Genomic DNA, 144,179 nt, shown 5'->3' on the forward strand with positions numbered 1-144,179 from the left:
AGCCCAGCCCATGCAGCAGTATATGAATGACTAACCTCGTATTGTGGATGGATTATCTCAGTTGTTCTCCTGGCTGCAGTTTGGTCCTTTTACAGCATCCTGCCATGCGATTACATTTGTTCCTGACCACCGAGAACACTCACGTTAACTTTTATCGAGTGGAAAAAAAGTTAGCTTGTTTATATTATGCTAACATAGCTGTGTCGCTAGCGGTCACGTAGCACATCATTATAGACCAGCTAGCCAAACTTCAGTAACCCTACAAACGTCACTGCTGTTTAGTTTTCTGTCTTCATTTATGTTGGAAGTGATAGCAAAGCTGTACATTTTAATTTGTTTCCAAACCCCCGCAGTCAGGACATGCTATATTGTATTTAGATGGAAGCTAGTGAGCTAACTTCCTGCTAACTTCTAACTCCGTTAAATGTCATAAATTCCGTTTTCATGGATGCCTGGATGTTAAACTCAGTTGTTACACCTGGTAGAGCAGAACACTGATAATTTTATTAAAGATGAAAGACTTTAGACAGTTTTTCAACTCTCAGTAATGCCACAGTGATCATTTGATATATGGACCTGCAGCAGAGTTTAGGCCCAGACACGGCTAGTGACGTCAGACTGAACGTTCGGATGAAGCAAGATCTTGCATGGAGCTCTTGATCGCAGGTGATTCACAATCATTTCTTCCATTTCTGATTAATCATACCAACAGCTGTTACCTCATCACGAAGCTTCTTGCTGATGTCTTGTAGCCCATTCTACGGATTGATTGTGATCTGTGTGTCACACGGGCACACAGCAACTCTGTAGGAGCCAGAATTTTGCCTGGGTGGTCGGGGGATCAAATACTTCTTACACTCAATGAGATGAACAAATCAATTTGTAACTTTTAAATAATGTCTTTTTTCTGGATTTTTGGTTGGTATTCTGTCTCTCTACATTAAAATGAAACTGCTGTAAAAATGTATTTATAAGTGAACAAAGTTACAAATTCAGTAGGGTGTCACATAATTATTTCCCACAATGTATAGCGGCACAATAGTGCATGTGGAACTGACAATAATGGTGGCCAAACACAGAGAGTTATGCAACAGCTAACAGTTTATTAGATTGCTTCTAATATATTCAGGGACAAAATTGAAATTATTACTAAGAGAAAACACTCCAGGATCTCTGATTCATTTCAGAGACCTTGTTAACAAGGATCTTGTTGACCCTGTGCTACTCTTGTCCATGCCAAAGGTTCTCTCCTGACAAACACATAATGAATGGACATGTAAGGTGCTTAATATTACAAATGTAGTACATTGTTAGTCTTTATATAAAAGGACTATTTAGGCTTTTGGATTTATTCTTGCATAGAAACCGATTTTTCTATTATTGTGCCTGTCCACTGTAGGTGCACTTACACACACAGCAAGACAGGTTATGTGATTTCAGAAGCTTTTGCCAAACTTGAAGGACAAACAAGCATCACACTGTGAGGATGGCAGGGGAAAGAGTCAAGCACAGTTATTATTACACACACAAAGAGCGATGAAAGATGTGCATGCCTGTCCATTGGCAATGACAGTGTGAACCCCACCAGCATGCACGATTCTCCATCCCTTTCTCTGACTTTCACTCTCTCTGCACACAGGTGTAGAGAGAAACAGACAAATAGAAATAAATTCCTTTTTTCATAAATAACTCCCAATGTCAAGTGGCTGCTCTCATTGCTATTCACTGAGTATCAAAGAGAAATGCTTATTTGTGTCCGGTAACAGTAATCACAGTGTGTTTTATCTTACCACCAGGAGTTCTCCTGAATGTCTAAGCTCCTGAGAGCAACAGTTATTTGTCAATGAAGAGAATACTTCATCTAAAATGCAGTGAATGCTTCTTATTCGGGAACATGAAAACAAGTTCTTGAAAAAGGATCTTCTTTCAAGGATGCTTTTATGTATGCCAATCAACCACAACATAGAAACCACTGAAAGCAGAAGTGAATAATAACATTGATCAATTTCTTACAATAAAATGCTCGTCATTCATTTGGATGTTATTCTGTCCAGTACCGCCCACACTGTTGCAGATCAGCAGTGTAGCAATGGCACTTCCCAAAGGCAGTGGCCTCCCGAGCAGGGCGAGGCGCTTCATGAAACTACTACAACTGATCCAAACTGCCAAGATCTCAATCTGACTGCACATGCATTGGATGGATCCGCAAAGGACCTACCCCGTAACCCACTGTGCCCATAGGATTTGTTGCCAATGTTCCAGTGCCAGACTCCACAGTACATCAGTCAGTCAGAGCTATGTTGATGGCATAAGGAAGACTTACACAATATTAGGCAGGTAGTTACATAAAAATAAATGTAAAAAGTGAGAGGGTTTTTTTAATCACTGATTAAAGCTAAACACTCATGTTAGCATTATAAAATACTTGCAGTAACAATATCATTATGCTGATGTCTTTGTCACTGTGCAGGAGGCTAGCATGTAAACATTAACAGCCCCTCAACACAAAGCGCAGACTAGGCTGATTGGAAAGATTCTTCTAAAAACAAAACAAAAAAACAAAATTGAAGAGAATGAAATTTTGACCTGACAATTCCCATGTTATTGCATCGTTATAGAAAAGCCCACCTGCAGAGCAAAACAAGGCTTTCCTCTGCAGCCTGACAGTTATTTCATATTTGTTTAGCCAAAATGCTGGATAGCTGTTAAATTGGATGCACTAACAAGCCACTTGGTTTGCTCACAAGCACAGAGTACAGAAAATAGTGCACACAGCTCCCCTAGTCCTGTTATAAAATGCCATCTCGCATCAATCCTCCCCTTCCGCAGCAAGACGGGTTGTCAGTGGTGATCTTTTAAACTGACTTATGCCATTAAATCTTATTGAAAATATTACCGCCTTTTCACTACAGCTCCAGAACTACCTAATATTTGCTAATTAGCACTCACCATTGATTGGACAGTGAAGAGTTTTGCGTCATTCACCTCTCACGGCAGCTTTATTGGCCTATCCAAATCAAAAATAGAGATAGGAAACCAATGGTTAACATCATAGTGGCTACATCCATCTTTCATATGCAGTCTATGATTGCACCAAGCATCAGTGTAACCCCCTACTCAATAAAGCAGTTGCCAAAGCAATTCATTTAAGCCCACAAATGGAGGCCTTGAAAAGGAAAGGTCAGGAGTTCATAAAAGACACGGGGATTGATCTTTGGAGAAAAAAATCTATATAAATGTTGGTAAGGCAATGGTTGTAAGGTAGGTGTTGAAATAGGAAAGGAATAAAAGAGAGTGATGGGTTGTGCAAGCATTTCTCAATTGACTGAACATCTTATCTAAAAGATTCAAGTCCGGTTTTCTATAAGATTTGAGTCTCTATGGAAACTTTCAAGATCTTCCCTTGAGTATTCTCTAAATGTTTGAGAATGCAATCCAAGTTCATATTATATTAAGTAAAAAAAAAAATTTTTAAAAAGTAGTTCCAACACCATAGCTGTACTTATTCATTCATATGAAATACAATTAAAGAAGGGAAGCTCAAGGTCTTCAACTCCCATCTTAATAGCTTCAGTGGCCTTACAACAATGAATGTTAAGACATTAAAACAGGGTGTGTGAAGTAGGTTGAGACATTTTAGAGAAGCAGGTGAAAAAAAAAAGAAAAGAGAGTAAAGAGAGAAGAAATTAATAATGGATGTTACTCGTTTTAGTGTGACAGATTTAATAAATGGTCATCAAAATGTTATAACTAAAAGATTAAGCTCCTTTCTGAATATTTTCATAATGAAGACGGGCTGAGCATCCTGAAAGTATTCTCTAAATGTTTCTGAATACAGAGCCTGCTCACACCACCTTAGTAGAGATAAGCTAAAGTAGCGCCGTGTTCATAGTTACACTTATCTTTAATACACAAAGTATAAAGTCTCAAGGTCTTAAACTTACTTCTAAATAGTTTTAGTGAGCATACAGGGAAGAATAAACAGAGAAAAAAGGTTGGAATGAAAAACATATCATACTGCTTTTATGAAATATGAAGGTGTGATGAATAAGGCACACTAGCCTTGCAACATGACATAAATCTTCCACACTGCGCTCCTTGGCCTGGAAAGTACTGAATATAATATTGAAATGGTTTGACACAGCAGAGAAAAGTGCTTTTTTTCCCCCTTTTATTGTAAAGCCATCACTTCAGCTATGAAGACAAATTATTAGGTCCAGTCAAGCACTTCTACTGTTATTGTAACTGGGTACGAGGGGGTGACGGTTCTTTGAATATTAGGAATTTTACATGTCTTCTTTATGGTGCATTCTTTCAGCATCCTTTCTTGTCAGATTCTTTCAGATTCCTTTGTCTCTCTCCCAGATTTGGGAAGTGTTAACAGGCTCAAGGTAATGAAAGGCAGTAGCTAAAAAACACTTGACAATGCTGAATTGCATGTTACAATTAGAAACATATTAAAAACAGTGGGAGATGGAAAGGCAACCCAATATGAGTCTTGATTGTGAAGGAATATACTACAGGCTTCTGTGTATTTAAGCTTAAATAAAGGGCTGTCTCAATAAAGTGTCATTTACTGTGGAGGAAGAATAGCTTTTCTGGAAGAGTATGAAAGGCTTCTTGCCCTATTGATTTTGTGTGATGTAGTATTTTGCTATAACCTACATCTGGTTCACTTATTTGACCATTATGCCCTTTTCTTGAACAACTCAACAATAGCAGGTGACTTTTTTGACAAGTCCTCCAACTTAAACATGGCAATATACAGTTTGTTTATGCTCTCCAGTTATCATTTGTCCAAACATTTCTTAAAAGATTCACTGGGCGATCATTTCTTTGGTTCTTGAAAGCCACGAAAGGATCAGATCAGCCAAAGAGTCACAGACGAAAGGAGACATGGTGACGTGCTAATAACAAATGCAAGGACTTACAGCTTACACCAAAAAAAAGAATAATAATTTTTAGGTGTTTTATACTACAGGTGAACTCACACAGCAAGAAAAACAAGGAAAAAAACATTTGCAGACCAGGACAAGAGAAAACATTACACAAAGGTTTATGGTAGCTTATTATTTAGACCAAGATACCAGACACCAAGGCCATTAAAACAAAAATGTAAAATACCAAAATATTGTGCATACAGATGTGCTTGATTTTTCTATTATGCTACAGTCACACTAGGAAAAACAGTGACTGGAGACAGCAGCCCAATGAAAATATTTGCCACAGGGCCGTGGTCTGTGACCACTCACAGTCAGCTGTCTATCACCAGGTGACCTGCGCAGTCACATTGAGATTGAAAGTGGTTGTTCACAGGTGGAGTGTTGCACACTCAGCCTTTAAAGAAGCAGCTGCTTGTCACACAACTTGCAATTGTTTGCAAAGTGCAAAGAATTTCAATAAAATCCGCAGTCCATCCCTGATTTTTTCCAGTTGCCATCAGTCTCTGTCCTATTCTCGCTCTAGTTTGACTGAGCTATTGATTAGTAAAAATATAGAGAAATTATTATTACTCTGCTTTTAGGAAGAGGAAGGTGACAAAATGAAAAGAAACAGCAGCACTGTAGCAGCGATGACTTTATTTCCAGTAGATCAACTTACTGCAGGCCTTGTTGTATGATTTCTTTATTTTCTTTTAAGCGTTTAAAGTCAGTGGCAGAGAGCCCACATTTTTCCTTTTATAACCACCATTACAGGCCTTTGTGGGGGCGATTACAAATGTTCTATTTCTGACTACTGGACAAACAAAAATGTATTTCATGCTTGAATAAATGAAACTCTACTTAACAAAATTGGTTTAAAAATGCCTGTATTATAATTCTTGTCTTGGCTCAGAACAAAATCTCTGTGGAGGGGTGCCAAAAATTTCCTCCTCTCTTAGAGTATGTTTTCTTTTTTAAGCCAAATCAAGCTTAACAGCATCCCAGCTTGAAGTGGCTTTCTGTTGTCACCAAAGAAAAAGTCAGAAAGACCAATCTGCACACAAAAAAACAGCTTCCTATTCTTCATAAGGCTACCAACTTAGTGAGGATTATGATTCCCTGACAGGCCAGAAAGAGTCTCAGAAGAAAGGGAAACGTGTTCAAATCAAAGTGCAAAAGAGAGCAGGAAAGGGAAAATGAAAGTATAATTGTGGTTTGGTCTTTTTTGTATTTGCTTTTTTTTTTTTTTTTAACCAAATAAACATCTTCAGAAAAACTGCTTCAGCGATGGAATTAAAACAAAACGATGACTCATACAAGAGTGTTTGAAATGCACAGGCAGAAGGTAAATGTTTGCGAGATGCATACAGCAATGTTTAGGTATACCGAGCACCGCACACATTAAACAGACTACTTTCACAATCCCCCACAAACAACAAGCACTATCTATTATGCTCACTGCAGATTCGGCTAAGTAGGTATTTCTTAATTACACCTCACAGATAACTTCTCTTGTTATTGGGTTCAGACATCAAAAAGGAAAGATACCATCTGTAGACAGAAGCACTGCTTTAATCCACATTTTCTCTCTCCACACACACGCATACATGTACACACGGAGAAAGAGATCAGCCTCTGCTAGCTTTTTCCTCACCTTGAAAATAAGATTAAAATGTTATCGGTTGTACCACCTGCACAGTGCTGCTCTGACTTCACAGATACAACACATCAAGCCTAATCCTGAGTGTAAGATATGTAACACACACAGGTCTGGGCACACAGATCAGCTAAAACGGTGCTTACAGACACTTGTTACCACGGATTGTTACTCTAATGGAGGGGTTTTCTTTAAGAGCACCTCTATATTACATTATTACATTAGAAGCAAGACAAGAGGATACAAAATCCTCAACAAAAAAAAATCTCTGCCAAGGTCCTCGTTGCCACAATAAGTTTGGTGAAAGGATGACACCAAGTGTTTAATTAAGATACTGCAATATTGTTTAAAACCTTAATATCAGGATTATTTTAAGGCTTTTTTTTTTTTTACTTAAACAGATACAATTAATGAATGTTTAAATATGAATGTAGTCATCACTTATGATACATCATTTTTCAAAAGAAGCACTTTTCAAGACATTGGTAAAGAAATCTTTGCATCTTGAAATATCAGATCATCGATCATTGTACAATTTTAAAACTAAAAAAGGATGCATCTACATTAAAACTGTTTCATTACCGGAGGGAGGGTTCTTAGATCAAATGATTTGGGCCTATATTTATTAACAAGTTTTAAAGAACAACTTGGAACCATTTACCAACTTACAAGAGTTTACTGCCTGCAGAGTATTAAACATTTTCTGCTAAAAATTAATTAAATGGATGTTCTTCTAGATTATGGCAATCGCGACTTTTCTTACTTTATGATGTAATCAATAGGGCAGCGCTGTTAACACATTCCCTCAACATGAAAGATCCCCGGTACAAGACTGGGAGGAGGCACAAATCCCCGAGAGCAGGCACAAATCCCTGGGAGGGTTGCATCAGGAAGAGCATCCAGCTTAAAACTCAGTGCCAAATCAAATATGTGGCTCCATCTGCTGCAGCAGCTCCTTACAAACAAGGGAGCAGTCATAAGCTTTTTCTTTATGATGTAATTTTCCTCATTAAAAACAAAATCTAAGCACCGATCAATAAACATCAATCAGCGACCAGTAATTTTTTTTTAATGCAAAGTTGGCATAACGAGAGGTATAGCAAGAAAAGTTGCTGTTGCAGACATTAAGTACTGCACCTTAACCAATTTTAGTGTCCTGTGGATATCTGTTTAAATTTGTAGTATTTTGCAAAGTATTTTTAGAGCTAAGCTTACCAGTTTGAATAAATGTTACAGCTGATAAATGTAGGCTCTGATCCATGGCTGACAAGTGCTTGTGTGCTCACAGGCACATTGCAGTTGACACAACACGATAATATGCATATTCACAGTCTGACCTATCTTTGCACACGGTAAACGACACAACACATTCTTGTTTTTCATCCTTTAGTAACATTAAAACATTTTTATATGTTATTAGATTAACCTTTCTGGAATGCACAGTATTATTCAGGACAATCACTTTAAAAGATAGATATACAAAAAGAAGGCCTGCAAAGCCTCACACAGACTGTATTGCAACACAACGTAGCTCTGTAGCATCTTAAAGAAATACACATATTTAAGTTGTCCTTTCATGATGTATGTTGGATCTCTATCAACATGCATCAAGGTGGATCCTCTGGTGGCGTTTGAGATTACATTTCTGGGTAAAGCGTTTGCCACAGGCCAAGCAGCAGTATGGTCTCTCTCCAGTGTGGACGCGACGGTGTGCTTTAAGGTTGCTCAGCTTGGTGAAACTCCGGCCACAGAGCGAACAGCAGAAAGGCCGCTCACCTGTGTGAGTCTGCAGGTGGGCCTTCAAGTTACTGGGGTGGGGGAAGCACTTCCCACACTGCCCACAGCGTAGGAGATGCCTTGGAGCGGCGTGAGACTGAGAGTCTGGATGGGTACCAGGACTGACGTGGTGAGAGTTTGCAGGATGGTGCTGGGACCTGTTGCTGACCCAGGAGTCTCCAGTTCGGTTAAGGGTTGATGTCTGTTTGTCACCCAGGTGAACTCGCTGGATTGAGGATACAGCAGGAGATGCTTTGGATGTGGAGGGAATTCTTTGAAGGTTATTTAAGTTTACAACTTGAGAGGGAGCTATAGACAGTGCCGCAGCGGTACTGTTCGAGAGAGTGTGAGTGGGCTTTTTCATCGGTCGGTGAAGATGCTGTAAAGCGGCTTGCAATCTGAAACCTGAACTGGCTTTGGAATGTAGCTTCATAACCTCTTGCACAGCAGCTTTTTGAGAAATGTGGTTTAGTCTGTGTGCTTCTGAACTCACCTTATGCTGCTTTACTGAACATGAAAAAGAGGACATACCTGAGTTTGTTATTTTCTTTTCTATACGCTCACCTTCCTCACATCCATCAGAATCAAGAATGACTTCCTTCTTGATAGTCAGGCCTAAAACATCACTGTTTTTTAGTCTTGCCTTAGGGGACCCTGAGGATGAACTTTTATCTCTGCCTGGGGTAACCTGAATGTCCGCTCTGACAGAATCAGACAGCTCATTTTCTGCTTTAGTTTTGACTGGATCACGTTCCGTTTCAGCTCCAAGTCTGGGATTGTGCAACAACTCAGCGCCTGTGACAGTCAAGCCAGCCCAACTGGTATCTATTTCCAAAGATGAAACACACGGTCGATCTGTAGACAGGTGTTTTTCCTGCCTGCCTTCAGGAAAGCCATAACCAGCAGCTATCTGTGGGTCTTTCTTCATGACATTTCTCAATAATTCCTCACTGTTTTCTTCAGTCTGTTTGGGTTGTACCTCAACTGTTCCACTCTCGTTGTCTGATCCAGGTCCCTCTTCATCTAGAAAATAAGGATTTTTCTTTTTAATTAAGGAAATAAAAATAAATTAATTTAAAAATGCAACAATGTTATTGTTTCTTTCAGGCCTGAATTCCTTTTAGGTGCACTGAAGTAAAGTGGACAACAAAAATTCTATCTTCGTTTTGGAGATAGGGACCAGTCACTTTAATGTCATCTTCTAAATTTGAAAAGCCATTTTATTCTAATTTACTTTACTGAATTTATTATACTAACGTGTTGTATTATATCCTACTATTTGCATTATATTCTACTGTACTTTATTAAGATTTTTACTTTATATTGGCTACTTTGTTTTATCATATTAGGCTTATTGAAGAAAAAAACCTTATCTTTTCTGTTCTAGGTTGTGTTTAATGTTTTGCATGCTGTAATAAAGAAATTTCCCAACTTTTCAGATGTTCAAAGTCTATTTGAGCGTATGTTAGCATGCACATCATTGTAGGTACCATTAATGCTGAAAAACACCAACTGCAATCCAGGCGACACCTTTCTGAGAAAATGTCTTGCTTAATTCAACATTCTTCATGTAAAAGAGTCTGAATGTTAAAGTGGCCTACATGCTACACAAACCTGTCATGAACTGGGGTGGGGAGTTTGAACAACAACGAAGGATATGGAAATTGCCTAGTGGTCACTGTTTGTCTGGCAATTAATTTTCCCCAGGAGCCACAGAGATAAAAAAAAAAATATATATATATATTAATTTATTAATGTTGAGCAGAACTGAGTTGAGGTTAACAAGTCAAGCTCTCCAAAAGCAAAGAATAAATTATAAAACAATGTGTCAACCATAACACCTGCTTGAGGGGATAGGGAGCTATATCACGGCACACGGTAGGGTCGAGAGGGTATGTGTTTGTGCAATAAATAATGCTTAATGTTCCTTTACTATGGACAGACTGAAAGAAAGATAAGATCCTAACAATACGTACCACTACAGTTCCACCCTCCCATATGCACAGAGGAGCAAGATGGCTGACTAACTTCTTCCTCCTTCGTAGCAACAGCTGATCTCACATCCTTTTCTTCTGCTGCCTGAAGACATACAGTGCATGAAATACTGTGAATATCTACTGGTTCCATTTCACCAATTTTTAGAGCCATTATCGAAACTGTTGTTTTTTTTATACAACATTACAGCTCTTATAGCACTTGAAATGTGTCCAGAAGCACCCAATAAAATACAGATACATAAAGAAGATGATGATTATTTAATGTCAGTACAACATCATAACTTTGCTCTGGTAGTCATTTAATCTGGCTCACCTCTGGCTCCCTTTCAGGGCTCTGTGCAGCTGTAGCACTGTCTGCCTCTGGTAGCGACTCTGATTTGTCTTCTAGTCTGCAGCTTGCTGTCCATCTTTCAAAAGAGTCACTCTCGGTCTTCACACTAAGGCCCCTCACTTGTTCTTAAAAAAAAAACAGAAACACAACAGTGTTTACAATATTTAGGGCATCCCATGACCTATATAAAATTCATTTTACGCCTGTTTCTTCTTACCTTCCTGATGGTTTTTAGACCTTTCTTCTGCAGTGTCAGTGGACAGTTCCACACCATGCCTTGCACAGTGCACGCCCTTTCCAGTCTTTCCTCCTTCTTTCCCTGCTTGATCCTTGAATTTGCTCTCAATCCACTGCAGCTGCATCCTCAGGGACTCTATCTCCTGGCTCCTGCGCTTCACCTCCACCAAAAACACATCTTCCACCAACCTGGTCACCTCAAACATGGCTGTCTTCACTACAGCCTCCATCACATCTGAAAGCTGGGTCTGAAAGGTGACTATGAGGGTGTCCAGGTCCGACATGGTGCACTCTATCAGCCTCCCTTGTCTATTAGCTGTTACTCACAGGGCTTATGTGCTTTAGTGAATGAATGCAAAGGAGAATGACGTTTGATGTTTTATTAAATGGTGTATTGTGAAAATCCTGCTACATGTTGTAAGCTGAAGGCCATAACCGCAGAGTAATTTCTATTCAACAATACACCAATTTTCCGCTGTCGGTATTCCCCGTGAGGAGGGATAAGCTTTTATTAATACCATTATTAATGGTAAAAAGCAGCCTAACGCGATGTTTACTGATATGACACGTCGATTTGAACTGTCAGCTAGCCAGCTAATATTTAGCTGTAGCATTCGTGTGATATCGTTTCCGGTACGAGTGCTACAGACACTGTAAACGGGAGTGAAATCTTAATTGTCGAGATGTTTCACCCGTGGGTTTTTGCTTTCGATTGTAACAGCTGTTTAGATAAGGGAATTAAATTGCGTTGAACGAAGCTAGCTACTTATCACTCGCCTGTGGTCCTTGTTTTTGCTCGTGGCGTCACGCACAACGCAGTACGGTGGCCTCGAGTGGAGACGAGTAAAAAACGAAACGCGTTTTACTAAAGTGAAACCATCAGGCTGCACCTGGCAGTCAGGTTTAACTTGTAATCGTTTTGCGGACATTTTTTAATCATACTTTCTTTCCGGCCGACTGGACAGCGTTTGAAAATGTGAAGAAGAGTGTAAATTTTGGACTTTTAATACTACATGAAAGTAATTAAGTATTAGATAATTAAATGACAGAAAATCTCCATTTTTTTACTGTCTACTACAGAATTTATGGGCAGTTAGAACTAACAGAACTTATTCTTTTGCACATTATTTTTTTCTTTTACTAAAAAACTATTAGTTTTGTCGTAGTTTTTCTATCATGTAGAAAGACTAAGTTTTCTTCCACTTTTTTTTTGTATCTTGAGAATTAAATATGTAGCTAAACTTCTTTACACAAACAGAAAAGGCAGTGGTATTCCCACTTGCCTGCTTTAGGCCTTTCCCTGAGTCCAGACCTTAAATTAAATCCACTTCACTGAGTTTACAGTTCTGTCTCATATCCCCACAACAAACCTTTGATCCTCAGAAAATTAACTTCCAGCATTCTTGTGAGGTTAATATGCACCAATTTTTACCACGTTGTGGTGGAAATGTCTTTAAGGAAAATGCTAGTGTATATAATACTAATAATAATATTACTTTTTTTAACAGCAAAATAAAAACATTAGGTAAACAAATGAAATCGTAACTATAAAATGAATCAAAGTAATTTGATTGTACTCTTTCTATTCCTTTAAAAAAATATTTAAATGTACCAGGCCCTAGATTTCATTAGGCAATAAACAGGCAACATGACTTTTAAACTATAAAAACGGTGCCTCTGAATTTGTTTTGAGAACACAGACTCCTAATACACATGGGACCAAGACTATTCAGCTGCTGTCTAGATCAATATGCTGTTTGGTGTGTGTGGTAGGGATGGTTATATTTACCATAAAAGATTCATCAGTTGTATGAATTCATATTTCATGAGCAAACAAAACTGACTGTTGAAGAAAAAAAGCCCCTGTTAAAAAAGTATTATTCTGACATCTCTGCTTCTTTCATGCGCTTCATGAAGGCAACAAATGTGTGTATTTTAAATATTGGGCAGAACATCTTCTTTGAGTCTGTATCTATTAGCTGTCAATTGTTTTATTTGTATGGCTCTTTATTATATACAAACATTTACAAAAGAAATCTTATTTTGTCATACAGGATTCTCTTTAGTAGCTAACTTTAGACAATAAAAGTTAAAACACACACACACACACGCGTGTTGCATCTTGTGTTTTTCCTGAGTCAACCTTTTCTCTTTACTCTTGTAAATCTAGAAGCTCTTATTGACTTTTCCAATCAATACCAGATCTTACAGCATCAAATAAAGCATTTGAAGAAGCTGAGGTCAGACTTATGCTTGGCTCAGTCTACAAACTACAGATGTTTATATAATTTCTTGCTCCACACAGATGGTGAATTGACCAAGAAACACAACAAAGTACACATAGATATCCATCCATCTCTTCGACTTATCCTTTCCTGGGTCGAGCCGGGGGGCCATATCCCAGCTGTCTAAAGGCAAGAGGCAGGGTACACCTTGGACAGGTCGCCAGTCTGTGGCAGGGCTAGAACATAGACCAGTGGTTCTCAAATTGTGTGGCAGGTGGGGCGCAAGTTACCTGGCAGAAAAGTTATGCGGAACTAACGATTAACATCGGGATCACTTTTATGGCGGTACAAAGAAATTTGTGGCAGTTACATAAATAATATGTGCATCCGCTGAAAAGCTGCAGCCGTTTTTGTGTAAGTTGATAGTCGCAATAAAGAAGTGCTGAAAATCTAGGCTTTTCTTTCTTTGTTGTGTTTAGAGGGGGCGTGTCATGTGGGGAATGATGTAAAATGTTTGAGAACCACTGACATAGACAGCCATTCTGACTCACATTCATGCCATGGGCAATTTAAAGTTTCCAATGAACCTATCTCCACTATCTGCATGCCTTTGGACTATGGAAGGAAGCTAGAGTAGAACCCACGCAAACACATGCAAACTCCACACAGAAAGACCCATGCTGATGGTGGAATTGAACTAAGTACCTTCTTGCTGGGAGGCAACAGTGAAAATCAAAACATTACTCCATTACTACCTGGGTGACGTCATTAGGAAGTATGTGCCAAGAACTAACTTCAGGAAAAAAGAATATAAACAGACAATGGCATCTAAAGCCAGTTTTATTTTCAATCAGCTGAGTAATCACAAAGATATTGTTGGTCAAGTTTTTCAGTTATACTCCAAGGCAGTATATTTTTAATGAGTATAAAATATGCAGCAGTAACTGATTACAAATGAGACTTATTTAACTGAATGTGATAGACCTTATCTATCCATCACAGGCTCATTAATATAAATATTCACTTAAGCCTTCAGATAGCACAAATAATATTAAATAATTTGATACTTCTTCTCCCAAGGAATTATAGATCTGTCATGTGCTTGCGTTGATGGGATTTCAGATGATCCAGGCGTTTGAAGCTGAGACCGCAAACAGTGCAGCAGTATGGTCTTTCCCCCGTGTGGGTACGCTGGTGAACCTTCAATATGTCTGCTCTTGTGAAGCTCTTGTCACACATGGTGCACCGATGAGGTTTTTCCTGTGTGTGAATTCTCTGGTGCAACTTAAGATTCCATAGACGGCTGAACTTATTCCCACATACTGTGCAGCAATATGGTTTGTCCCCTACTTGACCACATTTGTGTGCCTTTAGGTCAGAAAATGAAGGAAAACCTTTACCACAATGGCTGCAGAGGTGAACCCCTTGCCCTAAATGAGTCCTTTGGTGGACTTTAAGGTTACAAGCTTGAGTAAAGGTCTTTCCACACTGGTTGCAGGAGTATGGGGGCACTTGTCCAGTGCCTTTGTGTGTGTGTTTGTGAGCCTTGAGGGAAGCAGAATCCGGGAAGGACATGGAGCACTGGTTACAAGTGTATCTCCTTGCTCCTCTCACTGTTGCCTGATGTTGCATCTGTTGTCCCACGTTTAAGGTATCGCTGTACGTATCTGAAGACTCATACATATCCTCAGTGCTGTCCAGAGAAGGGCCAATACGAATACCCTGGCCGCGGAAGCTGAATCTACTACCTGAATCACTGGACACTTGTTCAGGGTACAAGACATTTGTGTCCTGCAGATACCCCTCCTCATTAATTAGTAAACAGCTGAACTCTCCACTTACATCAATGTTAGTCCTAGAGGGGGAACCTGAGGGTGAACCTTCCTGATCCTTTCTATTCCGCTGAGTGCCTGTTTGGTAAGCTTGATGATCAGCTCCTTCTGGTGCTTCCACATCCTCATCATAATGGCCCACATAACTCAGATCTTTGCCCAGGTGCGATGGTGAATGTATCCCATCAAAATTACCCATGTCTATTATTCCAGTGTCTCCATATCCAGACTTGTCAATGCCATCTAAGTCTTCCATGCCGTACCTGTTTGGGAACAGAGGTTCAGAAGGTTCACCCGAGTGTCCATCATTGTTTGATTCTGCTCTCTGCTCAAATCCAGTTTCCCAATTTACTTGGCACTTTGGGATCTTTTGGTCATTAAAACATTTACTGGGTCCTGGAAGAGCTGACACATCTGCTTCTGAAACACGAGTAGTGAGAAAAAGTTAAAATAGCCTCACTGCATTCAATATACACCATACATTGTGTTGTCTCTATTTGTACAGCACTTGAGAAATTAATTTGTTAAATTTTCTGCATGTACTTGCACAGAGACTTACCATCTAAGCTGATGTGCCACCCTTGCGACTCATCATTTTCTGGTGGGATCTGAAGAGCTTCTTCCTTGAACAGTCCAGTGCCTTGAATACCTGATGACTGGGAAAAAAAAGTGAAAAGGCAACATTAATCCATCAGATTTTACCTTAGTTGCCTTAAGTAGAACCCTAACTTTGGCAAGCAGATCTAACTTAATGCTTAAGAGTTTTTCAAACAAAAAATAATTAAAATACTTAAAAATATTACATGGATGCTGTGTAATGTGCACAGTCAGTTCCCATACCCCCACAATTTTTAACAATATAAATGATTCAATTTTCATGGTGCATGGGTCACCAAGAGAGCATTAGTGAACATGTCTCCCACCCCACCAAAAAAAAAATCACATTTCGTCAGTTTAGCCATACCACAAATGTTTCCTTGGTTTATCACACTCTCGCATTGGCTCTATACCCCATAATATGAGACTAAGTGGCTTAAAGACACATTTTATACACAACTTTTGTTTTGTAAATTTATGAAGCTGTATAATGTACTAAAACTATCATACCTGCGTTGCTTTTGTGGCACTTTGGGGCTCTCTTTTTTCCTCTCCTTCCTTCTCATGGCTCAGTGTACATCCATCAGCTCCCTGGGAACTATTTATTTCTTCATGAAGCACAGTCTCCTGTTTCAGGCTTTTCTCTGAAAATAATAGATTTTTTTTTCATTTTTTTTTTCCATTAGAGAACATGGCTTTTCTTGGATTTCAAAGATTTAGAAAACAAAATAAGGCAAAGGTCAGTTGAGTCATATAATGTCAAGAAGATTGCCTCTGAGCTCTAGCAATCTTCTTTAAGCAGCAAAAAAGGAAACAATTTTTGGTGTTTAGTGAAAATCATAATTAACAGTGGGTGATCAGAATCTGTTTATTTTCCCAAGTATGTTTAACTTAGGGTTACAAAGCCAAAAGCCAAAAGGAGAAATATGTGAATATGTGGCTATGAACATAGTCAAAAGAAACATATGATTATGTTTCTCTTAAAACCCACAAGAAATAGAATTATAGATTTCTTCTTTCGGGGAAGAGATGTAGCAGTATATTACAAAGTTGTACAGACAAAGTATTTTAAATTAACTTTTTTCCGCATTCTGGTGCTTGATTTGAACTTAAGCACGTTGTCTTGACCATGTCTGCATGCCTAAATGCATGGAGTTGCTGCTATGTGATTGGCTCAATATTATTTGTGTTAATGAACAGCTGAAGTGGAGTAACTAATGAAGCAGCCAGAAAGTGTTTATTCATTTGTGATCAAATTCTCCAACCTGGCTTCATAAGTACTAGTTACACAAGTAAGATATGCAGAAGTCAGGCACCACAGTGTGAATAATGCAGATTAAAGAATATGTAATGCAAGTTTATGCACTGGAAGTACCTTTATTTCCAGGCAAAATTTTAAAACAACCACAAAGTGTTTAAAATGTATTCTGTGTATGCTGCATTTATACAGCTGTGGCCTGAGGTAGTGTAGTCCAACCCCAAATACTTAAATAATCACATTTCTTAAAATATTTGCAATATTTATACACCTAGTTTTGTTTGTAATGGAATTGTTAATGTAATGTTAATTCTAATGAAAGGTTAACTCTTCATTAGCCTTAAGAAAATAAATACAAGTAAAACATGGACGACTAACCCTAGAAAGACCCACCTGAAGTTCTGGGTTGGTTCTCACTGGATATCCCGACTTTTCCACAGTCAATGCATCTCCCTCTCCAGTCTCCCTCTCGTTCTTTGCGACGAGTCTCCGACCACTTCAGTCGTCTCTTTAAGGACTCAACCTGCTCCCGGCACCGCGTTACCTCTTCCAAAAAACTGTCCTCCACCAACCGGGTGATCTCATACATAGCAGCCTTGAACACCGTCTCCATGACGCCAGAAAGCTGTGACTGAAACGTTAGTATAGTCTCCGCCATTACAACTGCGCTGTGGCTTAAAGTCTTTTTAATAAACCGAAAAGGAGGAGAAAAAAATGACTGGCAATTCAAAGCCTGTTGTTGTTGACTGGCTACAGCTAAAGTCGGTGTCTCTAAGGTAGATGTGTCCGTTTCTTACACGTGCTTTTTGTGTAGTTAATGATTTATGGGTTGTATCGGTTGTCCGAGTTTACAGCTTGGTTGCTTTCATGAACCCTGCTGTTTAAACAAAGTGTCATGCTAACGTTAGCTGCAACTAGCTCGCTCCATCAGTTCTGATTTATGTTTAACGGATTCTGGACACTATTTAATTTTAAAAAACACAAGCTCGCTTGAAATTTTTAACATAAATGATCGCATTCTTTACATATCGTGTATTTAGAACTCAGGCTTAGTAGAAAAAGTAATTCAGTATCTTAGCTTTACTCTTGCGTTATGACATTTCTCCCGATTCCGTAAACAACGACACTTCCGGTATCTAAATACGGGTCGTCGATTGGAACAATTTTCATGCTACGGAAGAAAGAAAAGAGAACTGGTTCCAGTGGGAAACGTGCTTAAAGAGCACTAAATGACAGTAGTGGATGAAGTAGTATTGTCATATTAGGATAATGTTCCATAAATAAACAGTTTCACATCCAAATTAAACCTTTTTGTTGCTTCAGTTAAATCCCATTTTGCATCTTAAAGTTCACCTCTTTCACTTATGAGACAGGAAGTGTTTTCTCCGTGTAAATTGTGTGCTTTTTGTGTCATTTTTTAGACAACAAGTAGATTAGAAAGATAACTGTTTTAGCATACGAGCACAGCATATGTTATGTGGGGCACAGCCAGCCCATGAAAGGGTTCAGTTTGGCTTGATGAAAGGCAAAATTTGAAAATTGCAGTGCAGTCATTAATAAATAATTTTATTAATGTCAAAAGGAGCGATAGTAACTACAGAGATGGTTCCTTAAACTGGTCAAAGAGGACATGCAGAGGGTGTGTGTGACAGAAGAGGATGCTACAGATACGATGAGATGGAGTCTAAGTAATGACTTATTTGGAAAATATTCTTTACGATTTTAAAGATCAGTTCATTCACTTTTGGAGGAAGAGGAGTAAGTAAAAGTCGGTAAATCAATAAATAAAATTAAATAAAAAAGCACATGGAATAAATTAAAGTTATGCATGAACTAAAACAAGTTCGGCACCCTGGATATCGTAAAGTTCCGATTAATCCTCCAATCCAGACGGTGGCGGTAATGCTCTTAAAAGCTGTTTACCAACTGCGGTTAAAGCAAAATCGACGAACAAGAAAGCATAATCTCAGCTGCAACGAAAAGATTGAGGTCTCTTGGTGTTGTGTGGGATTATACGACGGTAGTAATAATATTTCGGTGCCGACAGATTTCCTAGTTTATTTTTTGTGTACTGACTGAACTTCTTCAAAAAGCAAAGTTTGGCTTGAAGTGAAACACCGGATGCTTGCGTAAGTCAGTCAGCCAATGTGCGTCACACAAAGCAGAGACCGCGTCCGTCCGTCCGTCCATGTGAAGAAGCCATGTTGGCGGAGCTTCTGACGGCGTGCCTTTAAAAAAACGCCAGAGTAAAGACACTCTTTCAGGTGGGCTCGTATCTGTATCCAGGAAGTACAGTACGACATACCAAGATGTCTTCGGACGATTTTCAGACGAAGTATGCCTCTTTCATGGAGAGCATGCTGAAGAGCGCTGTTGCAGAAACCACGAAACTTTACGAAACTATGGTTGACGAGCTGAAGGCAGAAATATGCAAAATCAAGAAGGAGAATGAGGACCTCAGAACAAAATGCAGCCAGTTTGAGAACGCGAAAAGCCAATCGGGCAGTTATCAAAGAGAAAAACAGCCTCTTCCTGGGCAAAGCAACGACTTCGAGAAATGCGACACAGCCGTGCAGTGTGGTGAGTTGCACAGCATGTTAGCCACCCCGAGCTAACTAATATTAACAGTTATAACTGGCTTATGATGGTATGTGTTGTGTTTAGCTAACATTTTACGTGTATTCATGTTATCTGGAACACACTGAACACCATAGCTGTTAATGCTCGCTTCTCAGCATAGTCATCTTGAGCGTGGGATCCAAAATGGGAGGGAAACCATACTAGTTTCTCCATTTTTAGAGGACAGTGAACGTTGGTCCAAACTTCAAAAAATCGTCTCTTTATGGCTACATAGAGCTGTAAAATGTTTTACACACATATATATATATATATATATATATATATATATATATATATATATATATATATATATATATATATATATATATATATATATATATATATATATATATATATATATATATAAGGGACGGAACAGATGCTCCATAATTATTCAAATGAAATCGAGCATTGGTATAACTGATTTGAGCTAAATTGACTGCTCCTTTACAGGTCAGACTCACCACTTCTATCTTTATATTGGTTTTTATCTATAAAATACAATTAGGATTGGCTAAAGGAAGCCAGAACCTCTTCTAAATTGGCCAATCAGTTCTTTATGCCCCCCGAGTATATTTCTTTTTGTTCGTTCTGCTGTAGTTTACAGACCGTTACACATTACAAATTTTTTACGTCAGCATCCTGGTCGTGGACACCCATGTCACGTGCAAACCTGTTTCTTATTCTGTTTGTAACTACGTTCACACTCAGTGGTACTAAGGTTTTCCCACACAGGAAGCTGGTGAGGTGCAAATGAGGGGCTGATAACAAACTGCAGTCTTCTAATGGCACTGGCATAGTGCCAGTCAAAACCACTAAGACGTATATTAAAAAAAAAAAATTAAACTGAACTGAAATCTTATCAATGTATAGCTTTATTCCACACTTGTATTTAGATATTGATAAGTTGTGTAATAATTCTGAAACAGAAACTAAAATACAAAGGTTCATAAACTTGTATCACAGATGTTTTTGTGTACCCTAATGCAGTGTTTAAAGAGCATTCTGATAACAACTGTACTTTCAAAACATCAGAATGTTTTTTTTCCTTTAGAGGAGATGATTAAGACGAAGTATTAACCAAACAATTGTTTAAGCTAATTGCTGCATCTCTGTTGTTGTTAGAATGTTTTGCAGAAATTAGAACCCTTTCCCACTAGTAGCTACTCAACGTGACTCGACTCTACTCGGTTTCTGCCATTTTCTGTTATAATTTGAGTACCACCTAGTGTGCGTGGGGTCATTATAGCAGTGCGTCTGGAAGTCCCAGATTTGAATCTGCAACAACAGTATTAAGGTCTATACATAATGACTGTGTTGCAAAAAAAAAGATATGAAACTATGAATGCAAACTTGTTTAGACACTTGTGTAGAAGGGCAATACAGATTAATGAACATTTTAACAAATGTAAATATGCCAGATTATACCATTGGGCTGATTTTCATTTGCAGACCCTCTGGCAGGTTGGTGTTAAACGGAAGTTAGTAAAAACATACAGAGACACTATTTACAGATCATGTGACAAGGACAAAAACAGTGATCACATTATATTAGAACAAACAATGACAAGAAGAGTGGACACAGTGGACAGTATAGATGACAATAACGGAAACACATCAGTTATTAGGGCTGTGCAATATGACCAAAATCTCATATCCCGATATAAGAATTCTATCGTCCCGATAACGATGTAAATCACAAAAATATAACATTTTCTGTAAATTCTATGAATCTCGGGCAGCTCGACTTGCGGGAAGTGTTTCCAGCTGCGTGTCATGTAGCTGGAGTCGAGTGTTTTAACCGATGCATGAAACGATACATTTTTAGACATAAGTTGTAACGGCCACTGTTTTCTTTGTGAGTATTTATTACACGGTGTGCTGCGGGGAAAAGCCTGTTCTAACGTTTGAGTCTAAGGTTTATTTTTTAGCACCTGGCAGCTCTTTTTTTTTATTTCTCATCCGTAAATAATCTTCTCTTTCACGTGATTCAGTTTATTTTGAAAAGTCTCAACAGGATCTTGAGCTTTATTGTGAAAGGTTTATGTGGAACATAAACAAGCGGACACGCAATGGTGTTATCGTCGTTGTTGCTAACCACAACGCATAAAAACAGGCGCTTGTCCGTCCGTAGTGTGGTTATACAAAATATAAGAGAAAGATAGAACTTTAAGAAATTAATATAGCCACTACAGTAACCATCAAAACGATGAAAAAATATTGCCGTAAACAGCTTATTTTGCGACACCACGAAACAAACGTTAGCGTAAAATAAAACGATAGACGTTTTTATATCGTCATCCGATATATATCGTTATATCGAACAGCCCTATCAGTTATATTGCACAAACTCCTGTATTGCACATGGCCTGACTGTCCTGATATTGCGCTGACCCATTACACTAATAGTTGGTTCCCCTTTTTTTTAATACACTCTTTTTCACGTCCAATATAAAGCATGATTATTAAACATGATCACATGTTTGTGTGTCCCTCAGCAACCCTTTTAAGTGACTCTTAAAGATGGGGATACTTTTACTTTCCCACACTGACAGTGGAAGGCTATTCCAGAAGCTCACTCCCTGATATGTGAAAAGGTGGTCCGTCTAAATGCCAATTCACAATCACCTCTAACAGTGGCTCGAGTCAGTCGAGAACCAGCAATACTGCTAGACTTTTGTTTAATACAATCACTCACTGGTGGAAGCGCCAGACGATGTATAACTTTGTATATTAGACAGGCAGATTTAAATAAATATAACGCATATGTATTGGTGGTTGTTCATACTATTTGCCTTATAGTCCAATCGTGACTATATCTTTACTTTTTCCCATACTGTACCTTTGTCTACCTACAGAAGAGAAAGACAGTAATATTATGAATGAAGCAGCCTTCTTTATTGTAACAAAAAAAAAAACATGGCGCAATTTAAAATAAAATAAAAAATACTGATTTAAGCAGCAGATTAAAGTTATCTGGCAGTAATCATTTTTCTCAGACGGCACTTTCCCAGCTATGCACAGAATGTAGAGCGACTGTTGAGCAGCTGTGTCATACTTGATTACCACATTGGGTTTGCGGTAAAGCCGCATAGCAGATCCATATATGAGCCTTCATTGAGATAGTACTGCACTTATTGTGCAATTTAACTTCCCCCCAAATTAATATTTTTTTGCCTTGCCATTGAGTTAATATGTCCATTTATTAATGTTCTCCTTTGTTTACATTTGAACATTTCTTATATATATATATATATATATATATATATATATATATATATATATATATATATATATATATATATATATATATATATATATATATATATATATATACACACACACACACACACACACACACACACACACACACACACACACACATACATACAGTAGCCACCTGGAGTCTGTTATCCAGCCTTTGTGAGCATAGTATAGCAGCACTAGCTCTATACCTGTTGCCACTTCTGGTTAGAGTGGCCTTCCAGCTTGCAGCTGATCTCCAGAGAATTGCAAGGTCTGCCACTGCCAGCTCCAGTTCAAAGCGGTGGCATTGCAGTCTTCACTTTTTTCTGCTGGTGCAATAAAACTAGTTCACTACTCCCCTGGAAATTGTCGCTGTACCCAACTCTCTTCTGAACTCTGTATTCTTGAACAATTAGTTATTCTGTTTTTTCTTTGTGGGTTTGTATGTTTCTCTTTACAGATATTGTCTCCTTCCGCACAGTGTTGGTCGAGCAATGTCAGCCACTGGGGCAGTCATCATTAAAAAACCAACAAATGTTACACGCTGGTGAGAGGTTTGGATATGGTTTGCAGGAGCAGGGAGGAAATTCTCAGATGACATTTATACTTGTCAAACAGGAGGTTTGTGTGTACCATAGCAGCATTAAAAAAAATAAAATGTTCTGATTTTTTTTGCACCTTCTCAAAACCTACATTTTTGTCCTCCTCCTACAGGAATCATACAGTGATACTTCTCTACGGTCTGAGTTAAAAGAAGAGGAGGTTGAGTCTGCAGTGGCCTCTGAACAAGCCCTGAGTAATGTTTCAGGTGAGTAATTTAAACTGACGGTTTTGGAATAAAGAAAGAATTGTAAGAATTAATTAATGGCATTTTGAATTTGCTCATCAGCAAATTTATTATTCCCCAATTATCTTGTGATGGTCAAATGTGTTTAGTTAACTGAATGTCATAATCAACTGCTACTTCACTGAGATTCTGCCTCTGTGTATGAACCCTAGCTCTGTTGTCTGAGAGAGCTGTTTGAAACCGTAGTGCAGGTCTTCCCCACCTGCTGCAGATTGTGTTAGAGCACAACAGCAACTGCCATCCTTAGCTACAGTTTAATTTTTGTGTATGTCTAGCCAGGAGATGAAACCTCATTTGGGAAGCAACTTGACGACAACACAATAGCAGTCAGTAAGGAAAGCGCAAGGTAGAAAGGTTTGAGGCTAAATGGTTGGCAGAGTTTAAACATCCAAAATAACAGTGGAAGATTATTCACCAGTAAACAGGTTGTGTGTGTGCAGCATTTCCCAGTGGTATTATATGATGAGTGCCGAATCAAAACAGGATTTAGCACATCTTTAAAAAAATAAAAAATAAACAGTTCCCTTTAAAAGAATTGTATGGACCATGTAATGTTAAGGGGAAAAGAAAAAATGTCTGTCTAAAGTTTCATTGTTCCAGAGTTTTCTCTGCCTTAGTAACTTTTTCCTCTTATGTTTCTTCTGACATCTTTATCACTGTGGTGCCTAGGTTCTTTACACGTCTCTTTAAATGGAACTGAAAATGAAGGGATGCTTATTAACCAGGAAGATTCAACAGAAGAAACTACATCAGCTCGAAAAGATGAAGAGACCAGAATGGTCCGGGAGGTATCCTGTATGGGAGAGAGTAGCCGTTCAGAGGGAACGCAGAGCCAGACCACTGATTCAGAACATTCAATAGTTATTTCACTTGCTGCAATGACGGACAATATCAAAGAAGAGTCTGAAGTTGATCAGGAGACATCAGAAGTAGAGACACAGGTTCTTCAGCAATGTCAAAGAGATGGTGAAACAGTAGAAAATGAACAAACTGCTATTACTGTACAGCCATCTGCACATGTGCACTGTGCAGATGAACAGTTAGGGGGGTCCATATTGGTCAACAAAGAAGTTATTTGTGAAGAATTAAAAAACAGCTTGGCAGAAGATGAAGCTACTTCCAAAACTAATGTGTCAGTACGGCGTAGAAGAGGACGGCCACCAAAGAAAATTAAACCAAAAGAAGCACTTGTGTCATCATCTTTTGATGCCTTAAAAGGCCAGGAACAGTTGAACACACCTTCAGAAATAGTTGACAAATCCACTGCTGTAGATGCAGTGAAGATTTCTGCTTCTGCCTCTCCAAGATCATCTGGGATTCAGACGAAAGGGACTTCATCTACTGCCAATCCATCTGTACAGGAGATGGCAAGCACTGATTTGAAAAACATGGACAATAGAAAGGCTGGTTCTCTGCCTGCTTCAGTTTTGTCTGTGAGTAGCAGTTCTTCTGAAAAGCCAGTAGACCCTGAAACTCAGCAGCTTCCCACGGGTGTAGAGAAAGAGGCAGTTGAGGCTCCATCTATTGAAGCTTTATCTGCAAAGAAAACATTGAACTCTCCTCCATTGGACTCACCACAACTGACACCCGGTCAGCACAAGGAACGTCGCACTTCTGCAACACTTCAGGATGCAATGCTGCTAGTTGAAGCAATGAATCAGTCAACAATGGGAAATATTACTCCGTCTTCCGAAAAAATTTCATCACCTATGACTCATTGTGCTCCCTGTGTGGATACCCTACAAACAGTGGACAAAATCCTAGCTAAACCACAGACACAGAATCTTACTGTAAAATCTCAGTCAAGTGTAGAGGCCAATGAAACCCTCAAAGCATTTGTTACACCACAACAACAGCAAGTTTTATCAAATGCTGCTACTCAAACTTTTGTCCTGCCATCTTCCCACCCCGTAGCACCCAGAAAACTGACTAAAATTAGGCCTAAAATAATAACTGTTGTGCCAAGAGTAGGACCATCTCACAATATAGCATCGTCTACAACAAACCTTTCTTCTATAGAGTCGAGGACTACACACAATAATGTACTTGCAACTTCTGGAGTTGCAGGGTTACCTCTGGAAACGCCTTCACTTTTCTGTCTTCCTCAACAAACAAATACTACCTCCATGACATTAATCCCAGTTTCACAGTTGACTAAACCATCAGAAAATCAGCAAACAGGTGGTCCACCACACAAAAAAATAACAATCATAGTTCCAATACGGTTGGCAGCAGTGGCACCAAGTAAACATCCACCACAGACAATAGTTGTGAAAGCAACGCAAGAGGCAGCAATGCCTTGTGATGTTCCTGTCACATTGACATCTGCACAGTCGACTACAGCTTCACAGGAGTTAAGTGTTTCAGCTTCCGATGACACAGCATTCTCTCAAAGTGAAAACGCAACCGACAGCCCTGAATCTCCTGAACAAACTGCCTCTGTTTCGGAAGTGATAAGCACTCCTACAGAAACCAGTTTAGAACAGTCAGTTAAGATAATACCAGCATCACAGCCGACTGTTGATAGGAAGCTCACTCCTGTGGTCAGATTAACCAAACTTCCATTTTCAGTATCCCCCAACGAATCTGTTTTGGTATCGAAACTGCTTTTAAAGGGATTTTCTGAAGGTACTATGCAAGAGAAGTCTTCAAAACCAGCAATCTCAGAGAAGCTAGATTCATCTTCAAGCAGTAGTTTAGATGTAACCGAAATGCCTAGTCCTGTGACTCTAAATACACCTCAGAAGTCAGAGTCAAATAATCATGAGCGGTCTCAACTGTCATCTGAAACATTCACTGTCATGAGAGAGGCAACTGTCGGTGAAGATGTGCAGCCATCTACATCAGCAACATCTGTTGAACCCATTCCTAATATGGACAGCAGTGACGTACAGGAGAATGAATCTGCCATCATACAGCTTACCTCCATGTCCAGAGAGGCATCTGACCCTCACTTACAGATGACTAAAGCACAGTTCTTGGCACAACTGGCAGTTTCACCGATCGTTCAAGATCAAGAAAAACAGGTAAATGCTATTCAGTACATGGGGGTCAAAATTTCTGTGGTTACACATTGAAATTGATAGTCATCATGTTGTGTTGTTGTTGTGGGTGTTTTGTTTTTTAAAATTAGAACCCCTACAGAATGTGGTACCTATTTATTTATTTATTGTTTGTTTCTTCTTTCCATTTTGATACAGGCCAACTCTGACTTTGCAAATGGTAAAGCTTCTTTGACGGAGAGAAGCTTACAGAAGAAAAGCTTACAGAAAAACTCCTTGGTCGTTCGGCTGCGAAGTCATCTGAAAACTCACTTGCAAGTTAAAAGAACTGAAAAAAGTCTGGAACGGAATTCAGAACGTGATACTACCACTCTCATCTCTAAGAAGCTTGGAATAGAGAATGGCAGTCTTAACGGTGAAAAGTCAACTAAGGAAACCAGTCCTGTTTGCCTTGGAAGGAGAGATGTGGTTAAAGATAATACAGCTCTAATTAATAATGCCCTATCTTCCATCAGTCCTGTAAGATCTGTACTGTGTAATGGTGGAGATTTACCCAAGATGACTGATAATGAGCCAACTTCTAAGAAGAGCAGGGCTAACAGTGATTCCACCACCATGACTCCTAAGGCGGACAGTACACATAGAGATGGTTTAGGCACAGATAATAAAAAATCCACATCTGTGAGTCCTAGAGAGGGTAATTTAAATGAAGAAATTGCTAGTCCTGAAATGACTTCAGTGACTCCTAGGAGGTCTTTGGGTAGGGATAGTCCTAGATATAAAAAATCCAGTTCTTTAAGTCCGAGGAGGTCGCCTTCAGGTAGAAAAGGTTCTTTGAGTTCTAGAAGTCCTAGCTCAACTAAAGAAAGTGGTAGCCCCAAAATGACTAACAATGATACAACCCCTAGAAATGAAAAATCAAGTTCTGTAAGCCTTGTAATGTCAACCAGAGGAAGCACTAGTCCTAAAAAGACTGACTTGCCTTCTGTTAGTCCAAGAACACCTAGTTTGAGGCAGTCTGGCATCCGTAGGAGTTCACTTTTCAGCAAGGATGACTTAAAGACAAAAAGGATTAAAAGGGAATTAAGATCTTTTGGTATAACCACAGATGGCGCTATTACTAGAAGAAATAAAGGTGAAACTTGTTCCCCAAGTGTCAAGTCCCCCACAATAGCTAAAAATTGCATCAGTCGTACAAAGACTGAGGAATCTACACCTGCTAAGAAGCCCAGACTAATCCAAGATGTTACTGGTCCTAAAAGGGGTTTTAAAGTTGTTAATGCTATGAAGTTAGCTAAAGCAGCAAAAGCTAAAAAAATTGCTTCAATGAAAAAGTCTAACAAATCTAAATTGGCAAAAAGTCGATTATCAGAGAGTCGATCCAACTGTGGGGTTGGGAAAAAATGTCGAGCTAAAGTGTGGATACCTCCTGTCATGACAGAAAGTGAAATGCCTCCACCATCTTTGTTAAACGTAAAGACGGAGACGGGATCTGATAATCAAAACCCCAGTGGCTCCCCTGATTCGCCCCAACCCAAATTTGTTACGTCACCAATTGTATCACCTCTACAGCCTTTGTCAGTCATAGGTAGGCATCTGCTAAGGAACCAGTGTGGGGAATGTGGTCGAATTCTCAGCAGCAGTGCTGCACTGGAGAGCCACGTTAGTCTTCATACGGGACACAGGCCCTTCTCATGCACATTCTGTGGGAAGAATTTCCCAGACTCCAAGAGCTTTAAACGCCACGGCCGGGTGCACCGTAATGGTCGGATACATATCTGCCAGCATTGCGGGAAGGGATTTGTCTACCGCTTTGGCCTTACAAAACACATCCAAATGGTGCATGGCAGGATAAGACCTTTCATTTGCCAGATCTGCAAAAAAGGATTCTTCACAAAACGAGACGTAGAAGTACATATTAGGATCCACACTGGAGAGAAACCATTTCAGTGTACCCTCTGTGAAAGGAAATTCATAAGAAGAGTAGAACTGAATGTGCACTTGCGATGGCATAATGGAGAGAAAAGACACTGGTGTCCATTCTGTGGAAAAGGATTTTTAGACTACAATAACCTTAAAAGGCACAAATACACCCATACAGGGGAGAAACCACATGCCTGTCCACACTGTCCAAAGAAATTCACGCAGACGGGTCACCTGAAAAAACATGTTAAAAATGTACATGGTGGTCAGTGAGAGATGGACATGTAAGAAACCATGTTCACCTTGGAACAATGGTATGCTTTGAAATAGGAAATATACATTCTTGTAATTCAGAAAATGCATGCTGTGGAGCGGGTTTTTGTTTGTTTGGTTTTTATAATGGAATTTATATGCAAATGGAGAATTTACTTATTTTCCCTTTTTTGAGATAATTATTTTGTATCTTTGTAGAATGGTTTGAGAGTTTGGGAATTTGTACTGATTTGCTGCTTTGTTGGAAATCCATCCATCTGTCTTAAAGAACGGAAGCAACTTAACTAAAGCCAACAGACGAACATGCGTGCCACTTGGTACTGTTGAAAATAAAAACGATGCAATATAGACAGGCTAGACAAGTAAATCTCCCCAAACTGACAAATTGTACTTTAAAGTGATGCAACATAATGATTAGTGACAGTTGTTCTTTATACTAGCTACACTTTTGTTCCTCCTCACTAGCAAGCAGATGAGGAAACTTTCCAGAGTGTTGAACTTTTTTTTTTTTGTCTTTTTACAATGTTCTGTATGGCACTGTGTGCTCTCTGCAAAGTAAAGTGTAATATAGATGGAGATTGAGGTTTTTCAGAAATATACATCTTTAAATTTAAGTTGGTTTGTCAGAATATGCAGGTATCTTTTTCTCATACTTTTTGATTCAGTAGGTGATGTCACAAGATGTGTGAGAGCATAACCCCAGTTTGGCATGGTATTTCTTCCCGAATGTTGTACCTGAGTTAGTTTAGGGAAAATTGTTAAGGTAAATTTGGCTTCAACTCAAGTAAGCCTTTGTGGCATACATAATGCTTTTGTTTTGGACATGGGCTTTAGTGTCCTAGTGGCATTTTAAAGCTGTCATCTTTTTCTTTTCTCATTTTGTAATGAGTTTGCCATAATACACTTGCATTCGTTTTTAAATATTGTCAACTGAACACATTAAAAACAGATGTTTTGTTCATTTTTTAATTGGTAATTTATTGATGTTGTTTTCATATATACAGTTCCAAAAATTGAAGCACTTGCCTATTATTAAAAAAGAAGTATTTGATAAACCTTCCACAATAACTCTGGAAAGCACATCTTGTGACCAGTGTTGGAATTTGGATGTTGGATTTTGAAATATGCACTAAGGTTAAAACATGTCTTAATTAAATTGAGACTGAAAATATGATCTAATTTCCATTACCCATCTATCAATCTCTGTCAGTATGCCACATGTCATTACTGATGTCTAAATGGCAATGAAGTCTAATTGTATTACTTGCACAGCAATTAACCACCTCATTCAGGGAGGACTAAAAGTAAATCTTTTTTTAATTTTTAAACATATTTTCATTCTGTTTAACATTGTGCCCTATTTTAACAAAAAAGATGTCTTTGCTTTGGTGTAAATGTCAAAATTTTCTCAGATATGTTTGAAAAGCTAACTTTCCCAAAAATATCAAACACAATATTAACACATTCTTTTACAGCCCTAAACCTCATTGTACATACTGTGAATTTACATTGATTTAATTTTTGTCAAGTCAAGTTGCATAGTTTGTTCGTACTGGCTGTTAAAATGAAAGAATTGTAAATAAACATTTTGTTTATAAAATTATTTTGTGATCATTTAAAAATGTGTAGCACAAGTAATAGCTTTGCAGTCCTGGAGTTTAATGATGACTTTGACTTTATGCTGTACGGTTTCAAATCAACTAATGCAAACCAATATTCTCCAGTGGGAGTAATACACAAAAGATCTTGCACTGTTTGTTCTTCACATTATGACCACCATTTTTCAAAAGTCCACACTGCACTCAGGGCTGTTTCTAGACAGGCATATATGAGGGGGCAGAGAGAAATGTAAAGGGGGCACATAGTGGCAATGGAGGCGAGAAAGGTGTGGGGGTTGAGTGGGGTGCTCTGGATCAGGGCTGCCACAAATGATTATTTTGACAGTCGACTAGTCACCAATTATTTTTGCAATTCGTCAACCAATTACATCATGCATCCATTGGACATAAAACGTGCAGCTTATTGCACCAGCATGCATCTGCTCTTATATAACTATCATTAGCTTAGGACGATCGTGGCAGTAGTTGGCAGTTTGTCTTATAATCGGAAGGTTGCCGGTTTGAGCCCCAACTCCAACAGTCTCAGTCATCGTGTCCTTGAGCAAGACACTTCACCCGTTGCCTACTGGTGGTGGTCACAGGGCCCGGTGGCGCCAGTGTCTGGCAGCCTCGCCTCTGTCAGTGCGCCCCAGGGCAGCTGTGGCTACAATGTAGCTTGCCATCACCAGTGTGTGAATGTGTGTGTGAATGGGTGGATGACTGAATGTAGTGTAAAGCACTTTGGGGTCCATAGGGACTAAGTAAGGCGCTATACAAATACAGGCCATTTACCGTTTAGCTTACAGCTTGAAGTGTTCAAGGTATGTGCTAACTAAAAGTAAAGAGCAGATGATCGTTTATTAAACTTTAAGAAAATTTGCAGACTGTCTCAGTGGAGTCTCTCTTCCACAGCATGTCTTTCATCCTGTTTTCCTTCTCTTACTCTAACCAGTCGCAGCAGATGGCCCCGCCCCTCCCTGAGCCTGGTTCTGCCGGAGGTTTCTTCCTGTTAAAGGGGAGGTTTTCCTTCTCACTGTTGCCAAAGTGCTTGCTCATAGGGGGTCATATGATTGTTGGGTTTTTCTCTGTACCTATGAAGCGCCTTGAGGCGACTTTTGTTGTGATTTGGCGCTATATAAATAAAATTCAATTCAATTCAATTCAATTGAGTTTAATAAACTCAGCCGTCTGCTCTTTGCTATCTAAAATATAACAGGACACTGGAGTAAATTCTCGTCCATCTCACACTTCTGTTTAATCAGTTTTCTGCTTGATCTTTATTCAGCTGTGTGAAAACTATAACTTTAATCTCAGCCAAACAGATTTACCCAGGAACAAATAAAATACTGAAAAAAGCCAAACAGTAAAATGTTTAAGGTATCTAAATGACTTATATATCATGTTTAACCTGAGTTGAACCACAGGGGGTCTGAAAACGATGTGCCAGGAGTTTGCTGTTCGTCAGCTCTAGTGAGCCTTGAACCCCGGCTAGCTATCGAGCTGGTGGGTAACAGATGTCTCCGAAAACATTGGAGCACTTTTGCAAATATGTGATGTCTTGATAAATTGAGCAGATATTTGAAGTTTACGCACCCACATTCTTGCCAGAAAATATCTGAAAACTTTATTTTGTGACCCAGAAAGAGTAATAAGAGTAATATTAAAACTAAGTACCTGCTGCCATTGCTGGAAACTGAAATTGACTGGGCCTCGCTATGAATTCTAGGATAGCTTGGTCCACGAAGGATACACCCTACCCATTGTTCAAATCTGGAGAAATGAAGGATGCATTTGTAGGATTCTGCGAATTTGGATAGCCTTCCTTGTGTCGCTGTAAATTAATCAGCCTACAAATGCGGACTCTATAGGATGTGGCCGCTAAATTTGGACAGAGCTACGATACCAGAGACTACTTCTTCTTCTTTGGCGTTTAACAGCAACTGGCATCCTTGTAGATGCATTGCATCTTCTGTTTTAGTCCATTATTGCACTCTTAAATCCTACTACTTATTCCTGCATCTTTCAGGATCTTACAAAGCTTCGAACGATGCGCAGACTATGAAATTAGTCGTTGATGATTTTTATAGTCAACTAATCGTGGCAACCCTGCTCTGGATAACTGTTTTTGTCAACTTGGGTGTCCCAACTGAAGGCTGAGCTTCTGCTGGTCAAGCTTTTATGGTCACTAAGGCACGCAAACCCCCTGACCACGTTAAGGTGGCGATCCCTCAGGGGGAAAACAGAAAAGCAAAAAATAAAATTAAGTATTTTTCATCAGATTCTAACAACTAAAAACATGACATTTAACTTAATTGGATAGCCTATATTGAATATATTTGAAACCAGCAATAACACTTCACACTATTGCCAATATTAACAAAACTAAAAAGGGTGGGCCCAGTTATAAAAAAGAGAATTCACAAAGTCTTGAAAAATAAAATTTAAAAATAGAAATAAAAAAATAATAAAATATCCATTCAGATCTTTAAAATCAATAACATAAAATCTGTCTTAATTGGAGGGCCTTATTCAAATACATTTGCAAAATTAAGTAAGAACAAAATAAGACCTCTCAACATAGCCAATACTTACAAAACTAAAAAGGGCTGGCACAGTAATAAAAAAACAACAACATAAATACCTTTTATCGGGGTTTCATGGAAACTCAAATTAACACAGAGACATTAAACCAAATTTCCCAGAGGAACCCACCCGAGGGATTAATAAAGTTTTACCTATCTATCTATCTATCTATCTATCTATCTAAACGCACCTCATTGCCTGCTCTGCCAAACGGGAGAAAGTACGTTCTTTGCAGATGCACTTCGTCTCAGAGGTAGGTTAATAAATTGGATTTAACTTAACCACAGTAATAACCACAATTTGAAGGCAATGGCAAGATGCACGGCATGGATGTTTAGCTGGGGGAGGGGGAGTTCCGAGTGCACGGAGGCAAAGAGTGGATGAGACGTGAAACCTATCATTTAATTTCTGCCTTTTCTAGCGGATTATTCAGCAACTGTAGTACATCTTGTCCATATTTAGTTTGTGGGTAATTTATTATTTTCTTTCTAAACTTCTAAAAGTTTGACTTAATTCAATTCAATTCGATTCAATTTTATTTATATAGCGCCAAATCACAACAAAAGTCGCCTCAAGGTGCTTCATAGATACAGAGAAAAACCCAACAATCATATGACCCCCTATGAGCAAGCACTTTGGCGACAGTGGGAAGGAAAAACTCCCTTTTAACAGGAAGAAACCTCCGGCAGAACCAGACTCAGGGAGGGGCGGCCATCTGCTGCGACCGGTTGGGGTGAGAGAAGGAAGACAGGATAAAAGACCTGCTGTGGAAGACAGACAGAGATTAATAACAGATATGATTCAATGCAGAGAGGTCTATTAATACATAGTGAGTGAGAAAGGTGACTGGAAAGGAAAAACTCAATGCATCATGGGAATCCCCCGGCAGCCTACGTCTATTACAGCATAACTAAGGGAGGATTCAGGGTCACCTGGTCCAGCCCTAACTATATGCTTTAGCAAAAAGAAAAGTTTTAAGCCGAATCTTAAAAGTAGAGATAGTGTCTGTCTCCCGAATCCAAACTGGAAGCTGGTTCCTCAGAAGAGGGGCCTGAAAACTGAAGGCTCTCCCTCCCATTCTACTTTTAAATACTCTAGGAACAACAAGTAGGCCTGCAGAGCGAGAGCGAAGTGCTCCAATAGGGTGATATGGTACTACAAGGTCATTAAGGTAAGATGGGGCCTGATTATTTAAGACCTTGTATGTGAGGAGCAGGATTTTGAATTCAATTCTGGATTTAACAGGAAGCCAAAACAGGAGAAATCTGCTCTCTCTTTCTAGTCCCTGTCAGGACTCTTGCTGCAGCATTTTGGATTAGCTGAAGGCTTTTCAGTGAGTTTTTTGGACATCCTGATAATAATGAATTGCAGTAGTCCAGCCTGGAAGTAATACATGCATGAACTAGTTTATATGTGCGTTGAAGGACATATCCTGGTCAAAAATGACTCCAAGGTTCCTCACAGTGTTACTGGAGGCCAAGGTAATGCCATCCAGAGTAAGAATCTGGTTAGATACCATATTTCTAAGCTTTTCAGGGCCGAGTACAATAACCTCAGTTTTATCTGAATTAAGAAGCAGAAAGTTAGCAGCCATCCAGGTCTTTATGTCTTTAAGACATTCCTGCAGTTTAACTAATTGGTGTGTGTTATCTGGCTTCATGGACAGATAGAGCTGGGTGTCATCTGCATAGCAGTGAAAATTTATGCTATGTCTTCTAATGATGCTGCCTAAGGGAAGCATGTATAATGTAAACAGAATTGGTCCTAGCACTGAACCCTGTGGAACTCCATAATTAACCTCAGTGTGTGAAGAGGACTCTCCATTTACATGCACAAATTGGAGTCTATTAGATAGATATGATACAAACCACTGCAGTGAGTACCTGTAATACCTACAGCATGTTCTAATCGCTCTAATAGGATATTATGGTCAACAGTATCGAATGCTGCACTAAGGTCTAGCAGGACAAGCACAGAGATGAGTCCACTGTCAGAGGCCATAAGAAGATCATTTGTAACCTTCACTAAAGCTGTTTCTGTGCTGTGATGAACTCTCAAACCTGACTGAAACTTCAAATAAACCATAATGGGACATGACGTTTGTTTAAGGGGGCATTGCCCCCTCTTGCCCCAGCGTATAGCCAGTAGGCCACCACTAATATTTCAGAAACCAAGAAAGTAGCACTATTTAGATGAAAAAGAAACACCACCAATCAGTAATTTTTGGAAGCACATGTTTATTGTATTTATTACAATGTACAATCTTCAGCTTTTAGCCCAAGGAATTATAACCCGATACATGACTTCTGTAAGGCATTATGAAGCATATTTCACTGCTGATGTTTTTAAATTTGACTAAAAATTACACCTATAATTAACCTATCCTGCCCTATTCCCCCACCCTCCACCCTCCGACGACAGACTGGCGACCTGTCCAGGGTGTACCCCGCCTCTCAATATATGATATATATATATATATATATATATATATATATAGATGATAGCTGGGATAGGCTCCAGCACCCCCCACAACCCTTAAAGGGATAAGCGGAAGCAAATGGATGGATGGATCATACCCATTGTTTAACCAGTATTATGCTTGCTTATGCTAAAAGCATTGGGACACAAAAATCTGTGAACATTTTAATGCTGCATTTCAAAAGCAATAAAAAAAAGAACAGTCTCACCCACAGATTTCAAAGTAATCAATATTACTTAAAACACTCAGAAACAACTGACTTTTTATTTTCACACAAGTTAAGTATAGATTCATAATTTGAGTGTTTTATTTAAACTGAGTTTCCGTAGTCTCCAAAGTTTAGTGGTTAACATTTCATACTGGAATGAGACACAAATACCTGGAAATGTTGTTTCAAGGAGGTTATCTGACATAAAACTGTGCTAAATCCACCAAGTGGCTATCTCTTATGGTGGCCCCTTTTAAATAAGGGAAAAGCTGAGAGAAGCTTTATTTAAGCTGAACACCAGTAAGCAAAATAGACATTATAGCAGAAGTGCATTATTTTAAATGATTTAAATTTGGCGCAGATTAAAGACACAAGATTAGCATAATGTAACCTGAGTCTTTCAAGGCCTTACTAAGAAGGCAGATACCAACAGGCATATCCACAGTGGCAGCGACAGAGTAAGAGCAGGGGGGACACCTGACCGAGCAATTGATTGGTAGCATTTTCCCACATTGCCAACTTTATCTACAGCTATTATTTCAACAATCTGTGAGCAGCAGGAGGCATTGTAGTTTGCCACGATGATAGGAGCGCTCAGTGAGGTGTATGTGAGGGTTCCATTACCCTGATGGAGGGAAATGCTCTCTATCCCAGTTCCGTTTCCATCTGTAATGTTAGCTGAGAGCCCCCACTGGAAATGTCCACACTGGGACAGATCACGAGGGCATTTGTTATCCTGCACGCTAACCACATCACATAATGGCTGAATAAAATCTGTAATCTGGAAAAGAAGAAAGACGTGTTTGACATGTGCGAAAGGACTGTCAACATTCAGCTTTTGATCAGTAGGACATGTCTTTACCAGCAATTTGTGTGGATATGTTCAGAAGCGCTTTTTCTTATTCCACTGACTTACCTTGGTAACAACAGACAATCTCAAAACAGCATAATTTGAGTCAGCGCCATTGGATGACTGTGCGTCAATAGTCAGTGTGACATCAGTGCCTGACTGCGTGCTGGCAGGTGGTGTTATGGTCAATGTAGTATTGGCATATTCCCCAGTTACCAGGGTGAGTCTGTCAAGACAAGAGTAAAATATAATAATACCACAGGGGCTACATTTGTTAAATGCATTAAAGATGTGACAGAAACCTAATGCTGTATAGCACATTTGGGCGGAGCAATAACAGCTATTGCTTACCCTTACCTTCTATACCAACTGATTATTGGGGTGACACAGGTTACTCAACCCTTTTATAATTTTAAAGGCCCAACAAATTAGACTCAAACAGGACATAAGCTAGCTGTGAACCCAATTTATGTGTTTTGGTCTAAGTTACGCTAACTAACGTCCCCACTCGTTCCCTTCGGTCAGCTGAGCAGTTGCTGCTTTCGGTCCCAAAGTCACGGCTGAAACTTAGAGGAGACTGAGCGTTCTCTGTTGCTGCGCCGATGCTTTGGAATAACCTTCCTCTCCATATTAGACAGGCTACATCAGTGCCAGTTTTTAAGTCTTTATTAAAAACCTTTTTAATTAGGCTTTTAACTCTGTTAAGCTTTAACTCTGTGGGTAACTGATATTTTTATTGTTTTTAATTTTATTGCTATGTCTGGTTTTATTACTATGTGCATATTAGTATTGTACAGCACTTTGGTCTACCAGGTGTGTTTTTAAAGTGCTATATAAATAAATAAATGATGATGATGATGATGATGAACTAAGCTTCAAAGATATAAAAATGCTATAAATATTAGCAGACTACCCATATCTTTACAACATTTAACATTTAAAGTATTATTTTAGCAGTGAACCTCTTACTCATTTGGGAAAATCATGGGGAATTTTCTGTCATTTCTGGCACTGATGGAATACTTTCCACCAGAGCTCTGAGTCATCACACTGAATGGAAGCCTAAAGGTCTGTCCTGGCTCCACACTGCTGTCCACCACAGCCTAGAGTGGACAAGGAAAAGCAACAACTTAAAAGGACTGGTATCGTTCTTGTACCTTGTGAATGCTTAATTATTCTGTATCTATTTATGGAAGGAATTTGATTTGAATTAGACTCATTGTATCTGATATTATAGTCAAACAAAACACATTTACATTAAAGGGGAAATTGAAAAGACAAACCATGATCTTCACTTTGGAGAGAGACATTTGGGTGTTTGACTGCCTCTGAAATTGACTGTTGGACACTTTGTCAGTTCCTTTTACGACGACCACAAACTCGCCTTTAGGGACAGTCTCAACAGTCACCAGAATTTCTCCATTGTCCATCTGAGTTAGTACACCGTTGCTAACACTCTCAGGACCTGAGACTTTTGCCAGGCTAACTTGTTCAGCAGTCATCGAAGACGGACCTCTTCTACCCATAACTGACAGCATTAGTGTGGCTGACTGGCCTGGAAGTAGAAAAGAATCAAAGTGTGAGGAAAAGCAAACGGAAAACAAAATTATATTAAAGATAAAAATAAAATATTATTACAAGATCTTTAAAAATCCTCTGTCTAGTTGAGCTAAACAAGGTGCCAGTGGTGACGTAGTCATACATTTCACCACTAGATGATGCTCTTGTAATACAGAAACTTCACATCAATTAACTACACTTGTTACTTGTGTTGTAATAGAAATACTTTATGTGCAATGCTGTTAAAATGTCAAAAGTTACTCTATTGGTGGGGTGTGGGTGTGGAGCACGTTTTTTTTACTGAAAATAAATCTCTTAAAGCAAAATAATGTCAGGTTAATGAAGTTACCTTCAACTGTAAAACAATAAAACTGCTTTATTGCGGTGCTGTACCTTCTTGTGGAAGCCCACTGAGCACTGCGTAACCTGGGTGAGGTCCAGCAAAGCTTTCCACAAAGTCATAGATAAAGGTAATTGTACTCTGGCCTGGAAAAGCAAGCATTTACAGTAATTACAGACTTACAGGAAATGCACATACACGGCAAAAACTCATTGAACCTGAGTCACTTCTGACACTTGTATAATAAAGACTTGTAGTAAATAAACATATACCCGATTCTACCTGTGATTTTGAGTGTGTAGGGTTGGTTGGAGTTGATGTTGATCTTCCAGTTTCCTATCTGCTTCTCAGAGTTTAAGCGAATCCTGTACAAGTTGCCCACAGTCTGAATGGTGCCCAGTTTACCACTGGCCTCACTTTGACTCTGGGTTACACCTGAAAATGTTTAACATCCATTATCACTAATGGGTATTTTTGCAATTACATTTGTTGAAATTCGTTGTGTGAAGCACGGAAATGTTTGGAAATGAGAGGTACCATCAGGGTTTGTCAGCGTGAAAGTAATGGATCTTCCTGTGATGTAGATAGTGATGTTTTTCAATGACTCATCCAGTGTGAAGGGGAAGGTCTCTTGCGTTCCAGGATTTCTTGCTCGCTGAAGAACTGTCACCTGACAGAATTGAGGGGAAAAATGAGCGACTTACTCAGCGATCTCTATTCTTCAAACAATAGTCCAGTCATATAAGACCTTATACAAGTCTCATTATATTCACTGAACTGTAGAATCATACCAGAGCTGAAGTTGAGGTGTCAAGGATAATATCTGTGGCTTGAGAAAGCTGTTTTTTGGAAACATGAATGGCCTGGCCTCCAGAGAGCAGAGCTATGTCTTTGTAGTCGTCAAAGGAAGCAGCTGTGAGGGAACGACGGCGTCTGCTAAATGGTTTAGTAATGAAGAACGACACCTGTGGAGATCAGTTAATGTCACAGTTATACCCACAGCTGCCACGCCTAAGTAGGCTTAATGAATACTGATCATCATGAAGTGTCATTCTGCATTTACCTTTGACTTACTGCTACTAATGAGAGCCTCGATAGTGTCTTTGAGCTCAATGTCTTTTGCTAAAGCATCAGTGAAAACATAGATGTCAGAAGAGGAAGGAGCACCTGTCAGAGCAAGCTGGAGAAATAAAGTATACATAAAATCTTCGATGCATCCACATTTTCATCTTTCTGAAATGTTTTTGTCCGATTAACCAAAATGCCAGTTACAAGTGAAAATGTCACAACTGATTGTAGTACCTGAAGCCCTGACAGGCACATCTCAGGTTCATCACCTCCACCACTTGCTTGAAGATTTGAGATTTCTTCTTTCATCTTATCCACGTCTGTTGTCCTGATCATAGGTCCAAACTCTACATACAAGAACAAAAAAGAGCTAACCATGTAGACTGACCTGAGGACTAAATATAGCCGGTTGTCTACAAGCACATTGGGACAATATGCAGATTTGCACCACAAATTCACTTTATGTTTCATAAAACAGAAATTAAATGCAACTAGTACAGGTAGTTTAAATACCAGTAAATGCTAATATCATTAACGGCATAGAGGAGTTCATACCAGGGTCATTGAAAGGCACCAGGATGTACTCGGAGGGCTCGTCTTGTGTTCCTTTGTATGTGTCAATGATTTGATGAACAACTGATCTTGCTTCTTCAATGTCATCTGACATACTCCCAGTCGTGTCAATTACGAAGCACAAGACAGATGAGCGAGCAATCCCCATCATTCTGTGAGAAAAGAAAATTCAGTTTTCATTTCAATCCCAGAGTACTGAAATACTGAAGTAAAATACTTCATACTTCATAGTATACTCTGAAATACTTTGTTCATGTGTCATTATAGTACCTCAAAAAGTCATCGTCTCCTACAGCTAAGCGAAGGTCCTGCAATAACTCGAGACTGGCATCTGTTGCTGCTTGCACAGCAGCGTCGTGAAAAGCCAAGTTGTCTTGATGACGCTCATCTTTGCTGATGCCTCCTTTAGGATTGATTTTGCTAGTAAGATCAGCTGCACCTCCATGGCTGCATTTACCTTACATAAGGAAGAGATCGTTGTACCCATATCTTGATTAGATATACTGATCTTGCATGTGTATTTAAGTACTCCTAAAAAACCCTAAAAGCGTGTAATAATAGAAAAAAATATTAGAGGAAAAAAAATTGTGCAATCAAACTGATGTGTGTGTTAGTTTGGTTCAGTTCAGGTTTTATCAGTGGCACAGAAAACTGTCATACATGTCTGATGAATACAAAGTCACAGACAGAAACAAGCTAGGTTAGCTCAGCATAAACATGGCACTACTGAGGTAAAAAAAAAAAAAAAAAAAAGAGTCTATCCTGTTAGTACATCTAAAGCTCACTGACATACAGTGGTCCCTTGATATAACACAGTTCACTTTTCGCAGCCTCAGTGTTTCGCTGATTTTTTTGGTGCAATTTGCATTTTTTCTTTTCTTTTTCTTTTTTAAACAGCGCATTGTGTTCTGCATGCCGTGTCTCCTGTACAGTACAGAATGCGTTCAGCTTGTCAAATTTACCTAAATCTTCGATCGCTAGCAGTGCGACTCTGAAGTGCTGTACTGTATGTTTGTAAGTTTTCTCCCAAACAAAAACAACAATGTCGACAAAAGGTTTTGCACCGTCAAAGGCTCCTGTGGTAGCACCCAAAAGGCAGAGGAAGATGCTAACCATTGCGCAAAAAGTTGGACTTCTGGACATGCTAAAGGAAGGTAGAAGTTACCGTATTTACCGTATAAGGCGCATTAAGCAAAACAAAACAGTCAGATGAGTCAAACTTTACTCAACTCATTGTTCTTGCTTCCTCTACTTCCGTACCATTGATTCATTAATGTTGACTTCTCTGGCAGTTGCTCTATTCCCATGTTCTGGACCTGAAAACAGGGTTTGATCTTTGGCTTCATTCTATAATACTGGACTTATTTTTCCACAAAGTTTTGAACTTTGAGAGTCTTTAAACAGGAGAGAAAAGTGTGACAATGTTCATGCCCGTCAGAGAAAAGTGTATAAAGTATGTAGTGAGGGGTTTTACAGCCTTAAAACATCGAGAATAATTGTAAAAAATAAAGCTGGCTACTTCATGGATTTCACTTTTCGTGAGTTAATTTTAGAACGTAACTTCCACGATAAACGAGGGAACACTGTATTCTGTTTATTATTTTCATTGAGAAGTAGAGCATTATGTAAAAGCACAGGTTAAACGGAAAATATAAATAATATTAGCATAACTCGATTTAAATGTCCATGGGAGTGTGCGTGTGTGTGAATATTAGCTAAAAAGCACTTAAGCATTGCAAAAATAGTGTTTGTATGAATGGATATGAATTGGTGAATGAGACATGTTGTATAAAGCGTGAGTGCTCAGGTAGAATAAGAACTATATAAGAAGTTCATTTAACATTTTAAGCTACAGTAAGTGAAATCTGAAAACTTGAAAACTGAAGCCCTTGGGTGAGAGGTGAAACTTGTTCAGGAAATTTAAAGAAGTCCAATCATGTTCTTTCCAAGCTTCTTAGATGTTCTCAATCATCATGACCTTGATGACTGAGAACCTACACAGGCATTGTAGACATTGTTTGGGCATCTGCAAAATGCTCAGATTGTAGTGTTAACTGCTTCAAGTACGCACTGCCTTCTCAACTTGAATGTAATTTATGTACGTGTGTGAAATGATACCTGTAGGCTTGGCAGGAGAAAAGACTCCCATATAGCCAGATGTGAGTTTCTTGTCTTTTAGGATGTTGGGGAGCAGCTGATTGGGGCATGTTCCACTGGCACTCTTACAGTCACTGCAGGTGGGGGTGTTCACATCTACACACACACACACAAACAAAACAGGATTACTGTAGGAGACGATTGCTTGATAAATATCCAGGTATCTTTTAACGACTAGTGAGACTCTAAGCAACTCATCTCTTTAATTTATTATTTATGTACACTGTTTGGAGTTGTTTTATGAATGCAGTGGTCTGAAAATGAAACATAAAGACCAGCCAATGATAATCAGCCACTGTCATGTCTTTAGCAAGACTTCAGTTTCTGATATTTGGTCTATACATATTCTCTCAAGAAAAGAAAAAAGCATGGATGTTATCTTTTTATGGCACTTTACCAATCCCAAGGGAATGGGTTGGGTTCATGATGGTGGTGATAATACACACTTACCTGCCAGGTTATCCAGAGGGAGGCCTGGGTTTATGAGGTTGCTATATGGCTTTGTGTTCCCCAGCTCAACCCAGTTACTGTGACTGTAAAAGTCCTGAGAGTGCAGAGAAACACATGTTATACAAACCTCATATAACCTCCATACTTAAATTTCTGATTGTATGGCTGTTCCAATACCTTTTTAAGTTAATTCATTTATGCCCTGGTGTTTTGTTGCACCCCTCTCACCTGTAGTGTGTGAAGGGCTCTACCCAGTGTTGTCCTTGCAGCCTGAAAATTCTCATTGTGAACGTTAGCTTTAATGGCCACCATGCCCTGTGTGATTAGGCTCCGCCCCTCCAAGAAAGCCTCGGAGTTGAAGTGATGTGAAGCACTAAAATATTTTTTTAACATATAAGTGAGATCCTTGCCTTACCATTTGTAAAAATGCAATTTAATTATTCCATAGGTTGTTATTCCACAATTTTGCTTTACCTGTTGACAAAGTCACGATCTACCAACCCATTCTGGGTGTAGATCTCTTGAAGAGCAGAATGAAATTTGGCACCAGACACCTCTCCTGTTGCTGTGGGACCTAGACAGGCTTGCACCAGCTCTTCAGGAGAGGAACCCTAAAGGGTAAAGTTAAGAAGTTCAAAAAAATATTCCTGTGAAAAATGAACAGGTGAGTACAAAATACATTTTACTTTATGAGGGGAACTGCATTTGTCAGAAAAAGAAAGCTCAAATTGTTAAAAAGCCTATAAGTTCTATTAAACACACACACACACACAAGCCTTGCTATTAAGTTTAATACAATCATAAAAAGGACAATAAATGGGTACATTTATTCTGTGGATTTCTTTTTTCCTTTTAAAGCTTATCCAGACAAACATCCACATTAAAATGGATCTGACTTTGTATTTAAGTGTTAATGTTTTTAAGTTTAGTTTATGCTATTTTGTACATTTTGTATACCTACCGTGGGGTTGAACTCATAACCATTTTTCTCAGCCACCGCCTGACACGTCTCTCGCACTTTCTGCAATATAGCCGTTCCTGTAATGCTGACATGAGTGGATGCTCCACCCCCAATAGAGACAAAGGCCATACCTGGCCCTAAAAGAGCCAAAGGCAGCAGTGCTATGGCCAGCAATGAATTCATGACAGATCTATTTTAAAAAAAGAAAAAAAGGAACAACATTTGTTAATTTAGCTGATTCAGTTAATTTTGATTAGAATACTGCAAACATACTAAAACTGTGTGGTTTGAGAAAATTACAAAGTAAGTAATTAAGTAGTTTTTTTTTTCAGAACAGGTTCAATCATTTATAAGGATTTTAAAAGGTTTTTATTTTAATAAAATATGTTAATAATTGAAATAATCATTGGAATCTTTAACAAAAACTCTACTTTACAAACAATATGCAGATGTTTCCAGTGCGTTACATTCAAGTACAATACTGTTCTTATTTTATCTTATTTCTTTATAGTTGTATATATGTTTATTTTAATTTAAATTTTTACAGTTTGCACCTTTGATCCAGAGGACGATATTTCATCCCACTGTATACTTGAGTGTATATTGTTGGGTTGACAATAAAACTCTACTTTACTTGTGCTTTTTCATCCTGTGATTTATATTTACACAGATTTCAGAGTAAAAGTTATTATGTAGTAATGAATAAAAAACCAATGAAAAATAATGAAGATTTTCAAATTAAGTTAAAGAAAACATAATTTAAAAGCTACTGTACATGCAATACTGGGAGAAAATGTCATTTCAGTTACATAAATAAACTATAAAATACAATCATACCTTGATGTTTCCAACCTATGACGACTCCAGTGGGCTTTAAAGTAAGCTGCCCTGTCACTGAATATATACTGAACTAAGGGAGGGGACCTGAACATGACATAAAGATCTGTAATCTAAGTTAACTGGAAGGCAATATATTTCAAAGTGTGCATCACCACAATGAATCAATTTGGCCACACCTTGAGGAACACATTTTTTCTTTCTGTAATACTTGCCATACTAAAATGAAATATAAACCTTGATTAGCAAATGATTACCACATTATAACAAAAAAGTTTGTCTGCAAAGGTTCAATAGTTCAATAGGTTCAATGGGTTCAATAACTCACCCCATGGTCTTTTATGCTTAAGCTTAGGTAGTGTACTTCCTTGTACTTCAGTTATTTATGTAACTGAATGTCATTTCAGTTACATAAATAAACTATAAAATACAATCATACCTTGATGTTTCCAACCTATGACGACTCCAGTGGGCTTTAAAGTAAGCTGCCCTGTCACTGAATATATACTGAACTAAGGGAGGGGATCTGAACAAAAATAAAGAGCTGTAATCTAAGTTAACTGGAAGGCAATATATTTCAAAGTGTGCATCACCACAATGAATCAATTTGGCCACACCTTGAGGAACACATTTTTTCTTTCTGTAATACTTGCCATACTAAAATGAAATATAAACCTTGATTAGCATGTGATTATCACATTATAACAAAAAAGTTTGCCTGCAAAGGTTCAATAGTTCAGTTATCTCAGTATGTCTTTATGGACAAGTATAATACCTCTAATGGAGATTATTTTTGACCTGCATTTATTTTATGAGGTCAGTTTTAAGTACTAATACAAACACAACATTGTTTTTGTATTTACATTTTCTTCTTTCCCATTAAATCCATTTTTCATTTAATTCATGATAAAATCTTCCCAAAGCATTTTCTCCTTTCTAGAACTTGTGTCATGCATATTAAATCAACTGAAATTCATGGCAACATAAGTGACAATTTTAGTTTATAAAATAAGAAATAAATATTATATTACCATTATGCGCAGCATGTACTCATCTTTAATTTTACTAAACATGGTCAGGGTTACTCAATGGGCCATTTTGCTATGTTGCCAATTAGGTTTATGCATATTTTATTTTCAAGTACTTTCATTACAACATATTCATAAATATCATCAAACATTTGTTAGTTGTGCAAATGCTCAAATAATGGATAATTTGGCGAAGCCTTAATGTCTCCCAAGAAGAACAAGAGGCAGTGAGGAGGAAGAGGTCTCTGCTTAGACTCCCGCCCATAAGACCAGCCCCTGGACAAGCACAATTTTGTGTGATAGGGTTTTGTGTGATAAAGCAATATTCCATTTATTTCCACTCAGTTCAATTTATTTCAACTCAATTTTATTTATATAGCACGAAATCACAACAGCACAATTTTGTGACAGTGGGAAGAAAAATCCCTTTGAACAGGCAGAAACCTCTAGCAGAACATGACCCATGGTTGGGCAGCCATATACCATGACTGGTTGGGGGGGTAAGGGGAGGAAGACAGAACAAAGATAATGTGTGAGAGAAAACCAGACACCAATAATAACTAATGATTAACATGTTTCCCTTCAGTTGGCACATTCTTACTGATAGATCACTGTTTGATTCGTACATTGTACTTATTATCTTTGGGGTTTTAGATTATTTTTTACAATTGGACATTCTGTTAAAAAATACTGAAAGTGCTTTGGATAAGTGGTTACACATATCAACCAACTAAATCCTACTTACTTTAGCTTCCTGTTCTAAGTCAGTGGGAGAACCTAAAGAGGCCAAGAAAAACAAAACAAAACAAGAAAAACATGAAAGTTACGTTCTGACCAACCTGACTATATAAGTCGAAAAAGGGAGTGGAAGGAGAAATGGCAGTCTTAGTCATGCAGAAAACTTTAACAAAGTGGCAAGAAAATGCCATGTTCTCCCTTTCTTACTGTGTTAAAAAGCAAAAACAGTGTTTACTGAATTCATTTCTGTGTCCTCAATGCAAAGGCATAAAAAGTGGAGGCAGGGGCAAACAGGATTAGTCTGAATTACTCTTAGAGAGTTAGAAAGAGTTAGTCTGAACACTTTTTGGCAGGTGATTTCAAAATGCTTTGGAGTGAATGGGAGGTGTTTCTAAATTACCATCTTCAAATCCAGCTCACCCCATGGTCTTTTATGCTTAAGCTTAGGTAGTGTACTTCCTTGTACTAGTGTTGGGCTGTGAGCCAACCACAGAAAAGAGAGGACATAACATACAGGAAAATTATGCTCTATCTCGTCTGACTGCTTTGAGTCACTGCTGAACTGAAATTTGAGCCATTCAAACTTCAAGTCTGAAGTTGCAGATACTCTAGTAAAGGTTTTACCTCTTTGTTTTTGAAAGCAGTCATCCCTTCCTGGTGTTGTTCATAACTTATATGGAGAAGAATTTTTAGGCACAGCCCAGTGGTGATGTGGTGGCCTGGGGTTTACTTCTACACTATTTGCAAATCATGTTGCTTTTTGTTGACCTCAAGTTTACACTTGGGAAATTTGCATAGTGTAAAACGAAAACGAAAATTTTCTCCTCCAAGTCTGAAAATGTAAAAAGGATTTAATGAACTTAAAGTGAGGGAAAAATAACCCCATATGGTGAAGTTTAAGTGTCTCAGAGTCTTGTTCACCAGTGAACAGTTCAGTTCAATTCAATTCAATTCAGTTTTATTTATATAGCATCAAATCACTACAAGAATTGCCTCAAAGTGCTTTATATTGTAAGGTAATGACCCTACAAAGATACAGAGAAAAACCCATCAATAAGATGACCCTTCATGAGGAAGCATTTTGGCAACTGTGGGGAGGAAAAACTTCCTTTTAACAGGAAGAAACCTCCTAGCAACTTGTTGTGGGTGAAGAGAAGAACACAGAACAAAAGACACGCTGTAGAAGATAGTCAGAGATAATAATAACTAATGATTAAATGTATAAGATAAATGTTTATATGTTAATACACTAGAAAGATGTACAGTGCTGCAGTAGAGTTCTGTTAGAGTGAAAATGGCTCAGCTTGCCTGGACAGCTTTCTAGCAAACACAATATTAGTACTGAGGGCAATGCCCAATCTAATTCTGATTCCATATATTTTCAGTGAAAATGACTGGCACTAAAAATTTTGGTGTAATAGATGGCAGTCTGCCATTTGGTACTAATGAAGAAGTAAACAGTTGTTGTACACCAGTGGTCCCCTTTTTTGCGGCACAGACCGGTTTATGTCTGACAATATTTTCACGGACTGGCCTTCAAGGTGTCACAGATACAGTGGGGCAAAAAAGTATTTAGTCAGCCACCGATTGTGCAAGTTCCCCCACTTAAAATGATGACAGAGGTCAGTAATTTGCACCAGAGGTACACTTCAACTGTGAGAGACAGAATGTGAAAAAAAAAATCCATGAATTCACATGGTAAGATTTGTAAAGAATTTATTCGTAAATCAGGGTGGAAAATAAGTATTTGGTCACCTCAAACAAGGAAAATCCCTGGCTCTCACAGACCTGTAACGTCTTCTGTAAGAAGCTTTTCTGTCCCCCACTCGTTACCTGTATGAATGGCACCTGTTTGACCTCATCATCTGTATAAAAGACACCTGTCCACAGCCTCAACCAGTCAGACTCCAAACTCCGCCATGGCCAAGACCAAAGAGCTTTCGAAGGACACCAGGAAAAGAATTGTAGACCTGCACCAGACTGGGAAGAGTGAATCTACAATAGGCAAGCAGCTTGGTGTGAAAAAATCAACTGTGGGAGCAATCATCAGAAAATGGAAGACATACAAGACCACTGATAATCTCCCTCGATCTGGGGCTCCACGCAAGATCTCATCCCGTGGGGTCAAAATGATCATGAGAACGGTGAGCAAAGATCCCAGAACCACACGGGGGGACCTGGTGAATGACCTGCAGAGAGCTGGGACCAAAGTAACAAAGGTCACCATCAGTAACACACTACAACGGCAGGGAATCAAATCCCGCAGTGCCAGACGTGTTCCGCTGCTGAAGCCAGTGCATGTCCAGGCCCGTCTGAAGTTTGCCAGAGAGCACATGGATGATACAGCAGAGGATTGGGAGAATGTCATGTGGTCAGATGAAACCAAAGTAGAACTTTTTGGTATAAACTCAACTCGTCGTGTTTGGAGGAAGAAGAATACTGAGTTGCATCCCAAGAACACCATACCTACTGTGAAGCATGGGGGTGGAAACATCATGCTATGGGGCTGTTTTTCTGCCAAGGGGACAGGACGACTGATCCGTGTTAAGGACAGAATGAATGGGGCCAAGTATCGTGAGATTTTGAGCCAAAACCTCCTTCCATCAGTGAGAACTTTGAAGATGAAACGAGGCTGGGTCTTCCAACATGACAATGATCCAAAACACACCGCCCGGGCAACAAAGGAGTGGCTCCGTAAGAAGCATTTGAAAGTCCTGGAGTGGCCTAGCCAGTCTCCAGACCTCAACCCCATAGAAAATCTGTGGCGGGAGTTGAAAGTCCGTGTTGCTCGGCGACAGCCCCAAAACATCACTGCTCTTGAGAAGATCTGCATGGAGGAATGGGCCAAAATACCAGCTACTGTGTGTGCAAACCTGGTAAAGACCTATAGTAAACGTTTGACCTCTGTTATTGCCAACAAAGGTTATGTTACAAAGTATTGAGTTGTATTTTTGTTATTGACCAAATACTTATTTTCCACCCTGATTTACGAATAAATTCTTTACAAATCCTACCATGTGAATTCATGGATTTTTTTTCACATTCTGTCTCTCACAGTTGAAGTGTACCTCTGGTGCAAATTACTGACCTCTGTCATCATTTTAAGTGGGGGAACTTGCACAATCGGTGGCTGACTAAATACTTTTTTGCCCCACTGTAAATACAACAAAATAAAACCAGTACCAGTACCAAAAAAAGAAGATTTATTCATAACACACAGGAAAAGACCCAGGGAAACAGAGTTAATGATAAAAATGATAAAAAAAAAAAAAAAAAATTAATAACAATAAAGAAACCCTGAAAACCATAAATTTCACACCCGAGCCTCAATGGCCTGGTACCAGATGTCTCACAGACTGGTACCGGTCCGTGGCCTGGGGCCTGATAAATTTTATCAAAACGCTAATCAGTTTATTTAGTTATTTTTTATTAGTGCAGCTTTTGGTTGAATTCCAGGTCATGAAATGTCAGCTCTTCCATAAATGATTTTACTACTGAATAATATCTTTTTACACAGCTAAATTTAACTCGTACATGAAAATATATCAGTGGTGGTGAAACACATGTAGTGCAGTGTTTCATCGTGCAAACTGTCTCATTGTTTGGGTGTCACGGTACGGAGTGTGGACAGGAATCACGCTCAAAAAAAAAAAAAAACTACTTCATGTCCTTCCAAACAATCTTCCTTCTCTCAAAAACTGAAACAAAGCCTGATAACTTTTATTCCCCGACTCCTTTTGCTATAACTTAATAAGATCCAATTTCATGTTAATGTTACTGAGACGTTGGACCAGTTGTCTCCTCTCTAGCTTATAATTCCGACACTGCAAAATAACATCCTCCAAAGTTTTCTCCTCTCCACAATAGTCACATTTCATTGAATTCAATCCTGTATGTCCAAATCTCAGTCTTGACACCACAACCTCCTTTCGCCTACTCCTTCCTGTGGCTCTCCTTACTCCCACCCCCCTTTGAATTTTATATAACCACCTTCCCCTCCTTTCTTCTTCCCACTGTTTCTGCCATCTACCCCTCATTTCTAGCTTAATAATATGCTTAACTTCCACCTGACCAAAACTCACCACCAGATCAACTATCCTATGATTAGTGGCTTCCTTTGCTAACCTATCTGCTGCTTCATTCCCCCTTACCCCATAGTGAGCTGGGACCCATACAAACACTACTGACAGACCCATCATATGTATTCTGAAAGGAGTTTGCTGAATCTCTATTAAAATATTTGATCTACCTTCCGAATGACCGCTCTATAGACTGACCATGCCTGCTCTTGAATCTGAACAAATAATTGCTTTCAATGGCCTCAACTCTTCCACCCACTGAACCGCTAATAGAATTGCTATCATTTCTCCTGTAAACACAGACAATCCATCATTAATCCTCTTCCCAATGTCAACCATAAAGTCCGGAATTACTACTGCTACCCCCACTTGACTAGCTGGATTCTTTGAAAGCATCCGTATAAGAACTGAACTGAGTCTAGACCGCCTGCCCTATCCTTACTCTTCTGGTGCAATAACGCAAAATCTACAGCTGCTTCAGGAAGTATCCATGGAGGGATTGCAGGCCACGGCACTCGCTGACATATGTCTGACTGATCTGAACAACTCTTTGTGCCCATCTCAGATTTCATATCAAAGACGTAAAAAAAAAAGTATTATGTCCATTTGAAGGCTGCTCCAAATACTCCAGTGTCCGAACATCATTTTCCAGCCATATTTCTTGAAAACATAAGCAGACAGTTCGGCATTCAAGGCAACAAGAAATTGGTGAAATTGCCATAATACAAGGACAGGACACAGTTAATCTATTAGAAGACAGGAATTCACAGCACAATAGTACTGATGAAGACGTATTTCTATATCGATTGGCATTGCTTTATTTAACCTCCTAAGACCCAAACTCTTCCACGGCATGAATTTTTAATTTCTCTTTGATATTTGGGCTGATTGGGACCCGATGAATGTAAAAGTAAAGAATTACAAGACTTTTTTTTTACCTAATTTTTGTTTCTAAGAAAAATGAGAGCCACATATGAGGATATTCGTTTAAAATTTTCAATAGAACAGTAGCAGTGTAATGTCCTCGTAAGTGGATATCAGGCCCTTGTAGGGTAAAATTGAGTATTTTGGTCTAAATAACCCAAAATGTGACGCCAGGTCCTAGGTGGTTAAAAATAGAGATGGGTATTGATAAGATTTTCACGATTCCATTTTCGATTCTGTTTAACGATTCGATTCTTTATCGATTCTCTTATCGATTCTTTTTAAAAAAGGAGAACACTAAGGTCGATTAGCTTAGAACTTTGTTGTATATCTTCTCTTCTTTGTTTTATATCTTCTCTATATCTTCAGGAGTAACATGGCCTTACAGACCCAACAGTGAGATCTTAAGAGATCCACAGCCTACGGCTCTTCAATGGGGTGTCACAGGGTCCCCGGGAAAAAAAATTGTAAATGTAAAATAATAAAATAAATATTCTTCTGTAGCAATAACAAAGTATAACATAAATTATTCAGTAGCAATTACACAAGAATATCCAGTAATGTCCCTGCCTACAATTAAACACATTCCCTTACCGAAAATCGGGGCATGGCAACAACAAGGTTGGCATAGCAGACATACTTCTCATGATGAAGTATTACAAGGAAAACGAAGACTCCCTCTTTGACTTAGCAGATGTAAGCTTTTTCCATACAGCTCTAGGTTTAATGCTGTTGCTCGCTGTCATGTTTTTTGGGGAGTTTTTGTTACATGAAATGTCTTGGTCCTTTTTCTGTTAGGAAACATCTGGCAGGAAACATCTAACAGGATGTCTCTTGGGGCAGAGGGCAACCTGCCAATGACGCCAAGGCTTGTTATGCTTGGTAAAAAAGTCATTTATGAATCAGAGCTGATATCCAGCAAAGTAACCATCAAATTTCACATTACATATTACTGATCAACATGGTAGTCTAGCTACACCAACAGCAGAAGTACTGAATTCAATACTGTAAAGTTTAACAGCAGCACAAACTATAAACTCCAAAATAACCATACAGCTGATGCAACTCTGGTAATTTAATTGGGCTGACTCTTTGTTAGGTGTGTTTAATGTGCAGAATAATTCCCAATCATGTACAATCATAATATGTTAAAACGGACTTATGTACATAAGGCCATTAATAATTAACTGTACATAGCTATTTGCTTTACGATTATCTAGACAGTGTGAAGAAGTGAAGTATTGGAGTTATTTTATGTTGCATAATGACAATGTTGTCCCTATAAATTTAAGGACAAAGTTCAATGACTGCCACCTGCTGGATGGTGGGTGCAGAGGGGCGTGTAATTGTTGAGCTGGACAAAGAGAACACCTTTGCTGATGCGATGTCAGTCTTCTTTGGTTCATTCTATGTATTGAACCTGGAATACCAGGAGTCAACGTGTGCAATATTGGAACTAATTCAGAGGTATTTTTGAACAGTTAGCTAATAGTGATAGATGATGAATAAATAATCTCTGAGTAACTCATTATTTCACATCACAACTCAATGTTACTGTGTGTTACTATTTATTATGGCACGCTTTAAGGTTTTTTGTAAGGATTAACCCTGAAGACGGAACAAAATGTACCTCCAACAATGAAGACAAGCTCTCTCATCATCTTACAAGAAGCTGTCTCTGTCCAATAGGTTTTTTGAGTGCAACAGTTTTTTTTTCCTTCTTTTACCCATTGGTTAAAAATGATTTCAGCTACTTACACTTTGTCACATGTATTGGCTCACCCTACAAATCAATGAACTCAGTCCACAAAGCAAGGTCAGGGTTCAGTGCAGGACAGTAAAGTTCCTTCACACCACACATGCTCATCCATGTCCTTGTGGACCCTGCTTTGTGCGTTAGTGATGGGTCGGTCGCGAATGAAATGGCTCTTAGAGCCGGTTCTCTGACGTGAACGATGCGAGCCGGCTCCTTATCGTGAGCCGTGGTATTTTTTTCCCCCCTTTCTCTCACCCTCTCTCTCGCACTTTTTTTCCGCTTCTCTCCGCATGCGAGCCTTGTGCTTTACGCTGGGCAGAGGGGGGAGGGGTGGTAGTTACACTCAGTAGCACAGGAACAGAGCAGGAGGGAGAGAGAGAGAAAGAGCCAGGGACTACAACGTCACATTAGAAAGGTATAGTAATCATCCACAACTATTTTCAGTTGCGGATGATAAAGGATTCAGAAAGTTTATTCATGCAGGTCTAGGGCTGCCACGATTAGTCGACTATCAAAATCGTCGACGACTGATTTAATAGTCGACGCGTCGTTTGAAGCTTTGTAAGATCCCAAAAGACGCAGCAATAAGTAGTAGGATTTAAGAGTGTAATAACGGACTGAAACAGAAGATGGCAGCACTGCATGTACAAGGATGCCAGCTGCCGTTAAACCCCGAAGAAGAAGAAGCTGTGTCCCAGAATTCATAGCGCAGCCCAGCTCAGTTTACAACAATGGTGGCAGCTAGTTAGTTTTAATATTTCTCTTATTATTCTTTCTGGGCCACAAAATAAACGTTTAACATATTTTTAGGCGAGAACGTAACTGTATAAACCTCAAATATCTGCTCAGTTTATCAAGACACCACATATTTTCAAAAGCGCTCTGATGTTTTCTGAGACATCTGTTACCCACTAGCTTGATAGCTAGCCGGGGGCAAGGCTCACTAGAGTCCGTGAGAACACCGGACTCCTGGCAAATCGTTTTCAAACCCACCGCCGTCTTTCGCTACTCAGGTTAAACATGTAATATAAGTCACTTAGATAACTTAAAAATGTTATTGTTTGGCTTTTTTTAGTATTTTATTTGTTCCTGAATAAATCGGTTTTGCTGAGATTAAAGTTATAGTTTTTACACAGCTGAATAAACGTCAGGCAGACAACTGATTATCAGAAGTGTGAGATACTGGAGAATATACTCCGGTGTCCCGTTATATTTTAGATAGCAAGGAAGTTATTAAACGTCACCGAAACAATCTGCAAATTTCATTAAAATTTAATAAACTATTAAACTATCATCTTGTCTTTATTTTTAGTTAGCACATACCTTAAACACTTAGCGCTGTAAGCTAATGATGGTTATATAAGAGCAGATGCATGCTGGTGCAATAAGCTGTACGTTTTACGTCCAGTGGATGCATGATCTGATTAGTCGACTAATTGCAAAAATAATCGATGACTAGTCAACTATCAAAATAATTGTCTGTGGCAGCCCTATGCAGGTCCATATGACAGAGAATGTGCATCTTCTTTTTGTTTTCATATTATAATTTATATTTAATTGTGTTGTGGTTTTCAGTGTTTCGTGTTGTTTCACTTTAAATTTGTAAAAGGAAAAAGCTGAAAATTTAAATAGTTAAAAGTTGAAATGTGACTTGTTGATTTTTGTATTATATGATTTATTTATTACATTTTATGTGGAGTGAATAAATAAAAGTATATTTACGGTGGCCCCTACAGACAAAGCACGTACAAACTCCAAAACACGTACGAACTCTGAAGCACGTACAAACCCTGAAGCATGTACAAACTCCAAAACACGTAAAAACTCCAAAACACGTAAAAACATGTACAAACTCCGAAGCACGTACAAACTCCAAAACACGTAAAAGCTCAGAAGCACATAAAAACTCAAAACACGTACAACAGAAGTGCTCCAGGATGCTAGGGGCAGTGTTGAGCTTTTGTTACCTAGTGGCTACACAAGCCAGCAAGTACCAACGACCGGATTTGGTGTGTGGCAGTAACAGGTAAATAAATTTTTTATTATTTGACTATATATGAATGCTTGTGTATAAATACACAAACAATACACATATGCTTTCATGCTTTCAATTGTGTAATTTCAGTGATCTAGGTAGCTCTGTTTTGGAAGCTCAGTTCATGCTAGAAATGTGTTTTGGAGTTTGTACGTGTTTTGTCTCTATGGGCCACCACATATATTTATATATAAACATGTATAAATGGTAAATGGTAAATGGCCTGTATTTGTATAGCGCTTTACTAGTCCCTAAGGACCCCAAAGCGCTTTACATATCCAGTCATCCACCCATTCACACACTGGTGATGGCAAGCTACATTGTAGCCACAGCCACCCTGGGGCGCACTGACAGAGGATAAATAAAACTACTTTTTTTTACATTAGTAATTCCTTTTGTGCATAATTTTATATTATTGTTAATAATAAATTAATTAAAGCAACAAAACAACCTGAAGAGCCGGTTCTTTTTAGTGAGCCGAGCCGAAAGAGCCGGTTCTCTAAAAAGAGCCAGAAATCCCATCACTGTTGTGCGTTGATTTGGTGGTGTGAGCCAGTATTTTGGACAAAGTGTATATAAAGGCAGAAGTGTGGGGCTTGATATTCTATTCATTACAATTCAGTTTATTTGAATGGTGCCAACAAAATAAATGCTAAGGCACTTCAGAGTGTAGGTTTAAGACCCTAAAAAATATAACTAAGAAAACCCAGCACTTGTGCACATGTTGTCTGTCATGATATGGATATGACATAATATCATTATTGTTTGTACAACCATGTCAGAAAATACATGGGTTAAATGGTTTAGTAAAAACAAGTGCTTCCTCAATGAAAATATGTTTTCAGTTCTTTTCAGCTTTTGATTTGCGAAATGCGTATTTCTGCAGAGAAAAATCAGAACTGAAATAAATAAATAAATGGTGTAAAGCACACCAAGATTCACACACACACACACACTTCCAAAGGGTTAAAAAAATAATTTTTTTTTACAAATTATTTATATATATATATATATATATATATATATATATATATATATATATATATATATATATAATTTGTAAAAAAAAAAATATATATATATATATATATATATATATATATATATATATATATCCCTGAATAGGATGAGGGACCTATGGATATATAAATATATATATATATATAATTTGTAAAAAAAAAAAAAAAAAATATATATATATATATATATATATATATATATATATATATATATATATATATATTTATATATTTAAATTTTACCCTCCAGTCTCTTACAGTGTGTTACTGTTTCCCGATATTACGGTAAATTACGACGTGTTGAACAGTAAATGACCGCCTGTGGGAACACAGTATCCTCTAACAGAGATGGATATTTTTGGTATTGATGATGCGTGATAAAGGTAAGTTACTGGTAAATATACTGCAGTTTTATCACCTTGAAGCAAGCTTACAGTGACATAGCGTGAATAAACAGTAGCATACCAATTTCTTAATCACAGTATGATGTTACTTTGTTGACGTAATTTACGTCAAAAGGCATAACGGTATCTCACTGGCGACAGTGCCGCCAGTGAGATACCGTAAAAGAGGCTACAGTTAATTACCATAATTTGTCCAAGAGTATTATACCACAACAGCAAAAAACGGTATCATCCCGGTAACTTACCTTAACGCAGAATGACTCTGGCAACAGTGACACCAGTGTATTACTGCAAAGTGGAGACGAAAAGTCTAACAGTGTGTTACACCCACTGTGTCATTAGACATTTTTTTCAGTGTATGGGGCGGAGCAAAGGGAGGTATGTCAGCATTCATCTCTGTGTGTCTGGGATTCAGTAGGTGTCTCCAGGACTGGAAAGTACTATAAACTGAGAAAACTGAAGTGCTGAGTAAGAAAAGTAGGCTCACAAGAAGTGCACAACAGAAATTTTTGAAAAGTTTCAACTTTCTATTTCTTCTGTGAATCTGACCGACTATTCAGGTGAGTGTTTTCTACAATACTAAAGTTTAGTTATGAGTACAAGCTATGTATGCAGTCATCATAGTTTTGCTCTACTTCTTGCTTTTGTTGAGCAATAGTTATGTTTGGTTTTGAGCTTGTCACCTGTCTCTTTATACATTTAATTTTAACAATGGACAGTAAATCTGATATATGGATTATTGCACATTTAGTTAGCAGAGTTTTGTTTTGTTTTTTTTTTGTTTGTTTGTTTTTTAAAAGGCTACACTTCAATGTAATTTAATTCATTGAGACAAAGGTGTAACTCAGTTTTATGGCCAATGTAGAGGCTGTATATTATGTTGCTGTTGAATTGAATTGCTGTTACTTAATAAAATATGACCTGACTATATAGAGCACACATAAAGCATAAGAATCAATAGAATTCACATAAAAGTGTAATGTGTAGCAGCTGTCAAGGTAGTAAAGATAGAAATAATTCCACACTGATAATATGCTTTGACATAATAGACTCAATGTTCATAAAAGCACAAATCTCTATTTTCATAATCACTACAGCTGGTGCCAAAGCAGGCAGAGTTGCCTGGTGAAATTGTTCTGTCTTGTATTAGATGGGCCTCTCATAATGTAGGTATTCAAAGACTGAGTTCACCCAAGATTAGGGATGGGTATCGAAAACCGGTTCTTGTTGAGAACCGGTTCCCACTGTTTCAATTGCGGCAGGTAAATAATCAACTAACAGTGCATATTATGTTAGCGCGATCTGCCTTATTACAAAACCTGCCATTACTGTGCATTTAGGTGACCATGATGAGATAGACAGACAGAGTCTGGCTGGCTCAGATGCTGGCAGTTCTCGCTGCAGTCTACCAGTAGCGTCTCCTTTCAGGCCAGGATAGACAAATGTCACTGAGCAGTGACTAAGTTTGTGGTCAAAGGCTTGAACCCATTTGCCACAGCAGATGCCCCCGATTTTCGGTAAGTGAATGTGTTTAATTGTAGGCAGGGACATTATTGGATATTCTTGTGTAATTTCTACAGAATAATTTATGTTATACTTTGTTATTGCTACAGAAGAATATTTATTTTATTATTTTACATTTACAATTTTTTTTTCCTGGGGACCCCGTGACACCCCATTGACGAGCCGTAGGCTGTGGATCTCTTAAGATCTCACTGTTGGGTTTGTAAGGCCATGTTACTCCTAAATTTCTATCTTGTTCAAAGAGAAGATAAAAAACAAAGTTCTAAACTAATCGACCTTAGTGTTCTCCTTTTTTAAAAAGAATCGATAAAGAATCAAATCATTAAACAGAATCAAAAATGGAATCGGAATCGTGAAAATCTCATCGATACCCATCCCTACCCAAGATATTTAAAAAGTTCTCCAGAAAGCTAAAACAACCCCTAAATTAGTAATCCAAGAAAGAAAGAAACACTCATGCATTCACGTCAGCATTGTGTCTCGTTTTTATCAACTCATCTTTCTGTATTCATGTGCAGACTTGGTGTTGTGTTTACCTCATCTACATCATGAGTGCAGGGACATGACTAAGAATGTAACCATAGCTAAGGGACAACAATGTTGCTTTGAATTTTATACGTGAATAGTCAAATGTTTTTATTATAAAAATCTCAACCCATATTTCAGTGCCTGTAAAATGTCTGGAATCTGTTGGAAAATAAGGAAGAAATAGCAACAGTAGAGAACAATTAGAACAGGCAGAAACTTAAAGTTCATATTAATAGTGTATTTCTTTATTTTACCTCCCTTAATGTTCAATACTAGAACTACTAAAAAGCTACTGTAGTAATCAGATAATTTTTTTATTAGCTACACTGTCTCTGTTGTAAGGGCGTCACTGCTTTGTGTTACTCCCCTTAATCTAATCTAACAATAAATACTTGTGTTAAAGCTGAGCCACAAATTATTCAAATGTATCGGCCCTAGGATTTTTTTTCGTTTGGAGTTCTTCATGTATTGGAATTGGAAATCCATAGTTCTGGAAACAATGTGGCATGTGGTAATCAGGGGGAAAAAATGACTCTTCGTTTAAGACGCAGTTATCTTGATTCCATTTACTACTTCATCTACTTCCTACTTGCGTAAGTACAGTGGTCCTAGTGTTAACGTGCCAGGTAACTGTCAGTGGGTTTTGTGCCTGAGGTGCAGATCGTGTCTTCAGTCATGACTTTAAATAGTTCCTAACTGTTCACACTTACAGGAGAGGCTTACAACCTTAAAGTCAAATCTCTGATGAGACAAGCATATAAGCCACAACTAATCTTTGTGAGGAGTGAAGTGATAACGAGTGTCTATTTCTCTAATTTGAACATATCACATTCACGCACTGTGAATTATGCAGTCATGATCTAGCAACTTCATAATCATGTCCATTTTAAGAAATGACCCTTAAGTATGTTGATAGTAGTAATATCAGGAAAAAAGAAAAAAAAAAGTGATTATTTGATGTCTTCCTTTGTCTTTTACAATTTTAAAATGACTTTTATAATGATTTATCATAACATTAACAACAATCACTTGAAATCTTAAAAATAGGTGTTTTGAATTGTGTACACAGTATGGTAATGTTTTAAAACTGAAACGTGCCCGTACATTTAAGTTTTGGCTACCCTTATGTCTTTAGAGCAAAGTGTATATTTCACTGGCGATATTATGGGCTGATAACGACAGGCATCCTCACAGATTGTTGGTATCTCTGTTTTCTACTATGGATTGTCTTTAACTAAGCATGTGTAGTTGCTCAATAGATGGTATGTGGCTAGTCTACAAAAACAAGCTTTGACATGTTTCAAAGAGACTGTGTCGCTGTTTTTCTTATTTTTTTCTCACAACGAACTTCCATGACAGTTATGGTGAAAGACAACTGCTTTAATTTCCAAAAATATTACTACCCAGTGATTCACTATTCACCAATAATCATATTAGTCATAATGCTGAAAGCAAAGTATGTAATTGCTCAATAAAAACAAAAAGATAAACAGGCAAGAAAAGTGGAATCAAGGCACCTTAGGGTGTGGAAGGAGTGTCAGTGGTAAGCACAATCACATTAAGGTTTCATAACATTATCTCAAGAGGATGCACCTCCCCAGCACATTTATCTGTTGTGCCAAATCAAAATCATGAGTATCAAAAGGGAAATAGGAATCACTAACGCCAAACCACAGGGACAGTTGACAAATCTCAGCTTATTTTTCGCCATTCCAACAAATATGCTAATTTTTTTTTTGCCTTCAACAGAGCTTGTATATATATATTTATTCAAGCTCTTGTGAATATATGTTGTTTTTAATTTACCTCAACTCGATCAAAACAAACATTTAAAAGTGAAACCATAATTCAGTCCAGCAGGTGTCACTATAGCAAGTGCTGAGATCCAATACGTCTCTCTCAGAGACAGCAACTTTGATAGATACTCCATGTATGTCTGGCTATAATATACGTGGAGTATGCGGCAGCCGGGTGTTTAGCTATGAAAAACTCCATGTTCCCAGTGCAAATTGCTGTTTTGTGCTTTGAAATGTGTTGTTTGAGTATCTCTTTGCTTGTTCAGCGTAAGCTTGCTCACAGGGGCATTTAAACACATAGATTACTTATTACATTCTCACAAAGATGGATATGAGATCAGGAAAGTAAAATACCTCGTGACCTTTTGTAAAACAAATGGTACCTGCGTTAAATCTGACTTTAACTGGTTATTCATAAGCTTCGTGTCTGTGTCTTGTTTCACTTTTCAGAAAAAATTATCTCAAACATGACAAATGTCTCAGAGGACCAGGTTTTCTGTCCCCAGCTTGAGATGATGAGGAGGCATGAACTTAATAACAACACACAGGTCAATCTGACTGTGGTTTGCATCCATGGACTGGTCTCTGGCCTGGGGATTTTGGAGAATGCCTTGATCATCTGGGTGGTGGGCTTCCGCCTAAGACAACGCACCGTGGCCTCCATCTGGGTGCTCAACCTGGCCCTGTCTGACTTCCTGGCTACCCTGACGCTTCCCCTGTTCACTTTATACCTAAACTTTCGTCACAGCTGGGAGCTCGGCAACCCACTTTGCAAAGTGCAGACATTCATCTTTTTCTTCAACATGTTTGTATCAGCCTTCCTTTTGGCAGCCATTTCGCTGGACCGCTTACTTCTGGTCACCAAGCCAGTGTGGAGCCAAAATCATCGATCAGTAGCAGGAGCGTGGAAAGTGTGCATATTGGGTTGGCTATGGGCAGCAGCTAATGCATTGCCATATTTTGTTTTCCGCTCAGTAACTGAAACGAAGCATAAAAGAAAGTTGTGCTATCACAATTTTGCCATGTATTCCTCACATGCCACACTTGAGAGAGACTGTAACATGAGGCAGTGGACCACAGCTATCTCCAAGCTGCTGCTGGCATTCATATTGCCACTGGCAGTGATTGCAGGAAGCTACATCAAAATTGGTCTCAGTCTGAGGAGCAGGAACAGGAGGAGGAAGCAGAGTGCCACTAGACTAACTGATGATCTGATTACGTTAAACAGAAATCAACAATCAAGAACTACACATGGAAGAACTGCAGCCACAAATAAATTATCTCTCAAATTTCTAATCCCTTGTCCATCATTAACCACTAAAGAAGACCCCTTGACCCCTACCATCCCTAATCTAACGAGTCAGAGCCAGCTATCCCAGAGTTTCACTAAAATGGTGACATCTGTGATTACAGCGTTTGCACTGTCCTGGGCTCCTTATCACATCTTCTGTATGATTGAAGTGGCAGCCCAATATAATATGGAATATCTCAAACTGGTGGAAGTAGGTCTACCTCTAGCTACAACACTGGCATTCTTAAATCCACTACTGAATCCTATTCTCTATGTCTTCAGTTGCCCACGTTTCTGTGTAAGAATACGGCAGAGTCTGGGAGCAGTGTTTGACGGACTGGTAGAAGAAAGAGGGGTGTTACTGATGACCCCAGGAAAGAGCTTAATAAGTCACATTAGGAGGAGGAGCAATCGAGATGTTGGCCTAGGAATCCCAGCATCACCCTGTCAGTGATACAGTAGCCAGCCCACCGTCTCATCAGCTTTGCAGGACAATATAGTGGAGCATAGCTGAGACATCAATTGATTTTTGGCTTTGTGCCTCGGGAAGTGCATGAATTACATTTAATCAAGCACATGTGCCCTACAGGTACTGTAAGACATACACTATATTACCAAAATTCTACTATCCAAATTATTGACACACTCCTAAAACATGTGGAAGAGTTGAAGCTGTTATAGTTGCAAAGGGTGGTCCAACATCATCAACTTAAGTTTATGTGTTTGTGAAGGCAGACAATCAATACTTTTGGCCATACAGTTCAATTCAATTTAATCTATATAGCACCAAATCCCAATAACAGTTGTGTCAAGGCCCTCCCAATAATACAAAGAAAAGCCCAACAATCATATGACCCCCATGAGTAAGTGCTTTGGCGACTGTGAGAAGGAAAAACTCCCTTTTCATAGAATTAAATAACAATGTGTAAATGTATGGTTTGTATTGTGTTTGTGCAGCAAACTATAGTTATCCATACGGTACGGTGCTTTGTTCCTGACTGAAATCACTGCTCACACTGTTGCTGAAGTTTCAACACCTGAAACTAAACATTTCCATGTTAACAGTGACATCATTGATTGTTCCACCAATCAGTGTTTTGATTTAAGGCTGTAAGAAGAGTAGCTCAAATGTGGGACATGATACATCATCAACAACTATATAGTTTTGTTAGTAATCAGTGAAGTTACATTTCAAATGTTTTTATACGGCCTTTTAAAATTGTACTACATTGTCACTACTACCCCTGAATGGCGAGCCTATAAAGATCAATACATCAGCTTGAGCATGTGACTGAAAACTGGAAAATGTATATCCTTCTGATTTAGTGCAAGACCGTGGTGATTTGTAGTTAGCTTTCCCGAGCTCTATCATGAGGTCGAAATTCAGTTTGTACAGTAGAAAATATATTGTTCCATATCCTGTCTCATGTAAAAGTTACAAAATCTTAGCATTCATGCACAGCGTTTAACATTGTAAATGTGTCCGTGTTCGAATTTCAAGTATTTTTATACTTATCTTTTTATAGTGATGTACAGCTGTTTTAAATGTTTAAAATAAAAAGCTGTAATTGTTTGTATCACTTTGGTGGAACTTTGGTATTAAACTCATAAACATTTTTAAATGACTGGATGAATTTAGAGTGGAATTTAGCTTGTTTGTCTTTTCAGTCACTTTATTAACCTTTTTGTAAGAAGAAAAGATGCCATAGATAGATGGCCCCGTGCTGCCAATTCATACTGTACAGTTTTTAAACACCAGAGGGCAGAATAGCACTGATTTTGAACAGGAGCCATGAAACCACAATGCAGGATTATGCTTTTCAGGTCCTGTCCTCCAGTAACACTTTAAATCTAAACTGCTGATTGCCCAACCACCTATCTGAGTGATTGAATTTGATCATATCTGATATCCATTTTGATTGACTATCTCATCACTGCAATAGCAATTGTCTGCTTTCATCACACTGAGCTGAACACAGACTAACATATAATGTAGGCCACAGAAGGGTGGGATTACCATAGAGGTAGTTGTAATTTGAAGAGAATATTAGACAGTGGAGAGCCAGAATATAAAGACAGAGCAGGATTAAACAGGTCAGGCAAGCATAAAAAATTCCTCTTTCCCCTCAGCTTATCACTTTGAACAGATTATCATTCTTTCTCCACCTCTGCTTACGACTCACTTCTTTTTTCCCCTTCAGTAATCATCTGTTTCTGACTGCATGTTTGCGTTGATTTCCAGCAATGATTTATTTTGCTTTGTAAACGATAGAGTAAAAGAAAAAGATCACAGTAAATCAAAGACACAGAAAAAAGAAAAGAAATGCAAAAAAAGGAAGACTCAGACAGGGATGGAAAAGTGTTGCCTGAGCCTGGCATTTCGTTTATTAGTTTTACAATACACAGGGTTGCAAAGTCAAAGTAATTACTAGCATGAGGGGAAGTAGAGTTTCTTCTGTATTCTGTCTATTAAGTAATTTTTTATTATCATTTTTTTGTTTCCCAATATTTACATTCTGCTTATTTGATAATACTTTGTATATTTGATTACTTTACATATTTTTTATTGTTAGCCAAATAGTGTGTTTTGGGTTTGTTTGGTTTTTTTTTTTTGGTAATTGTAAAAATCTGAGGAAAGCATGAATAACCCTAAGTTATTGGTATTTTACAAAAATTGTGTATCCTAGTATTTAATCAGTTCAATTCAATTCAATTTTATTTATATAGCGCCAAATCACAACAAAAGTCGCGTCAAGGCGCTTTATAGATACAGAGAAAAACCCAACAATCATATAATCCAGTACTGTGCTAACAAATTAAATTTCATATTCCGTCTAAGTGATCGAGTGTTGAGTGGAGGGAGGGGCTAATCTTTATAGTCTGAATATCTCTTTAAATTCTCAATAATTCTCAGTAATTGTCAAAACCGAGATATGTGAATCTAAAGATGAAAGATATAGAAGTAATAAAGATTAAAGGGTACTGACAGTCAACAAGAGACAATGAAACAGCAGGTCAACAGTGAGAACACTCGCAGCATAATATGCTGCAAATGATATCGTCGGAGAGATTATATAAAATCTAAAAAAAGAAAAGAAAAGGATGAAAAAGAGTATGGTGAGGTTAAGTATTGCTTTAAAGTATGTAATGCACTGCTAGAGCTGACAGATGCTGCCTAGAGAATTAAGCAAAGCTGAGGTTTATCACAGTGAATTTCCCATGACCATCATGTACTTAAGTGTATGCCTATGCGCACATTGGGTGATAAAGGTACAAACTGTCTATACATATGTCTATACAACAGTGCCTCAGCCTTGGGGATAAGGGGAAGAGCTCATTGTGGAGCTAGTGGTCCTCTGCAGCCCAGAAGGATTGGTGAGATAAAGCATTGCCCCTCAGTAATTCAAAGAAGATGATTGGATGTATAACAAAGTCTTCTTCAAAGTATTTCTAAGCATTAGTCTAGAAATTTCCAATTTATATGGCTTTTTTGGCCGTTACAATGTGAGGAGTGTTTAGCTGCAACCAAGAACCTCAAATCAAACTGTTAAGAGCATTTTTCCTATAAATGTTACACAGTTGTTGACAGAAAAAGTGTAAATTTGGTATAAGATACAAACCAACTAAATACTCTCAAATCCCAAGAACGTTAATATTCACAAACAAGATAACACAATGCAATGTCCGCTGTTTTCGTGTTTGTTGGTTTGTTTTTATTTTGTTTTATTTTGCGAGTTGGCTATTAGATGCTGCTCCAGCAGGTCAGAGAATTCCCCGCCTCCGCCCCCCCCCCCCCCCCCCCCCCCTCCTGCCTGCGCTGCAAGCAGCAGGCGCACCTCGCAAACGAAGGGCGCCCTTACTCCCAGCAAATGGGCGATAGAAAACCGATCGGTGCGTATGTCATTCCCAATATGCGCTGACTGACGCCGATGTCCGTGATGTCGCCTCCCACCACGATGCCGCCCGTGTCGCCCGTATCTAAAACCGCTACTGCTTACTGATTTATTGTACTGTATTATACATTCCAAAAATACTCTTAAGTTATTTTATTAGGTATGTTGTATTCTTGTACAGCACTTTGGTCAACGCTCCTGCTTAAATGTGCTATATAAATAAATAAACTATAAACTAAAACTATAATAAAAGATCACATAAACTGGAGAAGTGGAAGTATTTTACTTACCCCTGCATAGAAGAATGAGTAATCTAGGGGGTTTTGTATGGTTACGAAGAAACTCCTGACACAAAGGCTGTTTGTTTGTGTCAGACTTTGACTGTGGTCGAGGACACTTCTAAAAGTTTGCACTCCTCCTTCTCTTTTTTACTTGCCACTGCACTATATGATTCAGTGCAAGATTAGGCATGTGTGTGTTTGTCAATGCTGGAAAGACACAATTTCCTGTATTACATTACATATAGTTATAACTGAATTTCATTTACTTCTTTGAATTTTATTTTAAAAGAAGTACATTTTGTAATCTTCTTTCTTCATTTCTTCTTTGTCTTTAGGCAGAATTAAGGTCAAACATAGGTGAAACTGTTAAAAGTTGATAACTGGTTCATTACTGCTGAACTGGATCGATAACACAATCATGTCACTGTAAACTAATAGTATTAGTATTTCCAAATACTGCTTTGCAACTTTTGGATTTCCAAGATTGACTAAATACATTATGTACTTACCAACCTTATTATCAGCTCCAGCTTTAAAATCTAGTACATCTAGTTAATGTTTAATGTTAACCCCCAGAAAGGCTCTTTCAGCTTTAAAGCTGATGCATTCTGGCTCCATTCTGTTTTTTTCTTGTATTCTGCTGGAATCAATGTGCATGATTCACAGTTTATACAGCTTCTCGAGTCATTCTTTCTCTAAATCGAGCTGTTTTAGCAGCACCCCCTTTAAGCCTCTGTGACGCATGGTTGAGCAGTGAAGGCAGAAAGGAGGGACCTTTAAAAGAGTTCAGCAGTTCAAGCGTCTTTTTAACTGTCCCTTTCCCGTTACAACAATGGATTAGTGCAGCAGATTAACAGTGCAGGTCAATTTGGCCAAAACTAAGAAAATGACTAAAACTAGATTGGAAAAAAAATGTAATTGGGAATCTCTAGCAATGAAGATGAAAGTCTCACAAATATATCAACTAAGAAAACAGATTTGTATCATGCATCAATTCAGTTGTGCCTTTGGCAGTACAGTCGCTGTGGCTTGCTTAAAACGGTTTCCTGAAATAAATGGATTCTTAAGAAAAGATGTCGATAGGCAGGAGATCCTCCCATAAGAAGAAATAAAAAAAATTTCCACTATCCCAAGTGAATTATGTAACTAATCGAAAACCTGGTTTCAAATATTTTGAAAACTCCCCGTCCTTCATGTCAATTTTGGCAGATTTCACAGGAATCCATGGGTGACCAGAAAAGGAATTCAAAATGTTGCACAATGGTTTAGTTGTTCATGAGTCAAACCAAAGGAAGTCAGCAAAAGTAGTCATTTAGAGTGGTGTGGAGCCTGAGCTTGTGGCTTACAGGGATAACTCATATTTACAACAACTTCATTATTGCAAACTCTCATGTTTAGCATGAGAATTCAGCAGTGAAACAGTAAATGCCACTAAACAAAAACACAAGGAAGGAATTACATGAAGACATAATTTGCAGTGCATTCAGAAATATTCAGAAAGTACACATCAAAGTCACAAATATCTTATTTCTTTGTTCCCCAGTGCTCAGGACTTTCTATTTTATAGATATTTTAACAGTTCCCCTGCTTAAAATTTAAAAGACCCAGGTACATAAAAATGCTTCACAGACGAGCTACATTTGCAGGGTTACAATAATAAAGGAGCAAAGAAAATACAGTTATCATTACAGATGGTGGCGTGGCACAAGCGCAAACCGGGGAAAAGTTAAAATCTAATTTGTCTAGAAGGCTAGCTTAAACAGGTGGGTTTTTAAACGTGATTTTAAGGATTGAATGGATTCCGACGCACGGACATCAATCGGCAAGCTGTTCCAAAGTTTTGGTGCGGCAAAAGCAAAAGCACGATCACCCCTAGTCTTCCGTCGAGAAATTGGTTGCACTAAGAGCCCCCTGTTTAGAGGATCTAAATGCTCTCTTGGGGGTGTAAGGGTCAAGGAGGTTGATTAAGTTGCTGGGCGCCAAGTTATTTAAAATTTTAAAAGTGTATAAAAGGTTTTTAAAAACTATACGGTATTTGACGGGGAGCCAGTGAAGGTTAGCGAGGACGGGTGTATTATGCTCATGTCTTCTGGTGCCGCTTAAAAGACATGCTGCGGCATTCTGGACTAGTTGCAGGCATTGGATGAGGGAAAGTTGGAGGCCTAGATAAAGATATTTGCATTAGTCAGGAATGTAGATACTCACAACTCCTAGTCAGCCTGTACTTAATAAACTCAATGCATCAGCCACTGGTTTGAGTTACGGATCTGATTAACAGAAACCACTGGGTTATGATCCGTGTAAACTGTAACTGGATAGTGGGAGGAGCTGAAGTAAACTTTAAAGTGCTTCATGTCTAAAATTACTGTGTGTGCCTCCATTTAATAGTGCAAAGGATGCAGGAAGGATGGGGTGCAATCTGACCTCAGGAAATCACATAATAGGGTGGGGCCAGGTTTCACAATGAGCTCACCCGAAACCCTGGCTGATTTTGACCCACACCCGCTTTCACGCCTTGGCTCATGTGATTAGGTAGAGGATCATCAGGGGGTCCTTTGTCCCTCTTTGGGGGGAAACTCCCACTGGGTTTAAATCTGGGACTCTCCACCATTTGACCTTAGAACTGAAGAAGCTTCTCGGACGAGAGGTGAAACGTCTTCAAGCAACTCAAAGAAGTCCAGACGCTTTTCTTTCCAAGCTCCTTAGACTACGATGACCTGGATGACTGAGAACCTTCACAGACATTTTAAACCGCCACTCCGAGTTTTGGACGAAATGGATTCTGGGATATTGCATTTCATCATTTCGAGCTGATTGAAGACCAAAACAGCCAATCAGATTTTTTTGCATCCAAGTCTGGGATTGGATGGTTTTGTGGCACAAATATAACGGTGTACAGAAAGAGTTGAATGCACACGGGCAGAAATGTTGAGAGCGCAAGCAGCACGTTGCAAGCAAGCGCAAATGTAAAAACTGAGCGAGAGGGGCTGCTATTGTGTGTGTGTGTGTGGATAATAGCAAACACTGAAATACATTTTTTGCACGCAGCAATGAATTTTGTTCACTCAAATTTAGCTTTTCTTCGCTCAAAATAAATTTCTCCTCAAAATGCAACACTTGCACCTGCAGATTTTTTTTTAAGTGCACTCAGAATAGTGCAATTTAAGCGTGCACATGACTCATAATAATAATAATGGATTGCATTTATATAGCGCTTTTATGGGACCGCTTTACAATACCACAATTCATTCACTCTCACTTTCATACACTGGTGAAGGCAAGTTGTAGCCACAGCTGCCCTGGGGCAGACTGACTCAACAGTTAAGTGATCAGTTTGCAATTCTCCCAGGCACAGAGACAAGAGGAGTTAGGCTAAACGGTAAATTACAACCTTAATTAAAAATACCCCCAAAAAAGATATGCAGACAAGTAGCAACATGAAACTAATTTTTGTTTTACTTTTTCTACATGTGTGAGGCCCAATTCCAATTTGATTAATGTGAGCAAAAGGGCCACATGCTTTGGTATATGTCCAACAGCATTATTTTTTTAATAAAATATTACATTTAGTCTGTTTAATCCATGTGCAGTTATTTTGATAGTACCAAAAACTTTCAGCCAAATGGAGCATGTGCCACACAACTAACATAACTTTATTTTACTAATTTCAGTGTAAGTTCTCTCCCATTGTGTCCATCATTGTTAATATGTGTTTTGCAAATGTTTCGTCCTTGTTCCATTTCAGAAACCTAGTACAACACCAAATATTGAAACAGATGAATGGAATTCAGCCTCAATGAACATTTTCCAACTGTTTCTAAAAATGTCTTCTGTGAAAACAACTTTATAATTTAAACCACATAATGGTTTAAATGATAAATTACTGTAATTATGCAGAATGAAACATGTTGATAGTAGTTTGGCTTGGAAGGAGACGGGAGTAGAGTGTTCTTCATAGATCCTTACAGTAACTGTGCTTCATCTTAATTTCTTCTAACCGCACCAGTTGGATTTTTCTCCTTTTATACTTTCCCACCCCGCTTTGTCATCTTTTTGGCTTCTCTTATGGGAAAACTGACTTAATTGCAGTTTCTTTTACCATTCCTGCCCCAACAAAGCTAGTAATTTGCTTTTTTATACACCCAGTAAGTGAAACATGGAAACATTGTTTACAGAGATGTATTGCAGCTTTAGCATTAATCTGATAAACATCTTAACCTTTTTAAAATAAGATAGATAGATAGGTAGATAGATAGATAGATAGATAGATAGATAGATAGATAGATAGATAGATAGATAGATAGATAGATAAATCCCCCTACTGTGAATCTATACTGTACAGAGAGATAGATAGGTTGCAGGATATGAAAGAAAACAATCTTCTTCTTCTTTTTTAATCAGCATTTTTCGTGTCTACATGTTGGGTCTTTTTCTGTTGATCCCTTCTCTGTTTCTCTTTGAATTCCTTTTGGATTCTCTTGTGGGATCATGTCATTTTCTTTTCCTGAAACCATTCCTGCCCCACCTATTTTAGGAATGGTTCAGTTCTAAGGGAGTCCTTCTCTCTAGATCTATGTCTGCGTCTTCACATTTTGGTCTCAGAGCCAAAACTTTAAGAGACTTCTTACTATCATTCTGTACACTGTTTTGCGAGATACATTTCTATATTGGGAATATAGTAAGCAATGGGAAGCAGTATTAGGTCCAGAGGATTGAGGACAAGCCTACATCAACATTGGAAGAGACGAGATCAGAGTGAGAGTGAGGAAATAAATACGGGATTACTGGAGATGTCACAAACACGGACAGGAAATGGTGTCAGGCTCAAAAAAGATCTATGCTAACCACTGTCATTGACACACTTATAAACATCTCAATATTTTGATATCTGCTTGTTAATGGGTCAGTTTCTACATAAACTGGAAAGAGACATTTAAAAATATATTTATTTACATTTTGGGAAGACTTCTGCTTATAATAATTTGTGCCTTGATGGGTTTTTCTGGAGAATGTAGCACATGTGTGACACAGAAGTATTTACAGGGGAACAACTACGAGCAAAGGATAGTAGAAACACACAGATTGAAAAGTGTGTGAGGGATGTAGATACTGTACAGGATGAGTGAAAGATTGAGAGAGTAAAACTGGGGGATGAGAGAAGGAGGAGCGATAGCAGTAGGAGATATGCCTCAGATTATCAACCGGTGTCAGATGCTCTGGGGACAGATAAAGAGGAGGAGCGTGACACAGAGAGGAAGAGGACGTCTCTTTGAAGCAGGACTGTAAAAATGACTGATGTGAAAAATTCATCATCTGTGGAGTTGCCAGAGGGGAAGTTAATGAAGAAGGTCAGTGCATGTAGATGCAGAAATATGCAAACTCCTGTCAATGATGCTCTTAAACATCCCACATGGTTTAACTTGTGAGGTCTGGCTGGAACTAATTTATTTTTTAAGTTAATGCCACAATGCTTAAAGCTCATAATGTTACAAACCAAATGGAGTTTTATGCACTTAAACACAACATTATCACAGAAGACGCTTATATTTGTCAGAAACTAAACCATTAATGATCAACAGCTACATTTTTATTAATTTTGTGAGAGCCAACTTTTCTGAGCTGGTACATCATAAACTGTGTATTGAACGCTTATGATTTGTTTGTGCTCTCTTCTCCAGGGTTCAATCAAGAAGAAAATTGAATCATTCAGGAGATGGAGCTCAGCTAGCATCAAGAGACCACCAAAGCCCAAGGCCAAGACTTTGAGTCTGTCCTCCCCAGTGGGAGACCCAGATGACATCTGGCTGGAAGAAGGTGACAAGAGAAAGCTACGCCCTATTGTTGACTCTGTCTTTGGACAGGTAGGTGACTGAACTGGGAACTATGTAAAGCCAAGATATATAATTAGACTGTCATTTTTAAGGGTTCTTTTTTTTTTTAAAAGGGTGTGTCTTTCCTTATAAGGCATGGGATGTTACAATATCATATTGCTATATGTATAAATCATATATAGTAGCACCCTTTTTGAATAATGGCTCACAAATATAGTGTTAAAACATTATATATCCATATCTCTTTAACTATTTAGATTACGTTTAGATCTGTTGTGCAGTAGTGAGAGGTGTTTGTTTGCAGTAGTGAAAATTGTGTGCATAACAGAGTATATTTTGACTGGTGACACATTAGTAAGAACCAGCCTGTATTATTAAAGAAGGATTATTTAAATTTATATCAGCAGAACACTCGGAGGAAACACAAATTCCTTGAGGATTGGAAGGGTAATAAACCTGCCAGGGCAAGCTTTAATTCAGACATAGTGTGAAACAGATGAAAAAGATGAAAATGTACCTAAACAGTGTGTATTTGTTAGTGGCAGCCTTGTGAACTTGTTTTGCAGTCTTTAATAAGTAGTCAGCGTAGTTAGTAGTCTGTCCCATAGTAAAAATTTCTGTGTGTATAAGCCAAGACTTCAGTTTCATGTACTTTTTTCTGTTCTCACTGGTTTGATCCAGATATTTTTGGTGTATTTTAATGTGTTGCAATAGCAAATCTTCCACATAGTTTTTGTCAGTCATGGCTTCCAGTTTCATCCACTTCCTGTTTATGTTTGTGGTGTTACTGAAGAAAAGACGAAAGCTTGTTATTTATATTCTCATATATATAAAATATTTCTTTTGCCTGTGTAGCTTCTTTTAGACACCAAAACTATTTGGCAGAAACAGCTGGAACCAGTGCATACGGAGCCAGTTTTCCCATCCTTAATAATAATAATAATAATAATAATAATAATAATCAGTGTTGGTCAAGTTACTTGAAAAAAGTAATCAGTAACTAATTACTGATTACTTCCCCCAAAAAGTAATCCCGTTACTTTACTGATTACTTATTTTCAAAAGTAATTAATTACTTAGTTACTTAGTTACTTTTTAAAAACATGATTTACAACCTGAATAGGTGATAAAGCGATAGATCTTTCAGCCCAATTCTACTTTTTCTGCATAATCCATCATACAAAATGTAATCAAATGGAAAAGTCTCTTTTTAAAACTTGTTTTATCAGTTTTAATCTTTTAACTTTATGCATCAAGCAAAAATTTAATTATATGCAACATTCTCTAACTGGAAGAAATTTGTTTAACATTTAAACCTATTTTCTGCACATTCCAGCACATAAAATAAAATATTTTTTGTGTTTACAATCAGTCTTTCAAATAGATCCTTTTGCTCTATTTTCACCTGTAAAGCAGGAGTAGCGTAGGCGGAGGTTTACCCTGGTGCAGGTGTGCCACAGCGGTCAGTGGAAGAATCCGCGAGTTTCTCTGTGAATTTCCCATTACGTCATAGCGCACTCGGCGCTTGCTCGGAAGTTTAGGGGTTTTTTTCGCTGTAAAAAGAAGTTTTCTTCCCACGCACAACGGACACTAATGTTTTTGTCACTTTTTATGGAATCAAACTTAAAGTAAGGTCAGTACTTCCACGCTTTAAACGCTGCACGCTCATACTCTCTCCGGCACTCGATATATTATCCACTGTTGATCTACACACAGCTGTTGTCAGGAACGTTGCACTCGCTTACGTCACTGTCATGAGACATTCTCGCAAAAAAAATCACAGTTTTAGTAACGCAGTAACGCAGTGTTCCTACGGGAAAGTAACGGTAATCTAATTACCGTTTTTGCAATAGTAATCCCTTACTTTACTCGTTAATTGAAAAAGTAATCGGATTACAGTAATGCGCCCATCTCTGGTAATAATAATAATAATAATAATAATAATAATAATAATAATAATAATAGTAGTAGTAGTAGTAGTAGTAGTAGTAGTAGTAATAATAATAATAATAATAATAATAATAATAATAATAACAATAATACACTTCCTGAGAAGGTTTCAAAAAACCTCCACGGATTATAATGGAAAGATTAGAGCTGACCTTTTTAGAAGTGTCCTGACAACAGGTTTGCTTTTTTGTTGTATATGGGAGAAATGTAAAAGCATCACAGGAATTTCTTTAACCTTAAAAAATAAATCCCTGATGATGACTAACTGTACCCTTGTGTACCCTGTATCCTTTTAACATGAAAGGCAAACGCTGCTTTACGGTAGTTCAAGCCATCAAATGTGTTTAAATTTAAACAAAATAACAGTTCTGAGGCACAAATGATAATCCTGCTTTGTGCCTTTCTTTATTAAAAAGCAAACCTTTTAGGTTTATTAGTTATTGGGGATGTTGAGTGGCATTTTAATTAGAAAAAGAGAATGGCAGAAATAGCTATACCAATTGCAACACAGTTTTGATCAGTAGTCAAAAATGTCACCTGGGATTAGAGTCATAAACTAACAATCATTAAATGTTCTTTAAAGCCATCTGAAAAGAAAACTAGGCTGTGTTTTGACATGTTTTTATAATTCCCCTTTTTTCTTAGTTTCATCTCCAGTTCTCTTTATTCAGATGAGTCATCCATACACTGAGCAACAGACTGACTGAATAATGAATTACTGGATGTCTGGGTGTGGGATAAAGGCTTGAGAGTGAAGGATAGTTGAATGTAATAAAGGAAGAAAGAAGAGACCTATTGCAGCGAGATTAGAGCTAAAAGGAAGGAACTAAACTTTGAGCAGACAGATGTAGTTTAGTCCAACATCAGTGCTAAAAATGTCACGTCTGGCGAAGCAGACGTCATGGCATGAGGAGAGCTACACGTATGTGTTCCAGCTATGTGGGGATGCAGGGGGTGTTCGCGGTGCTGGGCTTGTTCAAGTGGACAAGAAAATGCAGAACTCAACAGTGATTGGCAAATACAATGTGGACCCAAATGCAGGCACGGTGGCAAGGGCAAATAATAACAAAAGGAGAGCCTTTATTTTGTCGGTGAAAAAATACAAAGAAACAGTAACACTGCAACAAATGACCTGAAGATGGAGAGTTAAGGCAAGGAACGAGGCAAGGAAAAGGGCAAGGATACCTCAGTAGGTAGAGTGGTGGCCCAATGATCGGAAGGTCGGGGGTTCGATTCCCCTGAACAGCTACCCTGAGGTACCCCTTAGCAAGGTACCGTCCCTACACACTGCTCCCCGGGCGCCCAATGGCTGCCCACTGCTTCACTGGGTTAAATGCAGAGAGGAATTTCCCCACACGGATCAATAAAGTATACGTTATTATTGAAATAAAGAGGCAGACAGATCGATCAGGGACCGAGGGAAACACGCTATATATACACACAGAAGGTAATGAAGGAATGGGAAACAGGAGGATAATCAGACGGAGAAAGCAAAGCAGAAAACACTGACATAGGACAAGGACTATCAAAATAAGACAGGAAAACCCAGGACAGGCATGGAAACGCAGACCAAGGAGACAGCTGACCGGGAAGACAGACGACTAAACGTATAGACAGAACAAAACCTATACTAGAGACACGACACACTTACACAGAAGGCCAGGGAACAAACCTAAGAATCACAAAGTCACTGACTGAGGAGATACATTGTGCACATATTCAGGGATTATTTATTTACTTCTGTTTATAAATGTGTTTAAAAGTTTGAATGTTTTTTTAACTGTATAAGGTGTACTTAATTACAGAAAAACAGCAAATAATTATAATTATATTGAGAGCTTTATTTGAGTGAGGAATTGAAAGAAGTTAATCAACAACTCATTTCATACGTAGGCAAAATCCAAATATCATGCACATGTCACATGCATCCACCACACGAAACCATAGAAAGAAAGAAAATTATTTCAATAAATCCTAAAAATTTATCCTCTAACTGAAATGTTAGCAGATGCCAGTGATTAGCTGGCCTTCTTTTTAAACTAATATATTCTAGCAAACAAGATTCCACACCTCACTTGCATGAAGGCATAACTGAACAGCAAGGAAACACTGTATCCCATTGTTTACCCAGTATGTGTGAATAGCCGTTTAACAGGGTCTAATTTACACCACTCCACACGTTTCTGGTAATTAGTATTAGTAACTTAGTATTCAGTGGCTTTGAAAAATATTGTATTATCTCACTTCTGAATGATCAAACACATTTGCTATATTAGAAAGATGAAAGACGAAATGCTACAGCTGCAGCTTTACGTCATAATATCACAAAACAGTAAAAACTACACCTTTATTTCTGATATATGTTAAAAATCACAGACTCAGTTTTCTGAACTGGTCAACATTTTTAACAAAGCAACGAGGTCATTGGTATAATAACCAGCACAGCTTTAGAAAACTGCTTTATAAGTGGGTTAACTGTTGTTCTATTTCCACTGGGGCAAAGCTGCAACAGTTGTTCACTGTTGAAAAAACAAAAACAATCAAACAAACACATATTCCGACATTACTGCGACTTTCTGACCCTTATTTGTATTTGTAAGAGAAGTCTTTGATTTAATTTAACAGGAAAGCCACATTTAACTTTTAGGTCACATGAAAATGCAGAAATAATATCTGGACAGGTGCAAAAGGCATTATCCTCCTTTTGGGAGTGGGTAAGTGGGCGAGAATGAGAGCAGAGAATGTGGGACAATCCAGACAGCCATATGTGGTCGCAGCCTGTAAAATGATGTCAGGTTAAATGGGAATCCTTTACTGACTACACCAGCATGTTATATTCCTCCTGTCAGCACAGTGCTGCTGCAATTTTGAGTTCAGGTTTGATTAGCGTGTCTATCAACCGTTCAAACAGAAATCATGAGATTTTGATGAATGTATGCTTACGCATCACTAAGCCAATTCACCGTACACTCCATAAAAGAGCCAAGCTCATGTGGTGATCATCATTTAGTTATTCCTGGTAACATTGATCCAGCATATTTAATTCTTCAAAGCCACAAAAGGCAAGCCAGAGCCAGTTATCAAAAATCTGATCACAGGCTAGTGAAGACATGTACTGAAGCTGTTAATAATAGCAAAAAGAAGGGGGAAAAAGAAACGAAGTTCTGTTAAAACTCTTACATGACATCTCAGTATAAAGTATGTCATGAAAATCAAAGTGAACGACAAAAAAACAAAAAAACAAAAGTGGGTAGCAATAAAAAACAGCCAACATGTGTTCTTTTCAGTTGTAGCAACCTGCAGCAATCTCTGTTTTACTGTTACTGTCTTTTTGCTCTCAGTTCAATTCAATTCCATTTTATTTATATAGTGCCAGATCCCAACAACACTTGCCTAAGAATGACTTCATACTGTAAAGTATTGTATTGTAAATAATACAATAATGTACCAAATGTATAAAATAACCCAGTACTCAGATGACCCCTATAATCAAGCACTTGGTGACAGCTGGAAGGAAAAACTTCCCTTTTAACAGGAACAAACCTCCTGCGGAACAAGGCTTAGGGAGTGTCAGCCATCCGCTACAACTGTCTCACTAGTGTGTGAAAAAATGGAGAGAGGACTCATGGATTTATTATATTGACAGGTGAACCGAACACTGAACTGGGAACACACTCGAGGAGTTGTACTATTTAACAACAAGATAAGAAACTGAGGGGTTAGACTGGATAATGATAATGGCCAGAAACAGGTGAGAACACAGCTGGGATAAATCTAACTAATGAAACAGAGGAAGTAGAATTGTGGAATTAGCCCTCTAAGGCTGTGTCCCAATTCAGGGTCTGCACGCTTGAACTACGCGCACTACGCGCACTACGCACACTACGTACGGTGCGTACTATAAGTACAAGAAGTGCGGAAGTGAGAGGCTGTTCAGGTTGCCTAGCAACCATGATACTAACCGCGAGAAACGTTACATACAGCTTTGTGTGACAGAAATGAAGGATAAAAAATGTTTTTTTGTTCGTTCATTTTTGTCATGACATCACTTTGATTAGTTGAGTATCTGAGGCCGAGACCACAGGACTGTAAAACATGATTGTTGGGCTTCATTCCTGTACTGAACAGTCATTACAAGAGCAGTGAGTAAATAACAATTAGCTCTTGTTGTTCATGAGACTAAAGTCATCTCACTGTGGTAATGTAAATATAATATGGCCAATATTATAGTTATTGTCAGATTATTATGATATATATATATATATATATATATATATATATATATATATATATATATATATATATATATATATATATATATAGGCTTTACAACTAAGTTAACGCTGAAAGTACAAACATCACTAATGTCACACAACTTTGCCAACAGCAATGTTTTAATGTTCTTCGTTATTAAACATTCGCACATAAATAAGGGACGTCATATTCAGTACTTACTTTTGACAGTTCACTCTTCGGCCGCTCCCTTCTGCCGTATTTCGCGGCAAAATTATCCACACCCACGGCCGCGCTATGAATTGTGGGATATATGGGACCACGAAGCATGCACCGGACCACGCTTGATATTTGGGGAAATCGACGGCACATTTGGAGTATGCATTTGAAGTACACTTCGAATTGGGACAGCCGTCGTCGCGTGGCGGTGACGTAATCGCACATAAAATGCGTACTTCAAGCGTGCAGATCCTGAATTGGGACACAGCTTAAGACAGCGGTCCCCAACCTTTTTTGCGCCACGGACTGGTTTATGCCCGACAATATTTTCATGGACCGGCCTTTAAGGTGTCGCGGATAAATACAACAAAATAAAACTAGTACCAGTACCGAAAAAAAGAAAATTTATTCATAACACACGTGAAAAGACCCAGGAAAACCGAGTAAACGATAAAAACGATAACAAAATAACGCTGAAAACCGATAAAAACCCTGAAAACTATACATTTCACACCTGAGCCTCAACTCTCGCGGCCCGGTACCAAACGACTCACGGACCGGTACCGGTCCGTGGCCCGGGGGTTGGGGACCGCTGATCTAAGACACAGGCAGCATACATCAGGTAAAACGAGTTAATTATGATATTTGTGTCATATCACAGGTCACACTGTGGTTTCAGTTGTATTCTTATCACACTTTTTCCTCCCCATGTGTTTTGCTAATATAAGACATATTAGATAGTATTATTCTATCCTGACTGAATCAGTAATATGAGAGTAAACTCTAAAGAAACATGATGATCATGCGCTAGTTTCTCCACTTGAATTGTTCTTTGTTTTATCAGTGCACAAGTCGCAACCACTTCCTCCCACAAACATTTTTTTCTGTCATTTAATCTTGTTTAAACAGACAAGACTCAGAGACGATGTAACTTTATGCTCAAGTTGCTGTGATAACTGATCCAAATTCTGGTCTGAAGAACTGACATATTCATATTCGTCTACAGATTGATCTGGCTAAAATGATAAATCACTGTCAGAGGTCAGGCCCATGGAGCCACATGTGTCTCGTTCTACTTTTTTTTCTCCACTATGTTCCCAAGCTAGTGTCTGCTAGTCGCTGTGTATGTTTTATAGTCAGTTACTGGGTTTGTGACTGACTTTTAGTGGTAAGCAGGAAGTCTAGAGTGAATTATAAGTAAAAATGTGGCTTGTAAAACCAATAAAATAAGATGGAGACAAAAAGGCTCACAATTTGTTGCAGCCACACTTACATTAAAGTACATTGATGCAGTTAGTTAAGTTGACTTCATAAGTATTATTTTATACCTAGAGAACACGGTTTGGTATTTGTCTCTACAATTACGCTTTGAAATGTAATAGAATGGGAAGTGCTAATACTCAAAACAGAGCGTGAGTTCTTCTAGTTTAATAATTGTCTCCATTGTTGTGTTGTCGCAGATATATATTTTCACGCATCAATATGTTTGCTGTGAGCTATGTTTGTGTTACAGCTCAGTCTTATCTCTGTTCAACAGGGTTACGCTCAATTTAGCTTAACTTCAGCCACAACTCAATAGATTATCGCACATTTAAGGTCAAAGGTATGAAAAGAAACAGAAACAGAAATAGAAAAAAACCAATGAAGAAAGGAACTCTTAATGTTTCCATTAAAGATGGTTGTTCAGGCTGCAGCTGATTTATAGAAAGACTTCAAAACCGTTTTAGCAATTTTTCTTTAGCTTTTTATTTGTTTGTTTGTTTGTTCATTTTGTGATAAACTTGTGTGTCTGCATATTTTAAATCGGAAAGCACCCTTTTTTGCTCCACTGACCTTACTATGAGATCTTTTTTTTTCTTTGTTTGTGTGTCATTGTGCAAAAAGTGGGCATGCAAATACACATAGACATCCCCCATCTCAAATGGCAAAATGTTTGACCTGACCCACCCTAAAGCTGGTTGCATAGCATGCAAAATCCTGTTTTGGAATCTGTCCATCATGCTGTTTACAGCCCAGCACTGGATTTTCAGTTGGCCTGTCTTCCATCCTTGTCTTTCAGGCATCTGGTATGCTTGCGGTTGTCGAGGGATGGCACATGAATTCTCACCCAGCTGCTTTGTTTGGGGTTTTGTGGCTGAAAGGCTTTGTGCTCACACCAAGCTGCTGATCCAATCCAATCCAATCCAATTTTATTTATAGAGCACTTTAAAATACCCAGCACAGGAACAAAGTGCTGTACAGAAAATAAGTTAAAACAATAGAATAACAGAAAACAGCAAAATAAATAAGTAAAACACATAAAACATAAAATTAAAACAGCCCTATATTGAAACAAAAACAATATAAAACAGCATTGAATCACCTAAAAACAACTAAAAATAAAAAAATAAAATAAAAAAAAATAAATAAAAAACCAACATCTCACGTGGTGTCAAAGGCCAGGGTAAAAAGGTGGGTTTTCAAGAGGGACTTAAAAACAGATAAAGAACTGGCCTGTCTAATCTCTAAAGGAAGCTCGTTCCACAGTTTTGGAGCTGCTACAGCAAAAGCACGATCTCCTCTAAGTTTACGCCCAGTCCTGGGTACATGCAGGAGCAGCTGATCAGCTGACCTGAGAGAGCGGGTGGGTGTATAAGGCTGTAGCAGCTCAGAGAGATAAGATGGGGCGAGGCCATGGAGAGCTTTAAAAGTAAATAAAAGAATTTTAAAATGAATCCTAAAAGAAATGGGCAGCCAGTGAAGTGAAGCTAAAACAGGGGAAATGTGCTCAAACTTTCGAGTGCCAGTTAAAAGACGAGCTGCGGCATTTTGCACCCTCTGTAGATGACTAATATATAATGTGCTGACCCCAATATAAAGTGCATTACAGTAATCCAGCCGAGTGCTAACAAAGGCGTGGATCACTGTCTCAAAGTGCTGCCGTGAAAGAATTGGCTTTATTTTTGCCAGCTGCCTGAGGTGAAAGAAGCTTGATTTTACCACTGCTTTTATCTGATTATCAAACTTCAGATCACAGTCCACTTTGACCCCCAGGTTTGTGACAGTTGGCTTAACATACTGTGCCAGGGAATCTACATACACATTGGGGGTCTCAGTGGGGCTACCAAAAACCATCACCTCTGTCTTTTTATCATTGAATTTTAAAAAGTTAACAGACATCCAAGCCTTAATGTCATTGAGACACTGAAGTAATGGCTGTGTAAGGTATCTGCCTTTTTTCTTTAGAGGGACATAGATCTGACAGTCATCAGCATAAAAGTGGAAACGAATGCCGTGCTTTCTCAGTACAGAACCAAGAGGAAGCAGATATAAAGAGAAGAGGAGGGGGCCTAGAACTGAGCCCTGTGGGACACCACACAAGAGGGGAGCGGAGGACGACACATAGTCACCAAGGCTGACACAAAAAGTTCGCCCCGCCAAGTAGGACCTGAGCCACTCCAGTGCTGTGCCCCTAATGCCCACCCAGTGCTCCAAACGAGAGAATAAAATGGCATAATCCACTGTATCAAACGCAGCTGTCAAATCTAAAAGCACAAGAACAACACAGTCCCCAGCATCAGTCGCTAAAAATATGTCATTAAAAACTTTTAAAAGGGCTGATTCAGTGCTATGAAAGGGTTTAAAACCAGATTGGAAAACCTCTAAAACATTTTGCTTTTCCAGGAAGGCCATTATTTGGCTGTAAACTACCTTTTCCAGAATTTTGGAAAGAAAAGGTAGTTTGGAGATAGGCCTGTAGTTTGCAAGAACCGTAGGATCAAGAGCAGGTTTTTTAATCAGGGGTTTGACTACTGCATGTTTAAAATCTTTAGGGACAACACCTGACATCAGACTATGGTTTACCAGCTCAAGAACCACAGGACCAACTGTAGGTAACACCTCTTTTAAAAGTCGAGGAGGGACAGCATCATTTGGAGACCCTGCAGGCTTAAGATGACCAACAGTCTCTTTTAAAAAGGACAGAGTCACAGGCTCAAACCTGTCAAAGACAGCAGAGCAGGAAACAGAGACTGAGAGGTCATAAGCACAAGGAGAGATTTGAGCCCTTGTGGAGGAGACCTTCTCAATAAAAAAGTGTAAAAAATTTTCACAGGCATCTGATGAGGGCTCGATACAGTCAGTATAAGGTGCATTAAGAACAGAGTCAATAGTTTTAAATAAAACACGCGGGTTGTGACAGTTTGACAAAATAATGTCAGATAAGTGTTTTCTTTTGGCATCTTTTACAGTTCTTTGATATTGGCGCCAACAGTCCTTCAGCATCTGGAACGACACTTCTAGTTTGTCCTTTTTCCACTTGCGCTCAGCTCGACGGCAGTCGCGCCTGACAGCTCGGGTCATGTCGTTCAGCCAGGGCTCAGATTTTGTTTTAGGCCGTCTGGTTTTTAATGGAGCCACAGTGTCCAAAGCAGTCTGACAGGTAGAATAAAACCATGAGCTCAGTTCCTCAGTCTGGCTGCATAAAAAATCCGGGATCTTACAGATCTGGTCAAAGACTGTTGAAAAATGTTCAGCAGTGGAGGAGTTAAAAACACGACGGCGCAGAGCAGCAGCGCGAGGTTTAACTGCTGATGAAGGCATGGTGGAAGCGCTTCTTTTATGTTGTTGTTTGGAGAGCAAAAGAACCTCTGTTCTGTATTCTGGGTGATTTTCAAGAGATGCACATAAACATTAATACAAGATCCTTATTTAATACCACTTGAACTCATTGGTCCAGTTCATCTAAAGTAATCTGTGCATGACTATCTAAGAGGCAGCACAAGCACAAAGCTTCAAAGAAATAGCAGGAAAATCTCAATTTCACCAATTTTTTTGGCATGCCAACTAACAAGCTAGCATTTCTGCCTTGTGGCCTTCATCAGAGCATGAAACAAAACTGAACGTTGTAACATTTACAGCAATCTGACATTGTTTCTGATCTCATGTGATGACATTCATACATTTTAAAACAGAGCAGAGTGAATACATCCGGGGTTAAAGTTTTCTATACTATTACATTTCATATTCATACTTATTCAGAGAAGATCTGAGCTAAAATCATTAGTCAGCCCAGCAGGTGTCATTGTGTTTAGTGATGAGATCCAACATCTATTTATTTGATAAAATTCCCTGGCAGAAATAGCAGAAAGAATTACATGTTCAAGTCCAGTGAACAGCAGGAGGAGCAGCAGGAGAGCCATGATTGGCTTCATAGTTGTGTTTGGCTAAGACAGACTCTATGTGCCCAGTTCTGTGACTCTTGTTTGGATATTCTACTTAACATCTAAAGTGTTGTTACACTCACTACATTTTCCACATCTGAAGTTTCCTTTCGTGTATGTTTTGGTTTGATAGGTTGAAAAGTGTGTTTACAATTATCTCTGATTGTTCAAGCACTTCAAAATCACAGTGATTCCACTTAGTCATCACTCAGATTTTAAGATGTGTCAGTATTGGTAATGTCTCTGAGTTTCTTGTGACAGCGGTTAAATTAAGTGGAAAAAATTATTCTTTCCAGTTGATATTTTAGGTGTAAGCAGTTCAGATTTTAAAGCATTATTGTAGGCAGTGCTGATTATTGAGGGATGATACGTTATTTCATTAAATCTTGATTCCATCTGATTGCCATGCTTTAGAATTATTGGGAGGTAGACTACAGGAATCACTTTGGGAAACATTTGAAGATTGAAATTAAAACAGTTTCATTTGGACTGCAAGCATAAAGACTCTCAGTGTCAGTGTTGATTTTGTATGATTTTTCAAGCAATTTAGTCCATCTTTGTCTCTTTAATGAAATGAGGTGTTGATGCTATAATATCTTTTAGAAAAAACTTCAGTAGAGGTTCAGTAATAGATTTTATACCAGAGACAATAGTTCTTGATTAGGAATTGTACTATTGCACTTTGGGTGTATTGCACTAAGAGGAAATCAATCTCTCGTGTAGATCGTGAGAGCTACGCTAGCATGCATGAAGAGACTTTTAATTTAACTTTTGATCTCATTCACTGGATTTTTTTTAGCTCTTTATAGCACTCTCTATGCTCACTATCCCACTGCTTCTTTTGATACAATGTAGCTTTTTTTTCTTTTACTAATATGATGGATTTGGGTCCTCCATAGTTAGGGATGATACTGGCATCTAGTGGTAGTGCATATGTATTACAGTTAAGCGTGTGTTAATCCCACTATTTTCAACAACCTAGCTTTGCTGCACTCTACTGGCAATACTGAGGCAATGCAGAGTGTTGCCTAGGAATACAATTTAGATAATAGGCATATTAAAAATTGCTGAAACTATGTCTTGTAAAAAAAATGTTTTACAAACTGCTTTATAACAAGTAACTGTGGAGTAATTTGTGAACCCAGAAGAGATTACCAGCATCAAAAACATGGGATTTTGAGAAAAAAGATAAGTAGGTTAAACTCAGGAAACAGATGGAAGAAAATGGGTGGTCTAATGACCAGATACATGGGAAAGTAGATAGACACAAAAAATGTGTTGGTTCTCCTGAACTGACCACAGAGGATTAAGGCTGCAAGCGATGAGCCTTCATCAAACTGCGTAAATCTCTGACACACATATTACACCCAATACACATGTATATAAGAAATGCAGTATATATAACAATCTGGGATTCGGTTTCAACAAAGAACAGTAGATGAATTGGAGTGGACAAAATAATCAAACAATGATCCTAAGAAAACAAGTACCAGTATTTTTATTTCTAGAGAGAAAGGAATAAGCTTTGATGGTTTTAGAACGTAATAGATGGTGGGCAATTAGAAGGGAAACAATTAAAAAGCGGTGGTGAAGAGAATCATCTTTAAAAGCACAGATATAACAAAAAATATATTAAAAAAAAGCCTTTCAATTGTGCCACAAGTCTGAAGCGAGACTAAAAATAAAAGATTAATAACACTGGCCCCTTCTTTGGTGCCATCTGGTGGCTTTAGAGAACTTTATTTATATAACTTCTACTTAATCAGGGTTGAGATCAAAGTCAAGAATATAAACAGACAAGCAGCAAAATCACAGACACCACTGAGCAGATGTGAAAGTTAAAAGTTTGCATGTAATACACAAAAATGTACAAACTAGTAGAAGGCAGGTGATGGTGAAGACTTACATTCAGAGACAGATGCTGCAGGTGAGCATCTGCACCACATCAATGCTCCCACCGCTTCACGAGCAACGCAGTTATGATTATCAGTATAATCAGCAATTCCATGAAGCTATAATTATTTTTAGTAGCACTAGTAGTAGTTGTTGTGGTAGTGTCTATACTAAGTCAGACGTTTACATAATACAGTTACACTCACTGGTTTTATTATACGCCCCTGCAATTTTACTTTCTAAAAATGTTCTCGCATGCACTGTTATGTGCCTCTCTTTTCACTTTTCTCTTTCCCAGCGTGTCTCCATGTGTTTTAATTTTTTTAATCGCCTTTTTTTTTGTCTCACAGTGACTAGTTGTGTAAAATAAATATTCCACTTCTATTTCTTCTACTTGCAGCCCCATGCTCTCGTAGCCTGTCAGCATAGTTCTTTCCTTCTAATCTGAACTGCTGGGGATTAAACAGACAGCCAACTCTTCATCCATAATTCTACCACCCCCTCCCTCCCTCTCTCTCTATCTCTCTCTCTTTCTGACTTAGAGACATACACACACACACACAAAGCTTTGCCAGACTAGTCATTTGGAAACCATAAGCACGATGTTTGTTTGAGAGAGAGGGGAAGGTGGGTGGGATGGATTAGATTAAGTTGGTCCAAATTCAAGGGATCACTTGTAGCAAAAGGGGGTTACAGATAAAGGGAAAAACATAGCGGATGCCCGTGTCTGTGTGTGAGAGAGACAGAGAGGGATAGAAAGGGAGAGAGAAAATGGTCGAGTCATGCAATCAGAGCCAGAGTCTGGCGCAGCAGGTTGTTTCAGCTCAGATATGACCCAACTCTCCCACCCCAACCCGTCAATCTCCATCACCCTGCCCCGATTCCATAATATCACCGTAAACATTTCAAATCTCATCATGGCAGCCGCCAACAACCCATGGGACTGAATGTGGCATCATATACACACCACTGGACCAATAGGATCTGGGACCGAAGCACATGCACTGAGAGGAGTCGCTTTTTGTAGTAGAGGTGCAAGTGGAAACATTTGCCCTCCTCCTTCCTGGGCGATAAAAGGCGTTGCCACCTAGGATACATTGGATCTAGTATGGATTTTGGAGTTTCATGTGACGTTTGAACAGAGAAGGGTGAGAAAGAGGAAAAGAGGAGGATAAACTTTGGAGAAGTGTGAGGACCAGCAAGGAGGGAAGGGAGGGGGGAAGACAGGGAGAAGAGGGCAGGGTGATGGGAAACACTAACCAGACTTCTAAAAAGAACAGTAAAAAGAAGAAGGTAAGGAAACATTTTGTTGTTCTTGGATAACTAAAACTAGGATTTCATGGCAATTTCCTATTTCATCTCTACTTGACACAAGAGACGTTTCAAATTTGCTTTTATTTGCAATATACAAAATAAATAAATCTATTAAAAATGTCTGTAACAGTACAAAAAATGGCAAATTTGCCAAAATTTAGGTAATAGCTTCATGTGTTTCATAATCCGATTGGTTCCTCTCCTCTAAGGTAATGTCACCCATAGAACAAAGTGGTGCCCCATTGGCTGCTGCCATGCTGGGGGGACTGGGTGGTGCAGGGGAGATGGACACAGAGGATGAGGAGGAAGGAGGGAACGAGCGTGAGTTTGATGAACCCCTGTGCGCTCTGGTTAAGAACTGCAACATGCTGCATGACATAGTGGGGCCTGCATGTATCTTCCTCAGACAGGGCTTCGCCCAAAGTCAGCTTGTATGTATTTACCCACACTACAAACACACCACACAAACATTACAGAACTGCCAGAATTGTCATTGCCAAAATCTCCCATAAATCCTTTCATCCATCCATTTCCAAAGTGCCATCCAAAGGAAGGTTAAGGTAAAGCTGAGGTCATCGTCACGGCTCCTCTGCCCTTCATCTCCACCAATCACGAAATCGAACTGTGACTGCACAGTCATGACTGCAACATTCAATCATATCTATAGAAATGTTTTAAAATGTTCTGAGGGCCTCTTACTTACAAACTTATATGTATTCTACTATTTTGAGTAAAGTTGTTGTACACTGAAATGACTTTTTACACAAATAGCCAAACTAAATTGAATAAAAACATGCGAGAAAGGACATGTTTTGGTCATTCTCATGTCAGTTGAGCTTAGTGAGATAGACATCTAAACATCAAAGGCTGTGACTACCCATGAAAAAACCCCACTCCATATTATAATTAAAAAAATAATAATCACTAAACCTCGAACTAAAACTAACGAAAAACAAAAACAAAAAATCAGCAAATAATTAAAATGAAATAAGAAATAAAAACTGTTGAAACATATAAAACTATGTTTTTTCACAGCTATAAAAGAAGGATAATGATAATGAGACCCAAAAATTTGTCCAGATTCAGGTATCTTTATAGTCTTGGAGTCTTCTATGCGCACCTCTTATTACAAATTAATGTCATACATGGGGAAAGTGGAAATGACACAGACAAGGAACTAGTTTAAAAGCTCTCCTAGGACAGTGGTGTGTGATCCGAGGTGATACTGGATGCCATTTGAAGTGAAAATGGGCGAGAAGTATAAAAGTATGAAAAAAGAGTATTCAGAATGTGGTTATGTAAATACTATTTTCTTTGCTGTATTGGTCGTAAGGTGAATGCGAGTTTCTGTGAGAATGCTAAAATCTGTCTCTCTGTGTTAGCCGTATAACAGACCGCGGTGTACCCCTCCTCTCACCCTAAAAAATCTTTTTGGGTGTGTGATTTGAAATAGTCTATTGATATATTTAACTACTGCCTTGCAGAGTCACTGTCTCGTTTATCAACTGATTGACAACCGCAGTTTAAATTTGCAGTTTACATCAAGCAGTATATGATAACAATTGAACAAATGTCTAATGTGAATGTGATCCCTTGCAGTTCCACACTCAGTCTCTGCAGTTCGCTTAGGATTTATAAGACGTTTTAGCTGATTGCTTTGCTTTTATGACACGCAAGTTTCACCAGCTGCAGTGGACAGCTGTTTCCAGAGGAAATACACTGATAAACCTTCTGTACACCACTTTCACAGCACCAACAAGGAACTGCTTTGTGAATATAGTGAGGCGTTTAGCAGCTAAAAAGCTAGGTAATTTTTCTCAGGAGTTTGGACTATGTCTTGATTCAGCCTCACTCATTTCATATGCCACATTTTCAGCCACAGCAGGCAACCATCAAGTGCATGTAGTGGAGCATTCAGCAGACAAACAGCTTGATATTTCAGTCAGACACCAAAAAACAAGCTAAAAGAAGAGTGAACATTAGTCTTTCAGAAACATTACTCCATACTGTGTGATAAAAAAAAATGTTGCTTTGAATCTGCCGAATGTGTAAACAGGCAAATAATTTTGATAAATTTTGATATTTTTGAAAATCTTGTGTTAATACAGGCAAACTTATTTTCCAGCCAACTTCAGCAAATCTTAAATTAATCAAATCAGAATATTGTCATTTTGAGTAAAGACTACATAAAAGATAGACTAGTCTAAAAAGGGAAGCCAATGTGTTAGTGTCTTAAACCTGCATTCTTTCTAATGGTGAGCAGCACAGAGTAAGTTTGTTAATACTGAAGTCCATTACAGTCACTGAGTTACACACTTCATCTGTGACCTCTTAAACGCTTTCTGTAGTTCATTTTCTCAATTGCAACATAATGTTCATTTTATACATTTTAGTCCTAATTAAGGTATAATACACAAATAAGCAGGGTGTGTTTTAGGGCAGGCCTACCTTGGGGTTGACAAATCACTAACATAAGAGTGTACAGTGTCATCAGATAAACGTTGTTCATCATCTCTGGGTTCAAAAATCCAAAATGCAACTTCACAAAACATGACTTCATATTTTGTCTTAATTTTTATATAATTTTTTTTTTTAGCAGTATTAGCAATGCTAACTGTAAGTTTAACTACCATCATAGTTATATTTCAAAGTGGCCAGGTCAATTCTCTTCCATATGAATGAATGAATGAATAAATAAATAAATATGAAATCTCGTTATTAACTTTAGATGGGGACTGTGTTGACACTGATAAAACTGAGTTCTATAACATGTGCTTAATCTTGTAAACGGGTTTATTTCAACCCAAACCATAACTTGAACCCCAATCAAGTTTTTTTTTAACCTAAGCAAACGAGGACTGAAAGCAAAACTTGTCTCACATAAGATTTAAACCTAAATCTTGTGGCATTTTCATCCTCTTGTGTCGGGCTATATGCCTTCCTTCATAAACTTTTATTGCTGCTCAGTTTCTGCTGTCTTCTAAAGTCACGATTTAGCAGTAGTAACTGTTGTAGATTGGTAATAAGATGATAAGATAAGATGACCTTTATTAGTCCCACAGGTGGGAAATTTGTTTTGTTACAGCAAAAGTGCAAAGTTATGTAGCAGAAATTAGAAAAACACTGGAATGCAATAAAATAAAATAAAATAAAATAAAATAAAATAAAATAAAATAAAATAAAATAAAATAAAATAAAATAAAATAATATATACAATAGAATAAAATAGAAATACAAATGCTATATACAACCGAGTAAGTAATGGGCCACAAAAAAACAAAGGTAGGAGAAAACCGTTGCCTTTGTCTGTGGATAAATCTGTCACAAATTTTAGCAAAAGGTATGACAAAAAAAAAAGTGGTACACGTTTTTCTGTTCAGCCTGTGCAGGTGTGTTAATGTTCGTTTAATCAAAAGCCAGCTGGACTGCAGATGCAGAGGAGAAAAAAATTTGCTGGCAGATAGAGAAATGAAAAACCGATAAGCCTTCATGATTTGTAATACAATTTACCGCTGTAATCTCCCTGCCACTGTTCGCTCCCCTGCATCCTCTAATCCAGGGCTGTATTATTCCTGCTGATGATGTCACAATCTCGAAGAACACATCACGTACAAATCCTGGTGTCACCTTGCATTCCTTTAGCCAATTCAACATCAACCGTAAATGGTGTTTTATGTTGAATCAGAATCAGAATTAGAATATTTTATTAAAGAAATTATGCACGTGTTTGTTACTGCATTAATTTTTAGTTTAAGTCATAACTCACTCTTATTTCTATGATTTCATTTTCACTTGATTTCTTAAAGTGGCAATTCAATATTTCACCAGTTTACTCAGCATATGATGTAATTCATTTTTCTTTATTTCTTATAACTTTGTTACATGCTGCATGTTTGGAAGGTAGATCTTTTAGGTCATAGGTGTCAAACTCTGGCCCGCAGGCCAAATTTGGCCTGCAGCCTAATTACATTTGGCCCGCGAAGCCATACCAAATTACTATTAGAGCTGGCCTACTGGTATTATACAGCTAATATATATATTGTTTAGTATTAAGCTTTGCTTGTTCCATATTCAGTTTTTCAGCAAAACTTGTTTGAGTCCATAAGAAAAGATTCATTCTTATATCTAGAGGAAGATTTTTTTTTCAATAAATATTAACGTTAGCCCGCGACTTTGTTCCAGTTTTGAATTTTGGCCCACTGTGTATTTGAGTTTGACACCCCTGTTTTAGGTGGTATGTTATTAGGAATCTGCTGCTAGTACATTGTATTTCAAAAGCTTGTTGTGGAGCATATGCACAGCAGACTTTCTCCAGCAGAAGGGGCAGAATGAGACTGGACATGAATGCTGCTGTGTAGCAGCAGTTTTCAACTAAAAAGGCTATTAGGGTCAGTTAGATCAAAACCCAATAATCCTCTAATAGAATCTCTGGCTGAGCAGATGAACATTGAACAAAAATTTTTTTTCACAGGATTGAGAGGAGTGGAGGAGTAAAAGCACAAGAAGCAAAAATGTTTCCAGCATTTTGTGTGACTGAAATAGAGCAGATTTGAAGTATAACTTGTCTGACTATTCATTTCTCTTTATGTATGCCCTTTCTTCTTCCACACCACTGCAGGACAGAGATCTACGACCAGAAGAGATGGAAGGTACAGATTCTTAATCCAAATCCTCACCTTGTCTCTCAGTCCATTCATTCCACTCTGGTCTTTTTCATCTACCTTCCTTTCAAACCTTCTGTTTAACTGTGAACATTTTTTTTAATTTCCCTGTGTTGCATTGAAATGTGTAAGAACAAAGTGAAAGATTATCTTTCACAGGGAGGAATAATCATTCACAATTTAACTTCCACTCATACATCGCTTCTATTCCTCAGTAGTGGCTCACAATTTAACAGCGTACATGCACATGAAAAAGTCATTTCTATTTTAAATATAGATTCTATGACTTTGGTTTAGTGTAGTAGAAACTTGATATATTTCTTCTGCAATGATTTAATGGTGACAGGGGGATCTGTGTCACCATCTGTTCAGGTTCAGGTTAATTTTATTTGGACAAGTTTGGATATGGAAATATTTCGCATAATCTGTATTGATGTGTTCTACTTGCAGAGTTACGTGAGGCCTTCAGGGAATTTGACAAAGATAAGGACGGCTTCATCAGCTGTAAGGACCTGGGCGAGTGCATGAGGACTATGGGATACATGCCAACAGAGATGGAACTTATCGAACTCAGCCAGCAAATCTGTGAGTCCTGAACACAGATAGATAATTCTGTAATTCCCTAAAATCTTTCACTCGGAAGACCAGTGAAGGAGCACCAGGATAAAGCAGAACTGCAAAGCAGTTGATGTCCAAAATGTCTGTTTGTCCTTTCTTCACCTGTAAATCTATTAACTCTGATGAACTGCCAAAATGTTCTCCTTACATTAACTAGCAATGATTTAATTAATTTCTTTACAAATAACTTTTTAACTATTGGAGAAAAAATATTCACTGGTACTGTCGTTAAGTACTGTATGAGTAAACTTCATATCAGCAATGTGTCAATGTGTCTTCTAGACCCTACAAAACTGCTCAAAGACATTTTACCATGAATTAAAACATAAATCTTAAATCATTTCTCATTTATAGCCTTATTTATTTCCAAAATTCCTGAAAGTTGTCAAGTAGTTAAATGAGCTTTTGAAAAGGTTTCTTTGAAGAGTTACAGTCAGGATTTAGAGTGCATCATAGCACAGAAATAGTGTAGTGAATTATATGAATGATGAATCATCTTCTTAGGAACTGTACTGCAGTGGTTTGAATCACTGCAGTAGAGTTTGTGCATATAAATGGCGAGTCTTCCTCACATGCAAATGTTAATCACAGTTCCACAGGGTTCTGTGCTAGGACCATAACTTTTTACATTATGGATGCTTCCCTTACAGTATTATTATAAAACACTCCATTTTCATTCCTATGCAGATGATACGCCGTTTTAATTAAGCATAAAGCCAGATGATACAAATAAACTAGTTAAATTATAGACATGTCTTAAACACAGCTAATGGCTGCAGTGGACAGTTTTCATTGGATATTTTCACATCACTACAAATATGCTCTTATTATGACTTCTGTTTATAACATATTGACGTGGGTCTGCTAAGCTCTGTCTTATATGCATGCACAATTAACTCCGTACCACTGGATCTTCAGTAAATAATCATACTATGCATGCATATTTATCTTTCTTCTAGGTGGTGGCAGAGTGGATTTTGAGGATTTTGTGGAACTGATGGGCCCCAAAATGCTTGCAGAGACTGCAGACATGATTGGGGTTAAAGAGTTACGGGACGCCTTCAAGGAGGTCTGCAATTTTATTTTAGCAAAACAGAAAACCATGTGTGTGTGTATATGCGTTAGTCCCCATAGGGAAATTACTCCTCTGCATTTAACCCATTCACCCAGTGAAGCAGTGGGCAGCCACCAATGCAGCGCCCGGGGAGCAGTGTGTAGGGACGGTACCTTGCTCAGGGGTACCTCAGGGTAGCTGTTCAGTGGAGTCGAACCCCTGACCTTCCGATCATGGGGCAACCATTCTACCTACTGAGCTATCCCTGACCCATATCCAGGCTTAAACTAGGGTTTAGAAATGAATGCGGTCCAGTGTTTTTTCTCCTAATGTATGCTATTTAAGGTGCAACAAATGACTGAGGTCCATACCTCAGCCATGCTAAAGTTGAGCATACACTGTGCGATTGTTTCAGTTGCGTTATTCAGCTCCTGCTCAAACTGTACGATTGAATCGCAGGGGTGAGAAGTTTGTAGGTGACGATGCACACTGTGCGTCCATAACATGAAGCTTATAACACAAAATCTGTCTCTCGCTCTCACTCTCTCTCTTTAACTGACACAGACACACGCACACCACCACCATCAACTTTGTTAAATTGCTAACGAAAAACATTGACTAGCAATGAGTCCATCCAACTCTTTTCACGGTTGGTCCGGTCATGATAATTTTGTGAGGCCACATCGAAAAGGCTCAGATGAGCTTGCCAAAGTTCTACACGCTGCACTGCCATGCTGCTCCGTTTCTGTTTGCGCATGCACAGTGTGAGAGGCTGCGTTGACACCCTCATGAGGGCCGACAGGATTTCAAACAGGTTTGATTTTCTTGCAACTATACGATTGATGATTGGGAGCTGGTCGTGAGGCGTTAATCGCTTGTCGTTACCCCATGTATACTACACGATGCACGACACAGGAGAAACTCGGGCCGATCCCCAAAACGACGGAAAAATCTGCTCAAAATGGGCAAAAAATCGCACAGTGTATGCCCAGCTTAACCTGAGTAGGCCTTCCCTCAAACTGACACTCCAAAATGTTTTTGTTTTGCTTTTTTTAAATGCTTATTTTCCTTTTAAAGTCCTTCCATTCTGCTTTCTAGTTTGACTCTGATGGCGATGGTCAGATCAGCCTTGGAGAGCTGAGGGAAGCCATGAAGAAGCTAATGGGTGAGCAGCTCAACCACCGCGAGATTGATGAGATCCTGCGAGATGTTGACCTCAACGGGGATGGACAGGTGGACTTTGAAGGTGATACAATTTATCTCTTAGTTAAGATCGGTGGTGGTGGTGTGTTTGTGTGAGTGTGTGTGTGTGTGTGTGTGTGTGTGGGGGGGGGGGGGGGGGGGGGGGGGGTAATACAATTAGGGATGATATAATCTTATTAAATATTTTTAAGATGACTGTGGTAGTGCCCTTTTCCCAACAAACAATGCAAATATATTCTCTCTTTCCACAGAGTTTGTGAGAATGATGTCTCGTTGATTCTTCAGTAAACACAACACTACTGCACTAAACACAACACTGGCAAGACTACGGACTGTTAATGTTTTTCTCACGTGTACAAAGACATCTTGGTGTTTTTTCAGTTACGTGCAAAACCTCTTATAAAAATCCCTTAAATGTGTTACTGTTGTATAAATCTAATATGTATCGTGTGTGTAACGAGAGATGAGAGTGATATTTCAGCGGGAATAGACCAAACCTATGGTGTCTTTAAAAGTTTACATTCATATGAATTTGCAGAAGAATTGCATTTAAAAGCCTGAAAAAATAAGATCCTGTTTGCACTGACGAGATACTGTGAAACTTCAATTATAAGATGTATTTTCTGTTTCTTCATTGTATTTGTAATTTGGGTGAATTGGTCACTAACTATGCAGTTTAGTATCTACAAGTTTGTTGAAACATTAATATGAATGTAAAAATGTATTTTCTGAATTTCAATATTTTAATGCCACTTATACAATCTTCATCTTAAACTTGAATGCTTTAACTGTGAAATATCTAATACACATAGAAAACATGAATGTTTTGCTATGAGTTACAATATTTATTATGCAGAGTAGCATCTGAAACAATATTTTTAATATCTTTTTGATACCTGTTTCAGAACAATTACTAGTGATTTGTGTCTACCACACAGTGAATATCAGTTTCATATCCTTGCACCATTTTTCCTCTTGGTGAAATTTAACTGACAACCTGCCTCATAGTACATGGTTATTTATGTAAGCATACACAGTATGCATATATACCTCTTTGATGTTTCATTTGTACAGCGTTTAATGACTCAGAAAACACATTGTAAATAACAAAAATGAGTGAACAATATTGAAAATAAATACTTTTTTGTGGTCAGATAGCTTATGGCCATATACTAAGTCCATATCAGTTTCCTGTATTTTCTTTACACACTCTTCCAGAATTGTTCTACCTTCCCGATGAATTGAATTAGATCCCCTCGTTCCGGGCACTTTTGGAGGTCATTTATTAGAACCTTTTTCAAAGTATAGACAGTTGCACTGTAGCCAACATTGACAGGAGCCATTGGTGGAGTCCCATCCCACACTGGAGGAATGTACCAGCTCCAATTGTTTAGATCAAACTTGATCACATCTGAGAGCTTATTGATGTTGGCCTTCTTCATTTTAACATCTTTTCCGATCATTTCATTGAGCTGTTCCATCAGCTCTTTACTTCTCTTCAGCTGCTCCAAAGCAGGCATGTCATACATGTTTGTATGTACAAAATGACACACTGGCTTCTTCTTGCTAACACCCTTCAGCCTTGCAAAAGCATGACACACCATTTCCCAGAGGTCTTTCTCTCTGGAGCTGTCGTTGGAAATACTGACAACTACAACATCACTGAGTGCCACTGCAAGGCTCGCAACTTCTTTGTCACGTTCGTGGCTGTGATCATCACGAACCATCCGATGTGGTTTCAGGCCCTCTGTATCAATGAGCATGATGCAGTCACAGCCCAGCTCTTTCCTGATATCTTTACTGACACTGATCAGCTGTATGAATGCCCCTCTGGTGCATGTACCCACGTTGACGGCAAACCTGACCCCAAACATGGTGTTGAGCAAAGTTGATTTACCTGAATTTTCAGCTCCAATGACTATGATGACCTTAAGCTTGCTACTGGAATTCATAATGTTGTGCAATTCAGTAAGTACCTGGCTGATCCATTTTATTGGGATGTTTGCTGCATCTCCATCAACAAGCTCAAGAGGGAAACCATCAAGCATCATCTGAGCACACTGTCCAGGAAGCTGTTCGATGTTTTTTCTCTGATGACTGTATTCTGGCAGGCAACTCACATTATTATACAGCTGCCCACACTCTCTGACAAAGTGGACTACTCTTAAAGAGCAAGCTGAAATTTGGTTGTCAGTTTCCACAATTTCTTTTGTTTCTTTGAGAGATTTCTGCCTAAGCTCTTTGTATCGATCCTGGAGAGCTGACAGTTGATGCCTGGACAGGTTATCCAGTTCCATTTCCAGCCATTTGAGAAAATGGTAGCGTTGAACCTCTGAGGTTGTCATCCCATGGTGGAAGCGTTCCACTGCAGTTGTCATCTCAAAACTTCGCTGCTTGTTCCTCAGCTCTTTCTCTTTTTCTTTTATGGACTCGCAGTAATTGTCAGGGTTATTGTTTCCAACTTTACGAAGCCTCCAGCACTCAGTTTCCACCCATGAAATTGCTTTCCAGATGTTTCCCTGATAAGGCAGTTGCTTGTCTTTGAATTCAGAGATGTTAGTTACCTTTGCAGTGATTTTACTCGCATTCTCCCAAGCAGTCTGGCATTCATCCCTATCCTCATCAACGAGAATCTGACAACAGTGAGCTGTGTAAGCCAAATCTGCCAATGACACTTTTTTGGTTTGGGGGCTTACTAGCATTTTAGAGACTGATTCCTGGAGTACCTTTAGTAGTTCGGTATCAGTCTTTTTAATCTGACTAATATCAGTCATCTTTAATCTTGGGTTCACAGTCAGTTGTTTGAGTCTATAGCTTTTTCCCTGTGTGCTGCTTATCAAAAAGATATTTGCTTCCAGATGTTTTCCTTCCAGATGCTTGAAGTAATTAGTTTCTGATTCATCACAGCAGATGTAAACAGCTGCAGATGCCTGACAGAGGAATGCAAATTGTCTTTCAGAAGCCTTGATATCTCCTCTCAGATTGGTAAAAGCCAATGGTTCTGTGAATTTATCTATCTTCCTGTTCCCACACGGAAGGTACCAGCTGATTTCCACCAGTCCATCTGAAATTCTTCTGGGGACATCACAACATGCCATGATACGGTGACAAAATGTGTGATGAATCTGCTGATTGTTGCACAGCAACTTGTTCAACATCTGAGATTTGGACAAAGATGTTTTTCCCAGCCTGACAAACGATACCAAAGGAATATCAGACAGCACAAGTCTTTCATCGCAGTATGACTTTATGAACGCCTGCTGAGAGGGTCTGAAAGTTCGGACAATGTCGCGCATAGACCACAGCATCATTGTGATTTCTCTTGTTTCAGAGTTTGGAAGCAAGAGCGGGACAGCAAACTGACAGAGTGACATTTTCAGGGCCAAGTCCTGCTGAAGAGCACTGTCTGAACAAAGGAACAGTGCAGTTACCAAGTCCAAAAGATTGATAGCATTGCACTTGTCCTCATCTTGAGACACACATGTGGCACTTCTAGCATTTGCATTCAGCAACATGAGTTGCTTTAAAAAGGCCTCGGGAACTGCCCTTGCAGATTTTGGTTTCCTCTGTGATCGATCATACTGATTAATCTCCAGGACAGTGCTAAGTGTGAGCTTGGTGTCATACTGGTCTTCCAGTCCAATCTTTGACAACACCTGCCTTAGACTTGGCTCTGTGAATTAACAAAAGAAACCAGTAAGTGTACTAGGGCATTTTTACTGATTATGGTGCTGTCAGCATTAATCTTATCAAAATGACGTTAACGCCATAACCGCATTAACACGGCAAATCTCAGTTAGCGAGTTATCGTGGATCACTCCATGCGTGGGGCTTCACGGCGTAAACGTGCTAGCACAGTTAGCTCATTAACGCCGCGTTAATGTAGTTATGGCATTAACGCCATTTTAACAAGATTAACGCTGACAGCACTAATTTATTTTTCACAACCGAGCATCAAGATACCCACAGAGGACGCATGATAACATACTAAGATAGTGAGTGGATCATGGTAAAGCTTTAGTGTGAAGGGCTGGTAACCAACACAAAACGGCATTTATTTTAAATTTAAAACAAGTGAAGGAGAATGCCTTAATAACAAAACATGACAGTGTAAGGCCATCTGCCTCCTCACATATTCTTTCTTCCTTTTGCTAACATTCATTTTCCTTTCTGAAGTGCATACCTTCACCTCTCCAGGTTCTCTTCACCTGCTCCCTTGTCTCACTACAGACCACACTGTTGTCTGCAAACATCGTAGTCCACAGAGACCCCTGCCTGACCTCATCTGTCAGTCTGTCCATCACCACTGGAAACACCAATCGCAGCACCACTTTTAACCAATGTTGGGGAGTAACGGAATACATGTGCCGCCGTTACGTATTTAAAATACAAAATATGAGTAGCTGTATTCCGTTACAGTTACCGTTTAAAGAGGTGGTATTCAGAATACAGTTACTTTGCTGAAATAAAGGAATTACATGGTGGTCTTTTCCTGTTTCATATGTTAAGCTGTCCCCTCTCTGTTTCCGGTGGAAACCCAAACAAAACAGGCATTAAGAGGCTCTAATGCCTGTGTCTCGATCTCGCAGCCCATGTCACCTCTACTTGTGGCCCGCATAATGACGTTAAGATTTTTTTTCCTTTTAATTATTCTTCAAAAAATTATTTAATATGAAGGCAACAAGCAAACTGTTACAGGCATAGCCCTAAAGAATGTAGCCTTATGGGCAGTGTAGCCCAGTTGTAAGCAAGCTATTAAGACTCGACTGTAAACTGTGTTCATGTTTTCCCCCGAAACAATAAGTTCCATTGAAGCAGCCTTTCAACGCCTCTCTCTGTCTCTCGCTAGCAAAGTTGACCCAGACAACAAAGTAAAGCTATTTTTTGGCTACAAGTTCAACACAGAACCCGACGTATTAGCCAGAGGTCCCTTTACTGCGGCCTGGAGCCGCGGACCTGTTTTGTATACGCACGGAAAAGTTTTCTATACGAGATCGCTGCAAAAAGTGCAGCCTTACCTAATGTCCCCCCCTACTGTTACTCATTTTATATTAAGATTTAAAAATCTAGTTGGTATTGGTATGACGAGTATCCTTCAGTAATAGTAATAAATCACACAGCAATAGTGCATTCATGTTGTTGTAAAAAGCTTGTTACAAAATATATTTGGGGGCATGTATTCTGTAATCTGTAGTGGAATACATATTAAAAGTAACCTTCCCAACACTGCTTTTAACTCATCTCTCACTCTTACCGCACACCTCATGTCACGGCATTTTGAGTTTCTTATGTTTTAGTTTATTTTTGCATTATGGATCATTTCTTATTCTCTGGTGATACTGTTTTGATTATAATTATGTTCTGTTCCTTTAGCTATCTGATGATGATGATGATGATGATTATTTCTGGTTTAGGTCTTGCTATCTTGCCCTCATGTTTAGTTTAGGTTGCCTGTGCTTAGTCTTCTCTGCCCGTATGTCCCTCTGTCTGTTCATGGTGTCTTGTCTGGTCCTCTGTGTCTGTTAGTTTCCTGTTTTATTCTGAAGGTTCTTGTCTTATGTGAGAGTGTTCAAGTTACGTTTCCCCTGCCTCGTCAGTTGTGATTTTCCCCAGGTGTGTTCCCCTCCTGTCTGTCGTCCCTTGATTACTGCCTCAGTGTATTTAAGCCCAGTGTGTCTTTGTGTCAGTGTCGTGTCGTTAACGTCTGTTCATCCTCTTACCCCACCCCTGTGTGTTCTGTTTGCCTGCCTGCTAGTTTATTTGCATTCCAGTCTAGTTAGTTCTTTGTTCAGTCTGCTTTTCCTCAATAAAACTGAGGGTTTTGAGTTCACCTGTGCCTCCGTGAGTCCTGCTCTTGGGTCCACCTTTTTGCCTGCCTTCACACAGCCGAAACATGACACCTCACCACTGTCTCTGCTGTCCTCATCTCCTGCACCACCCTCACATACACATAGTTCCTCTCTTGACACCCTGTCATATACTTTCTCTAGATCCACAAAGACACAGTGAAGCTCCTTCCAGCCTTCTCTATACTTCTCCATCAACACAAACATAGCATCTGTAGTGCTCCTTCTCGGCATGAAGCTACACTGCCGCTCGCTGATCGTCACCTCTCTTCTTAATCTAGCTTTAGCATTTCTTTCCCATAGATTCATGGTATCATTCATCACCTTTATTCTTCTGTAGTAAAATTGTTCTTGAAAATTGGTACCAGTAAAGTATATTTATACATGTAATGTGAGAAAATAAATGCTAGCAGTTGTAATTCTTCAAATATATCAAATATGTCTATATAGTGGACATTAAAAAAAAAATAATTAAAAAGCAAGTGCTTTAACATCATCTCACCTGTGTGTGTGCAGATAGAAACTGGCTCGCTGCACCTATCATTCACCACTGTTGAGACAGAGATTGTGTACTTTGTGTCTGGTTCTAAATCAGAGACTTTTTTGCAGTAATCATGGGTGTGTATCACCAGAGGCTCTTTTCCTGGACTTTCAACAGCTATGAGAAATTGTTGAGGAATTCCCTCCATTTTTTCTCCATCCATCCATTTCAAGGTCAGAGATGTAGCATCGGAGTGCTCTTTTGTTAAATGTCGAGGGGGTGGCACAACTGCAAGAGAGCAGTGATTATGTTTAATCCAATTAAAATATGAACAGCGAAGCAAATCTAAAAATGATGTGGATTTTCAGATTTTACCTGTGAAGACAGTTGCAGTGACCCATTCGCTTAAATTGCCATCTTCATCTTCTGTGGCCACGCTGAAGAAATACTGTTGTCCAAGTTCAAGGTTGCTTATTTCTATTTTATGAAAATGTTTGATGACTAAGCGACCTTCCACCTTCTGCAAAGAGCTCCACATGATCCTGAAGCTTTTGGGTCCTTCTAGTCCCTTTGGGTTTCCCCAGCTGACGACCACCGAGTTTGGCTTCACTGACGGGAACTGAATCCTACCAGGAGGGGGCACCACTGGAAAATGTAATGTAAAATAAGAAAACATTTTCTTTCCGCTGTACTCATTTACCTAACAATAAAAAAAGGTAGATATTTGAATTCATTTGATTCCAACATTATCATGACTTTTAAAATTCAACTGATGTAGCAAAACACAATTTTTAAATATGGTTAAAAATAATAATTTCTTGTCTTAAAACCACAGAATGACTCAATAATTTAGTCATTATAAGTTATAATTGATAATGCGTCTGTTAATACCTGATAGTCTGTCTAATTAATTGGCTTTGGAGAGGCATAAATCTCTGAAGATAGTGCCAACAGCACACTTTTAGCTTTGACCTTTGACTTTAAAGTCCACACACTTTCATAAAACCATTTTAGATGTTTCTATTTCTTTATTGGTCTGCTGTGACATGGTAGCAATGCGCTCAACTTCAAATCTACGGTAATGACACACACTGGTGATCAGTGTTGGTCAAGTTACTTGAAAAAAGTAATCAATAACTAATTACTGATTACTTCCCAAAAAAAGTAATCCCGTTACTTTACTGATTACTTATTTTCAAAAGTAATTAATTACTTAGTTACTTAGTTACCCAGTTACTTTTTAAAAACACGATTTACAACCTGAATAGGTGATAAAGCGATAGATCTTTCAGCCCAATTCTACTTTTTCTGCATAATTCATCATATAAAATGTAATCAAATGGAAAAGTCTCTTTTTAAAACTTGTTTTATCAGTTTTAATCTTTTAACTTTATGCATCAAGCAAAAATTAAATTATATGCACCATTCTCTGACTTGAAGAAATTAGTTTAACATTTAAACCTATTTTCTGCACATTCCAGCACATAAAATAAAATATTTTTTGTGTTTACACTCAGTCTTTCAAATAGATGCAAGTAAAACACAGCAGAAAATAAATAAAGTCAAAGACTAGCGGTCCTTTTGCTCTATTTTCACCTGTAAAGCAGGAGTAGTGTTAGGCGGAGGTTTACCCTGGTGCAGGTGTGCCAAAGCGGTCAGTGGAAGAATCCGCGAGTTTCTCTGTGAGTTTCCCATTACGTCATAGCGCACTCAGTGCTTGCTCAGAAGTTTAGGGGGGTTTTTTTCGCTGTAAAAAGAAGTTTTCTTCCCACGCACAACGGACACTAATGTTTTTGCCACTTTTATGGAATCAAACTCAAAGTAAGGTCAGTACTTCCACGCTTTAAACGCTGCATACTCATACTCCCTCCCATACTTGATATATGATCCATTGTTGATCTGCACACAGCTGTTGTCACGAACGTCGCACTCGCTTACGTCATTGTCATGAGACACTCTCGCAAAAAAATCACGGTTTTAGTAACGCAGTAACGCAGCGTTCCTACGGGAAAGTAACGGTAATCTAATTACCGTTTTTGCAATAGTAATCCCTTACTTTACTCGTTACTTGAAAAAAGTAATCAGATTACAGTAACGCATTACAAGTAACGCGTTACTGCCCATCTACGCTGGTGATTACACTTCTGAGTATTTACAGATGGCAATATAAATGCATTTCAGCTATAAGCTGTCAGCAGTCCATCCATATATATTCATCAACGAAGGTCATTACTTTCTGTTTTCTGCTTTGAAACTGAACTTTCCGAACAAAATTTGATAGTCTTTTTCCCTGTATTCATTTCATATAAATTATATGAAAAGAGGAAAGTGTCAAAACTTAATTAAATGGTGAATCTCTCCATTGATTTCTTATTGTAGCCACAGATCATTGTTACTTAGATGCCATAGTGAATCATTATATAGTGTCAGTCACCTTTGTGTGGCATTTCATAGTCCTCGGGTTCTTCATCATCAGACAACTGTAATTAAATAGCGATTGTAAGCAAAATGCAGCACATCAGCGATGATTTCGATATCACCCTTTCACTTGACTCACGGCCTGTTGTGTCCTCCATGCCCTGTGCTCAGTGATGTCATGTCCCCTGTGTTTCCCCTCTGCACAAATGCTGCAAATAGACATCTGATCAGTCCTGCAGAAGAAATCCAGAGACTTCTCATAATGAAGACACCGTTTTCTCTCGACTTCACTGCACACATCTATGAGCTTATGTCTATTCAGGGCATGCACTTTGTAGTGTTGCCGGCCATCCTTCTCACAGAAGGAAACGTTGCAGGTCAGGCAGGTCTTCACAGCAGCAATTTTGCGACAAATGTCACAGATCACCTGTCTGTTTTCAAACAGAAAAGTAAAAGGTTGATTAGTATTGGCATTGCCTTCTTTATCAATGAACTGAAATTCAGCAGTTATCTTACATATTATCATGTATAACAGTCTCAACATCAGAGTCGAAATCCCTTGATCCACTTGTTTTAGATGATGAGTAACCCGATGTAGATGACTTTGTGGATTCTGCTCTCTCTAGACCATCCTGGTGGAGACTGAAAGGTAAGGGGGGGGGGGGGGGGGGGGGGGGGGTGTTATTCCAACCATCTCAAAATTTTGTTATATGAGCAGGTAAGGCACATTCACATGTGTTCCCTAGTTTGGGGGTATCCCAGACACCAATAAAAAGTCTGTAAGCAGTATCAGCAAATCATATTTAAACTGCTGGGGATAAAGTCTGGCATACGTTTTGTTGTCCTCAAAAGTTGATTCTGTCTCTTGTTCAAAATAGTCCCAGTGTGGAGTCTCCAATCTGAAAGAATAATGACATCATTTGTTAAGCTACTTCTTATCATGGATTCACAATTATGAACAAGGTGGGCAAGACTTTCAAGCTTAAACACATTGAAGTACCAAGCTTGGTTACCAAGATGGCTTTACTCAACAACTGAGGGTTGGATCTTTTTTATGCTTTTCAATGTCAAAATTAAATTTATGCATGAGCAGATTGAGCTGGATACTCCTAGCTTTAGCAAACATACGTGTCAGTTGTTCTTAACTCGGTGGAATTTTCAGTAAACGTTTTGGTGGCTACTCAAACCTGATTTTAACAACAACCTGCTTTAAAAAGTTCAAAAAGCTTCAAATAAAACTTACTGATTTTGGGGTTGATCATCAATGGAAGTCCTCTTCAGCAAACATGGAAAAAATTTAGCCTCCTCAATGATATTAGATGTCTTCACTGGATATACAGCAGCTGTAGGCCCCATTAAGTTTAACCTGAAAAATCATTGCAAAGAGCAAATGTTATGCATGTATTTAGTATGTATGTTTATGTATTCAACAGACATGCTGTGTGGCATACTGTCTACTATATTTCAATGTTTAAAACATACTTGGGAAGACTCGCAACACCAGCCATGTGTCCACCCCAATATTTTGGCATTCCATATACTTTTCTGAAAGACAACAATAAGACTAGGATGTTCAAGCTTTATTTGGCCCTTTTATCAGTAAAAATGCAAGGATAAAAGTTTACATTTCACCCATTCCAGCTAGACACAGTTAACTTTAATAAAATTGTCACTAATGAAGGTTTAACCACAGAAAGAAATTGTATTAAAATCTGGTATATATTACTGTGTTACTGTAAAACAAATTCAACAAGCTTTCTATAGGGCTTCTGTACTGCAAATTAAAAAAATAAATAAAAAAGAACTAGAATCTTGCAGGTATGGGAACCATAACGTCAGACATTTGAGTCTAAAATCCACCACCGTGAGTAAATCTGCCTTACTGATCTTTCCTAAAATGGAGAGGTACATCTTTGGAAGAACTCTCTGATGCACAGACAGACCTCGGTGTTTCCTGACTGAGAAAAAAAAATGCATTTCTCTTAAACAGATGACAAAAAATTTAAAATACTCAGTCAGCAGATTTCATCCATTTTTTTAAAAATCCAACAAACTAACAACATCACTGAGTTTACATTTAAAGTTAGATTAGGTATCCTTTAGAATATCAGGCATACCAGTCTAAAATCCATCACTCATAAATTAATAAATACTACTACTACTACTATTACTACTAATACTAATCAGCAGCAGCAGCAGCACCATAAAAGAAGAAATAAGAGAGAAAATTCACCATCAAAGATGAAAAAATAATAAAATCTGTCTTACAGATGTTTCTTGAAATGGAGAGGTACATCTTTGGAAGAGCTCACTGACTGACAGTCAGATTGGTGTTCATTTTTAGACCATTGTGTCTTTTTACTGTGTAGAAAAAAGGATTTAATGAGAAACAAAAACAACCTTTAAATTCTGTATTTTTAAAGAATAGAAAGGTTTGCCAGAGTAGGGTGCTAGAGGGAGATCTTACAGATGTTTCCTGAAATGGAGAGGTACGTCTTTGGAGGAACTCTGTGAGGCACAGACAGAGTGTGCAGACCCCGGTGTTTTCTCACTGAGAAAAAAAGTAACAATAAATCGTATGTCTTTTAAACAGCTGAGACATCTAAGGGAAGATAATACCATTTTTGAATCTCTAACAAAACTAACAACATCACAGAGTTTACACTCAGAACTACATGGCTACCTTATCAATGCTAAAAAATTAATATAAATAAAATAATTAAGTCATACTAGTACTACTACTAGTTATAATAATGATAATAAAAGAAGAAGAAGAAGAAGAAAGAGAAAATACACCATCAGATAGATAGATAGATAGATAGATAGATAGATAGATAGATAGATAGATAGAATGAATCATCACATCTCACAACATAGAAGACACAGACAAAGATGAAAAAATAATAAAATCTGTCTTACAGATGTTTCTTGAAATGGAGAGGTACATCTTTGGAAGAGCTCACTGACTGACAGTCAGATTGGTGTTCATTTTTAGACCATTGTGTCTAAAAGGTGGTCAGGATCAGTCGCGATCTCAGATTCAATGAGCGCAGGGCAAGCTAGCAAGACAGAAGCTAAGCTCTCTTGCAACAGGCCCAGACTAATCCTTGCAGTATCCCTCACTGCCAGCTACGAAGGAAAAAGAAACGAACACCAGACAATTGGTAGCTTGTTGCACCAAAACTGAAAAATAAGCCACTAGGCCAAGGCTCTTCCAGCAGCCACCAGGCCCAGGATCCTCCAGCAGCCACCAGGCCCAGGCTCTTCCAGCAGCCACCAGGCCCAGGCTCCTGCAGCAGCCACCAGGCCCAGGATCCTCCAGCAGCCACCAGGCCCAGGATCCTCCAGCAGCCACCAGGCCCAGGACCCTCCTGCTCCACCAGGCCCAGGATCCTCCAGCAGCCACCAGGCCCAGGACCCTCCAGCAGCCACCAGGCCCAGGACCCCCCTGCTCCACCAGGCCCAGGACCCTCCAGCAGCCACCAGGCCCAGGACCCTCCTGCTCCACCAGGCCCAGGACCCTCCAGCAGCCACCAGGCCCAGGACCCCCCTGCTCCACCAGGCCCAGGATCCTCCAGCAGCCACCAGGCCCAGGACCCTCCAGCAGCCACCAGGCCCAGGACCCTCCAGCAGCCACCAGGCCCAGGACCCCCCTGCTCCACCAGGCCCAGGACCCTCCAGCAGCCACCAGGCCCAGGACCCTCCTGCTCCACCAGGCCCAGGACCCTCCAGCAGCCACCAGGCCCAGGACCCCCCTGCTCCACCAGGCCCAGGACCCTCCAGCAGCCACCAGGCCCAGGACCCTCCTGCTCCACCAGGCCCAGGATCCTCCAGCAGCCACCAGGCCCAGGACCCTCCAGCAGCCACCAGGCCCAGGACCCTCCTGCTCCACCAGGCCCAGGATCCTCCAGCAGCCACCAGGCCCAGGCTCTTCCAGCAGCCACCAGGCCCAGGCTCCTGCAGCAGCCACCAGGCCCAGGATCCTCCAGCAGCCACCAGGCCCAGGCTCTTCCAGCAGCCACCAGGCCCAGGATCCTCCAGCAGCCACCAGGCCCAGGCTCTTCCACCAGCCACTAGGCCCAGGCTCTTCCAGCAGCCACTAGGCCCAGGATCCTCCAGCAGCCACTAGGCCCAGGCTCCTGCAGCAGCCACTAGGCCAAGGCTCAACCAACAAGTTAATCAACAGTGACTTCAACGGGCCATCACAAGGAAATACAAATCTCATCATTTTCAAAATGCCGCCTAAAAAAGCAAACCCAGGAGTTGAAGAGGAGTTGGAGGAGATTAGGAAATCGCTTAATTTCATGTCTGATGAACTGAGCAAAGTGGCTAAACAACAAGGTATGCTACATGACCTAATGGATGAAATAAAACAACTAAAAAACCTCATAAAGGACAAGGACAAGAAAATAGACGACTTGGAACGGCGAATCGAGGACCTTGAACAATACACAAGAATGGATGATTTAGTCATAAGTGGACTGGAGACGCAACATCGAACCTACGCCAGAGTAACAGCTGGGGGAGGTAAAGATGGTGAAGATGCCCCGGTAGAGGAGCTGCAAACGCTTGAACAGCAAGTGATAAAATTCCTTCAAACGAAGAATGTAAGTATTCAGAGCCATCATATTGCAGCATGCCACACGCTCCCCAGGAAAGACAGTAAAACAAAGCCATCAATTATTCTTCGGTTTGTGAGTCGCAAAACAAAGATTGAGTTACTGAAACAGGGTAAGAAGCTTAAAGGGACTGGTGTGTATTTAAATGAACATTTAACGAAAAAGACTGCTGAAATTGCAAGACAGGCACGCAGCCTGAGAAAACAAAATAAGATACAAGCGACATGGACGAGGAACTGCAAAGTAATGATAAGACTAAATGGCAATCCCGAAGAAGCGAAAGTTGTGATGATAAGAGAACTCAAAGACTTAGAGCAATATAAATAATCAGGAATCTGCTCTGGAATCTATTGGAAAAGTGACGATTGGATAATGAACAATGGGTATGGAAAGTGTTTCTGGCCTTACGGCTCAAAAAACAATGGGAAAAACAACAACACATAAATGACAAGTTTGGACACAGATTATAGGTTTCCATTCAGAGATATTGAAGAGGAAGAATTTGATTATGAAAAGGACTGTCAAGGTGGTTATTTTGCCACACACACTGAGAAAACGAACTTCAAAACGTTTTAACTATGCAGAGCACAACATGCATGACCCTGAAAGTAACATTGACCCAGATACCCACTTCTACAATAACACCAATAATACTTGTGAGTACTATACAGATGACCAATTCAATATGAATATTAAAATGGCAAATGCATTGTCGGTCATACATTTCAATAGTAGAAGTCTGTATAAAAAATTTTCTAAAATTACAGAATGTTTAAGTAAGTTAAAAAAGTTTAATATAATTGCAATATCAGAAACATGGCTCGATAATGAGAAAATTAGTGAAATGGGACTGGAAGGATACGAATTATTTACAATGAACAGGGTGAATAAAAAAGGAGGCGGTGTTGCCTTATATGTAGATAAAGTTTTGAAATGTAGTCTGATTGAATGTATGTCAAGCACCATAGATAACGTATTGGAATGTGTCACTATTGAAATCCATGTTGAAAAAGCTAACAATATAATTATAAGTTGCATCTATAGGACACCAGGTTCATGCCTTGAGACATTCAATGAAAAACTTGCTGCTATGTTTAGCAACCTAAATGATAAAAAAGTGCAAATAATTTGTGGTGATTTTAATATAGATTTGCTAAACCCAAATGGACATCAGAAAACAACAGATTTCATAAATACAATGTATAGTAACTCCCTTTTCCCTGTAATTATAAAACCAAGTAGAATAACAATTGATACAGCTACATTGATAGATAATATATTCACAAATAAAATTGACCATGAAATAGTAGGTGGACTTCTTATAACTGATATAAGCGATCATCTTCCTGTTTTTGCAATTTTTCAAAATTATTTTGGGATTAAAACTAAACAAAAGAATCAAATATTTGATATGATACGACTTAGAACAACAAGAGCCATTGCTGCCCTCCAGGTGGACTTAAAGGAACACAATTGGAATGAGGTTTTTGCAAATGAAGATTCAAATAGTGCATATGATGCATTCTTATCAACTGTAATTTCACTATATGAAAAACATTGTCCTTTAATGAAAATCACTAGAAAGCATCACAGATCAAATAAGCCATGGATCACAAAGGGGATAGAAGATGCATGTAAAAAGAAAAATAATCTATATAAGAGATTCATAAAACAGAGGACAAAAGATGCTGAAATAAAGTACAAGTTATATAAAAATAGATTAGTAAATATTATAAGAACAAGTAAGAAAGAATATTACCACAAATTATTGGAGCAAAGTAGAAGTAACACACAAGAAACATGGAGGATATTAAATAGTATAATCAAAAAGGGCTCAAAAAATAAGAATTATCCAGATTATTTTAAAAAAGATAAAGATATTGTGCTTGATAAAACTAAAGACATTGCAAATGAATTTAATGATTTCTTTGTAAATGTTGGCTTTAATTTAGCAAAAGAAATTCCAGAGTCAAGAAATAATAACGACCTAAATAAACATATTACTCAGAATGTGTCCTCCATGTTTATTGGTGCTGTAACTCATAGAGAAATAATTAACATTGTGAAGACATTTAAAAATAAAAAGTCCACTGACTGTTTTGGTATTGACATGATATTAGTTAAAAGTATTATAGAATATATAGTGCAACCTTTCGCATACATTTGTAATCTGTCCTTTCAAACTGGTGTATTTCCCTCACAAATGAAAATAGCAAAAGTTATTCCAATCCATAAAAACGGAGAGAGAAGTCAGTTTACCAATTATAGGCCAATATCACTGCTCCCACAGTTCTCAAAAATTTTAGAAAAGTTATTTGTTAATAGACTTGATAAATATATTGAGAAGCATAATCTCCTAAGTGATAACCAATATGGCTTTAGAGTGAAAAGGTCCACTTCGATGGCAGTGATGGAACTTGTAGAAGGGATATCTAATGCTATAGATAATAAGGAATATACTGTTGGTGTTTTTATAGACTTAAAAAAGGCGTTTGATACGATTGATCATTCTATATTAATGAATAAACTAGAGAGATATGGCATAAGAGGGTTAGCATACAAGTGGATGAAAAGTTACCTGGATGACAGATATCAATATGTCGAATTCAATAATGTAAAATCTAAGCAGTTGAAGGTAACTTGTGGTGTTCCTCAGGGCTCTGTGCTGGGCCCTAAATTATTTATATTATACATAAATGACATATGTAGCATCTCCAAACTGTTAAAATGTGTATTGTTTGCTGATGATACCACTCTGTATTGCTCAGGTAAAAACCTGGAACAGCTTCTGACTACAGCGGAAAAGGAGTTAAATATATTAAAAAACTGGTTTGATGTAAATAAGTTATCATTAAATATAAAGAAAACAAAATTGATTATTTTTGGCACTAGACAAATGAAAAATGTATCTAAAATCAGGGTTAATGGAATTGAAATTGAAAGAGTGTACGAAAATAAATTTCTTGGAGTGATAATTGATGATAAGCTGAGTTGGAAGTCTCATATAAACCATGTGAAAACAAAAATGTCAAAAACCATTGCTATTCTCTATAAAACAAAGCATGTCCTGAACAAAAAATCATTATACACACTCTATTGTACTCTGTTGCTTCCATATATGACTTACTGTCTGGAGATATGGGGTAATGCATATAAAACGAACACTCTTCCTATTTTCAAGTTGCAAAAAAGAGCTATAAGAATTATAAACCAATCAAACTATATAGAACCAACTAACATTTTGTTTATTAATCTGAATACCCTGAAATTTTATGATTTAGTTGAATATAAAATGGCACAGATAATGTATAAAGCACAAAATAACTTGCTTTGCCCCAGTACTCAGAAGCTGTTCAAAGTCAGAGAGAGTCAATATGACTTAAGGGGAACAGATTTCTTTAAAAAAAAACAAGATAAGGACAAATATAAAGCAGAGATGTGTTTCTGTTAGAGGAGTTAACCTGTGGAATAGTTATGACAGTGATTTAAAAAGGTGTAGTTCATTTTCCTTGTTTAAAAATATGTTTAAAAATAGAGTATTAGAAAAATATATATATCAAGAATGAAAAGAGCAAAGAAAAACAAAAACAACAAACAAAAAAACCTCTTGATTCTTTTGCTTTGATGTAGTTACTTACTAAGGTGGAAAGTTTTTTGTTTTTTTGTTTTTTTCTTGTTTGTTTGTTTGTTTGTTTTGTTTTTGCTTTGTTTTATTATTTGCTTCGAGCCCTGTGTACAGGAGCTGCATGCTAAAAGATCTTTTGTTAAAAGGGTTGGCGTAATAAGCAAATGCTTCAGCCAATACCTTTTGATTAGCCTTGTCTCATGCTTTCTTGCTTTGTGGTAGATCTTTGTTCTGTCTTCACTGAGATATTTGAATGCTAATCAATAAAAAACATATCATCATCATCATCATTTTTACTGTGTAGAAAGAAGGATTTAGTGAAAAAAAAAAAACCATCCTTTAAAATGTGATTGCTACAGCAGGGTGCTCAAAGGTAGATCTTACAGATGTTTCTGTTAGGATGCCTGGGTCGTTGACCCAGGGTTTTGAGTTTATTGTATTATTTATCTTTTCTATTCTTTGGTTTCTTCGTTAGAGTTATGTCTTATGGTTTGTCTCTGTGTGATCCTTAGTTGCTGTCTCCCCTGTTTGCTATATCCCCGTGTCCAGTCAGTTCTGTGTCTGCCCTGGTCCCACGTCTCTGTTCCCTCTGTTGCAGTGCACGCGTGTTAGTCTGTGTCTTTAGTTCAGTCTGTGTCATGTTTCCTGTTTTATTTTGAAGGTCCTTGTCTGATGTTAATGTATCTGGTTTCGCTTCCTCTTGTCTCGTTAGGCATGATTTGCCCCAGCTGTGTTTCCCTCCTGTTACCCATTCCCTGATTGCTCCCTCTGTGTATTTAAGCCCTGTGTTTCTCTGTGTCTGTGTCGTGATCTACCGTTTATCTAGCTGTGTGTTCTGTCAGTCTTCTGGTATAAGTTTATTTTTGATATTTCCAGTTATGTTATATTTGAGTTTAACATTAAAGCTGTTTTGAGTTCAAGTTTTGCCTCCGAGTGTCTGCACCCTGGGTCCTATTCCTGTCTGCACACAGCCGTTCCATAACAGTTTCTTGAAATGGAGAGGTACGTCTTTGGAGGAACTCTGTGAGGCACAGACAGAGTGTGTAGAGCCCGGTGTTTTCTCACTGAGAAAACATCACAAAATCCATGAATGTAAAAAATTTAATTAATGATTCCATGATATAATACACAAATCTCTCCACACATGGGCTTACTTGATAGGTGTATTACATGTAAATGGAAGTTAATGAGTCTTTATCAAAGCTCTCAGTTGAACTGACAAAGCAGAGTACAGTTCCTTAAACTGCATCATGCTTAAATGAGATGCTGAGATCTCACCTGAGGAATGCATATTGGTAGGCAGGATGTGTCTACCTACTATTTTGAGTCTTTTTGCTAAGATAAGCTAAATGGCTGTCACATTTAGCATGAGGTTAGCAACCTTTTCATCTTTCTTAAACTACTTTTTTAATGTTTAAGCGAGCATGTTACTGTTTAATTTTGAAACTCTGTACCAAAACAGTCACAGGACTTTGGCCTTGGTGTCTTCAGTCCGAGTTTATGAAACCTTGGCTTCCTTTTCACAAACTGCAGCTGCTTTGAATATTGTCAGGTTCAGTGTCCTCTAACATTGTTATCAGTGCCAGCAATATTACTGTACTACTATAGTTGGCCCTTCCTGCACCTTCTGGTTTGCTAAGTGGGCCATAAATCCTGATAACAGCATCATGGAGCATGTTTTGTTTCAAAATACATTTGCAAGGTTTATGCCTGACTGGGTCTTATCAGTCTCTGCCCATCCTTTGCCACATCTCTATCACATGAATCTTTTCCTGTAAGGAAACAAAGACATTAGCCTTGACTGGAGATTATATAACAGATGTAACCTTACTAAAGGTCTATGACAGAATTTTTTTCTGGAGTTTTTTCTGGAGTTAATGTCTCTGCTTTTTCATGCTGCATGTACAGGAGGCATGACTAGTGTGTGTTCCTTCACGGGCAATTTGTATGGATGGAAAATGATTCTGGAAAGAGATTATTTTCATTTTTAAATCAAACCATGTCAGTGTGAATGTCACTGGAAAACTGAAATAGCAGAAGAGTACAGATTTGTAAGTTATAGCATAAATCAATTGCTGGACCTTCACCCAGGAGACTTGGCTTCATAATCGAATGTGGACTCGTTTTGTGTTTTTTCATCTTCTTTTTCTTTCTGTTTTGTTTTGGGGGGGTTCTTGCTTTGCATTACATTTCTCAGACAACACCTGTGTTTTCATGCCTGGATGGGTTTATTAAACCACTTTGCCGTTATGCTCGGCTGGAGGACACCTGAAAAGATTTTATGTGCACTCATTCACTACCTTGAGGTGTCAAAATAATCAAATTTTCTATTGACCCTTCATCTGAAGCATAATCATCGGAGTAGCAAGCACAGACTTAAGGCATGTAATGGGTTACTAAGGTTTAAAACAGATGGTTAAATACAGCACTAACAACTTGCAGCCTTTTCCAGTAAGTCACCATGTAACTGACATATCTCTATATTGTTTCAGTGGCGCTGTCATTTGGAAGATCTTCTCACCTTTTGCTCTTGTCGCTAGAGCCAGACGATATTCCTGTCAATTCTTTATCACAGAATTTAGACACAAGGCTCTTCACTCTGACCCTTAAAAGTATCAAAAACAGTATTCTGTAAATCTGCTTCATTATTTGTCCTTGAAGAGCAAATCTTGCTTAGTAGATTTTGAGAACAAAAAATTCAAAAAAGGATCCCTACCTTGCATCAACGTTCTCCGAGGACTCCATATTTCTTTCTGATTTTCTGATTAAACCTTACAGCACCCTCCTTTGTACAATACTTCTACTGGGCCATAGACGATGAGTACCAACCTGCAGATGTAATTAAAAACCACATATCAAGTATCAAATCCTCAAATGATACTGAGTCATCTAATAAACATTTGGTTGTATTCTGATTTCAGTGCATAATGTTAGACACACTGGGGAAAATTTCACAATTTCAGAGGTTATGAGAACTGAAATTATGTTGCCCACAATGCCTTTGACTTTAAAGTTTAATGTGATTCCAAAATTACAGGAAAATTAAAGCTATTACTTATATTTTGTAAACTTTGTAATTATATAATAACTGTTACTGTTATTTTCTTGGCACAACTGTAACCACATAATTTCCTTAGGGATTAATAAAGTATTCAGATTCTGATTCTGTTTAATTTATAAGACATAATTTGTCATTATAACAATAAAGTACTGATTTTAAACAAAGTTTTTTAAAATGTTAATTCTAATAACTACTGTCACTTTCAAATTCAGAGGAAAAATAGGTCATGGTATAATACGAAAACCTAAAATCTGGACTCACTACTACAAGACAGAAAATATTAACCCTCTGAGGTCCACGTGTCATCAGTAACAGGACCAGCCCTAATCCTAACTGAAGCCCTATAATAATATATCATCTGTTTTTTTTTATTAACTTATTCTCTTAAGTCTTAACAATCAGGGAGCAAATAAAATTATTAGTTTAACCGACAGGCATCAAAAACTATTAACTGTTTTAAACCAGAAAAGTCAGTTTGCCTTTCTTAAAAACATAGCATCATCAAGTGTGATGATTCTCAGCATTTAGAGGGTTAGAAAGAGTTACTCACAATTTTGAAGAAGAAGGGTTTGGTAGGTATGCAAAGAGTGATGAATTAGAGTCAAGGTTAAAAAAAGAAAAAAGCAGGACAAAAGAAACCCCTTGATAATAATTTGTGTGGCCCATGAAGGAAAAACGAACCATTTACAGTTGATGTTATAAACAGTAAAAATCAGCACATAATTATGACCAAACTTTATTTTTGAAGTCACCATAACAGACCAAACTTTCCTGAACTTAGCAAATATAGATAGTTTCAGTTAATGGTACGCAGTGTTGGGGAGTAACGGAATACATGTACCGCCGTTATGTATTTAAAATACAAAATATGAGTAACTGTATTCCGTTACAGTTACCGTTTAAAAAGGTGGTATTTAGAATACAGTTACTTTGTTGAAATAAATGGATTACACGGCGGTACTTCCCTGTTTCATATTGTCGCGGGTCAGGACTGTTTGGGTTTTGTTTAACAGCTACGTTCTGTTGTCCCAGGCGGCAGCGTTACAGTTGCCATGGTTACAGGGTGACGCTCTGTGTGTGTGTGTGTTTCCTGGGTGAGAGAGGCTTTTTTGTTGTTGTTGTGCTAAGCTAATAGGCAGAATGCTACAGGTATAGCTCTAAAGAATGTATCATCATAGGCAGTGTAGTCCGTGCTGCAGGGAGAATGGACTGCCATACACCTTATGTGTCTGTGAGGGAGGGAGGGAGAAAAAGGAAAAGTACGAGCTGTCATCGAGCAAAAACGGGAGCTGGAAGCATGTAAATATAATAATAACCACTGCAGCCAAGAAGAGTGCCTGACGAGCCCAGTTGTAAGTAAGCTATTAAGACTCAACTGTACACCGTGTTCGTGTTTTCCTCCAAAAACAATAAGTTCTGTTGGAGCAGCCTTTCAACGCCTCTCTCTGTCTTTCGCAAGCAAAGTTGACCCAGACAACAAAGTAAAGCTAGTTTTCGGCTACGAGCCCGACACGAACCCACCGTATTAGCCAGAGGTCCCTTTACTACGGTTCGGAGCCGCGGACCTTCAGTAACAGTAATAAAACATTCATGTAGTTGTAAACAGCTTGATAATATATTAAGTAATCCAAAGTATTCAGAATACGTTACTCTCATTGAGTAACGTAACGGAATACGTTACAGAATACATTTTGGGGCATGTAATCTGTATTCTGTAATGGAATACATTTTAAAAGTAACCTTCCCAACACTGATGGTACGTCACTAATTTGTCAAAAACTGTAAGCTAGCAAGCGTACCGAAGTGGCAGTTACCAACAAAAAACACCATTCTCTCAATAAAAACATTAGAAACATTATACTTGTGTTTGTGCCAGATTCTTAATTAGACACTCTTTCAATAGCACTTTGAGAATCCTTGCACTCGAGTAAATTTTTAAACTTCTACTTAGAAAGGCTCACAGAAAATCTATATATCACGAAAGGCAGAAGTGAAATATTACATGATAATGTGTGTAGCTACTTGGACAGTCCTTTCAGGTCAGGAAACTTTTGAAGGTCAGGAAACTATATCAGCCATTGTAGACCTTTTTTGAATGTCGCCTGCACTGTCAGACTATTATTTCAAAACAAGAGCAATTTGATGTAGAATAAAAAGTATATACCTGAAACACATCTGCATTTACATTCATCATCAACTGTCCACTTTGACAATGATAAACCTACTCTAAAGTGTTTTTGACTTATTTGACTTGTATGTGGAATTAAAATGACTTACCTGAGAGAGTCTCCTAGAGATCCAGTTCTCAGACAAACCCAGACTCCACTGTAGTGAGCTGGAGGTGAGAGAGTCAAAAAGGAGGAGTCTGAATTGCACAATATGATTTACACAATATGACAGTATAAAATGACTGACAAAGTTACTGGACTCTCATTCTCATATATTTAATAATTAACCTGTTCACATGCTAGCATGCTATGTGGTTTGGATTTATGATTAGTTATGACCTTGTGTCAAAAAAACGTATTCATACTTTTGTGAATGTGCCCTCTTGCAAACTGCATTTCAGCAAAAAATAAACAGGCTCATAAAAGTTTTATTTTAGTAATCCAACCACAACTAAGTTGTAGGTCTTAAAAACACAGATTACAGCCATGTTCAAGGATTCATTAGGTGAATGATCCTGTACAAGGAGGATCAAGCACATACCACAGGGAGAGGTGGCGTTACTAATAACTCTCTCAGTCAATCACATCCCTCGGCTCCTTGCTCTGAAGCAGCTGTTCCCATCCAGTGTAAATATTCAGTTAGGCCGACAAGTTTTTGACAGCTCAAGACAATGAGTCAAAAAACTGAATTTCTGAATGTATTTACATTCATCAAGTCCCTGTTAGTATGAACTGCATTACCCAGGAGGCTTTATTTAGTAATGGACTACAGTATCCAGCAGCCCTTGTGCAGTCATGGGAGCGGCTCCTGACCTCGTTGGCCTGACTTTGCTCCTGGGCTGAGGATATAGGAGAGGGTTGCTGGGAACTGAAGGGAATAAGCTCATCTTGTGGTTGTTATGACTGGTGTCCATCACATAAACCTGAGCTCATGTTCCATGTATAAAATGCTTCACACTCTTTGATCCATATTGTTTCTAGCTAGTGATGGGCAAAGTGAGGCACTGAAACATTCGAAGCATTCGTGTGTGTGAATTGTATCAAGGTTTCGAAACAATCTGAAGCCCATCTCCACAGTGACACCTGCCGGCTAGGTCTTGATATCGTCAGATCTTGATAAGGCTGTGTTAACAGTGATGCAGACATGTCCTGCACAGTTCCAAACAAAACTACTTATTACACCAGACTGTCAATAATGATGTTAAAAACATGATTTGGAGACATCTTCGCACAAAAAAAGGCGAGAAAAATATTGACCGTTAACGCTAGAAGCTTTAGGTTTTAATTCGAATTAATTTAAACATATATATTTAATGAAAAAGATTAAATGTGTGTCATTCTTCTTATAAAAAGGGTGACATTTATTATATTTTCACATGCCAATTCTGACCAATCATAACAGTCCATGTCACGCACGTTCACCAGTACATTTTTAAATCATCCTCTGCTGAGCGACCTCTGAACCATGACAAAACTTTCATTAACTTTACACTGCTGTGGATGCTGTATCTTGTAACACTGCCATGAACCTGCAAGCTTGTAACACTGCCATGAACCTCCTGTTTATGAGATATTCGCACCATAGGTGTCAGGATGAATAAAAAAGGAAGAGAAAAAAGTTATTTGACATGATACTTGTTCGCCTGTAATTCATGGATATGTTTCTCTAACATTTCTTTTTACAGTATAAATTTATTCTTAGGTGGCAACACCTAATGTGAGTAACAGGTTATAGTGAGAATGATGTCATATAACAGTTTTTTGTTGAAAGCAGAAAAAACTAGAGACCAGAAGGAGTCAGAGCTAAAAACTCCTCCCGTTATATTTTCTCATTGACTGCAGAGAGGAGCTTTTTATTGAGATATTTTAATCTACAGCACAGCATGCCGCTCTCTCTCTCTCCTGATATGAGTGAATGAAGCTCACTCACCAATCTCTGTTTCTTTCATCTATGTGACAGTCATTCAATCATTCGAATACTATATTTACATATTATTTATATATCTATATATGATATTCATTTAATTACACTTTTGATTTCAGCGTTTAAATAATTGGATAGTAATAATATAATATCTTATAATATCTTATTATATATGATAATTGGATATTATTCTTCATAATCCACAGTGAAAATAATAATGAGAGCGAGGGCATTCTTTTCTTTTGCACATGCATATGTAATGAATAGATAAAGTAGTATCGAAAACATTCGTTCAGTAATTACCCATCCAAATCACTCTCGCTGATAAAGAAAAAAAGAAAAAAAAAAAGTGAATCATTGCACCTGGTAATAACTAGAAGCAGCAGGTACGCCACCTGCTGAAACTGCAGGAGTCACAACAAAACCTTGTTTAATCATGGTCACGTGACCTGGGTGTTTTGAACAGCGCTGTAGAGCAGCGTTTCGAAACATTGAAACTTCGTTGTTCGAAACGGAAGCTCGACACAACGTAACGTCTGTTTCGAGCTCCCATCCCTAGTTCTAGCCACCTTCTTAATTGCGCCTTGGGGATAAATAAAGTCTCTCTGATTCTGATTTGGTGTATGTGCTAGTTAGCGATAACTGTGGTGGCCCAATTATTTGATAATTTCTAGCCTTCTTCCAGCTTTATTTGTTTTCTTTACCAGTTTGCGTGACTTTAACCACTGTACTGTGTCTCAGCTGAACTATGGACACGCACACACATACACTTACACTGATAAGCACTCACTCATCCCCCCTCCCTTTCCAACGCCTTCGATGCTTGTTGCCTCCTGGGAACACGAGGCGGGTCTGGGCCCGCGCTGGCGAGTCGGCGCAGTGGCAGGATGGCTGCTGTGTTGCCTGGGATTACTCCTCATCCCCTACCCAACCCTGTGGCTTGTCATGTCTTTCACAATGTTGTGCTGTGGATATTCATGTGCTTTTTTTGTGCAGAGGAGTTTTTTTGTTTCCTGTTCTCGTGCTGTCCTACCATGGAAGCACAGCATGAGTAGAGGTAGCTTTTTTTCCTCTTGTACCTTCCCGTTGTGTGTACATTTCAGTGTTTTTTTCCGTAACGCTGCCGATCTCCGACTTGTAACCCCATGTAATGTCTGTGTTATGTGTGTAAGGTCGGGGGGTGTCTCATTTTACTGCGGGGCAACCTGCATGTGACAAATAAAGTTCTGATTCTGATTCTGCAGTGGTTAACTGGTCAGCCAACTGGCAAACTGCTTCAGTATAAATACTGTCATCACCCTTGTTGGAGTGCCATCTTGTGACAGATTTGGGAATGGTAAATGGTAAATGTATTTGTATAGCGCTTTACTAGTCCCTAAGGACCCCAAAGTCACCATTCACACACTGGTGATGGCAGCTACATTGTAGCCACAGCCACCCTGGGGCGCACTGGCAGAGGCGAGGCTGCCGGAAACTGGCACCACCGGGCCCTCTGACCACCACCAGTAGACTGTGGGTGAAGTGTCTTGCCCAAGGACACAACGACCGGCAACCTTCCGATTACAAGACGAACGCCCAACTCTTGAGCCATGGAAGGGCTATACTAAGATAACATTCTGTACACTTTGACAATGAAACAAAGTGTACAGAATGGTTGAAAGTGTATTTTTTTAGGCCACAAAAGAATTTTGTCATCATCCACTTTAGTTTTTTAGTTTTTTGGGGGGCAAAACCCAAGTGCACTTTAGCTTGTGGTCATGAACAAATGGCCGGCCATTGGTTCCCTTTACCATAGCAAGTCTTCCGAGTCCTGAGGCAGCAAAACAGCCCCAGAGCTGGGCTGGAGCGATAGGCAGGGTACACCCTGGGCAGGTCACCAGTGTGTCACAGGGCTAACACATAGACACAGACAACCATTCACACCTGCATTCACACCTATGGCCAATTTAGAGTTTCCAGTTAACCTATCCCCACTAACTGCATGTCTTTGGACAGTGGAAGGAAGCTGGAGTACCCAGAGAGAACCCACACAAACACAGGGGGAACATGCAAAGTCCACAGAGACAGAAAGACCCCGGCCTGATGGTGGAATTGAACTCAGAACGTTCTTGCTGTGAGGCAATAGTGCTAACCAAGTGCTTTGCGCCTTTTTTATTTAATTAATGTAAATGGTAAAATGGTAAATGGCCTGTATTCGTATAGCACTTTACTTTAATGTACGCATATTTAAACATCAATTTTATTATCTGAGACCACTAATGAAGATACTTGTGTTATGCAATATGTGTGAAGCACTTAATCACAATTAATAGTACACTCTTAACAATTTTAGTGAAAAGTTTCTCAAAACTTGTATATGAATTTATGAATGTCTCAATCTCTGTTGTCCCATTTTGTCCCCTATTTAATAACAGCACTGCAGATGTAAGGACTCTGTTTTTTGTAGAACCTGATAACGTCTGCTATCCCATCATGACTGAGATCACCAGAAGCTTGTGTGATGGCAGCTATGTTATTCCAATATTCTGCTTGTCCTCCCATCATGTCCTTTTAAAAGGGTAGGAAACACTGGGATTAAATTAAATCATGACTATCCACTAACGGTGAACTTATAATCAGTCCCACGCATGTTCATATGCATAATAATAATAATGGATTGGATTTATATAGTGCTTTTCAAGGCACCCAAAGCGCTTTACAATACCACTATTCATTCTCACACTGGTGGAGGCAAGTCGTAGCCACAGCTGCCCTGGGGCAGACTGACAGAAGCGAGGCTGCCATATCACGCCTCTGGCCAACACCAGTAGGCGGTAGGGTAAAGTGTCTTGCCCAAGGACACAACGACCAGGACAGAGAGCCCAGGGATTGAACCGGCGACCTTCCGGTTACAGATGCGCTTCCCAACCCCCTGAGCCACGGTCGCCCCGTAGACTGATAAGACTGATAATAACTGATAAAGACTATTCACAGGGGTGTTGACATTCAAAACAGGTGGTCTGGGGTTCGAGCTATTATTCCAGCTCTTAAATGGTAAATGGCCTGTATTTGTACAGCGCTTTACTTGGTCCCTAAGGACCCCAAAGCAGTTTACACATTCAGTCATCCACGCATTCACACACTGGTGATGGCAAGCTTCATTGTATCCACAGCCACCCTGGGGCGCACTGACAGAGGTGAGTCTGACGGACACTGGCGCCACCGGGCTCTCTGACCACCACCAGTAGGCAACGGGTAAAGTGTCTTGCCCAGGGACACAACGACCGAGACTGTGGGAGCTGGGGCTCGAACCGGCAACCTTCCGATTACAAGACGAACTGCCAACTCTTGAGCCACGATCACCCTTTCGCTCTTATTCCCTATTAAAAACCTTACATGTTGTTTGAATTTTTCCTGCCTCCTGCATTATGGGTCCATTAATGCACACTCCACAGAGCTATATTGTGACTGATGTTGCTTTTAGCGCAGTAAGCAAAGTATGATGTGTTGCTCTTCTGAATGTGTGGTCACTTTTGGTCAGTCTGACTGTGCTTTATCTGCACCCTAATTCAGTTTCCACAGATTGTTTAGAGGTCCATGTGCAGCCTTGTTAGTAACCTTTAGCATAGCCATGACTTGACACAGTGAAAGAGCCTCTTGTCTTTGTATAGCATTTTGAGTTTGACACTTTAATTCAGTGTCAGTGTTTCCCACTGTCCCAGTGTTTCACAGTAATCAATGTTCTGGAAACTTGAAGGGCAGCTGTATTTGTAATAGCTGGCTGCAAGATCTTTTATTTGGACAAGCTTCAGATATTATGATCAAATCTACCTGAGTGTCACCTGAGTTTTACTAAAGGAACAGAAGTCAAGTAAATCAAACCTATAGTTTGCTGGATGTGAAACACTGCATATCTCCTTTATTCTACATTTGATGTGTGTTTGAAAATGTCTAAATCCTCAAACTGTTTGATTATTTCCAGGTTTATATACAAACATGACAGGTACTTACACTTAAAAGATATCGCAATGAGGCTTTCCGGGTGTATTACAGAGGTTATAACCCAGAATACCAATGATATTATGTGTTTGATATTATAAACAAGTGCAGTAAATGAATGTGAGGTGGAGACTTTGTATTGGAGCTCCGGGAGGGTTGGTGTCAGTCTACACAGAGCTGCTCCCACACAGCAGTATGGCCAAACTAAGAACTCACCGCCTACTTGTACGAGTAGGTGGAGAAGTAGAGATAGACAGACAGATGGATGAAACAGACACACATAGAGAGACTGTGTGTGTCTCTCACACTTTCACTGTGCATAATAAACCCATGTTGGACAAGCATCCGGACCAACATGGGATCTGTCAAGAGAACACTTTTTAGGAAAATAACAACCAAAGAAGTCATGCACATGTCACAATTTTATATAAATTTACATTGTTAAAATTATAACTACACTCTATTTTTGGTATTTTAACAACTGTCTATTGCACGACATGCATAGATATATATGCTGTTACACAGACAGCCTGCCTGTCAACCCCAGAATAATTGTCAGAAATTTAGTCACAGAACAGATGGAGCTCGACTGTTGAGGAGCACAGCCACATGTAGGATGTAAAAACATCTGTGAATAAATGCCAACTAACAAGATAGTGGGAAAAGCAACAGACAAAGTTATGTTGGTGAGGCTGTGTAAGTGTGAGTTTAAGTGTGATTGTTGGGGTTTTCTCCAGGGTATTGTTGGGTATTTACCTTGCAGTATAAAGTCCTTGGAGGCAACTGTTGTTGTGATTTGGCCTAAATTGAACTGAACGTTTACAGACACTGTAACTGAACTCAGCTGTAAAACTAGCAGATTCAAAATAGACCAAATCAAAGCAGCAGGTTGAGAATTTATTTGGTCAAACCTTAAAATGCTCCTTTAAGAGTTCCAGAAAAACTAGGTGTGTAACACTCTGTGACAAGTAAACTGATCCTGATAAAGATAAGCGGAAGAGAATGGATAGGTGGATAAACCATTACATCACTTTTAAAAGTAGTTAAAGAGTAAAGATAAGCTATATCTACACTATATAGAAGACTGAGAGCAAACACCTGCCTGGAGTAGCCTGGAGAGAAATGAGTAGGATCTCTTGTGTGGGACTGCAAGGCCAAATGGTAGAAGAAATTCAGGCAGAAATGTAACAGACCCATCCTCTTGTAACAACATTTTATTTCTTAGTGATGTAGAAGCGTATCCTCTGATGGGCTCAAAGAACAAAAATTTTGTGGAGCACATGTATTAGCATTCACTAGTGCCAGAAAGGACTGTTGACATGTGGGAAAAAAAGAGGGAGAAAGTACTTGAACCAACATGAGCTAATATGGTTGCAAAAGTTAATTCTACTGAAAGTTTTCAGAATGAAAAATATAAAGCAGACAAAGCTGACGGGAATGTGTTGGCTGTACCTCCCTCTAGTGGATTGTTATTGTTAAACACTGAAATAGTCTGAGCTGTCACACCACTGCTTCCCTTTTTTCCCTACTTTAATAACACATTCATTCCTGAAACTGACTGTTATCCTACCCTAATGTTTATAGCTTTGATTCTGTCAATTCCACTACATCGGTGAAACAGGAAAGCACTGTGAGCACAGAGGTTTCAGCACATGTCACCCTTGACTATACTCTTGCTTAAACAGAGTGTAACATATGAAACAGGCAGTTGTATGTAAAAACACATGTCAAAAACTACAAGGTCATAACAAGTCTGAATATAATTTCTGTAAAAAGTAGTGCAGGCTGTGTTATTTAATTTGCTTGGATTAATATCTAAATAGAATAGAATAGAATAGAATTCAACTTTATTGTCATTGCACATGCACAGGTACAGGGCAACGAAATGCAGTTTGCATCCATCCAGAAGTGCTTTAGCTGTGATATAGATATATTACAATATATATTAGCAATAATATAGATATGTAAGTATATTACAGAAATGGGTCTATTATGGTATGTTATAATGTACACGGTATGAAGTATGTTATGAATATTCTATAACTATAAGTTTGTACAGGCTGTAGTGAGTACAAGCTATGTACAGGATATAAATATGAAATAAAAAAAACTATACAGAAATCTGAGATATACAGTTATACAGAAATGTGAACTATGCAAGTTATAAACAGTTGTAGGATTAAAAATGATCTATTATATATATAATTATTATTATTATTAAATTAAATTAAATTAAATTAAATATATAATTATATATTATATATATTATATAAAAAATTAATTATTATAATTATAATTATTATGTACAGAATGATTATTTACACAGACCTATACAGTAGTGAAGCAGTGAGCAGTAAATGAAAGAGCAAGATAAAAATCACATTTTATTTATTTTATTTTATTGTAATAATGAGAGTGAATAACTGAATGGTGGTTAATTAATATATCCATAATTACACAGCATTTAATTTGGTACCATTTTCCCAGTTACAAAAAATCACTGATAAGCAAGTACAGCATAATTAAGTGATAATAACATAACTGATTATAACAGTACAAGGCTTTGAAAAGGCTTTTGTTAATCAATGTACTAAATGGTCATGATAGTAAATTAATTTCATGCAAACTGGCATATGAGTAAGTTACATGTGTCAAATTAATTGTACCTTCAAAAATATCTGTTGGCAAGTGACAGATACTGTGTCACCACCAGAGTCAGGAATAAGATGATAAACAGTATACGCAGATATTTGTGGAGTCCCTTTTGGGTCACTCATTCAACAAGCTACATCCATCTGTATTTGCTCCAGCAAATAACATCTGGATAAATTGGTGAGTTGTAAAACATATTATTATAATCCTTAATGTGTTTCTATGCTTACATTACATGATGTTCATTGGTAACAGACAGTATCACCTAACGCATTCCAAAGTTCTGGAAAACTACATCTCACAGATCCAGTTTTGTTCAATATTACAGTTCTCATCATTCCAATCACCGGCGCCTGATGCGCGGTGCCAAAACTCCACACAGTCTTGGTTCCTCCCATCATAGCTGTTGGGCTGGCCTTTACCCCAAAACCTACAAGAGATGGTGAAATATTAAAAGTCAGAATAAAAATGTCCTTGGATAAGCAGAACTTTACAAAAAAAACAAACAAAAAAAACAAAAACATATATATTAAATTTCCTACGTTAAGGTCACTGGAGTTCCATCCACCCATTTCCAGTGCCCCTCTACTCCTTCATCAGTCAGTCCAATCCAGACTTCTTTGTCACTGCTATACAAGCCATTGATGAAGGTCTATTAAGAACGAGACATGCAAGTTACAGCAAATGTTTGTCATACAAAAGGATCAATTTAATTCAATTTTATTTATACAGCACCAAATCAAAACAAACAAGGCGCTTTATATTGTCAGGTATACCCTTACAATAATACATACAGAGAAAAACCAACCAATCATATGACCCCCTATGATCCAGCACCCCGGCAACATTGGGAAGGAAAAACTCCCTTTTAACAGGGAGGGGCAGCTTTCTGCCACGACCGGTTGGGGTGAGAGAAGGAAGATGGGATAAAAGACATGCCGTTGAAGAGAGCCAGACATTAATAACAAGTACGATTCAGTGCAGAGAAGTTTATTAACACATAGTGAGTGAGAAAGGTAACTGAAGATTATCTGTATTTGTTTCTAATTTATCTTTATTTGTCTCCCTATTGTTTTCTCTCGTTCTTAACCGATTGTGAAGCACTTTGGTTAAGTCTGTTGTTTTTAAATCTGCTATATAAATGCATTTTGAATTAAATTGAATTGAATTGAATTGAATTGAATTGAATTGAATTGAATTGAAGAAGAAATACTCAATGCATGACGGGAATCCCCCAGCAGCCTACACCTATTGCAGCATAGGGAGGATTCAGGGTCACCTGATCCAGCCCTATCTATATGCTTTAGCAAAAAGGAAAGTTTTAAGGCTAATCTTAAAAGTAGAGATAGTGTCTGTCCCCTGAATCCAAACTGGAAGCTGGTTTCATAAATGGGAAGATTGCAGATCAGACAGCACCAATCAGTAGTTTTATATGAAGAATGGATAATAACATCTTCAAAGTTAGTGACCTGTTGGTAATACATAGGAGAGAAAAAACTGATAAGCATTGGTGATGAAAGAGTGAGCTAGTAGACTTTGAATATTGTTGTTAATATCTGTATTAGCAAAGCTTTCTGTTTTTTAAGGTAACATTTTTATGAGTATGTCATTATGATTATGTTATTGTGTTAGTTTTATGAAAATTTAAAAAAATGACTTAATAAAAAAACTTTCAGGAGCTGAAATTCATAGCATGCGTTGTCAGTTGATGTACTGGTGAAAATGGGGAGGAAAAAAATGAGTTCAACTTTAAGAAAAGAAAATGACCTCAAATACTATATATGGAGAGAAGACAAATGTAAACAAACCATTTCTTCTTTGCTTTTTATTGTTGCCAGGTCTGCTCCTCTGTTCTGGCAGTCAGCTCTGCTCCTTTCCCACGTTTTTTTGCTAACTGAAGTGAAGTAGCAGCTGTACTCAAACTTCTTCCAGCCAGTGGGGCATTTCTTCTCTGTAATTTACAATTTTTGTTGATCAATAACCAAACACTGGGGCAAAAGTAAAGAGATGTTTGATAACTGTTTTCTTTTTGCTTACCTTGCATTGTTGCATTCAGTCTGTTAATTTCCTCCAACAGCTTTACTCTCTCAGCAGTCAGGTTTTCATTATTCACCTTCAGCAGGTCTCTTTCTGATGTTACATTCAGAAAATTGCTTTGAAGAGCGTTTTTTTCCTTAACCAATGAGTCATATTTAGCCCGAAGGACATCTTCTGCTTCTTTGATTACATTGTAGGTAGACTGAAGAAGCTCAAGTTGTACAGTCAGATTTTGGTGACCTTTTGCTAACTTGTCCTTCTCAGTTGTAGAGAAGTTGTAGCTATCGTGCAGATTTTCCACTGTCTTAATCAAGTCATTGTAACGATTCAGCAGCTGCTCTCTTGATCTGGTTACATTGTTGAATTTGTTCTGTAAGTTGTTCCTCTCTTCGGTCACAGAGTTAAAATTGGTCTGCAAGTCATTTCTTTCCTTGAGGACTGAATCATATTTTTTTTGTAGCAAGTCTTTGCCTGTAGTCAAGGCATCATTGCTCACCTGCAGCTGGTTTTTAAGAGCTTTTAGCTTTTCAAAATTTTGGTTCAAAGCAGCGTTAGTGTCCTTTAACTGGTCTCGGCTTTGCGTAAGCTGCTGTTTTTCCTCCATCAGTGAATTGTAATTGGTCTGCAACCGTTCTCTTCTTGTAGATAAGGAGTTGTAATTTCCCTGTAAGCGATCATAGAGTATCTGCGCATCCTGTTTCTCTTTTTGCACAGCTTTTATGTTTTTCTGCAGGTCCTGATTCTGCATAGTCATGGCTTTTGAGCTATTCTTATAGTCTCGTTCCACATTTTGATCTGTTGGAGAGGAGTCATGACAGAGGTGAGGACAACCAATTTATTTCACCTTGATATAAAGAAATGTTAATACTTAACAGACAGAACAAAAAAGGTAGACTCACAGTGGATGCTTTGACCTATGACACCAGCCAAAAGGAGTAAACACAGCAACCCCAGGCACACTGTGGCAAGCTTGAAAGGACTGCTTCTTACTGTATAAACTGAATGACGGATGGCAAAGGAGAAGGAGAAACTATAAGTTGGTGAAGCATGCTAAGGAAGTTGTGGTTTTAGAGGGTGGTATTGCAAAATTACACTTTAAAAAACATTCGTCTTGCATAAAAATGGTTAATTCCTCTTTCAAAATGTACCTAATTCAAATATTTTTAATAAAGCAACTTCAACCATATGTGCTTTATACAATGACTGTTAATGGAATAAATAATACTACGTTCGCTGCAGCCTCAAAAGTGTTCTGTTTGACTTTAAATACAATGTATTCCAACACGTTCTCACTCCCAAAGCGTAACATTTTAGGCTAGGTGACAAATCGTCAACATATTATGTTTTCGGCTACCCACCACGTTCCTAAATGAAAACCTCGGAAAAATGAGGAAATATGAGAACCGTCTGGACTCAATCTACACATGTGCGCTCTTTTTCTTCAAATCGCTTAAAAACATGCTATTTAACGTCATTAAAGTCCTGGTTAAGGTCACGAATAAGGTTATGGTTAGGGCTAGGGATAAGGTTAGGTTTAGGCCTGGAATACAGGGCTGGAACGTCTATTACCGCGGGAGCGTCATTGCACTGGATTTCAGCCATAACCCGCCGCGTACCATAGGAACGCTGAAGGTCTCCTTTTGCGTTCCACAGGAACCCCGCGGGACGTGACAAAACGTCGGCATGTTACGCCTGTAGTGATGTGCGGATCGATCCTGAAATATCGATTCCTCCGATACCAATCATTTATTTTCTAGAATCGATTCTCACATTAAAATATCGATATTTTAGTAATTTAGGGTAAATTTGTAGTTTATCATTAACAGGAACACAGTGGAAAGAAACTATAACATTCGGATTGTCCACATTCGAAAGGAACTACTTCCTCTTCCGCCTTTCATAGTCATGTGCGAAATACGGCTGTATAAATGTCTAGCAGCCCCTTGGCGTGAGCACTCACAACAATGGCTGAGCCTGATTGTGCGACGTATTTTACCTCCACAAACAGCTGAGACGTGGTTTGCGATACATGTGGCAAAAAAGTGAGGTGTTGCTGCAACATCACTGACCTTGTCAAACACCTCAGAGTAAATCATATCACAGAATATGATGAGGGTATGTTGAGGCAAACTAAAGAGGAGGACAGGGGCAGGTGCTGCTAGGGCGAGACAGACGTCTCTCATGGAGTCCTTTAGTGCTGCAGCCAGGCAAGGTGTTTAAATAGCGCAACTTCAGATTTTTTATTTCTGTATGATGAACTCTGCATTATTAAGTGATAAGAACAAGTAATCTGATGTCCTGTAATCATTATGACGCTATAATTTGAGATACAACAAATAAAATAAGTTTTTGTACAAAGTATCGGTATCGGATCAGTATCGTCGATACCACCCTGAATATTACTTGGTATCGGATCGGAAAGGAAATCAGTGGTATCGCACATCACTACTCGGGAGTGAGAACGAAGCTTTTTGTGGCCATATAATGCTGTTATTTTGATAAAATGACACATTTAAGTTAAATATTCATCTAGGTGCATTTTGGTTCCACCAATTCCTTGTGCAAATAATAAAGAGATGAGACTGCATGGTGATGTTGTGCAGGTACTAGACAAATGGTTGATTTTCTATAAAACTACTGCTTAGCACTATCGTTACCAAAAACACCTTCAACTACAGGAAGGTTACCATTTCCCCATTGCTCCATGTAGATTAAAATTTTCCATCGGAGCCAAGCATAAAAGTTGAGAGCAGAGCAATGTTATGTATTTGTGATTTCCTTTGAAAAAAAAAAAAAAAAAGACAGGAGATTTAAAAATCAAGGTTCATTACCTGCAAAGTGAAATTTGCCGCCTTCTTCAAAAAACTGCTTGTAGGCAATTTTACTGTCTTCAATGCCATGTGTGGATGCATGGTACTCGACACTCATCCTTGCATCTGCCTTAAAAGCTGGAGTCCAATCTGTGAAATCAAAAATGTTTTATGTGAAATCGTTTTCACTATAATAAATCCCCTCCCTTTCAAATTATTTACACTGAGGTGTTGATTGCTTTTAAAATAATATAAGGTTAATGATAGATAATCAAATATATATATGCCTAAACTTTAATGAATGCAAAATATAATTGAAATAATCCTTACCTCCCCTTGCAGATCAAACAAAATCAGTGGACGAGCTGGAAATAGAATGATGAGCTTTTTCGGTTTGAAGAGTTTAAAATCTAATCTACTTCCTTTTTTTTGCTTATAGGGCAAACTTTCGGGGTATTTTAGGAGGTGGAGCAAGAGCATACCTCTTTCCTGAGTGAGTCAGCTAGAGATGATGGGAAATCAAAAGATAATCTAAACATATGTGATGAATTTTAACAGTGCATTGCACAGAACACAAAGCAATTATGATAAACTTAATATTATAGTGTTTCTGATTTAAAACCCACCAATAAACTCTCCAAATATTTGCCACCATAGAAAAGTTTTGATCCTGGCTGTCTGAGTAGGAATTTCGCAACAGGAACCGCCTGCTCTTATGAATAGATACGCGGAACCGCAGATTTCACAAAAACTTAAAAATGCTGAGATTGAAGTTTCAATGTGAAGATATTATGCAAAAAGTCTAAGTCAGATATCTTGTTCAAGTTTTATTCTAAGATCTCTTTGTACAAAAAAAAATAAGTAGGCTAAATACGTGCCAACTTCTACTTTGTCGATTCATTCTCTTAACTGCTTTTCTATGTGGGGTTGTGGGGCCACTGAAAAAATTATACATCTTTCAAAATAAAATTACTGATTTTAATCATTTTATGCTCAGTGGTTCTCTAACTATTGTTCCCATCTTTGACTGTTCATGAAGAAGTGATACTACAGCCTTTGCCTTTAGGTGGACCCTGCTGTTCTCCAGTTCATCTAACTTTACTGTAGGGGCAACGAGTTTCTGCTGAGCAAGTGAAGTGATAAAAAAAAAAAAAAAAAAAAAAAAAAAAAGTGAGAAAAGCAAGAGTGCAGAAAGTGTGGGTTTGACAGATACACCCTTTTATTATCTCAGCCAAGCAGATGTTATAAATCAGTTACAATGTCAAAAATAGCCACAGAGTATAATAGAACATGGCCAACCCACAGAGTATGCAAAGAGTGCGGTTTGAATTGGAGTGCTGCGGTACCGTTACATTTACACACATATTGTGATAAATGTACAAATAAAATATAATGAATTTCAAACCAATAAATAACTATAGCCAGATACACATCAAACTATGTTTACTTGTTATCCAGTAGCCAGTATCAAATCAACAAAAAGCTCATTTGGATTCCATCAAACACCCCTAAACTCTGTTCTTTAACCTCAGTGCCTTCTCAACTGCCTGGTGTCCCAAGCAGATGGCTGGAAATGAGTTCTCAAGTTGCTCAAATAACTGAAATTATTTTAAAATTAAAATAACAAGCATACTGTCATTCGGTCTGCACCAGATTATAATAGGTTCTTTTTTTTTCTCCATGACAATGAGACATTTCAGTTTCAGGAAAGCTGTTTTTTGATGTTACCCTGACAACAGACAAATAAGCAACAACAAAAACATGGGGAGGTAACAGCAGCCATATAGTACTAAGTCAGTAAACACTATGACAATAATAATCTTTACTGAGTTCTTTACAACAAGGCACAAATTGGTCCATCACAAAATCCACAGTTTAACACATGAAGTAGAAAGTAGAGAGAAAAGCAACAAAAGGAGACCCATAAAAATGAAGTGAAATGAGAACAGCTCTCTGATAAAAGTGTGTCTGTTACAGTCTCAGGTTTGTTTATGTTTCTGAGTGTTGGATTCTTATTATGTTGAATTTTGGTTCCGGTGGTCATTGTTATTCTTTTACAACTTTGAGTTTTTTTGTGTTAAGTTTTTTATTTCGGTTATATCTTTAGATTTCCTGTCTGTGTTCATTCTGTCTTTATGGATTTTTCTTCATTATTTCTCTTTTTCTTTTTGGAAATTAATTTTCTTTTTATCTCTTTTTACTTTTACTTTTTGGGCCCTGTACTACAAAAAAAATTACAATACTCGGGGCATTGTTCTGTTATCAATCAGGCTAAATGGTAAGATGAAGCTGGTCATCAACTCATTAATAAAGCCCAGCATTTTTCCAAGCTAGCTGCATATTCACATGAAAGGGGTGGCATTGCCAGCGCTTGACCAGTCACAACTATGAATAAGTTCACTGGCAGCAGAGCAGCTGATTTTCCAAAGCAAAACTATGATATTAGAAAAAATATGTAGAGATTAAATATAGACTAAAAACAACACAGCTGCTGTAGACAAATTAGTCAAGTATGTGTGTGGGAGGAAAAACTGTGTACAGTAGTTTGCTGTGTGAATGTTTGCACTTTACCTTCGTCAATAAGACCAGAAAAGATTTACTATACTATTAAAGTTTAGTCTATTTTAAGGCAGAAAGGAAAGCCGGCAAATATGGTGACTATGCAAGTTAACAGACCTATCAGTCTCAAAAATTCCCTTCATTTTTAGTCACCTGTGCATTCACTGTAGTTGGTGTCCATTTGAGAAAGATGCTTTGCACATCAATTCTATAGTGATGTAGTGATAGTGGAGTACTCTGTAGAAAATTTGTTCAAGTAAAGACTGTCGTCCTCCTGGTGTGGCATACCCGTTGGTGACCCCCACACAGCAGAAACCCAGGCACTGGTAGAGGCGGTGCACTGCCGGTGCATATGCTGTGGTCCCAAGGATAGCTGAAGAATATCCATAACGAGCAGCAAACTCCAGAACTTTCCTTTCCAGCACAACACCAACCCCACATTTCCGATATCTCTGGTCAACAGACATTCTCTGCAGGACTACAGCACCTCCTGATTCCTTTTGCTGGCCAACTGCTGCTACAGTGCCCACCACTTTGCCTTCTAGCACTGCTACCCAAAAACAGGAGCCTGGGGCGAGCAGACAATAAACAGAACTCAGCCTATTGCTTCAAATATTGGAAAAAACAAAATTTTGGCATAATATTGAATGCTGACCACATGAAGGTTAAAAGAGCTCTCTCAGAAGTTAAGAGAAAAACAGTTGTGTATACATTAGGTGCACCTGTTCAACTGCATATTAACACAAATATCATAATCAGCCAATTGCACAGGAGCAACTCAGTGCAGTGCAAAGCAACATCCTGAAATTTAAAGTGAACATTAAAATGGAGCAGAGAATGCAGTACCAGACAAACTGGTTGTAATACTTCAGAACCTGATTGCACTGCCATCGCTAAGGTTTCAAGGTTTCTAAGGTATGAATAATAATAAAAAAGAACGTTTGAACACTGCTAGCATAATGGACAGGGTTTTGACGGCGGTCCCATACAAACAAAAAACAGATGATGAAGGATCGCCAAATATGCTTCCAAACCAACTTTTTTCTGAGCCAAATACTAGAAAATATGATGAAGCATATCTTGCCTTTGGCTTCACCTGCACAATGGTGGTGCAAAGGTAGGTATCCCCAGCAGAATTTGTTTCCCCTGAGTCGACATGTAAAATAATTACAACATAAAGATGGTTTGTTTTTCTGTTATTGAAGGCTACGTCCACACGTACATCACATAAATGTAATTTTAAAAAATTATATTTTTTCAAAACCGATGATGATGTTGGCATCAGGATTTGTTTGTGAGAGTGTCTGTGTTGAATGTAGAAGCCACGTCTTAACTCTGACACATCTGTCTTTATAAATGGAGGAACAATAACTGCGTGGGTATATGCAAGCGTGTAAAAAACTGCAGCTAGTAAGATTAACAGCAACAGTATTTTGTCTATATCTGCCATTGTAGAAATTCATCTCACATAAACAATAACGTGGTGCACAGCATGAAGTCAAAAAAGGTGTACACCTTTTACATTCCCTGACTAAATCAACTTTTTCCTCATCCACACATAAACGCAAAAACTGACTTTTTGAAAATCTCCACCCTGACAGTTTTTAAAAATCTCTGTTTTCAGTGATCTCAAACGCCATTTACATTCAATTTCAATTCAATTCAATTCAATTTTATTTATATAGCGCCAAATCACAACAAAAGTCGCCTCAAGGCGCTTCATAGATACAGAGAAAAACCCAACAATCATATGACCCCCTATGAGCAAGCACTTTGGCGACAGTGGGAAGGAAAAACTCCCTTTTAACAGGAAGAAACCTCCGGCAGAACCAGGCTCAGGGAGGGGCGGGGCCATCTGCTGCGACCGGTTGGGGTGAGAGAAGGAAGGACATGTGGACAAAAGGCACGAACGCATAAAATAATCTGCATTTTTTTTAAAAATACTTGCGTAGGTGTAGACATAGTGTAAAAGAGTTAATAGTTTATTTTATTGCTACCTGTAAATTATTATTATTTGTGTAATTGTTTACAAAAAGTTTGAGGTGTGAAATAAACTGCAGTGGAGTTTGACATTAAAATATGGGTGTATGTGGTTGGAGGATGTGTTTGTACCATGCCTTGGAGGGGGGACTAGTAAAAAAATGGTTGGGAACCACTGATCCAAGTAAAATGAACTGCTTGCACAATCTAAGCATTCTTCCTAATAGGTAATGTTCATTTGGAAAGAAAAGTGATGTTGAAAGTTGCCATAGACAGTGGTTTGTGGTTTTCACTTATCGCATGCAGTAAAGACATTTGGGCAATAGCCTTTGGTGGCTCATTTGAATGCACAGAGTAACCCTTGAGCACTATTTGAATCTGAAAGATTTATAAGCTGATGACTCTGCAGTCATGAGTTTGACTGACTCAATGTTTTGCAATGCAGAACAGTCAGAAAAAGAAAACAAAAAAAACATGGCACCACTGATAAAAGGAAATGATGAGCAACAACTTTGATTTTGTGTTTTCCGGGACAGGAGGTCAACTATGTGGATGTAAGTAACACCAAAATCGTATCTGTAATATTTCTAAATGTGTGTTTCAAACCACTTCAAGCAAGGGAAAATGCAAGTCTTTTGTATTATGGCAAAACAGAACGTGGCAGTTTCTGGTTTCCGCGAAAATGTTATGTACCTGGTGGCTTCATGTAGAACTTCTCAATGTTCCCCATGTCTGTGTTCATAGCTCGCCTGAGGTAACCATGGATGACACGTCTGCTGTAGAAGTAGCGCAAACACATCACACTTGCTGGGAGGACTCCTATCACCCACCAACATTTGGTGATGACAAGAGATATAACTGCCAGAGGAAAGATATACCGTGATGCTTAAATGTAAATAAATGATAAAGTTCATAAAGAACAACACAAAAAGCACAAATTTCAATTCATTCAGACATTCAGACATTAAAACTGATTCTAGTAGAACTAAAAGAACAAAAGCTTTTAGTAGCAGACAAGTAGCTTTTACAGAACAGGTGGTTGGTCTTTGTTCAGGCACGGACGTTCTTGGTGTATCTGGAGTTAGAATCTTACAAAATGTTCAAATTACAAAAACAGAAAAATAGAGAACAATTTACCTTAAAAGATTGTTTGTTTCAGACATTAGATGGGTGATCTTACCTGTCATAGCGGCATAAAGCCAGAGACTCTTAGGGTGATGTCTTAATCCTCTGAAGGCAGTGTCTGGCACCATCTCCATCAGCCCTTCATAAAAAATTTGCTGCATTTTTTATGAAGATTGTCATCTGGTTCAAATTTGCATACTAATGTAATGTATTCATTTTGCTCTTTCAGTCCATTGCTTTGTTTTTTGTAACACTTTTTTAGTGTTTTTTTCTCCATATCACACTTGATGACACCAGCAGAGAATCTGAGTGTGTAAAATAAGAAGCTGAGAGCCAACAGGAAGACCTTCTTTCAGCAACAGTGTTTCCTCCTGTGGTGTTTTTCTGTGTAACAGGTAGAGTTAGTCAACTTCTGTCTTCTGTCACACCTATTTCCGAGAACTCCTCACATGATAGGGTGGGACTAGGTTTCACAATGAGCTCACCCGAAACCTTGGCTGATTGTGACATACACCCTTTTTCACATCTTGGCTTGTGTGATTAAGTAAAGGATCACTGGGGGGTTCATTGTCCTTGGGGGGACACTCCCATAGGGGTTAAATATGGGACTCTCCACCATTTGACCGTGAAGAAGCTTCTCAGATGAGAAGAAACTTAAAGAAGTCCAGACGTTTTTCTTTCCAAGCTCCTTAGACTACGATGACCTGAATGACTGAGAACCTTCACAGACATTTCATACTGCACACAATGTTTATTTATTCGTGACTTCTTTTAACTTGACCACTCTCTTTATTTTTTTTTTATCATAGTTTTTAAACTCACATTGCTTTAGTTTTTTTTATGGTTTTTAGTTCTTTGAATGCATTTTTTCAAATACTGAGGAATTTGTTTTTGTCTCATCAAACACATTTTGTTTTAATGTTAAATTTGGCAAATAAAACTTCCCAAAACACTTTCCCCAGTCAGTTATGTCCCCATGTCTGTTTGAAGCATTAAGCTTGCATGTCCTTCTCCTTGTGTCCATATCTGTGTGTTTCCTGTTTTCCTTTGACTTGTATTCCCTTTTGCTTACTCCCTGTCTCATTTTGTCAGATTAGTCCCAGCTGTGTTTCCCTCCTGTGTCTAATTCCCTTGTTATGCTTTCTGTATTTAAGCCCTGTGTTTTCCTCTGCCATTGTCGCATCATCCCACATTGTTTGTGTGGTCCTGGTTTCTTGTTTCTAACTTTTGTATTTAGTAATCTTGCTACAGTGCAGTAAAGCTACCTCCTTCAGTTTAACCCTTTGTGTCTGTGCCGTCTTCCTGCCTGCCACAGCACCTGTACATGACAATGTCCTGAAAATGTTTGACTGCTGAAGTCTCACTTCAGGTGCCTTTAAATGACTTGGTCATCGCTTTGCAACACTGTGTACCACAGCAGTAAGAAAAATACTGCACCCACTCAACCTGGACAGCTACTAGGTGAGCTCACTGTAAAATAGGGGAGCAGTGCATGTGTTTGTGGTAAATAGAAGACTGGAACTATGACAGGTAGAATGGTCAGGTAATGGAAAACCAACATGGTTTTAAACAAACTCATTTAAATTCTAAGTTATCTGGCAAGAAATGAATTACCTTTTGTGCACAGTTCCAACAACTGCTTCACTTCCTCACTGTGCATAAAATCTCAAACCCAAAGAGCAAATTGCTCAAAATTGCAACAGGATTTAAATTATTTGAGCACAATAAAGAATATACACAATCACCAACTGTTTATATGTTGGCTTATGGCTTAAACATGAGCCACAAAATTCCCTGCTTATTCATGAGCACTACAAAGGATGTCGCTAATGTTGTGTAATCACTTTAAGAAATGTTCCGCTGTATTAAAATAGAATACGACAGTGGCAGCAGAAGGCAAGAGGCTGAGAGGAAGCAGGGAAGCTGGTGCGGAGTGACTCACTAGTCCGAGAATTCTGGAAAGATCTGTTGAGATTAAAAAGAATCGTCGTACATCCGAAAGGACCAAACATGCCAAATGTGACATGAGGGTTGGATCAGTTGGATGCTATATTTAACAGTGATGACGTTTTTCAGTTGTGATGCATACAAAATGATACTGATGCACATCCTGGGGGAAGGCTTGAATGGAAAACCACTACAAGGGCACGAGGGAAGCAAATGGAAGAACTGTGCTTGGATCACAGCGAGAAACTATCCTTCTGATAAGCTCATTGCAGAAAAGTCTGCAGACACTTTCTGTCTCTTTTAGATGCAAATGAGCAGCAATGCCGTCTGCTTGAAAAAAAAAAAATTCCTCACCACATCTTTCATACACAAGTGAATATCATGACTGCTTCACAGTCTAGGAAGGAGATACACTGAACAAAAAGCTCAGTAAAGTCAAATTCAGTAAGAACACAGTGAGTGTGGAGGTGTTTTTGTATTTGTAATTCTATGTTACTAAGCTACATTTTTATCCTCTGTGGTTTTTCGGTATACATACTATGAGCACATGTTGCCTCCCACTCTCAAGTACTCACTTTCTTCTGAAATCAATACTATCCTCTTTGTCTAGCTCTATTTAACCCTCTTTATTCTGCAGCACTATTGCATAAATGCAACACATTAAAATGCTGTTGTTATTGTGCTTACTACAGTAAAAATGCTGCTTTTTTCAGTTTAACAAAATATAACTTGTATATTAGCTGTGTTTTCATTCATTGCAGAGGTAAATAAGAGAATTGAAACCATTCTCTTTTTCACGTATAGTGTTGTGGAGTAAATAGGCTGTTAACTTAGCTTAAGCTTAGCTTAAAAACTATCATGGTTCCCCAGTCTCCTGTGCGTCTTACATATTTCTATCCATCTTTTCTTCTGTGTGTGTGTATGCAATAAACACACCTTCTGTTGCAGGACCGGGCCTTCCCTCTGTTCCCACCTCAGCTGTTGACACACCTGGTCTGATGAACTCACCTATTGGTAATCTGTGATGGATCAGGCTGCTATTTAAGCTGGAGGTTTCCTTTCATTTGATGCTGGATCATTGAAGTGGAAGGAGTTGGAAGAGTTGTTGGTTTGCAGCAGGTGTGGCTCTGTTTGAAAGTGTGAAATCACAGTAGGTTGTTTTTGCAGTGGTTTTGAGATGTACTGAGAAGCAAATTCAACATAATCAGTACACTTTACTAGTGCTGGGTTGGGAACATTTTTGCCTTCAGCACTGCCCTAATTCTTCATGGCATAGATTCAACAAAATGCTGGAAACACTGATTTGATGGCATCACACAACTTCTGCAGATTTATCAGCTGCATGTTTATAACATAAATCTCATCCAATTGCAGTTGGAAAACACCAACTGCCATGTCCTATTTCATGAAAATACTAAATAATTACCTCAGCTGCTGTTTGTAGATCCATTGCATCAGTCCCTTCCATCTTTCCTCCAAATGTTGACAAATCTACAAACTAAGCTAAAGATAAACCCTACTTTCCCCCACTTGCTGTAGTTTTGGATAATATAATATGATGACATTCTCCATCATGTTAACAGCTAAATATTACATCCTACCAGAGATGGGCAGTAGCGCGTTACTTGTAACGCGTTACTGTAATCTTACTTTTTCAAGTAACGAGTAAAGTAAGGGATTACTATTGCAAAAACGGTAATTAGATTACTGTTACTTTCCCGTAGGAACGCTGCGTTACTGCGTTACTAAAACCAAGATTTTTTGCGAGAATGTCTCATGACAGTGATGTAAGCGAGTGCGACGTTCGTGACAACAGCTGTGTGCAGATCAACAATGGATCATATATCGAGTGTGGGAGAGAGTATGAGCGTGCAGCGTTTAAAGCGTGGAAGTACTGACCTTACTTTGAGTTTGATTCCATAAAAAGTGCCAAAAACATTAGTGTCCGTTGTGCGTGGGAAGAAAACTTCTTTTTACAGCGAAAAAAAACCCTAAACTTCCGAGCAAACCCTGAGTGCGCTACAACGTAATGGGAAACTCAGAGAAACTCGCGGATTCTTCCACTGACCGCTGCGGCACACCTGCACCAGGGTAAACCTCCGCCTACCCCGCTCCTGCTTTACTGGTGAAAATAGAGCAAAAGGACCGCTAGTCTTTGACTTTATTTATTTTCTGCTGTGTTTCACTTGCATCTATTTGAAAGACTGAGTGTAAACACACAAAATATTTTATTTTATGTGCTGGAATGTGCAGAAAATAGGTTTAAATATTAAACAAATTTCTTCCAGTCAGAGAATGTTGCATATAATTAAATTTTTGCTTGATGCATAAAGTTAAAAGGTTAAAAATAATAAAACAAGTTTTAAAAAGAGACTTTTCCATTTGATTACATTTTGTATGATGATTATGCAGAAAAAGTAGAATTGGGCTGAAAGATCTATCACTTTATCACCTATTCAGGTTGTAAATCGTGTTTTTAAAAAGTAACTAAGTAACTAAGTAATTAATTACTTTTGAAAATAAGTAATCAGTAAAGTAACTGGATTACTATTTTTGGGAAGTAATCAGTAATTAGTTACTGATTACTTTTTTCAAGTAACTTGACCAACACTGCATCCTACACATTTAGAAATATTACTGATAAAATTTACTTGATACTTAGTACATGTAGAGAACCGCCTGTCCTGGAAAACAATAAATCAAATCCTTTTTAAAGGACTATAACAGAGAAGGGATGAAATCTCCAGTCAAATTCTTCAGATTTTCAGTTGCTTTTATCAATCATGGCCTGTTTTTCAGACTGCTTAATGTTGTAAAACATTGACTTCAAACTTCTGACTGCAGAGCTTTTGCATGCCACCTTTTTTATACTCTGCCTCTGCCCTGTGTTAAAATTCAGAGGTAATATGCTTTAAAAATAAATAAATAAAAACTGTTAAAATATTCATTCAGTTTTTCTGATGAGGAATCAGCCTGTGGCCTGTTTTAGGCCCTTAAACAACTTGAATATCTTTAAAAAAAGATCACGTTTTCAGTTAAAAAACAAAACAAAACAAACCACCTTATCACCATAAGCTGGAAGACAAACTTCTCCCATCTGCAGCAGTTACCACAGTTACAATGAGAACTATTTCAGATGTTGATTCAGTCCTGACAGGTTACCTTGTGCATTCAAATGAGCCACCAAAGCAAGTTGCCTAGGTGTCATCATTGTGTACTGTATGACAAGTCAAAGCCACAAGCCATCATCCTAGAGCAGGCAGACATATTTCAGCATTCCTCTTCTCCGCAAATGAACCTCACCTATCATGAAGAACACTCAGTGTGTGCAAGCTGTTGAACTTAATGTATTTTGGTTAGTACTTGCAAAATATCCTCAATTAGGTACACCTTGGTCCTGTCAGTTCTGACCACTATTTGCCTTTAGAACCACCTTAATTCTTTATGGTATATATTTAATAGGGTGCTGGAAATACTCCTCAGAGGTTTCAGTATATAATCATGTAGCTGCTTGATGCAATTGCTGCCGATTTGTCTGCTGTGCATCCATGCTGTGAATCTCTTGTTCAGCCATATCCCAAAGCTGCTCTGTTGGATTGAGACCTGGTGACTATGGAAGCCATTTGAGTACAGTGAACTCATTGCCATGCTTGAGAAAGCAGTCTGAGGTGATTTGAGGTTTGTGACATGTCATGTTATCCTGCTAGAAGCAGCCAGTAAAGAATTGGCACACTGTTGGACTGACATGGTCTGCAACAACACGTAGTAAGGCCATGGCATTAAATTAGTACTAAGAGGTTCAAAATGTGCCAAGAAAATGTCCCTCAAACCTTTACAGCCCCACCACCAGCCTAAACAACTAATAGAAAGCAGGATGGAGATTGTCTTTGCTGACAGGCACCCAGTGTGGTCTTAGCTGCTGTAGCTCATCTGCCTTAAAGATTCAATGTTTTGTGCTTTTGTACTAAGGGTGGGGATGGTGTGTTCAGAGTGATGTGCAGTGTTAGTTTTAGGTACTGAACCACAAGTTGCCCTAGATGCATTCACTAAAGTGTGTGATGGTGGAGAAAAGTGCTTATGTATAGATAAAAGCACTGTATGTATGTGCATAATTAGGTGAATGAGATTTGTAGTAGAAAGTGCTCTGAGTGCTCAAAATTGAGCAGAAAGGTGCTATATTAGTACTGGTCCATTTAATAGATGAGGTCATTGCAGCCTTTCTCCTGATGCGCTGGTCCAACCATAATATTTCAGTGTAAACTTTAACTGACATAAGTGCTATGCTATCTGGAATTCAGAGAGTTTCCTGTCAGTTATTCATGCATCATCTTTCGGTGCTTGCCAGAAGAATATTTGCTGCTTTTGATCATCTGTGTCTATTGATTTCTGGGCCAGACTGACTGAAGATTTCTCAGAGCTGAGAGAGTTTCCTGTCAGCTATAATAATGTCATATAAGCCTATGATTGGTTTGCTACACTTTGATCATCCATATCTGGTGATCCCCCGAGACACTTTTTTTTTCTTGTTTGTTTATCCTGGTGTTGTGGGGACATGTGTGATAGCTCATTTTTAGGATAATTTAGCTTGTGACTCAGTCAAATCTAAAGACACCCACTGCTAAAGCCGTTATAGGACACACATTTTGTTTATGCTGAAAAAATGTTGAACCTTGCCAAATGAGTATAGTTTTAAAACCATCCCACAGAGGATGTAAATACTTCCCTAATTTAAATGGGCAAAATCTGACTAAGCAAGCCCATACCTGAGGAAGAGCACAGTGAGGAAAGTGTCAAAAAGTGTATAAACTCAAGGGCCAGAAACACCGCTTCTTGAGAAGAGCAGCAGTTTTCTCACTGGAACTGCAGAGAAACAAATGTCCTTGTTATGTTTGTTAGTGAGTGATGCCCTGAGTTAAATCAAGCTGTTCAGTTTGTGCTGTGTGGGCTAAATCTTGGAGGCTTCTGTCCTGGTCCGTCATTTTCTCGTTCCACCGTGCCTGCAGTCAGTTTGTGTTCGCTGCTGCTTCTCCTGATTCTTGGAGAGCATTAGTCACCCTCGATCAGTCTACAGAGCAGTGAGAAAAAAAGAGATTACGTGAAATGATTTCATTTTTTTTTATTTAGCATGCTGAATTACAGTAAAATAGTACAGCGTCTTCTGTTCCAGGGGCTTCTTTAACGTTGTGCTGTTTGGCTCCACAAACAGAGTGATGCTGTGCTGTGACCCAGTAATGGCAAACTGATCTGAATCTTAGGTTTCGAGTGGATATTTGCATTCAAAACCGAATGCAGCTCATGTAGGGTGACTTGAATTTGGATGAGATGTACTTAACTTTCATCATCTGGTCATTTTTCCTGAACTGTCTCCCCACTAACAGGGTATCTTGAAAAGAGAGCCATCATAGAGTCAGGGGAGATGCCACGCTGTTTAAATCCATAGATAACAAAGTGCAATCAGGAGGTTTTCAAAGTCAAATGACGATACAACAAGAACTACTTAAGAGGCATACTAGCTCTCTTAAGCAACGAGCAGGTGGTGTCTTTAGAACATGCTAAGATCCGTGATTTTTATGTATACTATTATATTAACAACTTATATATTTGATTTTATATGACATAACCATGCAGATTTTCTTTTTCTTAAAAATCCTTGAGATCAAAGTGAACTGTTAAGTATTCACTGTATCACAGCAAACTGGTTAGATTCATCCTGTTTGCTTTAATTAACTTTAAGTCCTTGACCTCTTGTGGAAAAAATCATTAACTGGCTACTCTTTACAAGCTATTTTATTTTTCACCAATGTAAAGTGTTTAGGCAAGGTTTTAAAAAAATAATGAATAAAATACTAAATTATGAGCTTATGTCTTCTTGTCTTTTTATAATATTTCACCGTTCTTCACTATGTAACAATTTAAAAATCAGAAAACATCTACAAGGACAATAATTAAAGGTACAATGTGTAAAATCTTACTGCTAGTAATTCCAGCTGACTTTTATTTTCTTACCTCTCCCAATTCAAGTGCCTAGCTACGTTGGCTACTGTACAACAAATAGGTTTAAGTCAGCCAAGAGATCAAAAACGTAAAATGTACATCAGACCATGTTTGCTTAGAAAAACATTTTTGTACACACTATATTTTTTTACTTAGTTCAGTTCAGTTCTTTTTTTATTTCAAACATATACATTCACCAACGTTTCATAAAATCATTCCATGCAGTTACTTACACTTAGCAATAAATCAAGAATAAAAAAGGATTAAACAATTAACAAAACAATTTAACATTTTAGTATTTTGCTCCTAAGTCACCTCGAAAACTCTGGTAGTTGTTTATCTGTGTGTTTGTCGATCCACAAACACACACTACAAACTCTCACCTCAGTCGCCAGTATGCTACTTGTCCCTGTCTATTTTCTGGAGGAGGCTGTAAACCCTGGTGAAAGGAGTCTAATGGGGGTCAGTGTGTCAGTGAAGCTTATTTCTGTCCAGTGACAGTGTTGCTGATTTGAGCTGTTGAAGAAATTTTCTGTCAGTAAGCGTGGTTGTTTTGGCCACTGTTGGCTGGCATTATTGCAACTTTCTTTGAAGTCACTCTAACATTGTTGGACTTGGACAAAACTCACATTTAATGTAAAGTCTTCCTTCTTTTTTTTAAGGGCACTCGAGCCTAATATTAGCTGGTATAATGTTAGCTTATAATCAGTTGTTGTCTAGTCTGCTAGCTGTCAGCTGTCCAAAGACAGTATGGTCACATATCTACTCTTCTGAAACATGTTTGCACATGTTTTTTGTGAACTTCAGTTCAGGAGATGAGGCTTGAAGTGAGGACTAAGACGATGAGTTGGAAATGAAGGAGGAGTGAGAAGGCAGATTAAGATGAGGAGAAGAAAGGCGTAATGAGAAAGAGGTGATGAAAATATACAAGTAACTAATAAGGTGTTTTATGTTTGTGGCCAGTCTCTAGTTACATGCATAAAACATAATTGGGCAGAATGACAATGTCCATCTCAGCCAATGTATTCAAGATACCGGGACAATACCGGGACAACATGTCGCCTTCCACAACCCAA

General features: G+C 38.5%; 8 protein-coding genes and 1 pseudogene across 10 annotated transcripts; 3 read left to right on the plus strand and 6 right to left on the minus strand.

Moving 5' to 3' along the window:
• Positions 1–6,476: 6,476 nt before the first annotated feature.
• Positions 6,477–11,721, minus strand: LOC102786655 (uncharacterized). The gene is made up of 4 exons (XM_006790584.3): positions 10,901–11,721; positions 10,666–10,808; positions 10,332–10,434; positions 6,477–9,378 (listed from the first exon to the last, which is right to left on the minus strand). The coding sequence occupies exons 1-4, from the start codon at positions 11,202–11,204 to the stop codon at positions 8,177–8,179; spliced, it is 1,752 nt and encodes a 583-aa protein (XP_006790647.2). The 5' UTR covers positions 11,205–11,721; the 3' UTR covers positions 6,477–8,176.
• Positions 11,722–13,289: 1,568 nt separating this feature from the next.
• On the minus strand, positions 13,290–17,971 carry si:ch73-109d9.2 (uncharacterized). Its single transcript, XM_006790583.3, has 4 exons — positions 17,226–17,971; positions 16,085–16,218; positions 15,537–15,633; positions 13,290–15,397 (listed from the first exon to the last, which is right to left on the minus strand). Exons 1-4 carry the CDS (start codon positions 17,488–17,490, stop codon positions 14,229–14,231), a joined length of 1,665 nt encoding a protein of 554 aa, XP_006790646.2. The 5' UTR covers positions 17,491–17,971; the 3' UTR covers positions 13,290–14,228.
• An 804-nt stretch (positions 17,972–18,775) lies between these two features.
• On the plus strand, positions 18,776–30,342 carry LOC102786056 (uncharacterized). The gene is made up of 5 exons (XM_006790582.3): positions 18,776–19,412; positions 23,158–23,318; positions 23,412–23,505; positions 24,214–26,570; positions 26,745–30,342. The coding sequence occupies exons 1-5, from the start codon at positions 19,142–19,144 to the stop codon at positions 28,740–28,742; spliced, it is 4,881 nt and encodes a 1,626-aa protein (XP_006790645.2). The 5' UTR covers positions 18,776–19,141; the 3' UTR covers positions 28,743–30,342.
• Positions 30,343–35,402: 5,060 nt separating this feature from the next.
• vwa11 (von Willebrand factor A domain containing 11) lies at positions 35,403–65,831 on the minus strand. Of its 2 annotated transcripts, XM_035907763.2 has the most exons (19): positions 65,712–65,826; positions 46,180–46,211; positions 43,570–43,759; positions 43,083–43,219; positions 42,837–42,981; positions 42,609–42,702; positions 42,120–42,254; positions 40,272–40,458; positions 39,984–40,153; positions 39,663–39,775; positions 39,424–39,540; positions 39,152–39,325; positions 38,898–39,030; positions 38,643–38,795; positions 38,414–38,506; positions 37,744–38,015; positions 37,430–37,563; positions 36,527–36,686; positions 35,403–36,391 (listed from the first exon to the last, which is right to left on the minus strand). In XM_035907763.2, the coding sequence occupies exons 3-19, from the start codon at positions 43,750–43,752 to the stop codon at positions 36,011–36,013; spliced, it is 2,781 nt and encodes a 926-aa protein (XP_035763656.2). In that variant the 5' UTR covers positions 43,753–43,759; positions 46,180–46,211; positions 65,712–65,826; the 3' UTR covers positions 35,403–36,010. The 2 variants fall into 2 exon arrangements, with proteins under 2 accessions (XP_035763656.2, XP_035763655.2); XM_035907762.2 differs by lacking the exon at positions 46,180–46,211 and having other exon boundaries at positions 65,712–65,831.
• Positions 60,696–63,127, plus strand: LOC102787651 (prostaglandin D2 receptor 2). The gene is given in 2 exon segments (XM_035907764.2): positions 60,696–61,739; positions 61,742–63,127. Coding segments are annotated over 2 exon segments (1,155 nt in total). The 5' UTR covers positions 60,696–60,704; the 3' UTR covers positions 61,862–63,127.
• A 5,076-nt stretch (positions 65,832–70,907) lies between the features above and the next one.
• On the plus strand, positions 70,908–95,060 carry cabp2a (calcium binding protein 2a). 2 transcript variants are annotated; one of them, XM_087842619.1, is made up of 7 exons: positions 70,908–71,050; positions 71,381–71,563; positions 90,962–90,992; positions 91,455–91,589; positions 92,582–92,691; positions 93,775–93,922; positions 94,131–95,060. In XM_087842619.1, exons 1-7 carry the CDS (start codon positions 70,991–70,993, stop codon positions 94,154–94,156), a joined length of 693 nt encoding a protein of 230 aa, XP_087698745.1. In that variant the 5' UTR covers positions 70,908–70,990; the 3' UTR covers positions 94,157–95,060. The 2 variants fall into 2 exon arrangements, with proteins under 2 accessions (XP_087698745.1, XP_087698743.1); XM_087842617.1 differs by lacking the exons at positions 70,908–71,050; positions 71,381–71,563 and adding exons at positions 86,075–86,322; positions 86,553–86,774.
• Positions 95,061–95,081: 21 nt separating this feature from the next.
• LOC118454149 (up-regulator of cell proliferation-like) lies at positions 95,082–104,156 on the minus strand. The gene is made up of 9 exons (XM_087842620.1): positions 104,107–104,156; positions 103,868–103,990; positions 103,458–103,523; positions 103,141–103,266; positions 102,764–103,055; positions 102,641–102,686; positions 100,582–100,851; positions 100,228–100,494; positions 95,082–97,552 (listed from the first exon to the last, which is right to left on the minus strand). The coding sequence occupies exons 1-9, from the start codon at positions 104,154–104,156 to the stop codon at positions 95,082–95,084; spliced, it is 3,711 nt and encodes a 1,236-aa protein (XP_087698746.1).
• Positions 104,157–124,365: 20,209 nt separating this feature from the next.
• Positions 124,366–129,923, minus strand: LOC102787064 (uncharacterized). Its single transcript, XM_087842098.1, has 7 exons — positions 129,829–129,923; positions 129,520–129,648; positions 127,588–127,686; positions 126,689–127,483; positions 126,460–126,602; positions 125,194–125,303; positions 124,366–125,081 (listed from the first exon to the last, which is right to left on the minus strand). The coding sequence occupies exons 2-7, from the start codon at positions 129,614–129,616 to the stop codon at positions 124,943–124,945; spliced, it is 1,383 nt and encodes a 460-aa protein (XP_087698224.1). The 5' UTR covers positions 129,617–129,648; positions 129,829–129,923; the 3' UTR covers positions 124,366–124,942.
• Positions 129,924–131,859: 1,936 nt separating this feature from the next.
• LOC148102606 (N-acetylaspartate synthetase-like) lies at positions 131,860–139,964 on the minus strand (annotated as a pseudogene).
• Positions 139,965–144,179: the final 4,215 nt, after the last annotated feature.

This window comes from Neolamprologus brichardi, chromosome 6 (assembly GCF_056152115.1).
Source record: "Neolamprologus brichardi isolate AB-2024 chromosome 6, ASM5615211v1, whole genome shotgun sequence".
NCBI lineage: Eukaryota > Metazoa > Chordata > Actinopteri > Cichliformes > Cichlidae > Neolamprologus > Neolamprologus brichardi.

Bases quoted from the DNA above. Each gene is read 5' to 3' on its own strand.
- LOC118454149 (XM_087842620.1), bottom strand. From the start codon at position 104,156: ATGCCAAAATATTGGGGTGGACACATGGCTGGTGTTGCGAGTCTTCCC. The intron at 103,056-103,140 runs GTAAGATAACTG...GTTTGAAAACAG, and splicing joins ACTGTTATACATGATAATAT to ACAGGTGATCTGTGACATTT. The intron at 100,495-100,581 runs GTAAAATCTGAA...GCTCTCTTGCAG, and splicing joins CACTGCAACTGTCTTCACAG to TTGTGCCACCCCCTCGACAT.
- LOC102786655 (XM_006790584.3), bottom strand. From the start codon at position 11,204: ATGTCGGACCTGGACACCCTCATAGTCACCTTTCAGACCCAGCTTTCA. The intron at 10,809-10,900 runs GTAAGAAGAAAC...TTTTTTTTTAAG, and splicing joins GTCTAAAAACCATCAGGAAG to AACAAGTGAGGGGCCTTAGT. The intron at 10,435-10,665 runs GTGAGCCAGATT...GTATGTCTTCAG, and splicing joins GCCCTGAAAGGGAGCCAGAG to GCAGCAGAAGAAAAGGATGT.
- si:ch73-109d9.2 (XM_006790583.3), bottom strand. From the start codon at position 17,490: ATGGCGGAGACTATACTAACGTTTCAGTCACAGCTTTCTGGCGTCATG. The intron at 16,219-17,225 runs GTGGGTCTTTCT...TATTATTTTCAG, and splicing joins GAACCAACCCAGAACTTCAG to AGAAAAGCCTGAAACAGGAG. The intron at 15,634-16,084 runs GTATGATAGTTT...TTTTTTTCCCAG, and splicing joins GTGCCACAAAAGCAACGCAG to TCATCAGGTATTCAAGGCAC.
- LOC102787064 (XM_087842098.1), bottom strand. From the start codon at position 129,616: ATGAGTGTCGAGTACCATGCATCCACACATGGCATTGAAGACAGTAAA. The intron at 127,484-127,587 runs GTGAGTCTACCT...CCTCTCCAACAG, and splicing joins CATAGGTCAAAGCATCCACT to ATCAAAATGTGGAACGAGAC. The intron at 125,304-126,459 runs GTTTGTTTACAT...CGTTCTTAATAG, and splicing joins TAAAAAGCAAAGAAGAAATG to ACCTTCATCAATGGCTTGTA.
- cabp2a (XM_087842617.1), top strand. From the start codon at position 86,275: ATGGGAAACACTAACCAGACTTCTAAAAAGAACAGTAAAAAGAAGAAG. The intron at 86,775-90,961 runs GTATGTATTTAC...ACACCACTGCAG, and splicing joins GCTTCGCCCAAAGTCAGCTT to GACAGAGATCTACGACCAGA. The intron at 90,993-91,454 runs GTACAGATTCTT...TTCTACTTGCAG, and splicing joins ACGACCAGAAGAGATGGAAG to AGTTACGTGAGGCCTTCAGG.
- vwa11 (XM_035907762.2), bottom strand. The intron at 39,776-39,983 runs GTATGAACTCCT...TCTTGTATGTAG, and splicing joins GGTGCCTTTCAATGACCCTG to AGTTTGGACCTATGATCAGG. The intron at 36,687-37,429 runs GTAAGAGGTTCA...TTGTCTTGACAG, and splicing joins CCCATGATTTTCCCAAATGA to ACTCACCCTGGTAACTGGGG.
- LOC102786056 (XM_006790582.3), top strand. From the start codon at position 19,142: ATGTCTTCGGACGATTTTCAGACGAAGTATGCCTCTTTCATGGAGAGC. The intron at 23,319-23,411 runs GTTTGTGTGTAC...CTCCTCCTACAG, and splicing joins TTATACTTGTCAAACAGGAG to GAATCATACAGTGATACTTC. The intron at 23,506-24,213 runs GTGAGTAATTTA...TGTGGTGCCTAG, and splicing joins AGCCCTGAGTAATGTTTCAG to GTTCTTTACACGTCTCTTTA.